This window comes from Malus domestica, chromosome 06 (genome assembly GCF_042453785.1).
Source record: "Malus domestica chromosome 06, GDT2T_hap1".
Classification (NCBI taxonomy): Eukaryota; Viridiplantae; Streptophyta; class Magnoliopsida; order Rosales; family Rosaceae; genus Malus; species Malus domestica.
Genome location: NC_091666.1, coordinates 27456570 through 27595271, shown reverse-complemented (window position 1 = coordinate 27595271; position 138702 = coordinate 27456570). Strand labels below are relative to the sequence as shown.

At 38.4% G+C, this 138702-nt stretch overlaps 16 protein-coding genes, 3 long non-coding RNA genes and 2 pseudogenes across 22 annotated transcripts; 7 read left to right on the top strand and 14 right to left on the bottom strand.

Moving 5' to 3' along the window:
• Positions 1 to 14455: 14455 nt before the first annotated feature.
• LOC139196912 (uncharacterized mitochondrial protein AtMg00810-like) lies at positions 14456 to 14905 on the bottom strand. Its single transcript, XM_070823267.1, has one exon. The coding sequence runs from the start codon at positions 14903 to 14905 to the stop codon at positions 14456 to 14458; it is 450 nt and encodes a 149-aa protein (XP_070679368.1).
• Positions 14906 to 17523: 2618 nt separating this feature from the next.
• On the bottom strand, positions 17524 to 18360 carry LOC139196911 (uncharacterized). The gene has a single exon (XM_070823266.1). It carries the CDS (start codon positions 18358 to 18360, stop codon positions 17524 to 17526), a length of 837 nt encoding a protein of 278 aa, XP_070679367.1.
• A 321-nt stretch (positions 18361 to 18681) lies between these two features.
• LOC108170428 (beta-glucosidase 13-like) lies at positions 18682 to 19498 on the bottom strand. The gene is made up of 3 exons (XM_017325348.3): positions 19266 to 19498; positions 18959 to 19152; positions 18682 to 18868 (listed from the first exon to the last, which is right to left on the bottom strand). Exons 1-3 carry the CDS (start codon positions 19336 to 19338, stop codon positions 18776 to 18778), a joined length of 360 nt encoding a protein of 119 aa, XP_017180837.1. The 5' UTR covers positions 19339 to 19498; the 3' UTR covers positions 18682 to 18775.
• Positions 19499 to 22322: 2824 nt separating this feature from the next.
• LOC103428266 (cytochrome P450 CYP749A22-like) lies at positions 22323 to 24522 on the top strand. Its single transcript, XM_008366361.4, has 5 exons — positions 22323 to 22775; positions 22870 to 23099; positions 23178 to 23410; positions 23493 to 23871; positions 23984 to 24522. The coding sequence occupies exons 1-5, from the start codon at positions 22493 to 22495 to the stop codon at positions 24410 to 24412; spliced, it is 1554 nt and encodes a 517-aa protein (XP_008364583.2). The 5' UTR covers positions 22323 to 22492; the 3' UTR covers positions 24413 to 24522.
• Positions 24523 to 29259: 4737 nt separating this feature from the next.
• LOC114825544 (uncharacterized) lies at positions 29260 to 30233 on the bottom strand. Its single transcript, XR_003774298.2, has 2 exons — positions 29784 to 30233; positions 29260 to 29684 (listed from the first exon to the last, which is right to left on the bottom strand). It is a non-coding gene; the product is annotated as an uncharacterized lncRNA (long non-coding RNA).
• A 7024-nt stretch (positions 30234 to 37257) lies between these two features.
• Positions 37258 to 40676, bottom strand: LOC103420289 (cytochrome P450 CYP749A22-like). Of its 2 annotated transcripts, XM_029103830.2 has the most exons (6): positions 40312 to 40676; positions 39993 to 40219; positions 39683 to 39915; positions 39221 to 39599; positions 38701 to 39108; positions 37258 to 37460 (listed from the first exon to the last, which is right to left on the bottom strand). In XM_029103830.2, the coding sequence occupies exons 1-6, from the start codon at positions 40592 to 40594 to the stop codon at positions 37431 to 37433; spliced, it is 1560 nt and encodes a 519-aa protein (XP_028959663.2). In that variant the 5' UTR covers positions 40595 to 40676; the 3' UTR covers positions 37258 to 37430. The 2 variants fall into 2 exon arrangements, with proteins under 2 accessions (XP_028959663.2, XP_070680145.1); XM_070824044.1 differs by lacking the exon at positions 37258 to 37460 and having other exon boundaries at positions 38566 to 39108.
• A 95-nt stretch (positions 40677 to 40771) lies between these two features.
• Positions 40772 to 54275, top strand: LOC103420298 (beta-glucosidase 24-like; annotated as a pseudogene).
• Positions 54276 to 56757: 2482 nt separating this feature from the next.
• Positions 56758 to 59238, bottom strand: LOC103437599 (RNA polymerase II C-terminal domain phosphatase-like 4; annotated as a pseudogene).
• A 2155-nt stretch (positions 59239 to 61393) lies between these two features.
• LOC103437598 (O-fucosyltransferase 37-like) lies at positions 61394 to 63931 on the bottom strand. The gene is made up of 6 exons (XM_008376081.4): positions 63194 to 63931; positions 62793 to 62961; positions 62572 to 62661; positions 62198 to 62481; positions 61861 to 62119; positions 61394 to 61758 (listed from the first exon to the last, which is right to left on the bottom strand). The coding sequence occupies exons 1-6, from the start codon at positions 63853 to 63855 to the stop codon at positions 61528 to 61530; spliced, it is 1695 nt and encodes a 564-aa protein (XP_008374303.3). The 5' UTR covers positions 63856 to 63931; the 3' UTR covers positions 61394 to 61527.
• A 1759-nt stretch (positions 63932 to 65690) lies between these two features.
• On the top strand, positions 65691 to 69793 carry LOC103437558 (probable aspartyl aminopeptidase). The gene is made up of 11 exons (XM_008376042.4): positions 65691 to 66110; positions 66258 to 66393; positions 66575 to 66653; positions 66780 to 66982; positions 67103 to 67172; positions 67366 to 67488; positions 67669 to 67824; positions 68514 to 68687; positions 68818 to 68892; positions 68970 to 69110; positions 69197 to 69793. The coding sequence occupies exons 1-11, from the start codon at positions 66029 to 66031 to the stop codon at positions 69416 to 69418; spliced, it is 1461 nt and encodes a 486-aa protein (XP_008374264.1). The 5' UTR covers positions 65691 to 66028; the 3' UTR covers positions 69419 to 69793.
• A 796-nt stretch (positions 69794 to 70589) lies between these two features.
• LOC103437557 (adenylate kinase 4) lies at positions 70590 to 73548 on the bottom strand. Its single transcript, XM_008376041.4, has 6 exons — positions 73256 to 73548; positions 72274 to 72419; positions 72046 to 72165; positions 71771 to 71938; positions 71410 to 71499; positions 70590 to 70925 (listed from the first exon to the last, which is right to left on the bottom strand). The coding sequence occupies exons 1-6, from the start codon at positions 73374 to 73376 to the stop codon at positions 70824 to 70826; spliced, it is 747 nt and encodes a 248-aa protein (XP_008374263.2). The 5' UTR covers positions 73377 to 73548; the 3' UTR covers positions 70590 to 70823.
• Positions 73549 to 74615: 1067 nt separating this feature from the next.
• On the bottom strand, positions 74616 to 78049 carry LOC103437556 (nucleolar protein 56-like). The gene is made up of 8 exons (XM_008376040.4): positions 77652 to 78049; positions 76848 to 77062; positions 76551 to 76708; positions 76207 to 76394; positions 75862 to 76114; positions 75584 to 75732; positions 75341 to 75475; positions 74616 to 75150 (listed from the first exon to the last, which is right to left on the bottom strand). Exons 1-8 carry the CDS (start codon positions 77854 to 77856, stop codon positions 74807 to 74809), a joined length of 1647 nt encoding a protein of 548 aa, XP_008374262.1. The 5' UTR covers positions 77857 to 78049; the 3' UTR covers positions 74616 to 74806.
• Positions 78050 to 78975: 926 nt separating this feature from the next.
• On the top strand, positions 78976 to 80927 carry LOC103437555 (transcription termination factor MTERF6, chloroplastic/mitochondrial-like). The gene has a single exon (XM_070823671.1). It carries the CDS (start codon positions 79159 to 79161, stop codon positions 80536 to 80538), a length of 1380 nt encoding a protein of 459 aa, XP_070679772.1. The 5' UTR covers positions 78976 to 79158; the 3' UTR covers positions 80539 to 80927.
• A 4874-nt stretch (positions 80928 to 85801) lies between these two features.
• Positions 85802 to 90645, top strand: LOC108171656 (uncharacterized). Of its 2 annotated transcripts, XR_011582108.1 has the most exons (10): positions 86022 to 86247; positions 87277 to 87345; positions 87705 to 87795; positions 87936 to 87990; positions 88321 to 88397; positions 88710 to 88793; positions 89552 to 89631; positions 89822 to 89917; positions 90265 to 90377; positions 90502 to 90645. It is a non-coding gene; the product is annotated as an uncharacterized lncRNA (long non-coding RNA). The 2 variants fall into 2 exon arrangements; XR_011582107.1 differs by lacking the exon at positions 90502 to 90645 and having other exon boundaries at positions 85802 to 86247; positions 90265 to 90484.
• A 1524-nt stretch (positions 90646 to 92169) lies between these two features.
• LOC103437593 (probable inactive leucine-rich repeat receptor-like protein kinase At3g03770) lies at positions 92170 to 96168 on the top strand. Its single transcript, XM_070823670.1, has 8 exons — positions 92170 to 93259; positions 93999 to 94440; positions 94535 to 94668; positions 94767 to 95010; positions 95102 to 95313; positions 95415 to 95437; positions 95527 to 95638; positions 95780 to 96168. Exons 1-8 carry the CDS (start codon positions 92396 to 92398, stop codon positions 95990 to 95992), a joined length of 2244 nt encoding a protein of 747 aa, XP_070679771.1. The 5' UTR covers positions 92170 to 92395; the 3' UTR covers positions 95993 to 96168.
• A 2290-nt stretch (positions 96169 to 98458) lies between these two features.
• On the bottom strand, positions 98459 to 99911 carry LOC139187440 (beta-glucosidase 24-like). The gene is made up of 5 exons (XM_029104279.2): positions 99777 to 99911; positions 99449 to 99672; positions 99293 to 99321; positions 98966 to 99180; positions 98459 to 98890 (listed from the first exon to the last, which is right to left on the bottom strand). The coding sequence occupies exons 1-5, from the start codon at positions 99842 to 99844 to the stop codon at positions 98716 to 98718; spliced, it is 711 nt and encodes a 236-aa protein (XP_028960112.2). The 5' UTR covers positions 99845 to 99911; the 3' UTR covers positions 98459 to 98715.
• Positions 99912 to 99978: 67 nt separating this feature from the next.
• LOC103437594 (putative beta-glucosidase 9) lies at positions 99979 to 103951 on the bottom strand. Its single transcript, XM_029104280.2, has 7 exons — positions 103669 to 103951; positions 101246 to 101500; positions 101083 to 101141; positions 100939 to 101014; positions 100722 to 100799; positions 100359 to 100446; positions 99979 to 100255 (listed from the first exon to the last, which is right to left on the bottom strand). The coding sequence occupies exons 1-7, from the start codon at positions 103949 to 103951 to the stop codon at positions 99979 to 99981; spliced, it is 1116 nt and encodes a 371-aa protein (XP_028960113.2).
• Positions 103952 to 110480: 6529 nt separating this feature from the next.
• LOC103437597 (beta-glucosidase 24-like) lies at positions 110481 to 113800 on the bottom strand. The gene is made up of 12 exons (XM_029104278.2): positions 113722 to 113800; positions 113244 to 113438; positions 113059 to 113117; positions 112907 to 112982; positions 112709 to 112786; positions 112347 to 112434; positions 111984 to 112242; positions 111764 to 111879; positions 111436 to 111659; positions 111290 to 111318; positions 110963 to 111177; positions 110481 to 110880 (listed from the first exon to the last, which is right to left on the bottom strand). The coding sequence occupies exons 1-12, from the start codon at positions 113798 to 113800 to the stop codon at positions 110706 to 110708; spliced, it is 1593 nt and encodes a 530-aa protein (XP_028960111.2). The 3' UTR covers positions 110481 to 110705.
• Positions 113801 to 119398: 5598 nt separating this feature from the next.
• Positions 119399 to 121425, top strand: LOC114825358 (uncharacterized). The gene is made up of 2 exons (XR_003774035.2): positions 119399 to 119554; positions 120583 to 121425. It is a non-coding gene; the product is annotated as an uncharacterized lncRNA (long non-coding RNA).
• A 2194-nt stretch (positions 121426 to 123619) lies between these two features.
• Positions 123620 to 126685, bottom strand: LOC103408751 (probable adenylate kinase 7, mitochondrial). Of its 2 annotated transcripts, none has more exons than XM_008347578.4 (5): positions 126089 to 126685; positions 125769 to 125909; positions 125535 to 125616; positions 125401 to 125441; positions 123620 to 124032 (listed from the first exon to the last, which is right to left on the bottom strand). In XM_008347578.4, exons 1-5 carry the CDS (start codon positions 126446 to 126448, stop codon positions 123907 to 123909), a joined length of 750 nt encoding a protein of 249 aa, XP_008345800.1. In that variant the 5' UTR covers positions 126449 to 126685; the 3' UTR covers positions 123620 to 123906. The 2 variants fall into 2 exon arrangements, with proteins under 2 accessions (XP_008345800.1, XP_017181226.1); XM_017325737.3 differs by lacking the exon at positions 123620 to 124032 and adding an exon at positions 125169 to 125313 and having other exon boundaries at positions 126089 to 126683.
• A 1085-nt stretch (positions 126686 to 127770) lies between these two features.
• Positions 127771 to 131331, bottom strand: LOC103408759 (argininosuccinate synthase, chloroplastic-like). Its single transcript, XM_008347589.4, has 11 exons — positions 131162 to 131331; positions 131013 to 131090; positions 130754 to 130812; positions 130543 to 130627; positions 130227 to 130368; positions 129709 to 129757; positions 129406 to 129588; positions 129003 to 129077; positions 128743 to 128928; positions 128535 to 128623; positions 127771 to 128451 (listed from the first exon to the last, which is right to left on the bottom strand). The coding sequence occupies exons 2-11, from the start codon at positions 131077 to 131079 to the stop codon at positions 127905 to 127907; spliced, it is 1482 nt and encodes a 493-aa protein (XP_008345811.1). The 5' UTR covers positions 131080 to 131090; positions 131162 to 131331; the 3' UTR covers positions 127771 to 127904.
• Positions 131332 to 138702: the final 7371 nt, after the last annotated feature.

Genomic DNA, 138702 nt, shown 5'->3' with positions numbered 1-138702 from the left:
TGCTCGAAAACTTCGCCCTTACTTCCAAGCATACTCCATCATCGTGCTTACCAATCATCTTCTTCGACAGATACTCCAAAGTCCTGACACTTCTGGGTGAATTATCAAATGTGCGATAGCATTGGGTGAGTTTGACATCTCTTACCAACCAAAGGTAGCTGAGAAGGGCCAAACAGTGGCAGACTTCATCGCCGACTTCACATATCCTGTTGACATTGTTTCTACGCCTAAAAAAGTGGCTTCATTACCCTTAGAAGCTCAGAAAATAGAACCAACAGCCCCAACATAGAGTTTATATATTGATGGCTCGTCCAACCAATAGGGTTGTGGAGCAGGACTAGTCCTTATGACCCCTAACAAAGTGGCGATGAAGTATGCTATTCGTTTCAAATTCAAGGCGTCGAATAATGAGGCCGAATATGAAGCCCTCCTAGCAGGCTTACGTTTGGCCAAACACCTTGAGGTTAAATGAATTGATATTTTCAATGACTCCCAATTGGTGGTTATCTAGGTCACCAACAACTTTGACGCTAAGGATAGCTCCATGGCAGCATATCTGGCACAAACACAATTGTTGCTTAAACATTTCCACTACTAGATCACCCAAATTCCTTGAGCGGCAAACAATCATGCAGATGCTTTGGCTCGCCTCGCCTCAGCGGTGGAAGACAAGATTGAGAGAAAATTTTAGGTCGAATTGTTGGCAACACCAATCACCATGGCTGCAGAAGTGTGCAACTTACAATAGGGGGATAGTTGGATTACCCCGATTTATAGATTCCTTACTCATGACACCCTTCCAAATGACAAAGTCCAAGCTAAGCAAATTCGATACAAGGCTACCCGTTACTTGATCATTAATGACCAACTCTATAAGCGGGGTTTTAACCTACCATACCTAAGATGCTTTATGCCTGCAGAGGTGGAAAATGTCTTTCGGGAAATACATGAAGGAGTCTGCGAAGATCATGCTGGATCTCGATCCCTAGCACACAAGGCTTTTCGCCAAGGATATTATTGGCCAACACTCCGCCAAGATGCCATCAGAATATCCCGTTCATGTGATAAGTGTCAACGCTACGCAACTATTCCTCACTCCCTTCCCGAGCCGCCCACTCCTATGATCAGCCCTTGGCCCTTTACCCAATGGGGACTTGATATGATCGGCCCAATGCTTGCAGGGAAGGGCAAAGTTCGCTATGCAATCGTTGCAGTTGACTACTTCACAAAGTGGGCCGAAGTAGAACCCTTGGTAACCATTACTGAGGCAAAAATAGAAGACTTCGTATGGAAGAACATCCTTTGCAGATTCGGCATTCCCAATGCGATAGTCACTGACAACGGGCGACAGTTCGACAACAATAAGTTCAAGATGTTCTGCTCTAAGTTTAACATCAACTTATGTTTTGCCTCCCCAGCTCATCCTCAGTCTAATGGACAAGTTGAAGCTATCAACAAAATAATCAAGCGAACTTTGAAAACCAGCTTGGACAAGGCTAAAGGTTGTTGGCCAGAATTTGTACCCTAAGTTCTTTGGTCATACCGCACTTCATATCGAACATCAACAGGAGAAACCCCATTCTCACTTGCCTTTGGTACAGAGGCAGTTGTCCTAGTTGAGCTTGAGCAAGCAACGTTCCGAGTCCAGAACTATGTGCAAAGCGAAAATGACAAATAACTTACCCTCAACTTAGATCTAGTCAAGGAACACAGAAACCAGGCTCACTTGAGGAATGTCGCCTACAAGCAGTGCATCTCCAACTATTATGACTCAAGGGTCAAACATCGTTCTTTCAAAGTGGGGGACTGGGTATTGAAGAAAAGATTACTCTGTGACAGAGTCCCGAGTGAATGAACACTTAGTCCGAATTGGGATGGATTGTTTGAAGTTGTTGGCATCAGTCGCCCTAGCTCCTACAAGCTTAGAAGCTCCGATGGCAAGACCATTGGCCATCCATGGCACGCTGATCACTTGAAGTACTATTACAAGTAAATTCACATTGTACAAGTGTTAAGCTTCAACCGTTCGGCATCTTATGTAACGAAGACTATTTGGCATGAATTCAATAAAAAGGTGATTTAAACAACTCAGTCCTAATCCTCTTACATTCTTAGCAATGAAACACTCGGGTTCAAAGCTTCAACATGAATGCTTCCAACATGAAACAAAGTCTAAGTATATGTCAACAAGACTATACAAATAAACAGCTTCACAGTATATTCTTTCAATCATACATTCCAACACATTCATACATAAGCCAACTGTGCTTTGAAATGGTTCAACATACTTTGTGTCATTCAACACTTGTTACAATGTGCCTAGACACATTGCCCTTATTCTTACCAACCAGGTGATGAAATGTGAAGAAGGAACTCATCTTTATGCCACCAACCAGGTGATGAAATGTATAACCCGTACTCTCCTTCATGCCACCAACTAGGTAATAAAATGTACAACCCGTACTCTAATATCATTTGGTAACTTGCCACTCATGCCACCAACCAGGTGAAGCAGGAACTCATCTTCATGCCACCAACCAGGTGATGAAATGTACAACCCGTACTCTCCTTCATGCCACCAACTAGGTGATGAAACGTACAACTCGTACTCTAATATCATTTGGCAACTTGCCACTCATGCCACCAACCAAATGAAGAAGGAACTCATCTTCATGCCACCAACTAGGTGATGAAATGTACAACCCGTACTCTCCTTCATGCCACCAACCAGGTGATGAAATGTACAACCCGTACTCTAATATCATTTGGCAACTTGCCATTCATACCACCAACCAGGTGATGAAATGTACAACCCGTACTCTCCTTCATGCCACCAACCAGGTGATGAAATGTACAACTTGTACTTTAATATCATTTGGTAACTTGTCATTCATGCCACCAACCAGGTGATGAAATGTACAACCCGTACTCTCATTCATGCCACCAACCAAGTGATGAAATGTACAACCCGTACTCTAATATCATTTGGCAACTTGCCACTTATGCCACCAACCAGGTGAAGAAGGAACTCATCTTCATGCCACCAACCAGGTGATGAAATGTATAACCCGTACTCTAATATCATTTGGCAACTTGCCATTCATGCCACCAACCAGGGGAAGAAAGAACTTATCCTCGTGCCACCAACCCGGTGATGAAATGTGATGAAGGTGATGAAGGAACTCACATTCGTACCACCAACCAAGTGATGAAAGCAACTCACCATTCATTTCACCTACCAGAAGACGAGTGGTACAACTTGTACATATGAACTCCTAGCATTCACAAATAATAAAAAACCCTTAAGTTTGACAACTCAACTAGGGGAGCACTTATGCCCAACAAGAGTTATAGTCACCAACAAAGTCTTATTGCAAGCCAACAACAACTTCAGTGCATGGCATATGAAGATCAAGCTATTCAGCCCTCTTGCATCTGCTTCAAACATTTCCCCTCTGTAACAATGCAAACACTATAACTCGTACAAAGCTTCACACACTCTTGATCAAGACAGTGTGAAGCAAAACTAATTTATGGTGCCAACAAGAGCTTCATCAAAGGAGTTCAACCACAATTCTCAATAGCTTCACACACTCTTGATTAAGACAGTGTGAAGCAAAACCAATTTATGGTGCCAACAAAAGCTTCATCAAAAGAGTTTAACCACAATTCTCAAAAGCTTCACACACTCTTGATCAAGATAGTGTGAAGCAAAACCAATTTATGGTGCCAACAAAAGCTTCATCAATGGAAGACAACTACAATTCTCAAACCTTCGAAGCAAATTCAAGACTGTTCAAAGAAAATTCAATTTATATGGTTCAAACCTTCGACTACTACAAAGTGTGGCTTGCATCACAATCTCTTGCTCAACAGTGTGGAAGCAAAATTTGTATATGTTATCTCTCCTACATTTTCAAATTTCTAGTTTCCCAAAAAAAAATAAATAAAAGGGAAATTCAACAAAGCTTCATCAATGGAGGACAACTACAAAATCTCAAAAGCTTCACACTATCTTGATCAAGATAGTGTGAAGCAAAATCAATTCATGGTACCTAACAAAAGCTTCAACTCCAAAGCTTCACCTACAAAAGCTTCAACACAAAAGCTTCACCCACAAAAGCTTCACCCACAAAAGCTTCATCAATGGAGGACAACTACAAATTCTCAAAAGCTTCACACTATCTTGATCAAGATAGTGTGAAGCAAAATCAATTCATGGTACCCAACAAAAGCTTCATCAATGAAGGACAACTACAAATTCTCAAAAACTTCACACTATCTTGATCAAGATAGTGTGAAGCAAAATCAATTCATGGTACCCAACAAAAGCTTCAACTCCAAAGCTTCACCTACAAAAACTTCAACACAAAAGCTTCACCCACAAAAGCTTCAACACAAAAGCTTCACCAACAAAAGCTTCACCAACAAAAGCTTCATCAATAGAGGACAACTACAAATTCTCAAAAGCTTCACACTATCTTGATCAAGATAGTGTGAAGCAAAATCAATTCATGGTACCCAACAAAAGCATCAACTCCAAAGCTTCACCTACAAAAGCTTTAACACAAAAGCTTGACCCACAAGAGCTTCAACACAAAAGCTTGACCCACAAAAGCTTGACCCACAAAAGCTTCACCTACAAAAGCTTCACCTACAAAAGCTTGACCCACAAAAGCTTGACCCATAAAAGCTTCACCCATAAAAGCTTCACCCACAAAAACTTGACCCACAAAAGCTTTACCCACAAAAGCTTCACCTATAAAAGCTTCACCCACAAAAGCTTCACCTACAAAAGCTTCACCCACAAAAGCTTGACCCAGAAAAGCTTCACCCACAAAAGCTTCACCTACAAAGCTTCAACACAAAAGCTTCACCTACAAAAGATTCACACTATCTTGATCAAGATAGTGTGAAGCAAAATCAATTCATGGTACCCAACAAAAGCTTCAACTCCAAAGCTTCACCTACAAAGCTTAAAAAAAATTATATATATATTTAGGAAATTCGAAAATTCAAAAATTCGAAAATTCGAAAAAATAAAATAAATTGCCTAAGCCTCATATTCTTTAGGCCTAACAACTTTCACAACAAATATATATGAAGGAGGAGTTTTGGGCTACCACTTAGAAAGGAAATGCCTCATTCGTCAACTCCATCGGCTAGAGACCTGGGGGACACCTACCATATGCTACTGCACCTTGATACTCAGAAGTCTCACGACCACTCAGTGACTTGGATTTTTCAAGTCTCCAAATGAGAAGTTTTCCTCACTCGGGAAATTAAGGGAACACTACCTCAACATACATGCTTCACTCTCAAAACTTCAACATACAAGCTTCAACAAAAGAAAAAATTCAAAGAACTTAGTGAAGAAGGGCTTGGTGTATTTAACACAATACGTTGAAATGAAGCAAAGCTTGTTATTGATATCTCCGATAAGTTACAAATATGTACATATACACGAATCAAAATAAACAAATAAGAGGAAGTCTTTACAAAGGTTGCTCATGAGAAGTCTCAGTAGTCAGTAGAGCCCCAGAAAGAGTAGGCACCGGAGGGTGATCATTCGGAGCCTCAGTACTGGGCAGAACCCCAGAAGGAGGAGGCACCGAAGGTTGATCATTCGGAGTTTCATTACGCGGTACATCCCCAGAAGACGAATGCAATAAATGCCTTTAGAACAAGCTCATAAACCTCTGATGATCAAGCAAAATCTGACCATCAGATTCCTGCAGCTGGTCAAGCTTCCTCTTCATGTTTGTAGCATAGTCATGTGCGAGCCTGTGCAACTGTTTATTCTCATGCTTGAGCCCTCTGATCTCCTGTTTGAGACTTATCACTTCAGCTGCCAATGATTCAACTTGACGGGTTCGAGCAAATAGGCGTTGGGCCATATTAGACACAGAACCTGCACACTGAACACTGAGAGCCAGAGAATCCTTAATAGCCAACTCATCAGACTGTTTGGAAAGTAGTCTGTTATCTTTAGGAGTGAGAAGGTTCATGGCCACCACCGCAGTGGTCATACCATTCTTTATCACAGAATCCTCAACGGTAAGAGGACCAGTAGAGGATAAAAAGGATGGGCGCCATATGTTGTCTTGAGAAGGCATGGCTACCTCTTCACCAAAGTTCAAGTCAAAACGACAGTCGGATGGGCCAGACATTATCAGAAATGATGAAGGAGAAATGAGGTGCAATAAATCTATGAAGTAAGGGGAAAATTCCTACGAGCAATAACTCTCTGAATGTACTTCTTGCACACAATTGGTGCCCTTATAAAAGAAAGGGCAACATGGTCGTTGGTTCAAAAATCGAAAAGGCACCACTCTCCGGATTCCGAAAAGGCACCATTTTCCACCCGCAACATCAGCTCCTCAGGTACCACAGATAACTTTGTCAAAGATCTCTGACAAAGTTTAGACACATAAATTTTGAAGGTCCAGCTACCCTACTATTACCCACAAGGGTAAAGGAATAGCACCACTGCTTGATAACTAGAAAGTCTCAATATGTGTCAACCTTCGTACTCTGTGGCAAGGCAGACTGGCAAAAATGCCCAACCTTTGCTCACATTCGAGAAAACACTCCCAACAAGATTGTTTGCTCAAAAATCGAAAAGGCACCGCCCTCCTAATCTCGAGAGCCAGCCTCCCAATAAGATTACTTTCTAAAAAATTAAAGAGACACTGCTATCCGAATCTCAAGAGTTAGAGTCCCAACAAGATTGCTTTTTTAAAAATCGAAGAGGCACCGCTCTCCGAATCTCAAGAGCCAAACTCCCAACAGGATTACGTGCTCAAAAATCGAAGAGGCATCGTCCTCCGAATCTCGAGAGCCATACTCCCAACAGGATTACTTTCTCAAAACTCGAAGAGACTCTGCTATTCGAATCTCGAGAGCCAGACTCCCAACAAGATTTGTTTCTCAAAATTCGAAAAGGCACAGTTCTCTGAATCTCGAAAGCCAGATCCCTGACATGATTGCTTGTTCGAAAACCGAAGAGGCACCGCTCTCCGAACTTCGAGAACCATATTTCCTTAGTTAAAGCTTATCTGCAATCTTCACACGCAACATCAGCTTTCCAGATACCACAGACCATTTTTTCAAAGTGCTATGACAAAGTTAAAACACGTGAAGCTTGCAGCTCCTACTACATTGCTATGACCAAGAAGGGTAAAGGAATAACATTACTACTTGTTGTTAGGGAGACTCTTATATATGTCGACCTTCATCCTCCACAGCCAGGCAAACCTGCAAATAAAAAAAATGCTCAACTTTTCTTCACATCCGAGAAGGCACTCTCAGCAGAGTCTCTCAAAATACTCAGCTTTTTTTCCTCCCGATAATACCTCTGCAAACAAGCCACACCAGAGCAAGAGTATCTCATATCATCAGGGTTAAAAGCAAGAGTATCTCATATCATGCTTTTTCCCTGTCTTTTCCTTTGACCTTGTTCTTACCTGCAAGACAAGGAGAAAAAGGGCAATCAGTCAGCACTTGGAATCAAGCTTCCAATCAGGAACTGATTGCCTGGAACCCCTTGCCTGATTACTTACCTGGCATTGCTCTCGAGTACTTATCTTCAACATCTTATACTTCCAGAGAAGATACCACATCTGCCTGATGAACATATAGGGCAAGTGAGAAGGATACAAGGAAGCATGTGGAGACAAGCGTAATAGAACACGTGCGGATACATCCACTACTTTGTCAACAGCAAAAGTATCCCATATCATCAGGGTCAAACGTACTCTAGATTTTATGGACTTGTTTTGACCCTCAAATTCTTAAGTCGGCCTTATACTCTGGAGGAAACCAGAAAACCCTCCAGCCTAGTTCAAGAATAAGTCTGTGGAAAGTTACTTCTTCAAAAGCAAAAGTATCTCATATCATCTCTTCTCCATTTGCTTCTCCTTATCCTTTGTGCTATTTACGACACAAGGAGAAGGAGAACAATCAACCGAAAGCCGAAGTCGAACCTCCGATCCAGGTTACTTGCTTGAAAGTCTGATTGCTTACCTTATCTATTACCTCATTCGGCAAATCTCCTAGCTCGACGACTTGGAGGACTCCTACTATATGGTTTGTATCGCACTTGACCAAGCCCGAAACTACAAGTAAGCTTCAAGTGAAATTGATACATTATCTTGTGCATCTTCATCGGTTAAAAATACCATCCCTGGATGGAGGAAAATGACTTCAAGAGAAGATGCCACATCTACATATGAGACAGATAAGGCAAGTGAAAATGATACCACACTTTGGCACTTAGAAGTTTCATGATTACTCAATGGCTTGGATTTTGCAAGTCCCCAACCGAGGAGCTTCCCTCACTTGGGAACTCAGGGGAGCACTATTTGTACCATACTTGACCAATCCCGAAACTACTGATCACCGGTCAACGTTATACCGTCAAGGACCCATAAGAGTTTCCCTCAAACCAGGAGGCCAATCACAGCGCAACACGTGTCGACATCAGAAGCCAATCATAGTGCGACACGTGTTAACATCAGAAGCCAATCATAACACGACACGTGTCAATGTCAGAATGAAACTAGAAACTCTCTTTTATAAATAGAGATCCTTCTCTCACAATATTTGTTAATGTCATTTGTACTAAATCATTCACTAGTACTCACTAAAGGAGAGCTTGAACCTATGTACTTGTGTAAACCCTTCACAATTAATGAGAACTCCTCTACTCCGTGGACGTAGCCAATCTGGGTGAACCACGTACATCTTGTGTTTGCTTCCCTGTCCCTATCCATTTACATACTTATCCACACTAGTGACCGGAGCAATCTAGCGAATGTCACAAACTTAACACTTTTTGTTGTACCAAAGTCCTCATTGATTTTGTGCATCAACAGTTGTCATTTTGATAACTTTGATAACTTTTGGTTGTTATTTATTAGAATGGATTAGATGAGCATAATGCGAAAATGCCAATGATCCGTCATATGACACTTCATATTGCGGAGCATGCACATAAAGAATATAGAAATAAATTTAAAAAATATATTATACTGATAAACTAGTTGAGGAGAACCGGAAGACTCCTTCTAATGTGGATCCACAATAGTGGGCTGATTTGGTGTCTTATTGGAATAAGGAAAAAACAAAGGTAAATGTTTAATAATTTTTTTTTCAGGAAATTGCCTAAAAAAATAAGCATAATCGACGAATGAAAACAATGGATCACACAACGGGTGCAAAATCTTATGCAAGAATACGGGCAGAATTTGTAAGGGTTGTACATTTTGAAGAATTGTATATAATTTTAAATTTAGTATATAATCGGTAGAAATTTATTTTTATTTTGATGGTTGCTGAAAATTGGTTTTTTTTTTTATGGACTTATAATTATAGCAGAAAAAGCATGGGAATGAGGCAGATCCTGTTTCGTTTTTTCGTTATTGTCATATTTGGAAGGATAACTCTTGGATTGATGAAACATCTGAGCTTACTGGGGTAATTGTTTTTTTTTTTTTGTGGCAGTATATTATTGTTATTATCTGTAGTAAAATTTTTATTTTTAAAATTTTTATTGCAAGGCAACTATGGAGGGGCATATTCAAACCATGATTGAGTTTGGGCAAGAGGATAGTGATGACCTTAGGACCCCGGGTTTATACAGAGACTATGGGTCCTGAGCGTCATAATAGAGTATGAGGGTATGGACATAGTGTGACTCCCGATATGGTGTCATATGCATCTTCTTCAACTTCTAGTTCCAATTCTTCCAGAAGATCATCCAGGAGTTCAGTGGCAGTGTTGATGACTGAGAATAATGAATTAAGAAGGAAGGAAGAAGTTAATGCTAAACGGGTGGCAGACTTACAGGTTATGCTTGAAGAAACACGCAGCCAGCAACATGTAAACAATCAGTTGTTGGCGGCGTTTTTGCAAAAATTTCAGCCGCCACCACCGTATAGCTCAGGAACCCAGCAGTCAGGCCAAAGTCAGCCTCCTCCATATACATGCCCACAAGGAACCCAACAGTCAGCCCAAAGTTAGCCTCCTGCTGCACCTGTATATCCGTATACAGGCTATCATTAGCAACCTCCTTCACATCTGATGTATCTGACACAGCCCATGCCATACATGCAGCAGCCACCCATGCCATACATGCAACAACCGCCATATCAAATGCCTGCATACCGACCTGAGATGCCATCTTCTGATGATGTTCCAATTGGAGGGTTTTGTGGAATGCTCGCAGGTGCTGCTTTAGATGTTGACATGGGGAGGGTTTTTGGATCACAAGGAGGATCTGAAGAAGGATCCAGACAAGGAACTGGGTCACATTCGGGCTCCGTTTTTGCTAAGTAGTTTATGTGGTTTGCTTTCTTGTCGAATATGTATGACACTTGTGCTAGCATTTATAGTTTATTTCTTTTTTTTGTATGTTGAATTTGTAATGTTGGATTTAATGTTTGTTATGACGGATAAGTTTTTGTATGTTATGTGCAATATAAAATATTTGTTATGAGTTTTTGTTAATGGTTGTCTGGGCTTATAAAATAGAATAAAAAAGTCTTCCTGCTGCGGCTTTATCTTCCTCTGATTGTGTATAGGGCAAATAATATTGTGAAGCAAGGACTATTTGTTCGTGGTAAGAATTTCCGTCGGGGATGCTTTCTGGCCGACGAGCACACAGCTCCCCGAGAGGTCGGCACCGGTTGATGCTTTCTGTCGGGCTTCTGCTTTACTGGCGGGCTTGTCGGGCAAGGCTAAAAGAGAAGGACAAAGTTAACTTTGAAATGTGCCTTTGTGGGGCCTTAGGTGTAGGCCTTGAGGCTCATAATCAAGATTAACTTTTAAGTGCTCAGGCGTGCCACTGCCATCTTCAGCATGGCAGATGTAAAACAGATGTTTGAGTTTTATTTAGATATTCAAGAGACTATATTAGTTATTGACAGGTGCCTTTGTGGGGCCTTAGGTGTAGGCCTTGAGGCTTCCTGTTAATAACTAACTTAGTACTCGAATACATAAAGTTCATTTTCTTGGTTATATAAGTCTTATAACCATTATACTTCTGATTACCTGAGCCCGAAGAGCAGAATGAATCCAAATAGGTGCCTTTGTAGGGCCTTAGGTGTAGGCCTTGAGGCTTCCCATCATAACTCCTTCTATACTCAATGTTCTAGCCCGAGAAACAGGATGAATCCAAATAAGTACCTTTGTAGGGCCTTGAATAGGCCTTGAGGCTTCCCATCAGAATTCATTCTGTACTCGAACGTTCTATGGTAATCATAATATAATAGAAATAAAACTAAGTGACGGGTCGATAACTTGCGCCTCAAGTAACTTCGGACTTCTTGTTATCAAAGCTTGTCGTGGATGGGTTAAGTCCACATCAGGTTCTTTTTTATGCCTTGAGGCCAAGGACTTTTTAGAGTGATCAAATCTTATATGCCTGAGGACTTAGAACTTAGATCTGGCTTGAACTGTGAAGACATATTCAAATCGAATTCAAGCGCTGAGAGAGTCTTTTAATAGCCATATTACTAGAAATAACTTGGATACAACTTGTAGTATACAACATATTGCTAGGCTAATGAATGAAAAGACAAAAACAAAGAGGGTCAGGCAAGGCTGATCGTCTTGCAACTTCCTATCTTTATGGTTTATCAGGAGATTTGAAAGCTTAGATAAAGGGTTGGGAGGTGAGTTTACAGAAAGAAATCGATACTACAGCAAGAGTTGAACAGGGTAGCAGAGCTATTACAAAGGGTTTATCTCGAAAGGGATGAAGGCTTGGGCTGACTACAGCTTCGTTTTAAAGGAAAATATGGCTTTGAGCAGAGTTTGTGCTTGTATTTGTTTGTTTGAGTGTCCTTGACTCTGACTTCTCTTTCTCCTTTTATAGACACCTTGGCTTGGCCTCATGTAGCAATAATCTTGCCCGAATGCAGTTTGGAGGATAGTGACTCATAAGCTATTTACTTGTACTGCCACCATAAAGTACTTTTAGGCTGATTAGCTGGCTGGTCTATACCACTTGGCCCTTGGGTAGGTGAGCAAGTGGTGCAAATGATCTGCACCTAATCAAGAAAGGCCTTTTTTGCCTTCTGGACTTAGGCTATGCTTCGGGCTTTTCTCCTATTTTTGGGCCAACTCTCTTCTAAGCCCAAAGTTTAAGTTTTAACCCAAACACTATTCCAACTTCACCCTTTTGTTGTTCCTAGAAGATGACATTCAAACTAAATTTTAGTAATAAGATTATAAAGTTGAAACAGTTGAATTTGTATGAATTTCCTCGAGTCTCTCACTTGATATTTTTCTCTGTAGAGCTTAACCACAGTGGCATGGGCAAGTATAATGTTGTGGGCTGCAAGGTAAGGTTCTGTTGACGAGTTACCACCAAACTTGCATGGACCGACGGTCTCGAAACACTTCACACAGGAGACCCTAATGCATAAAGGGTTGATGGAAGTGAACACCTCCTTGGTGGGGAAATCCCAAGTTCATAACCATATTGAGCAAGATGTTTGGCTCATTAATTGTGAACCAACGTTTGACTCTGTCTCCAAACGTTTTGAATAAAAGCTCGCTATAGTCTCTGAAGTCATTCCTGGAAAATCGACCATATCATTATTATACATTATGAGATTGATCTTAGAGCAACTCCACCCTTGGAGCCCTCCCCCCTGGCAATCGGTTATTCAATCCACCCTATTGAACAGTAACTGCCTTTAATGAATAGTAACTGCCATTAATGAACAGTAATTATCTTTTGCATCTCCACCCTTGGAGCCCTCCCCCTGGCAATAGGTAATAAAATATTAGTTTTTTTGCTTGTTTAAATAATACAAAATAAAAAAAAAAACATGGAAATGGGGCTGCAGGCCCTCGGGCTGACACAAAAAAAATAAAAAAATGCCTGGCCCTTTGGCTGCAGGCCTGTCAATTCCCCACCCCCTTGTGCTCGGGCTCCCACCCTCACTCGGGCTCTCCAAGGCTGGAGGGTTGTCCACCGGGCCTCGGGCCCTTTCCTGGTGCATGTCCCCCGAGCAATCCACAAGGGTGGACTTGCTCTTATATTCTTTATTTATCTTATGAAGTCCATATTTTTCAATTCATGTTTACAAAATGACATATGCGTGCAAAATGGTTTTCGAAAAAGGCTTACACGAATGAGCGATTCAGTAAGCCTCCATACTTCTCTTCCAGGGCTAGTGGCATGTCAAAGTGATAAATCGTCACGAAAGGTGTGATGCCTGCGTTAGAACGCAGAAAATACATTAAGCCAAACACATACTTAATTCAACTATCCAAGTACATAAAAACTGGTAGCTTTCTCACCATTTTTTATTAGCTCATCGATCAAGCTATTGTAGTAATCAATACCCTCTTGGTTAATTCCGCCACTTACGCTTCCCTCTACGTAGGATCCATCAACACCGCATCAGTTTCTTATAAATGATTAAAAAAAATTTAAAAAGAACAAAATAAAGAAGAAATGTTTTTTACTTGGTAAAATCCTACTCCAGGAGATGGAGAATCTGTAAGAATTTAGTCCAGCGTCCTTGATAAGCTTAATATCTTCCTAAAATTCAGATTAGAGTATATTAGCTTTTTTTTTTTTAAGAACAAACTGAATTTTTAAGGATGTTTTGACCTTTTGCTACTCGCCTTGTATCGTTTATATCCATCGACTGCCATAGGGAATTTTGTATTGTTTCAAATTTTTTCTGTAATTGAAATTTGTTAGCTGATCTATTGAACTTTTTAGTTTCAACTATTTGTATAATTCATCATAAGAAACCAAGTACAAGGGAGAAGCTCTTATAGAGAGCTTGAGAGTGACTTAAAGGCTAAAAAGACGAAGCCTAATAATAGGCCATATAAAGAACCAAAAAGAATAAGCTAGCTAACGTGCAACAAATGTATAATTACAAGTTTCAAGGGAGACATAAGACCATGAATTAAGGAGAAAATTAAGGTACAAAGGAAAAGTGGCGGTACATCACTTCCATCACGTCAAGTACATCACTCACTTCCATCATGTCAAGTATATCACTCACTTCCATCACGTCCAGTACATCACTTCCAATACTCCCCCTCAAGCTGGATCAAGAGGGTTAATTGATCCAAGCTTGCACAACAACCATTGAAATTGGGTAGAGTCTAGAGCTTTCATGAAGAGATCAACAAGTTGATCATGGCTTCTAGTGTATATAGTGTTGATGACATTGGATTGAACTTGTGTACGAATGTAATGACAATCAACTTCAATGTGCTTCGTCCTTTCATGAAATACCGGATTAGAAGCAATATGCATTGCAGCCTGGTTGTCACAAAACAACGACATTGGTTCCTTGCTGGTGAAGCCAAGATCAAATAGAAGACTCTTCAACCATATAAGTTCATAAGCTGCTGCTACCATGGCCGTATATTCAACTTCAGCACTGGATCTTGCAACCACAGTTTGTTTCTTACTCTTCTAGGTGACCAGATTACCTCCAACAAAAGTACAAAAACCTGTGGTGGACTTTCGATCAAGGGCATTACCAGCCCAATCATCATCAATGTAGGGCATGATGTGAGTGGACCCATTTTTCTTCATGAGTATGCCTTTACCCATCGAACCCTTGAGATATCTAAGTATTCTCTTGACAATCTCCCAATGAACCAATGTAGAAGAGTGCATAAACTGGCTGACAAGGCTCATTGAGTAAGCAATGTCAGGTCGAGTAATCGTGAGGTAAATAAGTTTTCCAACCATGCGCTGATAAAAACCAGGATTAGAGAAAGGCTCACCTTTGGCATCCAACTGAAGTTTGCTAACAAGGGGAGTGCGAGTAGGTTTACACTCAAGCATGTGTGCTTCATCAAGAATATCAACTACATACTTTCTTTGATTTAAGAATAACCCATTGGAAGAAATGGCCATCTTAATGCCAAGAAAGTATTTCAAGACTCCCAAGTCTTTGATAGCAAATTGTTGGTGTAGAGAGAACTTAAGAACATTGATTCATTCACATTGTCCCCTGTAATTATAAGATCATCAACATATATAAGCACAACGAGCTTGCATAGGACACCACTGCGAACAAATAAGGAGAAGTCAGCATGACTTCTTTTGAACCCTGCAACTTCAAGAACTGAGCTTAGTTTGGAATACCAAGCTCGAGGGGATTGTTTGAGTCCATATATAGCCTTATGGAGCTTGCAAACTTTGTTAGGTTTACCTTCTCGTAGGTGTCCAGGAGGTAGCTTCATGTACACATATTCTTCAAGATCACCATGAAGGAAAGCATTTTTTACATCCATTTGAAACAAAGGCCACTCGTGATTGACTGCCACTGATAGCAACACCATCACTATGTTCATTTTGGCAATCGGGGCAAAAGTCTCATTGTAATCAATACCGTAGGTTTGTGTGAAACCACGGGCTACCAATCGAGCCTTGTATCTCTCAATGGTACCATTGGAATTGAATTTTGTCTTGTATATCCATCTACTCCCTACAACCTTCTTGCCTTTGGGAAGATCAACCACATTCCAAGTTTGATTTTCATCCAATGCTTTAAGCTCTTTATGCATGGCTTTTTGCCACACAGGTGTACACACGGCTTTTTGAAAACTTCTTGGCTCAAGATTGTTTGACAATTGGTTTAGAAATAATGCATGGGAGGCTGACAATTTTTGGTAAGTAATAGCTTCAGAGATAGGGTACCTTGCAAAGTACGTAACGTACTCTTGTAACCCTAACGGGGGATGTTGATCTCGGGCAGGGTTCCTTCTTGGTGCTACTACTGATTGTGGAGTTGCAGCTTGTGGTTGTGGTGTTGGAGCACTGGGTACTTCCTCACTGACCACTTCATCAATGTTGGAATTAATGATAGGGTTTGGGAGGTTTGCATGAATTTTTCCAGGAGTAGGCAGTGGAAAGGTGTCCATTAGACTCTCCCCCTGAGGATTATTCTCAGAATCCTTGTGAAAGAAAGGAGTGACTTCATCAAACCGAATATCTCTAGAGACAACAAGTTTCCCAGTGTGTGAGTTATAACATTTGTATCCCTTTTGAGAACTAGAGTACCCCATAAATGCACATTTCACAGCTATAGGTTCTAGTTTATCACGATGAGTAGCTTGGATGTGGACATAACAAGTACATCCAAAGATCCTGAGATGAGTCAAATCGACAGTTCTTCCTTTCATGACTTCAAAAGGTGACTTAGCATTCAATACACAAGTTGGAAGTCTGTTAATGATGTAGGTTGCAGTGAGAAGTGCTTGGGACCAGAATCTCTTGGGAACTTGCATCTGAAACATAATGGACCTTGTTTTCTCCAACAAATCCCTATTCTTTCGCTCAGCTACACCGTTTTGTTGTGGTGTACCAACACAACTAGTTTGATGCAAGATGCCATGATTGCTCAAGTAATTGGACATGTTATTAGATGTATACTCGGTGCCATTATCTGACCTTAAAGTATATAATTTATAGGCGAATTGATTGGTTATTAGTTTGTGAAAGTCTTTGAAAGCTTCAAAAAATCACCTTTAAACTGTAAAAGATACAACCAGGTAACCCTAGAATAATCATCAATAAAAGTGACATAATACTTGTATCCATCGAATGACTCAACATGAGAAGGTCCCCAAATATTTGAGTGAACAACTTCAAAAAACTTACTGGTTCTAGACTGAGAGGATACAAAAGGCAACCTAGTGGATTTTGACATTTGACAGATCTCCCACTCATGTGTGCTTTTACAAAAATTTGGAAATAACTTAGACATCACTAGTTCTGAGGGATGAGCGAGACGTTGGTGCCAAAGTTGGTACTCCTGGGCATGACTTAGGTTGGCAATGGGATCCTTAACAAGATTGAACTTCTTTGAGAGGTAGTATAGACCATTTAAGAAAAACCCTTCACCAATCTTCTTCTGAGTGACTCGATCCTGAAACACAACATTATGAGGACAAAATATGGCAAGACAGTCCAAAGTATGCGTGATTTTTCCTATGGACAAAAGCTGGAATGGAAATGAAGGTACGTAAAGTGCAGTGGACTCTACATCATTACCCATCAACCTAATTTTTCCTTTTCCTAGAACAGGTTCCCCTTTACCATTTGCTACAGATACATGAGTAGGATTAGATAATTTTTGAAACTCATGTAGACAAGATGTTTTATTAGTTATATGATCAGTGGCACCTGAGTCTACAATCCAAAAATCATGTGTGAGATATGCATTGAGAGCAGTGGAGAGTGCACTAATAATACCTGGGATATTGTCGTGTGTTGTGGTATCTGAACCATCAAAGAAGTCAGCGAATTTTCCAAGCATGGCAATGGAGTTTTCAATGATCATCTTTTCATTCTCAATGGTCTCGTTCTTTCTTTGGAGAAAGGTAGCAAATTCATTAATCAAGGAAATCAGATTTGAAGTGAAGTTTGCCATCTCATCAGTTGAACACTTAGTTGCATGAAGGGCTTTTGAAGCAAATCCTTTCCTATCTTTGATCATTTTCCCTTCCTTGTCAAACTTAGGTTTTAACTCAGGATGTAAGATCCAACATTTTTCCCCGTAGGGGCCCCTTAGTGTTGCAATATGTGCACTTCCAATCAGCCTTCTTCCCATTAAAAACTCTTTCACCAAAGATTTTGTGGTTGCTAGTGAAAACCCTAGCCTCAGAGCTAGACTTGGGCTCAATATGCATTACCTTTCTTTGAGTTTCTTCCCTTTGAATTGCATGACACACGCTGATGAATGATGGTAATTCTGGAGTCATTAGTAAATGACTAAGAAGATCTTCATACTCAGCTCTCGAGCTTGCCAACAGTTGAAACACTTTATCTTCATCAGCCCTCTTCAAGAGCACAGCGGATTCGGTTGTGTGTGGACGGTATAGATCAAGCTCATTCCACATAGATTTCATGCTTCCAAGGTGCTGAATGAAGGATTGGTCACCTTGCTTTAAGCCAGCAAGACTCTTCTTTAGTTCAAATACACGGGCAACATTGTTCTGGCTGCCATACATTTCCTTGACATCTTCCCAGAGTATGTGTGAAATTCCTGAATAGCTGAAGAGCTTCGACAACTTGGGCTCCATCAAGTTGAGAATCCAAGACATTACGAGCTGATCATTTGAATGCCATGCATCAAAAGAAAGTGAGGTGGATTCTGGAGGCTTGATGGTTCCATTTACGTACCTTAGCTTCGATCTTCCTCCTAGGGCAAGAGAGACGGTTCGTGACCAAGGCAAATAATTGAACTTGTTCAACAATACTGAGCACAGTCGTTGGTTTGGATTGATCTCACCATGTATCATGTTGGTTGGTGTTGAGGTTGAGGAACTTGTATCCTTAGAACCGAATGGATTGTCTTTTGCCATCTTAACAAATGATGAACAGAAGGAAAAATGAAACAAAAGAAAAACAACATAGACATAACCCTATGGTTCCTGCTCTGATACCATATTGAACTTTTTAGTTTCAACTATTTTTATAATTCATCATAAGAAACCAAGTACAAGGGAGAAGCTCTTATAGAGAGCTTGAGAGTGACTTAAAGGCTAAAAAGACAAAGCCTAATAATAGGCCATATAAAGAACCAAAAAGAATAAGCTAGCTAACGTGCAGCAAATGTATAATTACAAGAAATTAAGGAACAAAGGAAAAGTGAGGAACAAAGGAAAAGTGACGGTACATCACTTCCATCACGTCAAATACATTACTCACTTCCATCACGTCCAATACATCACTTCCAATATGATCATTATTCCGAATGGAAAAATTATGAAGATAAGATCACTTGTTAAGGTTATGTAAACCTTGGAGTGTTTCCATGCGATGATCCCAACCACTTGGTCCTCTCCCTCCTTCTTTGGCTGACCCTTCGCTCTGCGCTCAACATACATCGATTAATATAACAAAATCTATTTTAACAAAGAAATTTTGAGGCTATATATGCATAACTCATTTTACATGTACCTGTGCAGCAGAAGTGGCGGCTCCAAACATAAAATCGGATGGAAAGTCTGATCGTTTAATTTTCAGTTCTTCAACAAGTTTAGGGTTGCTTAAATTTAACTGAAGGTTGAATCCACCCACTGTCACATTTTCTACAACTCCGTGAACATGATCCCCCACGGACTGATGTTCAGCTCCATTTAAATGTGCTAGTTCTGCAACAACATATCATTGCACGATGAACCACTTAAAATGACCATAAATGGAAAACCTGCGAAAATGTAGAACAAGATGAAGAAAATTAAAAGGCTTAGGGATGAATGTTTACCTAGGCCTCGACCTTCCACAGATGAACAGGCTAGCAAAGTGATGAGACAAATGGCAATGAGACCACGAGCCATCTTTGTCAACGAAGAAGATGATGATATTTGAGATGTCCACAGCCACCTTTTATATTGGCAAGCAATAGGATACCCAGAAACTAACCAGACGCAAGTTTTGGTTTGGACAGAGGATAGTTTGAAGGCTAAACATAAAGTAGCTTCAACTGTTTGAATTTGTTTTTAGATGCTCGGTTTCAGCCTGCCAAAAATACGGAAGGAACCCAAAAACAGAAAGAAGGAATACCGGCCGGGACAATTCTTTTCAGACTCTAGCAGATTTTATTGCAGTAAGGGCGGAAAACACAAACTCCATATATATTCATACTTTGATAAATATTTCACGACGGGTCCCATATTTGTAGCTAATATTGTGGTAATGTTTAAAAACCAAATAGTGTTTAGTATTGTTCTTTTACGGTCTACAAAATGTGGTCCTAATTCTTTTGGGGTAAAAACCCTTATTATTATTATATCTTAGAACTATTTAGTACTACGATTTAGTGGTATTATTTTTTTTATAAGTGAAAACTCTTAATTATATACGAATGGTTAATCAAGAAATTGAAGTTGACGCAGCAACGGAAGGGCTTATTTATGATATATGGTCCCTTGCTAGTTCTGTTGAGTTTGTTGTAGGGTGAACAACTGTGCAGCACATGAAGTAGCAGCTTACGTCTCAAAGATTGGTGGTGACCATAAATGGAATTGTATAGTACCTGAATTTTTTTCCAATATTTTTGCAGAAGATGTAAACTTATCTATTAAAATCTATCATTTAACAAAAAAAAAATGACGAGTTCAAAACCAATTATTCCCACTCTCTTAATGTAATTATATTGTTGTATAAAAAAAAATTGTGAAAGAAGAATTAAAACTTGAATGCATTGAATTGAAAGAGCACCTACTCTCTAACCAAGGAAGCTATGCCATGTCAGCTAATTCACAAACAGTCATAATAACAACCTTATCCATCCGAGATATCTAATGATATTTAAGGGTGGATACAGTTTGTAGTGCCATCTGCGGATAGAAATATATGAAAAGTTCATTGCTCTCTGTTTTTGTAAAGGAAGTTCAATTTTTAACAATGTGTAGTATTGATTACCATTATAAATAAATAAAGAAATAAACAATGCAGGTTGTTGAAAGGCAAGTATCGAATTATGTTGAAAAATAATTAAAAATAGGTTGAATCGTCAAAATGATCTCTAAGATTTGCATAACTAATCACTTTGGTCTCTGAGATTTCAAATCGATAAAAGCAGTCCATGAGATTGTCCACCATCCATCATTTTGGTCATTCCGTTAAAAACTTCGTTAAGTGTTCCGGAGCTTTTGGCCGGAAGTTTGGACAATTTTCAAAACTTCGTAACTCAATCGTTTCTTAACTAAATTCGACCCATAATATATCTAAATGAAGATAGGAAAGTGTAGAATAAGATTATACCTATTTTGAAGTATGATTTAGCCATAAAAAAAAGGTACCATTCTCTTTATCTCATTGAGAAGTATGATTTTCGTTTTTGAATCACTTGATTTCGTTGAGTATTGAAGAAGTTATGAACATTTAAAGTTTACTCAGTTTCCGGCGAGTTTTCAAGTTTTCACTCGGACCAATCAACCTTACTCCGGCAACCATCAGACTTCGAAATAGGTATAATCTTATTCTACACTTTCCTATCTTCATTTTGATATATTATGGGTCGAATTTGGTTAAGAAACAATTGAGTTACGAAGTTTTGAAAATTGCCGAAACTTCCGGTCAAGAGCTATGGGACACTTAACAGAGTTTTTAACGGAATAATCAAAATGATGGATGGTGGACAATCTCAGGGACCACTTTTATCGATTTGGAATCTCAGAGACCAAAGTGATGAGTTATGTAAATCTCAAGAACCATTTTGGCAATTTATCCTTAAAACTAAATATGTGTTCATTTGTTTGGAGTGATGTTAGTTCAAGTTTTCAATTCAATAACTGTTTAATCACATGTTCATTTATGATTGGGAACTATTCATTTTAGCATGAATAGTTACTCTTTTTTCAAGGGCCAAACATTATTTCCAGAATGGGTCATTTGATTGTAGTAAGTAGTCAGAAAAGTAGTCAGAAAATTAAGCTAACAATCAAAAGCTGACACATTTAGGTGTTCTAGATGGGTCATTTGACTTGAGGATAAAGCCGAGGAAACTTTGGACTCTGGAATGTTGAAAACTGAGTTCTTTGGGAGGCATGGGAGCCATTCTTTCAACTTTTAAATGCGGAGTATTGACTACCCGGAAAAGCACAATAGCTGTTAAATGCGGAGTATTGACTACCCGGAAAAGCACAATAGCCGTTGGAAGAAGAATAGCAAGTTAGGTTGAAAAACCAATTAAAAATAAATACATGTTCATTTATTTAGAGTGATGTTAGTTCAAGTTTTTAATTCAATAATTGTTTGGTCATGTGTTCATTTATGATTGAGAACTTATTCATTTTAGCAAGATTTGCTGCTCTTCTTTCAACGGCCAAACCTTATTCCTAAAAAAATGAATAAAGAGTAATGCTAGAGAGATTAAATTTGTAGATAAAATTTTGAAAACTAAAAGACATGGAAGTTGATGATTGATTTATTACTTACACGTTGATAAACATACTTATTTTTATTGGTAACACGTCATTTAGTTTGCAAATTTAATCTTCAAATTTAGTCTCTCTAACATTACAAAAAAAAAATTATGTGGCTACAAATCCCAGGTATTCAATAGGACCAGATCATTTTCCTAGGAATCCGGGAGATTCCATGATCATGACTGTTTATCGTACATCGTACGGTCAATTTTCATTTTTCATTAAGTACTATTTATATTTAATTTTAAACTTTAAAATTTTAAATAATTTATGATCACACAATATACGATAAACAATCACGATCAAGGATCCTCTGAATCTCTAGAAAAAGGATCCGATACTTTTCCATCCGATCCTTTTCCAGTCGATAGCACCCGACATTGTAACCATTTTATCAAATCTAATACTATGGCAATGTCTTTGGATTGTAGCAAGTAGTCAGAAAAGTAAGCTAACAATCAGAAGCTAACACGTTTACGTGTGGGGTCATTTGTCATGAGGATAAAGATGAGGAAACTTTGGACTCCGGACTGGAGAAAATTTGATCAGTCAACAAAAAATGAGTTCTTTGGGAGGCATAGTAGCCATTCTTTCAAGCCTTCTGTGTGTATTTCTTGTCTTTGTTCTCATCAAGATCCTACACAAACTATGGTGGACTCCGACTCGGATACAAAAAATGATGAAAGCGCAGGGGATCAAAGGTCCTCCTTACAGACTTATCCATGGAAACACCAAAGAAATCTCCGACATGAAAAAGGAAGTCATGCGCAGGCCCAAGAATTTATCTCACGACATAGTTTCTGTAGTTGTACCTCACATACACTCTTGGTCACAGATATATGGTAACAATTAACAAGCTATATCTCACTTTTAGTTAACTGTTGTTTCAATTTGTTCCCACATACATTTTGGTCATTTTTTTGTACGAAATTGTAGGGAAGAATTATCTTCAGTGGCATGGTTCTCTTGCACAGTTGGTCATTACGGAGGAACCTGAGTTATGCAAAGTGATATTGAGTAACAAAGATAAATCTTATCCGAAAAGAGAGCCCACCACCCTTGAGAAGAAGCTATTAGGAGATGGTCTTGTGACAACACCTGAAGCTGAAAAATGGGGAAAATTGAGAAAGCTTGCTACCCATGCCTTCAATGGAGAATGTTTAAAAGTAAGTTTTTTTACAGTTACTATGGTAAAGATTACTGAAGCTAAATTTGTTGATAGCATGACAGTATTGTTTGTCTAGAGTATGTTTCCGGATATGGTAGCTAGTGCTGAGACGATGCTTGAAAGGTGGAGAAATTATGAAGAAAAAGAAATTGAGGTGTTTGAAGAGTTCAGGTTGTTCACTTCAGAAGTGATTTCGAGAACAGCATTTGGCAGCAGCTATTTAGAAGGACAGAAAATTTTTGAGATGTTGATGAAGTTAGCCTTCCTAGTTTCTAAAAACGCCCTCACAGTCAGGATTCCTGGCATCAGGTAATCTCGGTTCATTCCACAAATATTCTTGGAGTGTTACTTGTGTTCTCATGGTTGTTAGTCTTTTTGCTTAATGTTGCAGTAAAGTTTTCAAAACCAGTGATGAGATCGAAGCAGAAAAACTTGAGAAAGGTGTATATGCCTCCATAATGGATATCGCTAAGAAAAGAGAAAAGACGGCAACGAGTGGAGATGAGGACAGCTTCGGGAGTGATTTTCTTGGATTACTTTTGAAGGCTCGTCATGATGCCAATGACGACCAGAGGATTTCGGTGGATGATTTGGTTGACGAGTGCAAGACTTTTTACTTTGCTGGACAAGAAACCACCAATACTTTGCTTGGTTGGACCGTCTTTCTTCTAGCACTCCATACGAATTGGCAAGAGGAAGCAAGAAAGGAGGTCATAGAATTATTTGGGAAACAAACTCCAAATCTCGATGGCATTACCAAACTGAAAACAGTAAGAAAGTGAACCACTAATTAATCAACTGCTTATCTTAAGTGGCAAAATTAAGCTTGAATTAAGATTGGAAGTAATCTTGATTTGGTATCCATTTTTCGTGTTCATGCAGATGAGTATGATCTTCAATGAGTCTCTAAGGTTATATCCCCCTGTTGCTGGTTTTGCAAGGAAAGTTGAAAGGGAAGTTAGACTGGGAAATGTCATTGTTCCTGCTAATGTTGTATTATTTATCTCAAAACTATCATTTCACCACGATCCTCGAATCTGGGGACAGGACGCACAACTTTTCAAACCAGAGAGATTTGCTGAAGGGGTTGCTAAAGCAACTAACAATAACATAGGTGCATTTGTGCCGTTTGGAATAGGACCTCGAAGTTGTGTGGGCTTAAACTTTGCAATCAATGAAGCAAAGATTGCTCTGTCAATGATTCTACAACGCTACTCCTTCACTCTATCCCCAGGTTATGTTCACTTGCCCATTCAGTATGTGACGGTTCGTCCACAACACGGAGTTCAGGTAATGCTTCACCCACTTTGAACTGCAAAGGCGAATGTGGTGCATGAATCTTGCAAAGTATCATGTAATCAACTATCATTTCATCTTTTTCAAGATATTATTCTGCTTACTTTGGCAGCACTTTTGGATAATCTGTCACAAGTTTTTGCTTTTTTCTTTTGGTTTGTTATAAAGAATCCAACAAGAAAATGCAAACGTAACCGACCGATGATTAGGAATTGTTTATGTGGAATATGGAAGGGGCCGACAAACAGCCTATATAAAACCAAGCATTAATATAGACGCCTCAATCTCAACTACAAGTCTATAAAACCTGTCCGATGTGGGACTCCAATTTTACCTCGATCAAAGCCACACCAACAAACTCCCCCTGCAGTGTTTCGAGCCATCTCCAAATTGACGTCCACGATCCAAATTTAAATAGAGCTACATGATACCAAATTTCAAATGAGCTCTCCAACTTGTGAGCCTCACCAATCCCAAACGTTGTCTGGACTTTGATACCAATTGTTGTGTGGAAGACCCGAAAGCAACGGATATGGGGTTTGGCCAAAAAACCTCAACAATGTATGTTTTGACCCACTCTTTATAGGCAGTAGCGAGCTCTTTAGTTACACCAGTATCAGCATTTATGATAAACTTTGGAGGGCACTGAGATTCGCCATTAAAGAAATCAAAGAGATCATAGCCTTTAAGCACAGACTGAAACTGATAATCCCATTTGACAAAATTATCTTCCTTCAACTTCACAGTGATCATGCCCAAAAGATTCTCAATTTTCACAGAACTAAATGCCATGATTTTACAGTACTGTAATCACAAATAATCTGAAGCAATTTTAAGAACACAACTGCGCAAACAGTTTTCAAGTATCACAACTTATCAAGAAAACACCCACTGCTCAACAATTCTTCAAGAATTACTCCAATTTTAAGAGCACACACTTCTGGCTTCGGCCTTGTTTATATGAAAACGCAAACATCAATCAAAAAGCAATACCAACAACAAAAAGCAATGGTTATCGGCCTTCATGCTTTTGACAGTGACACTTCAATCATCAAGAAACGGCTATCGGCCTTCAAAATTTCAATGTTGCATAGAAAATTCTTCATTGCGACAATTACACAAACACTTAGAGTGCATAAAGAAAGATAACACCTGATAATCTTGAAATCGAACTACCCAGAACCCCAGAAGCTTTTCAATCACCAGAAATCTTGTACCAGCACAGCGGAAGTGAACATATCAAGATTGAATGGCGAAGATACCATGATAACATTCATCCAGATATGTAGAGATGAATGTATGTATGCAGAACACACAACAGCAAAGCCTAAAGAAATAGAGAGATGAGAGCGAGAGAAAGAGTAAGAAGAATGAAAGCTTTTGTTATTTCTCAACTGATTCAATACATTCTCACACACACAGAGTACATGTTTATATAGCCTGCAGATATGCCTTATCAGCTACACTATTACTCTAACTACCTGATAACAGACTAACTCCAATAGCTGATATGGTAATCTGTGATGATGTGTCAAATGATGTGGTAGTCAACTGATGATGTGGCAATAGCCATATACCTTCAACATCCCCCTGCAATCTCAACTAGGGTTTTCCAGTTTGAGATTGTAACAATGTTTAACAAATGATGGACTGTGAAGACTTTTGGTGAGAATGTCCGTAGTTTGTTCTTCAGTTGGGATGTACACAACCTCCAAATTGCCTTGTTGTACTTGCTCCTTCACAAAATGATAATCCGTGTCAAGGTGTTTTATCCTTGAGTGAAACACCGGATTAGCACTTAGTGCAATTGCAGACATATTGTCACAATGAATAGTAGGTGGAGCCTCCAAGAACACTCCTAAATCCTTCAATACATTTCGTATCTAAGCTATATCTGCTGCAGTATGCGCTAAGGCTTTATATTTAGCTTCAGTAGAACTCCTCGACACTGAATTTTGTTTCTTTGACTGCCATGAAATTGGATTATTCCCTAAGTACACCACATAACCAGTGATTGATCTTTGAGTATTTAAATCGGCAGCCCAATCAGAATCAGAAAAGGCAGTGATCTGTGAAACCGTGTTTGCAGAGAATGTAATACCAGCATTTATGTTTCCTTGAAGATAACGAATAATTCGTTTGCAATAGCCATATACCTTCAACAGTAAAGGTCGTACCCAGTGCACAAGGCTTCCGCTTTACGCAGGGTCTGGGAGAGGTGAATGTCGGCTAGTCTTACCCCCATTTATGGAGAGGCTGCTCCCAAGTCTCGAACCCGAGACCTACCGCTCATGGACGAAGGCACTTGCCATCGTACCAAGTGCGACCTCTCATATACCTTCAACAGTATTTAGCTTAATTTTTTTAAGAACTAACTGGATTTTCAAGGATGTTTTGACCTTTTGCTACTCACCTTGTATCGTTTATATCCATCGACTGCCATAAGGAACTTTGTACTGTTTCGAAGTTTTTCTGTAATTGAAATTTGTTAGCTGATCATTAATCCAAATGGAGAATATTATGAAGATAAGATAACTTATTAAGGTTATGTAAACCTGGGAGTGTTTCCATGCGATGATCCCAACCACTTGGTCCTCTCCCTCCTTCTTTAGCTGACCCTTCGGTCTGCGCTCAACATACAACGATTAACATAAGCAAATCTATTATAACAAAGAAATTTTGACGCTATATATGCATAAATCATTTTAACATGTACCTGTCCGGTAGCAGTGCCGGCTCCAAACAGAAAATCGGATGGGAAGTCTGATCGTTTAATATTCAGTTCTTCAACAAGTTTAGGGTTGCTTAAATTTAACTGAAAGTTGAATCCGCCCACTGTCACATTTGCTACAACTCCGTGAAAATGATCCACCACGGACTGATGCTCAGTTCCATTCAAATGTGCTATTTCTGCAACAACATATCAATGCACCATGAACCACTTAAAATGACCATAAATCGAAAATTTGCAAAAATGGAGAACAAGATGATGAAGAAAATGAGAAGGGTTAGGGATGAATGTTTACCTAGGCATCGACCGTCCACAGCCAAAAAGGCTACCAAAGTGATGAGACAAATGGAAATGAGTCCATGAGCCATCTTTGTCAACGAAGAAGATGATGATATTTGAGATGTTCATTGCCACCTTTTATATTGGCAAGCAATAGAAAGCTCAAAAACTAACCAGAAGCAAGTTTTGGGTTGAACAGATGATAGTTTGAAGGCTAAACATAAAGTAGCTTCAACAGTTTGAATTTGTTATAAGATGCTCTGTTTCAGGCAGCCAAAAATACGGAAGGAACCCAAAAACAGAAAGCAGGACTGCCGGCCGGGAAAATTCTTTTCAACAAAATATGTTCTAGAAGATTATATTGATGTGCGTTTCTCATCGTGGGAGCAGTGGAGCCCGGATTTTAGTAAAGGGCACAAACCCCATATATTTATACTTTGATTTATAAATATTTCACGATGGGTCTCATATTTTGTAGCTAATATTGTGGTAATGTTTAAAAGCCAAAATGTTTAGTATGTTCTTTCACACGTGGTCCACAAAATAATTCTTAGTATTTGTCTTTGTTAAAGGGTAATACTAGGGATATTAAATTTGTAGATAAAATTTTAGGGAAATTTTATTTAAACCCATGTAATCTCTTTCTACACCTAACTTAAATTTTAAATGTTAATTTGTCTATTTTACCCTATTGCATAATTACTATTAAGTACAAAATGAAATTAATAATAAAACTCAAATTTATCAATAAACCCAAACACTATAATTAAACCCTACGATCACTTTTTGTTTATCCTACGTTCATTCCGACTAAAACCCTGACAGCTCTCATATAGAAAAATAAGTTTTTTTATTGATGGATGGTGATTTTGAAGTTTTGAATCCTCCAACCAAGGTATGACTCAATTTATGAATTTTTTGTTCGTTTGATTTCAATTTTTTAGAGTTTAGAAGATGAGTATTTTGGTTTTAATTTTTTTTCAATCAATCCCGCATAGTTTGTTTATCTTTCTGCAATAGCAAATTGCTGCAATCACTCAACAAAAAACAAGAAAGAAAGTATTTCAATTAATATTAGAAGCATGTTGAAATCGATTGATCAAAGGAGGAGTCCCTGCGTAGCTCCTGCTCCAATTCAATGCTTCTTCCCGATTCACGTGCACCGATCTGTCTCTACCACTACCACCACCTTCTCTCTTGTCATTTCCATATTTTGCACCGATTTTCTTTTTTCTGAAGCTACCTGCAACTATGTGAAACCCCCCAATCATTAAAAAAAAAAAAAACAACTTCGATAAGACACAACCTAATCACCTCAAAACCTACCTAATTTATTAATTAACCAACAATCATCATGAATAAATTTTAAGTTCATCAATTTATTCAAACTTCCAATCTCCTTTCATATATGGCCTTTTATCGAATTAAAAAATAAAAGGGGAGGGGGGGGACTTGAAGAGAAAAACAAAACCAGAACAATGCACCCGTTGATTGATAATGCAAAGGGAGAGATGGTGATACATGGTTTTTGTGTCAGTCTTGTAGTCAGACATGGTTGAATTCACACCCCAATTTTTAGTATCCATTTCCAAATCAAATGGGTGTAAAGAAAAATCTACATATTGAATTGGGTTTATGGGGGGTATAATAGGTAATAAATTTTGGTTTAAAGAGATATTAATAGTTTAGTTAAAAATCAAATGGGTGCAAAGAGTAAGTTGGGTGTAGAAATATTTTACATGGGTTTAAATAAAATTTTCCTAAAATTTTATCTACAAATTTAGTCTTTCTAGCATTATCCTTTGTTAAAACCTTAAACGTTTGTAATAGAAACCTTAATTATTAGGGTAAATTAAAAAATACCCCCTTAGATTTGAGATCTATTACAATCACATACAACATCTTTAAAACGTTTCACTTCCATACCTCACCTACTATTTTATTTCAATATAATACATCCGTTACATTTTTCATCTATTGGTCCATTAAGAGTTGACATGGCCGCCACATTTGTGCCACGTGGCAATTTTTTTTTTTAATTTTATAAAATTTATGCATTTAAAAAATAATAATTTAATCATAATATTAAATATTAAAACAATATATTATAAAAATAAAAAAATAAACCCAAAAACTAAAACAGTTGTCTTCCCCATCCCAGCCGCATTCACCCAAACCCATGTCTTCCCTATCCCCAGAACTTCCTTTCTCTTCATGCTCTTCCATCACCACTTGGTCAGTCATCGTCTTCATCTCCCAATTGAAGTCAATTTTCATCTTCCACCCAAATTGCAACAAATCTCAGCAAAAAAGTTTGAGAAATTTGGGAATTTTCAAAAATAGAATTCAAATCGAGAAAGATTAACATTAACGTACATCGTAGGCTTCCGAGATTTGCTTGAATTTGGCCTCAGCGACCTTCTTGTTGTTAAGGTTTTTATCTGGGTGTCACTTCATGGCAAGCTTCCGAGGTTAGAGTGAGAGAAGGAGGTCGCCGGGATTAGGTGGGATGGCAGCAATGGTGTGTAGGGGATGGGCAATAGGTTCCATTTTTGCCTTTTTTTTCTTCTGGGTTATCTATCTCAGATCGTGTGGGACGACGACAATGGTGTGTAGGGGATGTGGCTGCCACATTTTCCCATCTCTAGCTATTGGTTGTTTTGGGTAGGGTGGGGTGGGGTGGTTTAGGGGGTTTAGGGGTTGGGTTGCAGGTGAAGGGAAGGAGGAGGTTGAAAGGGGTTGGGTTACAGGTGAGAGGAAGGAGGAGGTTGAAGGGAGGGGAGGTGAAGAGAGTGAAGGGGGGTTGCGGGGAAGGGGAAGGGATGGGTTTTTGGGTTTGTTTGTCTTTTTTTTTATAAATTAATTATTTTTAAATGTATAAAAAAATTTCATGTGGCATAAATTTGGTAGTTACATCAACACAAATGTGTATTTCATATTTGTCACATCATCACTTAATAGTTTACTTAACGGATTTTCTAACGGATGTATTATATTGAAATAAAATAGTAGGTGAGGTATGAAAGTGAAATATTTTAAAGATGTTGTATGAGGTTGTAATAGACCTCAAACCTGATGGGGTATTATGTAATTTACCCTAATTATTATTATATCTTAAAAAGTTTAATACTACGTTTTAGTGATATTTTTTTTTTTTTTTGTAACATAAGAGAATAGATCACCCCAAAACTAACTCAATAAATTATTGCAAACAGTTCGAGTCTTAGATACTCCAATCAATCATCAAATAAATGAGTTCCAAACTTAGTAGTGTTCTTCTTTACCTGTAAGTGAGATGTCTTAGATTTCAATCAATCATCAAATAAATTAGTTCCAAACTTAGTATCTTATATTATTGTATAAAAAAAAAAGTTGTGAAAAGGAGAATTCGAAATGACATGCATATGAAGGGCACATCCGCTTGAGCCAATTAACTATTCCATGTCAGCTCAACGCCTCTAAAATTCACAAACGTTCATAATCACAACCTTATCCATACAATATATCTAATCATATATAAGGGTGGATACAGTTTGTTGTGCCAGGTGCGGATTGAAAGATATGGGAAGTTCATTCATCTGTTCAAATTTTAACAATGCCGGAGTACCCGAAAAATTAATTACTAGGTTTAAACTTTAATTTAGCGACTACATAAATGATAAATCATATTCCTAATTGCAAATTGATTTTATGAAGTTCATTATGCTATTAGAACAAGTTGTCCCGTGTGTGAAGCTTGACGGCCACACGTGGTACTAGACTTAAAAATTCACCACACGTACATGTTGAAAGTATGAATTCTACATCGGGGAAAGAAGGGATGTTACATGTGCTTATAAATAATTAGATTACTTTCCATATTCTCAATTGGTTTTTTGGTGGAATCTCAACTTCTACATGATAAGTTGTCCTCTGTATTGCCATTTGAAATTGCAACTGAATCAATCAAATTGTAATGTTGTAAAGATAATTTATGAAATTGAAATTGCACTCAAACTTTAGAGTGTAAAATGTAATTTACCCACTTTAATACTTTGTCAATATCTTTGAATTAGGGAAACGATTATTTCCGAAATCCTTCTATCGGATCCTCCACATCCCTCACGACTGCCGGCTAGCCTGACTCGAACAAGACTGCGAAGCCATCGATTGCGACACCATAGTCACCCATTGACCCCACCCTCCCTCTGCTACTAAAACAGATTAACCCTTTCTCCAACGGAAGCAAAGGAATCGTTGCAATCTCAACCAGATTTTCTATCGGGATCACTTGCAGTCTCAACCCTAAAATCTACATCGGAATGCCGATAATAAATATCCTCTTCTTGTGCAAAGGAAATATACTATAATATGCTCTATGAAGATGATGTAAAATCGAAAAGAATTTAATTCGTTTTTTTCTTTCCCTACATCTCAATTAGGATTTTTAATTGTAAAATCGAAACTATATAATTCTATGGGGAATGCCCGGCACATTTCTCATTGGGCCTCTCCTAATTTCTTTCTTTTATCTTAACAAGTATCATTTGTCTCTAATATTATTCAACACCGTAGAAACCAGAGTTTATTAAATTCATTTTCAAAAATATCATTTCACTCACACACCTCTAGTAATGGCATGTTTATCAACACCATAGAAACCAGAGTTTATGAAATTCATTTTTACCAAGTAGAATGATACGTTTATCAACACTTAAGTAATAAATCAATTATCAATTTTTATGTCTTTTAATTTCTAAAATTTTAACTACAATTTTAACCTCATTAGCATTATTCATAAATTAAAGGCCCAGCAATGACTGAACAAAGGACACTCAGAACATTTCAAACCAAACAGCTTTTCATTGCTTCCAGCTCTTCCCTTTTCAACGTGGTACTTAGGATCTTTAAAACCTTAAAATATGTCATCTTCGTTCCTTGCGATTGCGGGTGTTGTTTGGAGGTGAGCTTCGACACAACAAGGCCATGGCTTGCTGCTAAATACGAAGTATTTGTTGCGAGTTATATATTAGTTAAAGTGTAAATAGTAATTTATTGTCCCACATTGGTGAAATACATATGTAATACCATTTGTAACTCCTTTATATACTCCACTTTAGAGATTAATGAATATATAAGAAATTCTCAAATATTGTAATATATATTACCATGTTTAGTTTAATATTGGTATTTACCATGTTTAGTTCGATATGGTATCAGAGCAGTTCGCTCTTGGTGACCTGTGTGTTGTAATTTTGTACCCACATTTTTCGTGATTTCCTTCGCGCTACAGTATAGTGCGTGAACAGTGGTCCTCTACAGTGCCGTGAATAGTGCTCTACTGCAGTATTCTGGTAAATTATTTTCATTCCGCTGCGTATCTTTTGTGCCTTTATTATTCGTGATTTTGTTCAATGGCTCAATATAATCATAGTGTTGTTATGCATCTTTGTGGAACAAATAAATGGATAATTGATACTGGGACCATTGATCATGTGACTAGTGACCCTAGAGTGTTTGATGAGTTATGTGACTATGTTCGTGATCCATATATTACTAGTGCAAATGGAGCATATTCCCTTGTGAAGGGTCAAGGCACTATCTTTCTGACTTCCAACTTTATCATTGGTCCGTGCTTTACTTGTCCCTGATGTGAAGTGCAATCTTTTGTCGGTAGGAAAACTTCTTGATATCTTATATTGTTCTGCTCACTTCTACCCTACGTATTGTTATTATCAAGATATTCAAACTCAAAAGATAATTGGTCATGGTAAAAGAATAAGGGGTTTGTACATCTTGACTATAGAGGATACTGTTATTTCTGGTTTAAATAATCATCAAGTTTTAAGTGCTAAAGTGGATGACAGACATCAAATTTGGTTGTGGCATCGACGATTGGGACATCCATCATTCAGTTATATGAAACATCTATTTCCTTCTTTATTTCATACTTGTAGTGATTCGGAGTTCAAGTGTGAAACATGTGTCATGGCTAAGAGTCATCGTGCTTCCTTTCCCGTAAGTGATTCTAAAGCTACTTTGCCATTTGATTTGATACATTCTGATGTGTGGGGTCCGACGAAAGTTACTTGTAATAGATTCCGTTGGTTTGTTACTTTTATTGATCATTGTACTCGGTTAACTTGGGTGTTCTTGATGAAGAATAAGAGTGATGTTCCGTTACTTCTTCAAGAATTTTGTACAATGGTGTCTACTCAGTCTCATACCAAAGTTAAGGTCTTCAGGTTTGATAACGGAGGAGAATATGTGAATCACACTTTGACATGTTTTTTTCGTGATCATGATATTATTCACCAGACGACTACTCCGTTTATACCCCAACAAAATGGTGTGTCCGAACGGAAGAATCGTCAAATAATGGAGGTTGCTCGCTCCTTGATGTTAGATAAATGTGTTCCTAATCATTTGTGGGGTCATGCTGTTTTGGCTGCTGTGTATTTGATCAATCGTGTTCCAAGTAAGGTTCTTGATTTTCAGACATTGTTTGATGTGCTACAAAAACATGTTTCTTTTGTTTCTGTATCAAAGCTTCATCTGAAAATGTTTGGGTGTATTACGTATGTGCAAGTCTACTCTCATCAGCGGAGTAAACTTGATGCATGTGCTCTCCGGTGTGTCTTTATTGGGTATGCTACCAATAAAAAAGGCTATAAGTGTTATCATCCTCCGACTCAAAAAACTTATATTACCATGAATGTCACCTTCCATGAGGAAGTTTCGTATTTTGTGAAGCCCTCTTCCGACTCTCCACTTCAGGGGGAGAGGGGGAGTGAAATGCAGATTCGAAGAGATGGTATGGATGATGTGTTACAAGCAGAGTTGGGAACATAACCTATTATGTTGCGTGATACTGATCAGTCGAATACAGATAGTGATGGGTCACCTGTTATTCCCGAAACTATTTCTACTGACGATAGATCAGATGTGCCCAGCGAGTTGCCTGTTAGTATGTCTAACGAATTACCTTATGATGATCGGTTGCCTGTTGTTGATATGTCTAACGAGTTGCCAGATGATGGTTCGTCCAGTGATGATTTTTCTAACAGTTTGGTACAAGATAGTGGCATACATGAGGTAAATTCTGACGACTCTTCTACTTATCAGTTGCCTCCACGAGCTAATCGTGGAAAACCTAAAGTACAATATGAGCCTGATATGCATGCCAAAGCTAAATATCCTCTCAACAATTATGTGGCTACTCATCGTTTATCCAAACCATATGCATCTTACATATGTCAGCCATCTAGTGTATCAATTCCAACAAAATTGCAAGATGCTTTGTCTGACCTTAAGTGGGTTAATACCATGCAAGTTGAGATGGAAGCTTTGGAAAAGAATTCTACTTGGGATTTGGTTCCTTTACCAAACGGGAAGAAAGCCGTTGGATGTCGATGGGTGTTTACTATTAAGCACAAAGCAGATGATTCTATTGACCGGTATAAATCCAAATTAGTTGCTAAGGGTTATACTCAAACTTATGGGGTGGACTATCAGGAGACCTTTGCTCCTATTGCCAAACTTAATATTGTGCGTGTTTTTTTGTCCTTAGCAGCAAACCAGGATTGGCCTCTGTTGCAGTTTGATGTTAAGAATGCTTTCCTTCATGGTGATCTTAAAGAGGAAGTGTATATGGATCTCCCACCTGGTATTGGAACATCTCTTGGAAAAGGTGTTGGATGCAGGTTACGAAATGCCTTGTATGGTTTGAAACAATCTCCTAGAGCGTGGTTTGGGAGGTTTACAAGTTCAATGAAGAAGTTTGGGTATATCCAGAGTCATTCAGATCATACTTTGTTTCTAAAGCGATAAAATTGTAAGCTAACTGCATTGATTAGTTATGTTGATGACATGATAGTGACTGGTGATGATCAGAAGAAGATACAACGCCTTCAAAAGTACCTAGCTACTGAGTTTGAGATGAAATAATTGGGTGAATTGAAGTATTTTCTTGGAATCGAGGTTGCACGATCCAAGCATGATATTTTTCTGTCTCAGCGGAAATAGTTCTTGATTTGTTAGCTGAAACAGGTATGTTAGATTGCAAACCTGTTGATACTCTGATTGAGCAAAATCATCGTCTGGGCTTATTTCTAGATCAAGTTCCTACTCATAAGGAACAGTATCAGAGGCTTGTGGGGAGATTAATTTATTTGTCTCACATTCGCCCTGACATTGCTTATGCAGTTAGTGTGGTAAGTCAGTTTATGCACTCACCTAGTGAAGCTCATATGGATGCAGTAACCCATATTTTGAGGTACTTGAAGATGGCTCCTGGCAGAGGCTTGGTTTTCTCCAAGAATGGTCATTTGAATGTCGAAGGGTATACAGATGCAAATTGGGCAAGTTCTATCACTGATCGGCGATCTACATCTGGATACTTTACGTTTGTGGGTGGTAATTTAGTTACTTGGAGAAGCAAGAAACAAAAAGTGGTGACTAGGTCAAGTACAGAAGCTGAGTTTCGTAGTATGTCGCATGGTATATGTGAGTTGTTGTGGTTGAAAAAATTATTGAGAGATCTTGGGTTTAACCCTAAAGGTGCTATGAGACTTCATTATGATAACAAGGCTGCTATTGAGATTGCTCATAATCCAGTGCAATATGATCGAACAAAACATGTGGAGATTGATCGACATTTTATTAAGGAAAAATTGGATGCTGGAATTATTATGTTTCTGTTTGTGAGATCTGAAGATCAATTTGCTGATGCTCTTACTAAGGCTGTGTCTAATAGTGTGTTTTCCAACTCGCTTGACAAGTTGGGCATGCGTGACATCTTTGCACCAACTTGAGGGGGAGTGTTGCGAGTTATATATTAGTTAAAGTGTAAATAGTAGTTTATTGTCCCACATTGGTGAAGTAAATATGTAATACCAATTGTAACTCCTTTATATACTCCACTTTGGAGATTAATGAATATATAAGAAATTCCCAAATATTGTCATATATATTTTTGGTATTTACCATGTTTTGTTTAATATTGGTATTTACCATGTTTAGTTCGATAGTATTGTCATATTTGACTCGAGATTAATTGCTAATGAATCTTATGTGATTAAGCTTCCAGGACCTTGTTTTAATAAAATTTGTTTTCACCATTGACGATGCATTACAACTGAAAATGTTTGCTTAGAAGATCGTTTGCCTTTCCTAATATTTTATTCGAGGATGATAGGATTATAGTTGAAACGTCTATTACTGTTATAGTTTTGTTTTTTGTACATAGTTTAGGCCCATATTCTACGTAAACAATCCCTAATTCTCGAGGCACACGGATTCTACCAAACCGAAACAAAAACTAGGAAAGATTACTAGTAAGATACACAAAGGCCAAGTGCACGTAGCCCGGGGGAAAGTGGGAGGCATGCGCATAGCGTTGTAGAATCATTGACAGACCAACCTTGACTTGAGTGATTTATAAAATCAACGGTTGACATTATTTAAAAATGCCTCGGCATTTAAAATGGGTGCGCGACCATTGCAGATTTTCTTGCCCAATTCTTGTGTCTATGATGCACATCTTACTTTAAATCCTAAACACGTACAAACGACAATCTCATAATTTCCACAGTAAAAGGATTCAGATTTTTCACATTCACTAGTTCAATAACACGGAACTGATGACGTTTATATGAGGAAGACAGGGTTGTATTGTACAGACTTGTAGTTGAGATGTCTACATTAATGCTTAGTTTTTATATAGGTTGTTTGCCGGCCCCTTCCATATTCCACATAAACAATTCCTAATCATCGGCCGGGTACGTTTGCATTTTCTTGATGGATTCTTTATAACAAACCCAAAAAAAGAAAGAAAATTTTGTGACAGATTCTGCCAAAGTAAGCAGAATAATAGCTTGAAAAAGTTGAAATGATAATTGACTAATACAAACAATCAGTAGTTGATCAGTTGATACTTTGCAAGATTTACGCAAGACATTCACCTTTGCAGTTCAAAGTGGGTGAAGCAGTACCTGAATTCCGTGTTGTGGACGAACTGTCACATTCCGTGTTGTGGACGAACTGTCACATAATGAATGGGCAAGTGGACATAACCTGGGGATAGAGCCAATGAGTAGCATTGTAGAATCATTGACATGCTATGCGATGGTAGTCTCCCTTACTTTTTATTTAGTAATAGACCCACCTTGCTATAAGGTTTAGGAAGTTTTAACAAAACATTCTCAATACTGTTCACTTTTAACGAAAAACTACATTTATATATTTCCCTGGTACTATTCAATATACCTTTAAAAATAACTTTTCATTAAAAATAAAGTTTTTTTGAATTTTTCGTTAGTTTTCCTTAAAGTTTATGGCCTATCCTAAAATTAGTTGGGTTGATAATTTTCCTTAAAACCCATGTCTACCTTGAGATTAATTTAATGACATGCTCTATGCGATTAAGATTTTGATGCATTACAACTGAAAATATTTGCTTAACAGATCACTTTCTCCTAATATTTTAGTAATTATGTCCATATTCTAAGTAAACAATTCCTAATCATGTATTTATTCTCATTTTCTCGAGGCACACGGATTCTTTCTACTTTCTACCAAACCAAAACAAAAACTAGGAAAGAGTACTAGTACGATACACAAAGGCCAAGCGTAGCCCCGCGGCGCCCTGGGCCGGGGGGGGGGGGGTTGAAGTGTGAGGCATACGGGTAGAATCATTGACAGACCAACCTTAACTTGAGTGGTTTATAAAATGAACCGTTGACGTGCCTTGAAAATGCCTCGGCCTTTGGCAAGGATTCACAACTAGTGCAAATTTTCTTGCCAAATTCTGGTATTTGTAATGCAAATCTTACTCTCAAGCCTAAACATGTACGAACGAAAACCATAATTTCCACAATAAAAGGAGTCAGATTTTCACATTCACTGGTTCAATAACACATATTGGACGGTGTCCCATCATAATCGTATTTTACTCATGACGTTTATATGAGGAAGACGGTTGTATTGTATAGACTCGCAGTTGAGACGTCTATGTTAATTCTTAGCTTTATATAGGTTGACTGCCGGCCCCTTCCATATTCCACACAAACAATTCCTAATAATCGGCCAGTTACGTTTGCATTTTCTTGATGGATTCTTTATAACAAACCAAAAGGAAAAAACAAAATTTGTGACAGATTATCCGAGAGTGCTGCCAAAGTAAGCAGAAAAGTAGCTTGAAAAAGTTGAAATGATAATTGACATACATAAAATCAGTGGTTGATCAGATGATATAAATTTTGCAAGATTTAAGCACCAAATTCACCTTTGCAGTTCAAAGTGAGTGAAGCATTACCTGAACTCCGTGTTGTGGACGAACTGTCACATACTGAGTGGGCAAGTGAACATAACCTGGGGATAAAGTGAAGGAGTAGCGTTGTAGAATCATTGACAGAACAATCTTTGCTTCATTGATTGCAAAGTTTAAGCCCACACAACTTCGAGGTCCTATTCCAAACGGCACAAATACACCTATATTATTGTTCGTTGCTTTAGCAATCCCTTCCGCAAATCTCTCTGGTTTGAAAAGTTGTGTGTCCTCTCCCCAGATTCGAGGATCATGGTGAAATGATAGATTTGAGACAATTAATTCAACATTAGCAGGAACAGTAACATTTCCCAGTCTAACTTCCCTTTCAACTTTCCTTCCAAAACTAGCAACAGGGGGATATAAGCGTAGAGATTCATTCAAGATCATACTCATCTGCGCGAACACGAACACGAAAAGTAGATACCAAATCAAGATTACTTCCAATTTTAATTCAAGCTTAATTTTGCCGCTCAAGACAAGCAATAGTTAGCGGTGACTTTCTTACTGTTTTCATTTTGGCGATGCCATCGAGATTTGGAGCTTGTTTGCCGAATAATTCTATGACCTCCTTTCTTGCTTCATCTTGCCAATTCGTATGGAGTGCTAGAAGAAAGACGGTCCAACCAAGCGAAGTATTTGTGGTTTCTTGTCCAGCAAAATAAAAAGTCTTGCACTCGTCAACCAAATCATCCACCGAAATCCTCTGGTCGTCACTGGCATCATGATGAGCCTTCAAAAGTAATCCAAAAAAATCACTCCCAAAGCTGGCTTCTTCTCCACTTATTACCGTCTTTTGTCTTTTATTAGCGATATCCATTATGGAGGCATATACACCTTTTACAAGTTTGTCTGCTTCGATCTCATCACTAGTTTTGAAAAATTTACTGCAACATTAAGCGAAAGGACTAATAACCATGAGAACACAAGTAACACTCCAAGAAAATCTTGTGGAATGAACTGAGATTACCTGATGCCAGGAATCCCGACTGTGAGGGCGTTTTTAGAAACTAGGAAGGCTAACTTCATCAACATCTCAAAAATGTTCTGTCCTTCTAAATAGCTGCTGCCAAATGCTGTTCTCGAAATCACTTCTGAAGTGAACAACCTGAACTCTTCAAACATCTCAATTTCTTTTTCTTCATTATTTCTCCACCTTTCAAGCATAGTCTCAGCACTAGCTACCATATCTGGAAACATAATCTAGAAAATAATACTGTCATGCTATCAACAAATTTAGCTTCTGCAATATTTACCACAGTAACTATAAAAAAACTTACTTTTAAGCATTCTCCATGGAAGGCATGGGTAGCAAGCTTTCGCAATTTTCCCCATTTTTCAGATTCGGTTGTTGTCACAAGGCCGTCTCCTAATAGCTTCTTCACAAAGGTAGTGGGATCTCTTTTCGGATAAGCTTTATCTTTGTTACTCATTATCTCTTTGCATAACTCAGGTTCCGTAATGACCAATTGAGCAAGAGAACCATGCCACTGAAGATAATTCTTCCCTACAATTTCATGCAAAAATGACCAAAATTTAGGTTGGAACGAATTTAAAAAACGACATTTAACTAAAAGAGAGATATATATAGCTCGTTACCATATATCTGTGACCAGGAGTGTATGTGAGGTACAACTACAGAAAATATGTCGTGCGATAAATTCTTGGGTCTGCGCATGACTTCCTTTTTCATGTCGGAGATTTCTTTGGTGTTTCCATGGATAAGTCTGTAAGGAGGGCCTTTGATCCCCTGCGCTTTCATCATCTTCTGTATGCGTGTCGGAGTCCACCATAGTTTGTGTACAATCTTGATGAGAACAAAGACATGAAATACACACAGAAAGCTTGAAAGAATAACTACTATGCCTCCCAAAGAACTCATTTTTTGGTACTGATCGGATTTTCAGCTGTCCGGAGTCTAAAGTTTCCTTATTTTTGTCCTCTAGACAAATAATCCTTCTAGAGCACCTAAACGTGTTACTTTCACAACAAAATGTATCCTCCCTTTTATATATGATTGGATGGGCCGTTTGGGAATTTTAGTGGGCGTTGAGCTGACATGGCAAAGCTTCATTGGTTAGAGCGAAGCTGCAAGGTGCTCTTCCTACGCATCCAAGTACGAAATCTCATTTTCACACTTTTATTTTTATACTAAGGGGATTAGAGAATAAATTGGCTATGAACTCACAATTTTTGAAATTCGAACTTGTCATTTCACTTACAAGTGAAAATGAATACTAATAAACTGTAGTACTAAACGGTCTTAAGGTGTAATAATAATGAAGGTTTTTTGTTTTCCAAACATTTAAGATTTTAAGAAAGGCAAATACTAAGAATTATGTAACATCCCACATTACTCAGATGAGTGATCCTTAAATGTATATTCTCATCCCTACCTAGCACGAGGCCTTTTGGGAGCTCACTGGTTTCGGGTTTCGTAGGAACTCCGAAGTTAAGCGAGAAAGGGGCCAGAGCACTCCCAGGATAGGTGACCTATTGGGAAGTTGCTCGTGAGTTCCCAGAAACAAAACCGTGAAGGCGTGGTCGGGGCCCAAAGCGGACAATATCGTGCTACGGTGGTGGAGTGGGCCCGGGTAGTGATCCGTCCTGGGTCGGGATGTGACAAATTATGCATGGTTCTAAAAGATGTTAAGCGCTAATCGAACGGTGGGCTGAAGCCTAAACAGATTAGACGAATTTAAGTAAATTTATTATATATCATATAAATAAATATCTATTTACACTTAAAAAAAAACTATACTTATATTATATTAGAAATTTAAAAACGATAAAATAAAATAATATATATATAAATATAAATACTACTTATACATAATAAAGTGCAGTCATTCAGTGCTACGGTCTGATGGTATTCCTCTTCACTTCGAAGTGAGAGGTCATATGTTCGAATCTCGTGGATGGCGAATTTGATACCAAATTAGGCTATCTATTGTGCGGTTTAGCCGAACTCCCCATGCCCTTAGTGTAAAAATATCAATGTATTAAAAAAAAAAAAAAACTGAAACAGAACTCCCCTCTCTTTAATATAAAAATATCGATGTACTAAAAAATAAAATAATAAAATAATAAAATGGAGTAGTTATTGTTTACCCCAATTAAAAATATGAGCTACTTTATACTCAATAAATTGGGCCAGTCCATTTCCTCTTTCGTTTTTCACGATGATATCTCCTCTCTCCCCCACCTCTCTCTCTCCATCTCTCTTCTGCATGCAAGCATCAGACGATTCAAGCCATATTTCTCAGTATTCTCTCTCACAATCTGGGCTTAAATTTTACATCCCATGGCTAGGCCGGACTAAATTCTTACATATTCTCCATCTCCATGAGTAGGATTTTACCAAGTAAAAATCATTCTTCTTTATTCTGTTCTTTTTTCATTTGTTTGATCATTTATATGAAACTGATGGGGTGTTAATAATGGATCCTACACAGAGGGAAGCTTAAGTGGCGGAATTAACCAAGAGGGTATTGATCACTACAATTGCTTGATCGATGAACTAATAAAAAATGGTGAGACAGCTACCAGTTTTTCTGTACTTAGAGAGTTGAATTAGTTATGTGTTCGGTTTAATGTATTTTCTGCATTCTAACGCAGGCATCACACCTTTCGTGACGATTTATCACTTTGACATGCCGCTAGCCCTGGAAGAGAAGTATGGAGGCTTACTGAATCGCTCATTCGTGTAAGGCTTTTTCGAAAACCATTTTGCACGCATATATCATTTTGTGAACATGAATTGAAAAATATGAACTTCATAAGATAAATAAAGAATATAATATCAATCTCATAATGTATAATAATGATATGGTCGATTTTCCAGGAATGACTTTAGTGTTAAAAGTTAATGCTTTACTTAAACTAATTCTGTGTAAAAGGGCTGACTGTTGCCTTTATCAGTCGACCCATTCTATTTATCAATCGACCCAATTACTTCAGTCGGCTTATATATATATATATATATATATATATATATATATATATATATATATATATCAGAAATATCTGAATGAAAATATCAGATCTCTGTTTTAAGAAAAAGCATCAGGCCTCTGTTTCCAAAGCTCTCTGCACTCTGTTTCTTTGATTTTCAATCTTTATCATTTTATTCAAGTTTTAGTAATGATGAAAGATTGTCTAAATACCAACATGGTATCAAAGCAAATCTGATCAAAGAGTGGGGCGTGGGAAAATTCTAAGTGAAACCCTAGAATCAAAAAATTTCAAATTCATGGCTGGTTCAAGTAGCAGTGGAGAGATTCAAACTCCTATCTTTAATGGAGTGAATTATGACTTCTGGAGGACAAAGTTGAGAATAATTTTTGTATCTCATGATTTGTGGAGCTTGATTGAAGATGGCTATGTGGTACCCCTAAGTACTGAAGTTCTGACAGAGACTCAAACAAAGTAGCTGAAGGAAAACATCAAGAGAGATGCAAAAGCTCTTGGGGTCATCCAAAATGATATCTCAGATGAAATTTTTCCGAGAATCTCGAATGAGACAAGTGCCAAATCAGCTTGGGATGTACTGGTGAAATTCTACAGATGCTCTACTAAGGTAAGGGCTGTCAAACTCCAATCTTTGAGAAGAGATTTTAAGTATATAAGAATGAAAGATGATGAATTGCTAGATGATTACCTGAGTAGATTGTCTGAGATTATTAATCAAATGAAAAGCTATGGTGAAATCTTGTCTGATGAGAGAATAGTTCAGAAGTATCTAATTAGTTTGCCAAGAAAGTAGGACAACATAGTTTCAATCATAGAGGAGACTAAGGATTTGTCAACTTTGAGTGTTGAAGAATCGATTGGTTCTCTCAAAGGTTTTGCTCAGAGGCTATCTAGGTATGACAACAATGATGTAGAAAATGCTTTCCAAACACTTACAGTGAATCCAAAAACTCAAGCTAGTTCAAGTCAAAGCAAAGCCAAGTCCAACAAGAATTGGAAAGGCAAAAACAAAGTGTGGGAAGGAAAGGGTAATTTTGAAGAGAAGAAAAAGTTTGAGAAGAGTTTGTATGTTTCGAAGTGCAAAATTTGTGACAAAGCTCATTCCGGTGAATGTTGGTTTAAAGGAAAAGTGAAATGCCACAAGTGTAGGAGATTCGGGCATATGCAAAAGGATTGTACCTACAAAGATAATCAGCTAGCTCACTACACCAAAGCAGAAGATGAAGAGACCAATATGTTTTATGTTGGTCATGATACAACCGTCCAAGAAGAAGCTATAGTTTGGTTTGTGGACAGGGGCTGTAGCAATCATATGACTGCGAATAAGAACATTCTCCATAATGTTGACACTACAAACCTAACCCGAGTGAAGATGGGAAATGGGCAGCTAGTCGATACATTGGGAAGAGGTACTATTGCCGTGCATACGAAGAATGGAAAGATGTTCATCAAGGATGTCATGTTAGTTCCTGATTTGAAGCAAAATTTGCTAAGTCTTGGACAACTCATTGAGCATGGCTACTACTTATATTTTGGAGACAATACTTGCAAGATATATGATAGGAGGAATCGTTAACAACTCTTGGCTAAGATTGAGATGAGGAAGAGTACAAGTTTTCCTCTCATAATTGAGTATGCAACTCAATCTGCATTCAAGATGGAAGTGCAAGAAGATTCAAAGCTATGGCATAAAAGGCTTGGCCACTTGAATTTTCAAAGTCTCAAGAAGCTACAAGAAAAAGAAATGGTGCATGGGTTGCCAAGTATCCAAGAAAATGAAGAAATCCGTGAAGGGTGTGCACTTGGGAAGCATCATAGAGATTTATTTCCACATGGTAAAGCTTGGAGAGCAAAAGCTCCAATGGAATTGATTCATACAGATGTTTGCGGACCCATGAAGACCTCTACTCAAGTGGGAAACAAGTATTTCCTAATCTTCGTGGATGATTATTCTAGAATGACTTGGGTATACTTTCTAAGACAGAAATCAGAAGTGTTCTCAATCTTCAAGAAGTTTCAAGCTATGGTTGAGCGACAATCTGGGTATCTAATCAAAGTTCTTATAAGTGACAGAGGAGGAGAGTACACATCCACAGAATTTGATAAGTTTTGTCAAGATATTGGCTTGGAAAGTCAACTTATTGTCAGCTACACTCCACAACAAAATGGAGTAGCTGAGAGAAAAAACAAAACCATAGTCGAAATGGCTAAGGCAATGTTGCATGACAAGGGAATACCTCAATATTTGTGGGGTGAGGCAGTTAATACAGCGGTCTACTTGATGAATAGGCATCCAACAGTGGCAGTTGAAGGTAAGACACCATTTGAGGCATGGAGTGGAAGAAGGCCATCCGTGAATCATTTGAGAGTGTTTGGGTCAATCTGCTTTGCTTATGTTCCGAAAGAACTAAGACAAAAACTTGATGAGTCAAGTGAAAGATGCATTTTCGTAGGCTATGCTTCATACACAAAAGGGTACAGACTCTACAATTTAAAAAAAAAGAAAGTTGTGGTTTGTAGAGATGTTCTTTTTAGTGAGAAATCTTCGTGGGTGGAATCAAGCAACCATCCGAGAGGAATCTGCACTAATTAGAATTGAAGAAGAAAATCAACCAAATGAGGAAGAAATTGAGCCAAAAATTCCACAATTATCACCTGAAAATAGTCCTCAAGTTCACTCTCCTACACCTTCGAGTCCAAGTTCAACACCAGTTCGGTTAAGGAGCTTAAATGAAGTCTATGAAAGCTGCAATTTTTGTGTTGAAGAACCAGAAAACTTTGATGATGCAGTGAAAGAAGAGACATGGAAGGCTGCAATGCAAGAGGAGATCAATGTCATTGTGAAAAACAAGACATGGGAACTAGTGGACAGACCTTGTGACAAATCCATCATTGTAGTGAAATGGATTTATAAGACTAAGCTAAATCAAGATGGTTCCGTTTAAAGGAACAAAGCTAGATTGGTAGCAAAAGGTTATTCTCAGAAACCCGGGTTTGATTTCCAAGAAACATTTGCACCGGTAGTTAGGCATGAAAAAATCAGAGGCCTTATTTCTGTAGCTGTTCAGAAGGGGTGGTTTCTACACCAACTTGATGTCAAGTCAGCTTTCCTAAATGGAGTCCTAAAAGAAGAGGTGTTCGTTGATCAACCTCAAAGATTTGTTCTCAAAGGACAAGAGCACAAGGTGTATAAGCTTAAGAAGGCACTTTATGGCCTGAAACAAGCTCCGAGAGCATGGTATGGAGAGATCGACTCATATTTCAATGAAATAGGTTTTCAAAGAAGTGAGAATGAACCTGCCCTCTATGTCAAAACTGAAGCGACTAGACCAGATATTATGTATGCTGCAAACTTGTTGTCCAGATTTATGCACAAGCCTACTTGCATTCACTATGGAGCTGCAAAAAGGATCATAAGATACATACAAGGTACACTTGACTTTGGTATTATGTATGAAAGGAATGTTAAGCCCAAATTGTATGGGTTCTGTGATAGTGACTGGGGAGGTAGTGTGGATGATTTGAAGAGCACATCTGGCTATATTTTTACACTAAGGACTGGTGTATTCTCTTGGGCATCTAAGAAACAGAAATCAGTTGCACTATCAACGGCAGAGGCTGAGTATGTGTCGGCTTCAATTGCAACTTCTCAAGCAGTGTGGCTGAGAAGAATTATGCAAGATTTTGGTGAGAAACAAGAATCAGCAACTCATATCCTTTGTGACAATAAGTCAGCTATTGCCATGAGCAAGAATCCTATCTGTCATTGTAAATCAAAGCATATTACTCTGAAGCATCACTACATCAGATGTGCTGTGGAAGACAAGGAAGTGGATGTGGTCTACTGCAAGACAGAAGATCAAGTTGCTGATATCTTCACCAAGGCATTACCAAAGGACAAATTCATCTACCTAAGAGAACTTTTGGGAATGAAGCAGCAAAGCATTAAGAGGGAGTGTTAAAAGTTAATGCTTTACTTAAATTGATTCTGTGTAAAAGGGCTGATTGTTGCCTTTATTAGTCGACCCATTCTATTTATCAGTCGACCCAATTACTTCAGTCGGCTTATGTATTGAGCCATATATATATATCAAAAATATCTGAATGAAAATATCAAATCTATATTTTAAGAAAAAGCATCAGCCCTCTGTTTCCAAAGCTCTCTGCACTCTGTTTCTTTGATTTTCAATCTTTATCATTTTATTCAAGTTTTATTAATGATGAAAGATTGTATAAATACCAACATTTAGAGACTATAGCGATCTTTTATTCAAAAAATTTGGAGACATAGTTAAACATTGGTTCACAATTAATGAGCCAAACATTCTTGCTCAATATGGTTATGAACTTGGGATTTCCCCACCAGGGAGGTGTTCACTTCCATCAACCCCTTGTGCATTAGGGCCTCATTTGAAATGTTGGGAAACCGTCAGTCCATGCAAGTTTGGTGGTAACTCGTCAACAGAACCTTACCTTGCAGCCCATAACATAATCATTGCCCATGCCACTGTGGCTAAGCTCTACAGAGAAAAATATCAAGTGAGAGACTCGAGGAAATTCATACGAATTCAATTGTTTCAACTCTTTTAATCTTATTACTAAAATTTAGTTTGAATGTCATCTTTTAGGAACAACAAAAGGGTGAAGTTGGAATCGTCCTTGTTTCACAATATTTTTTGCCATATACACAATCAGAAGAAGATAAGCCGCAGCAGGAAGACTTTTTGACTTCTACCTCGGATGGTGAGTAGAAGCCATCAATACCATGATTAGACCTGTAAACGGATCAGGTTTACTGGGTTTGGGTCGGGTCCAATCCGACCTATTAATTTAACGGATCACCCAAATCCAACCCGTTAAGCTAACGGGTCATTCAAACTCAACTCGTTAAGTTAATGGATCACCCGTTTCACCAGTTAACTATTTTTTTTACCAGGTTAACAAACAAACAAATAAAAAAATGCAATTAAGCTTAAACAAAAACAAAACTTTGATTCAAGAACAAAATCAACATACAACAATTAATTTGGATAAGCTTGGACGAATGCAATTAAGCCAGCGCTGGACAAAACAACCTTTGGCAATTCCTCTTCTCCCTTTGCAAATTTCACCCCTGCTGGCGGAGTGGGTGTTCGGGATTTCTAAGAATTGCAGACGCTATGGGATGTCAAAAGCTGAGTTGAGAATTGCAGGCGCAGCAAAGGTGAGCTCGAGGGATTGAATCTGAGAGATGTCTCTTTTCGCATCCGGCTGATTATAGGCTTGCAGCCGTTCGATCCGCACAGGGCCACCCATTTGGGCTTAGGACTATTGAATTTACACAAAAGTCTTCATTAACGGGTGTTAACGGGTTTTACAAGTTCACCCAAAATGACCCGTTAACCACCCAACCCCGTTTATCACTCACCCAAATACTAATTTTAACGGGTCAGGTTGAAAATGCCAGGTCTAATCATGATAATTGATTATCATGAGAACTTGCATGTTTTAATCATTTTATGATAAGCTTTTTCATTAGTAATGCTACTTTTTTGTGCATTAGGTTTATGGGACCATTAGTATTCGGAGATTATCCACAAAGTATGAGAGAGAGGGTGAAGGAGAGGCTTCCCACTTTTCTTGCAGAAGAGAAAGTTCTGCTCAATGGGAGTTTAGGGTTCGTTGGAATCAATTTTTATACATCTACGTATGCCAAACATAAGGCTCCTCCTCCAGGTGAGGCGTTGCGTTATTCCTTCGATATATGGGCCGAAAACAATAGGTAAGATACCTTGCTGTCTGGAACCATATATAGGACAAAAAAAAAATCAAACATAAAGTATAGTTTTAATATTCCGTCTTGTTGATCGTGTTTTGATTGTTGCAGCCATCAAAGATGAAGAATTTCTTAGTGTGGTAAGAAACTTTTTGAAATTTTATGTTCTTGCTAGTTTTGTAAGAAATGAAACATCGGTGTTGTCGGCTTTGTTTGAGGAAAATGCGTGGTTAATTTTTTCCTTACGGTGCAGACCGATAGTCATTGGCCGGAAGGGCTTCAGAAGCTGTTGGAGTACGTAAAGGATAATTATCAAAATCCAAAAGTCTACATTTCTGAAAATGGTTCGATTTCTTAAGCTTCAGTTAATCCTTGCACATATACTTTTAATCAAAATATGCATAACAAAAATAAAAACTGATGACATTGTATCTTCTGTTAACCTATATCAGATGATTAACATATACTGTAATCTTGTATACTGAATCAAGAACAGAGGAGAAAGAAAGAGAGACTAGAGAGAAGTTTAGAGATAGAAGAACAATCTGTTATATTTCTTGATCATTTTTAAGTAATTACATGATGAGTTCTTATATATACTGTTACATATAACAGCTAACTAACTAACTATAGTAAGATTGTGACAAGTGTCACAATGTTAAAACACTATACTCTAACATCCCCCCTCAAGAACATGCGGTGATGAACCAAGCATGAGATTGCGGCAATGAGTCCCTTGGTAAGAATATCGGCAAACTGCTCTTGAGAAGATACAAATTGCACTAATAGTTGTTTCTGTGAGACCCTTTCGCGAACAAAATGGACGTCGACTTCGATGTGCTTGGTCTTTTGATGCTGGACAGGGTTGAAAGACAAGGCAATGGCTGACAGATTGTCACAAAAGAGGACAGGCACACTAGGTAAGGGAATGTGCAGAAAAACTAACAACTGTTTGATCCAATCCAACTCAGTAGATGTAAACGATAAAGCTCGGTACTCAGCCTCGGTTGAGGATCGAGAAACAGTTTGTTGCTTCTTGGAGGACCAGGAAATCAGACTATTACCCAAAAAAACCACCAAACCAGTAGTAGATTGCCTGTCATTAGGGTCCCCTGCCCAATCAGCATCACTAAAAGCCTTCAACTGCAAATCTCCTTGAGTATATGTGATACCAAACTGCATTGTGCCCTTCAGATATCGTAATATGCGTTTAACCGCAGTAAAATGGGACACCATGGGATTCTGCATGAACTGACACACTTGGTGCACAGAAAAAGCAATGTTAGGCCGTGTGAAAGTCAAGTATTGAAGAGCTCCTACAAGACTTCGATACAACGTAGGATTGGAATAAGGTTCCCCATCCTCCTTCAGTAACCTGTTGTAAGGAAGACATGGGGTATCACACGGTTTGGCTTCAAGCATTTCAGATTTAACCAATAAATCCTCAACATATTTGGTTTGGGACAGGAACAAACCATGTGCAGTCTTAGTGATTTGAATCCCTAAGAAGTAGTGGAGTAGGCCTAAGTCCTTGATATCAAACTCAGTGGTGAGAGCACTAATGACCTGTGTAATTGCATCAGAAGCATTGCCAATTATAATGATGTCATCCACATAAAGAAGCAACACCACAATTTCATGACCAACATGCTTAACAAACAGAGATGAGTCAGAATATGTGGTCTCAAATCCCAAAGAAGGAAGAAACTGAGTAAAACGGTCATTCCAGGCCCGAGGAGCCTGCTTGAGACCATAGAGAGATTTATGCAGCTTACACACGAGAGAATGATGATTTGGATCTTCAAAACCTGGAGGTTGAGACATGTAGACCTCCTCTTGTAGAAGTCCATGCAAAAACGCATTTTTAACATCCAACTGGCGAAGAGACCAATTAAACTGAGCAGCCAGAGCAAGAACTAACCGTACTGTAGTAGGTTTCACTACAGGGCTAAAAGTCTCTCCATAATCCAATCCGGGTTCTTGACTGAAGCCCTTAGCAACTAACCGGGCTTTGTGTCTTGCAATAGACCCATCTAAGTGTCTCTTAATCTTGAAAATCCATTTACATTCAACCAGGTTCTTGTTTGCTGGTAAGTGAACTAGACTCCAAGTGCCTTGAGCATGTAAAGCATTAACTTCTTCTTTCATGGCTGCTAACCACACAGGTACTTTGATGGCAGACTTATAACTAGCTGGTTCAACCAAGGATAGATCAGTGCCCCTAAAATCCTGAACACTGGCTAAGAGAGCCTTCTTTTTGAAAATCCCACTTTTGCTTCGGGTTTGCATAGGATGCAAATTAAGTGGAGGAATGGGCAAAACTACTGACAGAGTATCAGGATTAAAAACAGGTATTTCTGATGCAGAATTGGAACTGATATCAGGTACCACAGGGATCTAAGAAGAGACTTGGATTGGAGCAGTAATGGACTGAGAACTTGGAGAGACTTCAGGTAAATCCAAGGCAGAAGGTTGATGAGGTGATTCTGGAATAAATGAGACAATTCTATTTTCGGGAGTAACTATAGGGGCATGACAATTGAAACTAGGAGATGGACAAACAACTCTATGTGCAGTTGAATCTGTGTTGGAAGATGCAGTCAATAAATCTGTGTAGGGAAAATGTTGCTCATCAAAGAGAACATGCCTAGAAACAAACACTTTCTTTGTAGACACATGATAGCACAGATAACCTTTATATTTTATGGCATACCCTAGAAACACACACTTTGTGGTTTTTGCATGTAGTTTGGTACTATTATAGGGTTTGAGAAGGGGAAAACAAGCACATCCAAAAATTCGAAGATGTGTAAGCATTGTATATGTCCCAAATAGGATCTCAAAAGGAGATTTGTTATGAAGTACAGCAGTAGGCATTCGATTCATGAGATAGGTGGCTGTTTGACAAGTATAAGACCAGAACTGATGTGGCAACTTGGCTGTTTGGAGCAGTGTGATAGTGGTTTCAATGATATGTCTATGCTTCCTTTCAGCTACCCCATTTTGTTCAGGGGTATAGGGACAAGATAATTGATGTGAAATGCCTTTGTCAAGAAGAAAATGTTTCAATTTGAGGCTGGTATACTCTCCCCCCCCCCATCAGATTGAAGAATTTTAATTGAGGCAGAAAACTGAGTAACAACAAAGGAATGAAAAGCAACAAACGTAGAGAACAAATCAGACTTGTTTATTAAAGGGAAAATCCAGCAATATCTGGTACATTCATCTATAAAGATGGTGTAATATCTATAACCATCCACTGATATACATGGTGCAGAACCCCACAAATCTGTATGAATAGTTTCAAAAGGAATGACTGACTTATTGACATGTTTTGGAAAAGGGAGCTTGCTAAATTTGCCTTCTAGACAGGTATGACATAGCATAGGTAATGAGGATTTGGGAACTGCGACATTAGATTTATGCAACATCAGATAAACAACATTATTTGATGGATGACCTAACTTATGGTGCCACAGATCAGATTGAACAAGTTGTCCAAGAAAGGCCTTAGCTTGATTATTCTTCTGGAAATTGGAAGTGGACAAAGAGTGGATAGGATACAGCCCATTACTGCACAAGCCTCTGTAGAGGATCCTCCCTGTGGTTTTGTCCTGAATCCAAAAACAAAAAGCATCAAATATAGGCCAGCAATTATTGTCAAGACAAATGCGATGTACTGACAACAGGTTCTGAGTTAATTGAGGAACACAGAGCACAGAGTTCAATTTGATTGGAGAAACTGATGTATGAATAGTAGAATGACCAATATGAGATACTTTCAAACCTTCCCCATTTGCAGTGTGAATTGTTTCATTGGATGGATATGGTGATGCCAGGGACAGATTAGTCAAATCAGCTGTCATATGATTGGTGGCCCCAGAGTCCGTGAGCCACACTTGAGAAGGACCTGAAGAACTTGATGACTGAGGTGCAGAGTTGTGCACTGTATGCATGGCTTGCATAGGGGGTTGCGGTGCATGAAACTGAGAAGGTGTGAATGAGGAATGCTGAGGAGAAGCTTGATAGGAATTATACTGAACAGGCGGTGGTTGCATAACATATGAGGACTGTGGAAAAACAGAAGAAGGGTTATGCATTCCCAAGTAATTGGGACCCTTATCATTATGGAAGCAATACCAAGTGGTATGGTTACTTCGACCACAAATGTGACATTTTGTTGGCTCATGTGACGAGGCTCCACAGAATGGGGCAGTATGTCCCTCAGAATTGCACAACTGACAAATGTGAGGCATAGGTGCAGAAGGACGACCAAACTGTTGACCAGGAGATGGACCAAGAACTCCAGGATTAGAGTTAGGAAGCATATGTGCCATGGGGGAAAACACTGGTCTAGAATTATAAAATCTCGAGCCCTGATTGAAACGACCTTTGCCCTTGTTCTTGTTCCCATTATAGGGTCTAAAGCCTCCAGTGGCTACCTGAGATTGACCATGATGAGGAGAGAAACCCTGAGACTGAACCGAAGCCCCTTTTGTGTAAGTGGAACCTGTATTAGCAACCATAGCTGTCAGAAGAGGATTATGTACTGAATGGTCAACAATGATTTCCTCTGTAAGTAACTGTGACCGAAAATCTTTCAGTGAAATCACACTTTCACGCCCCCTGATAACACACCTGAAAGTGTTATACTCAGCAGGTAAACCATTCAAAGCAAGAATAACAATGTCTTCATCCGCAAAAAAGACCCCAGCAGCAGACAAATAGTCTCGAGCTTCCTTAATGCGATGAAGATATTGAGAAATCGAATCGGACCCCTTTTTAATGGTTTGCAAATTGGATTTCATCTGAAAGATGCTAGTCCGAGAAACAGTTGAAAATTGTTCCTTTAACCTAAACCACAGATCCTTGGAGCTAGTACTACCAATCGCACACGACATGGCAATAGGAGATAAAGTGGCAGTAATCAATTGCATAATAGCTCGGTCATGCATTTTCCATACTATGTATTCATCATTCAGAGAAGAAGAAGAGATACCAGATTCACCGGATGACGAAGCATATTGAGATGGACAGGCAATCGAACCATCAACATACCCCATGATACCATTGCTATCAAGCAAAAGTTGCATCTGGAAGTGCCAATTGAGATAGTTCGAATCATCAAGCTTGACATTAACCGACGTAGAAATGGAGGAAATCAGGCCCGTAATCGGAGATTGAAGGAGTTGTAGTTGTGAAGCAGTCACCATCGTGAATTCAGGATCAACTTGTCAGTGAAACAATACAACAAACACAAGGTGTGCAGAATTGAGCACGTACCAAAGAAGAGCAAAAGAACGATAGGAAACCCTAGAAATTGCAGAAAGGAGAAATAGAAGAAGACGAAGTCGGATCAAGAAAGAAAAAAGAAACCAATCCGAATCAGAGAAGGCGGAAGCAACAGAGGATCGTATCTTCAAGCGTAAGCAGCAATGGCGATTGATACCATGTTAACCTATATCAGATGATTAACATATACTGTAATCTTGTATACTGAATCAAGAACAGAGGAGAAAGAAAGAGAGACTAGAGAGAAGTTTAGAGAGAGAAGAACAATCTGTTATATTTCTTGATCATTTTTAAGTAATTACATGATGAGTTCTTATATATACTGTTACATATAACAGCTAACTAACTAACTATAGTAAGATTGTGACAAGTGTCACAATGTTAAAACACTATACTCTAACATCTTCTACACCTTTTGTTTGTAGGAATTTCTGATCAAAAGGACAATGGCTCTCCACTTGAAGTACTTTTAGAGAATGATGAGGATCCATATCGAATTTCCTTTGTTACTCGTCACCTGTATCGGATCAATAAGGCAATTAAGCAAGTGATGATGTATATTATTTGACAGTGAAAACAAATATAATGTCTCATTCTTAACAAAAATTATTGCAGGAATGGAGTGAATGTCAAAGGGTACTTTTATTGGGCTCTGTTCGACGATTTTGAATGGGGTATGGGGTTCGAACGTTATGGGATTTACTTTGTTGATTTCAATAACTACACGTGCTACCCGAAGCTCTCTGTTAAGTGGTTACGAGCTTTCCTTCAAGGCTGAGGTCCTGCTATAAGTAGTGCCTGAGTGATCGGTTGTTCAAACTTAATATCGTTGAATCCCACATCAGCCGCAGAAAGAGAGAAATAATAGTTTAAATATTCTAACCTCACTTCAACTAATACCGAGGCCTTTTGTGATAAAACCTCACACCTGACGGATTGTGTAATTTGCAATCCTCAAATTGAGGATAATATCGGTGTTGTTGGAAGTGGACCTTAGGCCCGTCTTTCTGATAATTCTACAAATATTTCATGTAAAGCCAATATCCCTTCGGTTTTCTTGTTGTAATTCATGTTTCTCAAGAAAAAATAAGGCTCTTGATTTGTGCTTCAAGGACGATAATGAAAACATTGTGAAAGATAATGTGCAATACATAACTATCTGTGCTTCCCCATCTTACAATCTCATCTCTAATAACTAGCCCAAAATTTCAGTAAGCGCACAGTTGTTGATTAGCTGTGGGTTGTCGCTATTCTATTTTATTGGCAACGGCATGTCCTGGCGCGCCATGGCTGTAATCGGTAGCATGTTTGTATATTGATCAAAATTGAATCAAACAATTAGTACTGTGAGATTTATATATTCGGGTACTATTCCGCCTCCACTGTGAAATATTGGTTTGTTTTTCCTTCCAGAGTCTCCACAGTGGCTGGTGAGTGTCTCGTAAAAGTAAAACAAATCAGAAGTCAGTAACCAGCCATAATTGGTAAACATAAATACCTTGAAGCAGCTCTGCAGCGTCTTGGAGAAACGAATGCGTGCACATCTCAAGAAGCATCTGATATCATGATAATATTTGGGTTTGAAAATCTTCTCTTGGCATGCAATCAAGAAATAAGATCATTTTTTATGGTACATTGACAGGATTATACAGAAATATTAGAGCAAAACTCGGAAAGAACGCTTGACATGTTTCGGAAGAGATATGCTCACTCACTCAACTCAATGTAAGCAGACTAAATAGAAATATCATTACAAATTCATGATCACCTGCTGTTATGTTTCACCTTCCGCTTTCTTTATGTTAACAGACAAATAGGGAAAATGACCGCTTCTAAGGTGAGTATGGCAAAGTGTATAACTTTTTTTGGTGTTGTACATCAATAATTTCACAAGTTAAGTCACCAAATATTTGCCGGAATGTGCTTGGCATTCAGCGTTCACGTTTCTCCCCAAATCATATTCTGAAACATGATCTGTTATTCTGCTGTTTGCAAATGGATATGATCATTCGTTGAATTATATCTTCGTCATGGCAGGACTTCCATCTGTGGAAGAAGCTTTACTCCAGTTTTTGTGCCCATCGGCTTCTTGGGAAAACAAATATATTCCCATTTTTCAAACGAGTTGGAAGTTATTTGAGCAACATTCTGTTTTCAGGTTTCTCCCTAAACAAAACTTTGATACTTCTTGTTTTTTGTTGCCGTTTGCTTCTTACACTAATGTTCATTATTTGAAGTACACCATTTTTGGTTATGGAAGGGCCTCCACCTGTGGATGAAAGTCACTGCAGTTCTTGTGTTCGTCGGCATGTTGGGTTATGCTGTGTCAATCGTGATTGGCATGGCAGGATTGCCCTGGGTTATTATGTCAGAGGTAGGTAGCTTTACTATTTATTATGCGAAATTTGGCAGAAAAAGATCAACTTCTGTTATGAAGATTTGATGAGTTTTTGTTTTCAGATATTCCCAGTAAATATTGAAGGCTAGGCCGGAAGCTTGTTCACCTTCAATTACATGATGGACTGGAGCTCAGCAGGTTGTCAAAAATTTCCTCTCTTCTTTCCCCTTTTTTTATTTCTGCAATATTTACTCATCACCGGTCATAATTCTACTTCAGAAACGTTTTTCTTCTACTCGGCCTGTGCCAGTTAAATGTTGTATTTGTGGCAAAAGGGTGAACTCTAGAAGAAATAGAAGCATCGCTTGTTTAATAAGATGAATACACAACGGTCTGCCATCAGTAACCCTTGGAGTTTGTAGACTTACTTGCACTGGCGCAGCTGCAGCTTCAAGTACAAGAATAATTACCAATGTGAGTGCAGTTGAAAGGGGATGAATTTGGGAATGTAATTTGAATTTTCAATGTAATTTAAAGTTCAAAGTGTAATTTGAGTATTAATACGGAATTTCAAAAGGGTTAACATCTCGTGTTATGACGAGAAATTTCGCTAGTGACACAAAATATGACATCAATTAAAAGACAGATAATGTTGGAGTCATCAAGCAAATTTGACACTTAATGCAACTAGAGAGAGAAAAAGATTACTATTATGAAATTCAACAGTTCAAAATGAAAGAGAATGGTAATCTCTAAGAGATACGATTGAGCGAGATCAATGGAGGAACCAGTCTACAATGAACGAGACGTTCGGGATCAAAGGTATTTCAAACTATATGCAGACACGGTCAGTGCTGCAAGAACAGATAATGAGGTTTTCATTCGCTTGGCATCAGGTTGCTTTCCCCACAACATATAGTTTTCAGCTTCACTGCACTGTGGATGGAATCAGAACTTGCCTGTTCCAGGCTTCCAGCATCTGCCTGGAACTTTGAGGGAAAGACATAGCCGAAAACTCGTTTACACCCCTTCAATGGTTCCTCCTTCAGAGTTTTCCACACCTACAAGAATAATATCGATTGATAAGAACACATATTAATAACCCTTGTAGATATCAAACGGTGATATTAGTTGTCCTGAAAAAAAATACTTTACCTTCCTTACATCTCTCTGATTGTCCTCCAATTCCTACCAGACAGTTCACAAGAACACATTAGCACACAACAAAATCAAAATAATTTATCACCACAGATCTGGAAGTGGTGGAACTTACATGAAAGAACGTAGTATGGATTTGTTTCAGAACATCAAGAACAGCCGCAAGAGCTCCTTCAGTCTCACTTTCATCACTCTTCAACTCAGAAAGGGACTTACATTTGAACCCACCTTTGTCACTACTCGATCTAAAGAAATGTTATTTTTCGATCAATATTAGATTGCTGTTGTGCTTTGTACAATATTGGATATTTAGCAACATTGATATAACCCTAGTTTAAAAAAGATAAACAACAGATTACTGATGGCGAGTTATCTATAAACAGAGCACTTCTAATTTGCAGTACATCAAGGAATCAAGTACCTACATCTTCTTTATCATCAAGGATCAAAACAGCATTCTCTTGTCCAAGCACAATATCTAGACCTTTTTGATGTCTTTTGATGGCATCCTCACATGATATCACTCTATCACTGAAGTACTCTTTCCTGGGATCAAGCAGCTTCGCCATTTCGAGTGCATAGACTCGTGTACCCATTGTATATATGTACATCTCAAACATTTCACTGGCCTCCTTTAAAAATGTCCTAACAAAAGGCCTCAACTTGATCATCCTATCCACAATGTCCACTTTGAATAGGCTACCTTTTGAAACATCTACAAGTATCATATTGCAACCAAAATGAGTAAATTCAGCGAAAAAAGACTAAGTTATAAAATTAAGTAAATCTAGTCAACCTTATACACCTTGCAAGGAATCAGCTGTTTGGCTCTTTAAGTATTCTTCTTCTGCTGTCATACGATCCAGTTTGCTGGAATTTAGCAGTGTGTGATCTAAATCAAGTACCAAGTAAAGCTTCTTGTGGCGCAACGCCCTCTTGAGGTCTATTTTGCGTAACCGATCAACTTCATCATTGTGAAGCCTTAATCCCTGCAGAAGCAAGCATTTCAGCACCATATTAATTCCAATTTACATCAACATACGTATAAGAATATGGAAATAGATTGAGTAGTCATTGATCCATATATCCAGGAATTTTTTTCCCGCATGTGGGCTGTAACTTTAAGCTATAGAATTTGTTAAAAAGACATCAACTCCGTTACAAATACACGATAGTAACACAATAAGAGTGAAGTTCATTAATTAGAAAGAAAGATGCATGTAGTCAGGGGGATGTATCTAGATTACCTCACAAAATGCATACAAAAAACATACAACCGAAGAAAAACGACAACAAAGCAAGAAAGTATGCAAAAGCAAATACATCATAAACTAGCTACTTAAGTTGTGCCGTACAATTCTTTAAAACATAAAGCTCAGCAGTTAAAAAAATAGATTGGGGAGTCATCCATATATACATAACATAACTAGAAAATGGGTATATGAAACTGTTAAGAGTCTTTTCAGGTAGATTATCTTTCCCGTCAGGGATTGGTAATTCATCAATCACAAGCCAAAACTGGCAGGAATTAAGCAAAGACATTCAAAAATCTTTATTCATGAATTACATTTTAATTACCTTGTGTATATACCCAAATACCACACCAAACTTGTCATTCACCGGCTTCCCACAAACTATACACATATGTTCGAATGAACCAGGATGAGCACAAACATCCTTCTTTCCCGATGATTCTGCACATAGTAACAAAGTGAAGTCAACATCTTGCGCATTCAAAAGGAAACTTTTTTCCCAATTAAAGTATCAACTCCTTAGTAATGTTAAAAATGAGGTCTCGCGACTCACTAATCTTTCTTATGGTATCACCCACACTACGAAACACTTTCTTGCAGTGCAAGGAATTGGAAGGGCATAGCTCATAAAACGAACCAAAACACTATCCCAACTTAGTCAAAATTAGTTAGTTACTTGAGTTTTCTTCTACAAGTACTTGTGCGCCTGACCCTTGAGTTTCCTCTATGCTTCCGAGATCCTCCTCCTTACACCGCTTTCTACTGCAAATTAACTATCATAAGTTATATCTAAGAAAAGTGGAACATCAAAGAAACTTTGTTCCAGTTACAGGAACTGTGAATCTAATAGAACTCATGCTACATTAACAATAAAAGAAAAAGAAAAGGATTTATGTGCCTTCTATCACTGTCGACTTCACTATCATCGTCAAATTCTTCATCCAGCGAGGACTTGCAGGAAGAACTAGAAGAGTGTTGTGGCAAATTGGCAAGACTCATCTAAATTATTCATGCACAAGAAAGAATTTGACATATGCTAATCTCAAGGTGGATTGATAAGGGTGAAAAGATATGAATGCAACATAATATACACATAAAGTACGAAAAATCACTAAACCGAAAATATCAAGGTTTCTACAAGTAGGAATCAGCAATTTAAATTTTATAGACTGTCGCAGCCGATCAGTGATCAATATATAGTTAATTGTTGGCAAATACACACCAAGAATCAGGGCAATAAAATCGCACCTTTTGTGAGGTTTATTGGGTAACGACGGCAGGAAGAATAGTGGGGAAGAGTATAAAGATCGATTTCTGGAAAACTGGTTTTTGATAGTTTTCTTCTTCTGTTTCTTGCGTATAATCTGCAGACAAGAGTCCTACTCTTACTAGAGAAATACCTTAATGATAATTACCAACAAACATTAACTCTGCAGTTTTTCTAGTAAATCTAATACACCTTAATTATGTTTTTTAATATAAGGGATATACTAAACCACCTTAATTATATACTACCTTAATTATATTTTAATTTCCAAAATTAACTCTCAACAAGGTTTAGGGTTTATATACTACCTTAATTGTATTGTAATTTCCAAAAAGTAACTCACAACAAGGTCAACAAGGTTTAGGGTTTATATACTACCTTAATTGTAATGTAATTTCCAAAATTAACTCACAACAAGGTTTAGGGTTGCGAAACTGTTGGATGCGCTGATGGTGGTAGATTTATGATTTAGGGTTTATGGTTTGCTAAACTGTTTGATGGGCCATGGTGGTAGGGCACAGGGTTTGGTTCCCCCGCTTCTCCATCTTTTTCAATTTTCTTGTTATATTTAAACCGTTGGATTTGGACTGAGTCTGCAGTCAGCACAAATCAACCGTATTGGTCAAAAATACCCTTGCTTTCAGTAGGTGGTAGGGTAATCCTATGTCGATCTATTTCACTCTCTCTCTCTTTCTGGAATCTAACCCTCTATCAGGCTATCTAAAACAGAAATAACTAAACATAATCCTATAAAAAAATATTATTTACAGAAGCCTCACAACATATGATTCAAATTCATTTTTTTTGTAAAAATCAAACATAAAACCTCTCACTTGAAGAGGAATACAATTAGACCGCACTAAACTATAGTACTAAGTTTTCTACAAGAAATTATTTTTAAATGAACAATGTCAGGCCATACGTATATACCATCTCCAACTAAAAGCTCCAAAAAAAAAAAAAAAAAAAAAAAAAAAAACTAAACATAGCCCTCTAAATAACTTATTAGTTTTAAGTTTATACTTTGTTGGTAATTTAGTTAAACTACCGTTTGATGTTTTCAAATTAATTTAGCTGTTGAATTTGAAATCAATTATTGTAACTGATGAGCTGACCCGCAAAAAAGGGGCTACATTTGGCCAGCTTGATGCCCTTTTGGCCAAATAATAATATGGTGGGCTTCATAGAATTATAGACTATTCAGTGGTTGGAGATGAGTTTTTGGGCAAATCAGCCTTTATTTTTATTTTTTATTTTTTGAGCAAAATCAGGCCATTTTTTTAATTTTAGACCTTTAGCCTTGTCTATTGGAGATGTCCTCATGAACATTTTAAACCAAGTTTCTTTGTCCATGCCGACAATAAGTATTTGAACTCTTCTGTTCTGGCCAATTCTTACACTCGAGGTCAAATGTTTAATTTCCCGTCCCCAACAGAAGAGGTCAAATACTGAGTTACCAGCTAACCACTGACAATTTCTTTCCTAAAATCATGTACATTTTCAACATACCTTATATCCAGACGACTATATATTTCAATTTGGCCTAATTAAATTGTAATCCTACAATTCTATCTGGTGTGTACTTTGATTAGTCCTGGAAATTCATACTAAAAAGAGCTTAGTTTACTAATTTTCCGACGAAAATCTGCAGCCGTAATGGTTCTTTTAACTCTATTTCGTATGCCTGTAAATTCTTGTTTGAATGTGCGGTCAAATCCTAGCGCTACAATGAACAGAAGAACTCATGCAACAAAATACACAAAATGTTTCTGAAGTGGCACTAGAAAATGCCTGTACTACGCTTACACATGCACTCAGGCACAGGATATGCAATCACATCTCGGTTTCTTCTGTAACCCCTTGGTTCAGGCTGCCCCTGAGACTTTCTATGCAACTCTCTCATGATACTTCCGAACTCTGCATCACCGATGGAGTTGTCTTCAAACAGAGGCAGCATTGCTCGCTTGTTTGGCTTTATAAACTTTCTGTGTTCCGCGTAGGCACGGTGACCCTGTCATGTCAAATATACAAAGTATCATTTGATCAAAGGTACTGATTTAAGGTTAATTTCACACAGAATTATCAGAATGAAAAACCGTTTTCGGGTTCTTACCTGCATTGCTCGGCCCATGTTTCCACCGTGTGATGGCACAAAGACATCACTGCTCAGAGAGACAATGTAGTCAATGGCAGCCAGAGCTGAAGCCTTGTTCATGTATGGAGAGAGTTCTCCATCTCGTGCCAACATCTCCTTTGTAACCAAATTCGGGAACTCTTCCACGAGTGGCTGCAGAGCCCTGTTTCCCCCAAATGCCTTGCCTCCTGCACTGTATATCCGTGCACCTCTTGGTGCGCCTAGAGCTTTCAAAAACCTGCATTAACATCCAACTTCAACCATGGTCCAAACAAACTAGGAAATAACAACTCTGAATTTCTACTCCTATATGTACCTTGCTATTTCTAAAGCATTTAGGGGGCAAAGTCCAGCTAGTTTCCGCTGGGTGTAGCTCATGTTCAACCGTCCAGTGAGGTATTCGGGTTGAGATTCCCGAACCTTGGTGATCACGTCATCATATTCAGGGCCTAAACCAGTGAGACATCCAGTTCTGACCCACACATCCTTCTCTAGCCGGAGATGGAGTGCAATGTAAGGACCCTCAATCCACATTCTCTTTGTCAGTCGATTTCCAAGTTCTCGAATTGGTGCTGCAAATCTTAATGCATGAAAAGCTACCTGACATATAAACACAAAATGGGTGCAATGAAAACATGAACATACATTGTGCAGAAATATCTGATGGCGGTGATTAATTTCGTAATGTACCTTACACCGAAGCTTCTGCAGGTCGGGGAGAAGATTCTTGGAGAGCTTAGAATCCAACCCTTTTAACACAAGAAGGCCTTCTCTCTTCAGCTGCATTAACATCCATAACAAAATTTGAGGAAAATTATTTTCTTTCTTAGTTCAATTCGTTTCTCAACCCGAAAACTGGAAAACGAGGTTGCATACTTGCAAACTAAAATTATGTGACAAGGATTATTTACTTGATTATACAATCTGTTATGGATCCACTGCGGAGTAACGTCGTGTGGAATCTTGCTTTCGATATTCTGCCTTGACATCAAATGTGTGGAGGGAAGAGACGATACTATTCGTACATCAGCTTGTAAAGTCCTTTTGAAATGTGCCACATCGAAAATGTCCGAGAACTCACTGCAATTTCAACAAAACAAACCGATCAGTATGAAGCATTGATGCCAAAGCCATTTACTTCATGCTTCTTTGATGCAAAAACAAAGACTTTCTTGCGAACACGAAAAATCGAACAAAACCAATGTTCTATTTTGGTACCAAAATCTAAAAATTCATGTTTTTACTTCATCAAACTTATTAAAAAGGGCCGAAAACAACACCAAAACATGATCAAGAAACACAAATGGCTAACCTTTCGTCTCCCCAAATCAGATTGATCTGCAATACTGGAACAACCAATGCAGCTTTAAGAATTCTTGCAATGACGACAGCGTCAACAATCTGATTCCTCTGCTGGTTCAACCCTCCTGACGCCACCACTACCAAGAACCTCCTCTTCTCCTCCGAAATCCCAGGAGAGAGTCTCCGATACCCGAGGCTGAAATCCAAGCAAGGACGGTAATTTTCGCCATTGGGCTGCTGCCAGAACCCCCTCTCCACCTCCGAAAGGTTCCCAAAAACCCCGTGAGCCGGCAGCGGCACCATTGCACCGACCGACAGTCTAGGCCGATCATCGTCTTCCTCTCCATTGGTGGCGGGAACCGGAGAAGTGGGAGAAGGAGTTGGAGATGAGAAATGAGAACAGGGGAGGAGTGGAGGGAATGAGGGGACGAGGGTAAGAAAGGAAATTCCCAAGAAAGTGATGGAAAATAGGAGGGATAGGTAGAAGATTGGGAGGGCTAAAGGGTGCTTGTTGCTGCTGCTGCTGAAGAACTTCGGGTTTCGAAGGCGATGAGTTTTCGGGGAGAAGAGGAGGGCGGTGAGCGGAGTGACTGGAAGTAGGTGGAAGAATGGCGTCAGCGGCTGTGGGTTTGTGGTGAATGCGGTTGTCTTCAAGCTTCTTGCTTTCGCCATGGAAGTTACAGAGCGGTGGTTTTGGGTTTTTATAGAGAGAGAGAGAGAGAGAGAGAGAGAGAGAGAGAGAGAGGGAGAGAGGGAGGAGGGAAGAGCGAGGAGTTTGAAAGATTGTAAGAGAAGAAATGAAAGAAATAAAAGAGAAGCTTGCAGTGCAAGGCTTCTGTTCTTGATTTTTGTGTAATGTCCGATTTGTCCTTAGTTTGTTGCAAAATTAGCTTATTAAAAATGAACTCGGGTGAGGGTTTGCTGGTAAATGTGCAACACACGTTATTCCGTTTGGTTTTCCCGGGAAAATAAAAAGCATGTTAGCTCAAAAGTGCTTCTTGTAATAGCAGTTTTGCTTAGATTTGGGTTGTTAGCAAAATAAAACTGTAATTTGGCTGCTAGTTAACCATACCTGCTGAGTGTGATTAACTACAAATTATGTATTCGACTTTTGGAGAGATGTTAACATGAGATGATTTAAATGCATTTTAATTTTATGCTTGGATTAGCAAGTGAGAAAATTAAAAAGAAAAGGAGAAAGAAAAAGACAAAGATGGTTTTTACGAAATAGAATGAGTGACTAGAAAGACAACATATAAGTAAGGATAGATCTACGAGTAATACTAGAAAGACTAAATTTGTAGATTAAATTAACAAACCAAATGAGGTGTCACCAATAGAAAATGAGCACGTCTATCAATGATAAATAATAATCCAAATACTAGGAAGACTAAATTTGTAGACTAAATTAGCAAATCAAATGAGGTGTCACCAATAGAAAATGAGCACGTTTATCAATGATCAAATAATAATCCAATCACCAGTTTTCATGTCATTTAGTTTATAAAATTAGTCAACAAATTTAGTCTCTTTAGTATTACTCATAGATCTACACACGCCCATTTTTACTTTTCACACCCTTCTTTCAATTTTCAACTATTTGATCGAATAAATTAAAGAAGATCAATGACTAAAAATTAATAAAGGTGTGCAGGAAGTTAAAATGGGTGGATGAATAACACTATCTTATAAAAAATAGAACCAAAGGGCGACTCAATTTCAGTCTAAATTTTTTTTTTATTTACTCGTACAAGTAATGTTGTGGTAGGGAATTTGAAAACAAATTCTCGAATGTAAGAACAAATGCTTTCAACCACTTGAGCTGCAAACTCTTTACTATTTTAGCAGAATTTTAGAGTAAAGAGTAGTGTATTAACTTTAAAGGGCAATATTCTACACCATTTATTGGTTTCACAAATTCTCACCTAAGTCCTATTTCTCTCTCTCTCTCTCTCTCTCTCTCTCTCTCTCTCTCTCTCTCTCTCTCTCTATATATATATATATATGAACAAAGCTTGGCTGCTGAACAATTAGTTGTAGTTCATGCTAAAAGCCAACGTAGCAGCTCTGTCCAGTTCTTTTTTTTTCTTTTTAAAGAATGATTCAACTTGAAAAGCCAATTGGATATGCGTCAAACCAAAGAGCAGCCACATTAACTTTTTAGCAGAGAACTAATGCTAATTAGTCAGTAGCCAAGCTTTATTCTCTATGTATTACGAAATACTTGTGTTGCTTTATATGATTCTTCATTTGTATCACATGTCACTCATTCCATTATCCTCGACACCCAAAGTTTCCTTCTTTCTAACTATAAGATACGCCATTGGCAATTTGGCATGGTTTCATTGTCAAATTGGTCCCAAGTATTACACAAGAACTTATGACAAAAAGAAGTTGCAAACTAGTGACAGTCGCCTAACACGTGTTGTTGACAATCACTCACACACGCGTAAATAATTATTTGTCGGTGATCATTACTCAAATACTCAAAACTCTTCTAAAATTACAAACGATTACCACTCATTCCCATGCATCAATGGTTGTCAGAGAAAAAAAAGTCTCTCAACTTATCAACGTCTAACGGTCACTTTCGCGCGCCCGAGCAGCTATAGCAAGGCTCACGGCACAACTTTGGGTGGGTCAGTTTGGGTACGGGCACGTACGGCCCAAAACGGATTCTGGCTGCCGGGATCGAGCTAGATTAAATTCGCACGCAAAGTCAAAGAGGCCCACTGAATTACAAAGTCTCAAAAGCTCAAAGGAAATCGCGAAGAAAAAGAGCAACTTCATCACAAGGGCACACAGAGATCGGGTCACTGAGTCAGCTCAGCCCAGCACAGCGGAGATGGCAAAGCAAGAACCAAACTCCGTCGTCTCTGATCTCATCGGCTTCCTAAACGCCGCCCCCACCGCATTCCACGCCGTCGGTAAAAAACCCAGATCCCCTTTTTATTAATTTTCAATCCAGAGTTCGTTCTTTTGTTACTTTGTTGAATTTGAATTTTGAAATGTGGGTTTTTGTTTTTTTTTTTCGATTTTCTGAGCTTTGTTATCTGCTTCGATTTCTCCTGCAGACGAGGCGAAGAAGCGGCTGCGAAGCGCGGGCTACGAGCAAGTTTTGGAGAGGGAGGATTGGAAATTGGAGGCTGGTAAAAAGTATTTCTTCACCAGGAATTACTCCACCATTGTTGCTTTCGCAATCGGTAAAAAGTACGATTAGTTTCTCCATTGTTTTGTATTTTGGACGAGTTTACTTGCTTGTTTTTATCGGTATAATCTCCGTTTAATGTCGAAAAATTCGTAGGGAAAGTGATGGATTTAAAAGTTTTAATCTTTTCGGGGTTTAGTTTTTCGGAAAACTAAAGTTTGTATTCGGTGTGTTTGTGTGTAGGTATGTTGCTGGAAACGGATTTCATATAGTTGGTGCTCATACTGATAGTCCTTGTCTCAAATTGAAACCGGTTTCCAAGGTATTCTCTTGATTTATTTGAATTTGAATTTGATTGTTACGAAAACGAGATGATATGATAACATTTAACAAATGGATACAGTGTGGAAAATTTTGAACGGTTTGGGAATATGGGCGGGTTGTGCAGGTAGCTAAAGGCGGGTACTTGGAAGTGGGTGTCCAAACATATGGCGGTGGCTTGTGGCATACATGGTTCGACCGTGACTTGACAATTGCTGGAAGGGTGATAGTAAGAGAAGAAAAGGATGGCTCTGTTTTGTATTCACATAAACTTGTTAGAATTGAGGAGCCCATAATGCGGATCCCTACTTTGGCAATTCACTTAGACAGGTAATCACACTACGATTTATGACTGCTACTGAAATATGCATTGACAATTCTATTTCCTTGGCTTGATTAGTTCCGCTTTCTCATTTTCGCTAAATGTATATTTTCATTGTCTTTTGGCAGGGATGTTAGAGATGCATTCAAGGTGAATGCGCAGACGCATCTTCTTCCTGTCTTGGCAACGGCAGTCAAGGTAGTCTTGGAATTACATACATCTTAGACACTGTTATACTCATGCCCATTAGACCTAACGAGGATGGTATTTAGTTTTTGAAAGTGGAGTAACTAATGATTTTTCTTGCATAATTTATCATAGATTAGCATAAATTTTTCTTCCTTTTCGATTCATTGTTGCTTTCTTTTACCCAAACAAACTAATTTTGTAGGCAGAGCTCAATAAAGTGGTTGCTGAAGATGGTGAGGCTGATAATGATATTCAGACATCTGGAAAGAAATCTAATGAGAAAACAACCTCAAATGCCTTGAAGCATCATTCACTTCTATTACAGGTTAGTAATTCTGAAATCTAGGCTTTCTTTTCGACATTGGAGGATCGATTGAATTTTTGGTTGATTTCAAATTACATGAACAAATTAATGGGATAATAAAGCAACTATACTCTTTAGATGGTTTCAAGTCTAGGTATCCTCTTATGGTACTTATATTAATTTTCTCTTCCTTTCTTCCAGCTACTTGCAGATCAGCTTGGATGTGAACCGGAACATATCTCTGATTTTGAATTGCAAGCGTGTGATACTCAACCAAGCATAGTAGCCGGTGCAGCAAAAGAATTTGTTTTCTCAGGAAGGCTTGATAATCTTTGCATGTCGTTTTGTTCTCTAAAGGTAAGAGATTTTTTTTTTTTTTTTTGAGTTTTTGTTTTGGGTTTTTCCCTCTCTCGGTTTTAATTGTAGGCTCATACTGTGTTCCCTACTGTTTATTACCGATATTACTTTGAGACGGTATATTCTCCTCAGTGGTGCAGTTTATGTAAATCGGAGGAGGAGAGTGTTAATCATGTTAATCATGTTTTTGTCCCTTGTTCTTACTTGATACAGCTGTGGTGGAATTGTTCAAGGAAGTTAGATCAAGTTGGGTTATTCCAAAGGGATGTTTTGAGCTTCTAAGCACCAAGTTGGAGGCTTTAGGAAAGGGGAAGAAAGCTAAAGCTTTGTGGGGCTGTTTGGTGTTGGCAGTTTTTGGAACATTTGGTTGGAGCGTAATAGAAGAATTTTTGAGGATTATAAGGGAGTGGAAGTAGAGAAACTATAGGGTAGAGTTAGATACTGGACAGCCCTCTGGGCATCAATTTCGAATGAGTTCAGGGATTATTCTCTTTCTTATATAGTGATGGATGTGTTAGCAGCCGTAAATTGAATTTGGTTCAGCTTAGTTACTAGTAAAGTAGTCCTACTTAAAAGGTCTTAGCTAGTTTTCTTGTTGGTGGATTTCTTATCCACTTATTGTGGTTCTAAATTGTGGTTTCAACTTGGAGCAGCTGCTTCTTATTTCTTGCTTAATTGTTTACTCCCAGGCATTGATAGACGCAACATCTTCTGATAGCAACCTTGAAGATGAGTCCGGCGTTAGAATGGTGGCTTTGTTTGATCATGAGGAGGTTGGATCTAATTCCGCCCAAGGGGCTGGTTCTCCAGCCATGTTAAATACTCTTTCACGAATTACACACTCCTTCACCACAGATTCTAAGGTAGTGAATCTTCGATGTCCTTTTACTTGTACAGCCACCCTACCCTGTTAACAAACACATCAGTAACTCTGTTTTCATCTGGCAAAGCTTGTTGTTGTACACTGCATTCATTTTTTCCCCCTTTTTCCAGCTGCTCGAGAAAGCTATTCAGAGGAGCTTTCTTGTATCTGCTGACATGGCACATGCCTTGCATCCTAATTATATGGTATGTTTGTTTGATAAGTAATAATTTTTCCAGTGCTGTTAATTTTGCTCCATGCTTACAGACGGATCTTTTCTCAGGACAAACATGAACAGAATCACCAGCCCAAGTTGCATGGCGGACTTGTGATCAAACACAATGCAAATCAACGCTATGCAACCAATGCTGTCACTGCATTAATATTCAGGGAGATAGCAAGGAATCATAGCCTTCCTGTCCAGGTCAGCCCCTCCCTACTTTGGTATTCTGGTTGAGAAAACTAAATAGCACTCTGTTAACGTCAAACTTTGGCAAGAGATAAATGCAGGACTTTGTGGTTCGTAATGACATGGCATGCGGTTCAACCATCGGTCCCATTCTTGCAAGTGGAGTGGGAATACGAACAGTTGATGTAGGTGCGCCGCAGCTGTCAATGCACAGCATACGAGAAATGTGTGCTGTTGATGATGTGAAGCATTCCTACGAGCATTTCAAAGCCTTTTTCCAGGAGTTCACTCGTCTGGATTCCAAGATTAAAGTGGATGCGTAGGTCTACAGTCCGGCATTCTCATCTTCTTCAGAAGCTCATACGAGAGGAGTTGCTTTCGGAAGTTCATGCGAAAAGGAGTCTGCTAGTTGCTCTTGTGACGTCTTTGCTCTAAAGACGGATTCAAACGTAGTAATTGAACAAGCACCACCAGGGGTTCTTCGCGTTTTGGATTCTGGAGGAGCCCCAATTTCTTTAGTTTTGTGTTCCTGCATTCCTGTTTCATTTTATTTAGCAATTTCCTCAAAATTGATGCTGTTACGTCGTTCAGTTAATTGTTCGGGTACGTTATAGCGGGCATGTACCAAATCCAAAACGATGACATGATGTTATGTGTTTTAACTTTTCCACGTTTCAATTATACTACTGATACAGTAGTGTACCCAGTGCAAGAAACCCTCTCCCATCTTGGGGTGGATTTTTTTTGCCAAACTACCATGTCAACCGAATTGCTAACTGTATGATTTTGTGCCAATCAGTATTGGCACAGTATTGTACTGAATTGAAATTTTATGGTACGGTATTGGTATGTGATACCATTATCACGGTATTATCATACTGTACCAAAAAATAATAGATGTGATACATCTATTTATCACTTTTATCATCCTTAGCTTGCCTTTGAAGAAGTGTTTGGCCTCTGAAATTTGGTAGACTGTTCTAGGATTTGATCGCACTTTAAATAAAATCTAGGCCATTGATTTGATTTTACAAAACTCATCATTTATGTTTTAAGAAATAACATACAGTATATTTTTATTTGTTGAAGTGTAGATCCACTTTCAATTTTGTTTTCGATGTTTTAATAAGTAACGTACAGGACGTTTTAAGGAGTCCCATCATGCCAGCAGGGACTCAAAGAAACAAATCCTTGTTTCATGTGGGCAACATATGGGAGCGGTAAACAACTTTCATAGCTCAGATACACCATCACGCAACGTCCTGTGCTCATGAAATAAGAACATGTGAACAAAGACTTACATGTTGTGCGACACTACCGTAGTGGTGTATCCGTGCCATGTAAGTCCTCACTTAAATGAGCGTCAAACTTCCAACTAGTTTATGCACAACTATTTCAGCAGCAATCTTTGCAATACAAGTAACGAGAGAAAAGCATCGCACTACAACTGTATTGTTCAGTAGAACTCCAAGAAAGTAATCAACAAAATTAAACTGACTGAAATCCATAATTCTTATTTCACAAGTTACTCCTCTCATTAAACTCTCAAGAGTTAAGACAGCAGCCGGTACTATCAGTTTGAAATTCAACAGAACATGGGCAGAGTCGGCAGACAACGTGCAGACAATCGCATATTCAATCGTATGTCAGAAAGTAAATGGACATAAATAAAAAAAGAGCCAGGACTGCTGGATAATATATCCAAGCTAAAGGCAAAGGGACCCTGTTCTACGAAGAGAGCACTTTATGAAGCTCAGAAGTGACCTCTTGGGGAGGCTTCTCCGCTTGAAGATTGGCAACAATGCCTTTCTGGGAATAATAACCAATAACCTGCATATCCAAATAATGAGCCTCGTTACAGACAATAATGACGAGAAATGAAAGCATATGAAACATGAATTGGTGTAACAAACAAGCACGTTGAAAAGCTATCCAACTAAAACAAAAACAAAAAAGACGGGGACCGGAGCAAATAATGTGACAATTCGCAAAAGGATATCAGCCCAGAAACAATGGCTAACATCTCTCTGCACAACCCTGAGACATTTCAAGCACATACTGCCTCGGGTTTTTAGAATATCACAGACAACTCGCTACGGTTCTACAAGAAAGTATACAAGTAAAAACAGATACTTAAAAAAGAAAACACAAACATAATCATCACCTCCCCAAATGGGGCACCTGAATATGAATACAACAAAAACACATTTGCACGAGAAAACTAGCTAATAAATTTTCACAATTCTAGAAACAAGGGATACTTCACTAATTATTTTCTCATCCAAATTTTCAAAGAAAATGTAAGAAGCCATACTGGTTCAGTTTGCTTGTGAAATGCTTCCAGCCTCGATTTGAGCACAGGTGCAGTATCATCCTTACGCTGAATCAGAGGTTCTCCAGTTACCTGAACAAAACAAGAAGCAAGGGAAGCATATGCTATTCAGCACAAATTCGCCAATGAGTATAATTGAAGCTCATGCTGAGTATACATACAAGCAGATTGACATAACACTATAGGCTTAGCTACTAAAATTTAAATTCCTTATTCATTACATCCGACATTAAAATGCCTTTTTTTCTTCTCACAGCAAATATTCTTGCCTCTCTCTTTTAAGATTCTTAGATACACAAACAATGTTTTTCTAAGACCAAAAAGAAAGATGCTGCCCCCTTACATCATCAACGCCAGGAGTCTTGGGTGGTGCAAATTTTGTGTGGTAGGATCTACCACTGGATGGGTGTATCCAGCGACCAGTAATCCTCTCTTCCAAGATTGCATCATCGACTGCAAAGTTGAGCACCTTATCAATTTTAGCACCCTGCTTTTTCAGCATCTCATCCAGCTGCATTAAAAAAAATATAATACTTTTAGAGCACGAGGCAACACAAACACGACAATTTTGAAAATATATCAGTTGCAATGTATAATCAGATTCCACAGTACGCAGACCTTCTGTGCTTGGACCACAGTCCTTGGAAATCCATCAAGAATGAAACCTTTCTGACATGAAGGCTTCTTCATTGCTTCATCTATGATGCCAACAACCAAGTCATCCGAAACAAGCTCTCCCTGAAATATAGTTACATTATACCATATCAGAAATTTATTGGGTAATATAAGAACACAGTTCAAAGAAAAAATCTTATGGCAAACCAACATACAAGGAGAAGTTTCTACCTTGTCCATAGCCTCTTTAGCCTTAACCCCAAGAGGAGTCTTAGCAGCAACAGCGGCTCTCAACATATCACCAGTAGCCAAGTGGCATAAGCAATACTCATCCTTAATTATGGGTGATTGGGTGCCTTTCCCTGATCCGGGTGGGCCTGCACCATACAAATTTTAAGATTACACACACGAAAACATCCAAGAAAAGAAAGAAGAACTCCTTCCATGGAAATCTAGCTAGCAAACTGTGAGAAGAACATTCTTTAAGCCTCAACCAAATTGGCCCTTCATGCATCATAACCGAAAGAAGCAACGACATATCCAAAACTCATAGCTTTTCCCTATCTTCCTTCTCGAGGAGGCGAAGGTGGGGATAAAATCTCAATTTAGAACATACATATTGACAGACACACACAGGGATACCTACATGAGTATGCAATGTATTAACAGGTGGCATGCCGGCATGCCAGAATTCGCCAACGTGACATCCTTTGGGAACGAATGTCTCAGCATTTGGCTGCATAATAGAGAATACAATAGCAAGAGAGAGAGAAAGAGAGATGAATAAAAAATTGAGCACCATATCCGTTTGCATCTTAAGAAAAAAACAACACCACAAACAATCCGAATCAAACTCTCAAGCATCCCGAAACCCCATTGGTTAGTAAAGGGAATTAGCTGAAAGACATAATTAAACTAAGTCAAGCAAATTTCAGCAACATTATCTTCTACCGTAGTTATTTTCTATCTGTTTCAACTTTTGATTGGAACATTATCTTCTACCGTAGTTATTTTCTATCTGTTTCAACTTTTGATTGGATTTTCCTACATTTTCTCACTAACCAATCAATCAGTCAGGAACGAGAACCCAACTCGAAACAATAGTTCACACATAAATTCTCGGATCTGGGTTGTTCTTAAAAATCAAAACTTGACACGAAATTGAGAACCAGAGGAACAAAAATAAGAGCTTTAATGGAGAATAGGGAGTCACCGATGAGAATGACGCGCTTGTCGGGCTTGGTGGAGCACTTCATGCGGCGGAGGAGCTCGGTCATGAGATCGACGGAGGGCACATCTTCCAGGTTCGCTGCTGCCGCGGAGCTGCCCGCCATGGCTGACTGTTTCTCTCTGGTTTTAGGGTTAGGGTTTTCTCTCTCTAGAATAACGGTAAGAGTGGGCGAAGAGAGAGAGAGAGGGTGTTGTGTGTTTAAGCCTTTAAGGTGTGGGGTTGGTGGTGCTTGAGCTTTGTTCGGACTTCGGATCCTCCAATGCTTCAAACTCAAGCAGCCGTTAGGCCCGTTATACCTACCGGTCTGTTAATTACCTGTTTACCCCTGTCCCTTGGATCTGCTTTGAAATTTTTTTTTTTTCCTTTTTTTTTCTTTTTATCTTTATGATTTTGATAATGAAATATATTCTGAATGGGCATTGGGCTAACTACAGAATGAGTCGGCATAATATAATATTTTGAGCACCATCATTGACAGAAATTTGGTGACTCGCTATTTATAAATAGAGATATACTAATAGACCGAAATAATGATAAGAGATTTTGAATGGATATTTGACTAACTATATAATGAGTCATCATAATATAATATTTTTAACGTCATCATTGAGGGTAATTCGTTACTCTTACTTACAAATACAAATAAATACTAATAGAACAAAATAATGAATTTTAGAAGAAAAAAAAAGGCAGTGCACTAACTCTAAGGAGTCAAAGGACAAAATATCAAAGTCAAATTATGATTTTCTTAATTAGCTTAGTAAAATATAGAGAAAAAGTCAAAAGCTTTGATTATTTATTTTTCTTGATAATATACTTTTTACATCATGCGAATCTGGCCCATGCTTTGTGATGCAATCCCGTTGAATTATTAGACAATTTGGGGTATTAGAAAAAGAAAAAGGAAAAGGTCAAAGGAAAAAAATAGAATAAAAAACCGGGGAGAATTTTGACTTTAGCACTTTTCTTTTTTAAAGAAATTGTTCCAGGAAAATTCAATGACAAGGAATTGCGATGGTGAAATAGCAACAGCAGTTGAGAAACACAGATCACACACATCCACCAAACAAAACCACGTGAAATCGATTCCACCGGTTGCTCGTCCAGCTGCAAACTTCCGGCGGATTTCCGGCCGCAGCTAGGAGTCGAGCTTTCGAGCTTCAGTTCAGGCAAAAAAAGAATCACATGTCAAGCACAAAACATTTAACCATAAACACGAACAGCTTTATAGAGCTAAATCATTGTCGAAAACCTACATTGAACTACAATTTCTATTGTCTACACAACTTGATCCGGACAGCCATAGAAACAGCAAAAAAAAAAAAAAAAAAAAAAACCGACGTTGATATAAAATTCAACTTGGGATAAAAGTGCAACTAGAAATGTTATTACTACATAGAGTATTAGAACATGGTTTATACTGATAACGTAGAAACCCACTACGAAAACTGTTGACATCGAAACAACATAATGGCAGCAAGCCGGGATATATCCACATGCCCCTCAGGTGCCAATGACAATGTTGATTGTAATTTAGTCGCTGTCTTCACTTTTTGATTTCTTCTTCTTCTTCTTCTTGACATCACTGGCAGCCTGTATATCGTCTCCATTATCATGTTTGCTCTTCTTCTTCTTCTTCTTGGCTGTTCCATCCTCCTCGGCATGTTCGTTATTCGCATCCTCCATGGGTTGATCCTCCTGATCCAATTTTCTCTTGTCCTTCTTCTTCTTCTTCTTTTCAGACTTACCCTCGGCGGCATCTCCATTTGTAGTGGCAGCTGGTTCATCCACAGCCATAGCATCACCATTATCTGCAACTTTTGATTTCTTTTTCTTGCTTTTCTTCCCGGAAGCTTCCTCTGTTTCCATCTCTGTGTCTGTTACATACATATAAACTATCAAAATTACACGGCAGAAAGCAAGCCTACCAACATTTTATATCAAATCAAAGGTTAATCCTAATTCTCATATAACATAATTGACAGATTCGTGACCAGAAATACAATATATTCCTATGGTTGTATTAATGTCGTGTAAAAAACTCTTAAGATCCTCTCAGTTACACACCTTTGCTTTGAGTGCTCTCAATTGCAGATTTCATGACATCAATGTTTTTGCGAGGTGCAACACCCTTGTCATAAAAGTCAAGTCGCTCCTCAACTTGCTCACGGAGCTTCTCCCCAAACACAGTACTGCTACTATCTGCATCACCGAAGGTTGCAACAATATTATTTATGCAGAAATAAACTGTAATACATAAGAAAAGAAAAGTTAGCCAGCCATCACTGTATGAGGAAGGCTGAAACTCACCTGCAAAGCAATCAATGCGAGAAGCAATAGAGCACTTGTTTGCAAGATAACGAGCCATTCGGCCCTTGTTACGTGCAGATGCTCGACCAATAAAAGATGAATGGAATATCAGTCCATATTTGGGTGTGTTTCCCCTGGTTTTTAGTGCCCTGCGGAGAAGAACAAAAGAGTCAACCTAGGGACGTAAAATGAATCTAGAGAGCTTTTTGTTACTTGTTTCTTGTCATACAGATACAACTTTCATGTAGCATCTTGAGGGAAAGGGAGAGTAAAAGCACCTGAAGAGAGCCTTTTCTGCACCTAGGATCTGAAGGGTAGAAGAAGGGCATTTAGCCAAATTTGTAAGACTACCAGCATGAGAAATCAAACGCGCTCCAACTACTTCACCAATTAAAGAGGCCAGATTGGGTGCAATGTCACTCATTTTAGAAACCAGATAGTCATAAAGCCTTTTCCTGTACTCAGCTAGGTCCATCACCTTCTGTGCAAATTGCTGAACGTTCATCAAGTCAAGTGGAGACAAATCTTGGCCTGTGAAAAATTAAAACAAAAATAACAATAAGAACGATGAATGAATGGATAGAGAAACAGATGAATGAAGGGCATGTATTATGAAATCCTACCCATGGATGCTTTGGCGGCTTCTATAATCTCCTTTGCCTTATCTTCATCTCCAACAAGGTCGGTTAAATCTGATAGATGGTCTTCAGACAGTGTTGACTTGTCTTTAATATATTTTGACACTTTAGCATAGAGATAATTGTCATTGACGATCTTCACCAATTCAGGAAAATGCCAAGAGTACCATTCTCTGCAGAGAAGGAATGAACAAGAATACACAAAAATATTATCTATTCCTTCAATTATTCAATCTTTAAACCCATGCTTTGCCGACATAAATTTGTAAACGGTTCAAGGTAAAATCCTAATTCATATTACTGAACTGAGAATATGCCAGTATCAATACCTGACTCTCATGGAGAAGGAATTGATATCCTTATCAAGGGTATCCAGAAGGAAGATTGCTTGAATCACCATATTGTCAACACGGTTGACATTGAACTTGACCTTGGCCCTGCTGTAACTGTGCCCTAGACCAAGCTGGGCTTTCTCTAAGTCCCCAGGCTAGGGTGAGGAAATAACGAAAAATCAAAATTAAAAGATACAAATTCTAAAGGCTATACATCTTAAACCCACAGAAATATAGCAAACTAGAGCACGTATGAATTTAATATAAACAAGATAGGATGTGTAGAATTCAAACCTTTAGACTCTTGAGGAGCGTAACAAAATGTAATCGCACGCCACGAATCAACTCAAGGACAAACTCATTACTTTGGCATGGAATTTTAGTCTCTTCGAATATGTGTGACCCGATCTTAGGTTCGGAAACTCCCAAACTGAACTTTGGCTTCTTACCTTCCTTGACTTGTGGGAGATTTTTTTCCAAAAATTTTCTTAGTTCATCAGTCATAACCCCTGAAACGAAACCGCAACAAATAAGTAAAACCCTTTGTGTTCCTCACCACACCAAATTAAAAGAATAAACTTCATTTAAACACACCAAGCATCCAAGAGAGGCAAAAGTATTCTTCAACTATCAACATTAGTAGATTATATAATCTATTAACCCACTTGAAATTCCACATATGCTTTACGAAACACACTAGCAAGTTTTCCGGAGCAGAAAGGAGAAGGGAACAAAATGAACTTGGGTACCTTAACACAACTAAGCAGCTCATATAGTTAAATACCTAATCAATAGGATCAAAGCTCCAATATCCTATATTTTTGCAAGTTTCGCAAGTTTTTCATGTAAAACTGCGGAACCGGTTAAGTTGACTCAAAATTTTCGACATTTCTTAATAATCGATAGCGGAAATGTAGATATTCGAATGCAGCAACAGTTAATCAAAATCCCAATACATGCATAAATTATTTGCCCTCAATTTCCTATCAACCAAACAACAACAAAAATCACAAAAACATAAAAATGTTCAAACTTAAATAATCAAACAGAAACAAAAGCAATCAAAAAGCCTAAAAGAAACAAGCCTTCATTCTCTACCTTCAGAGACTGAGTTGCATTGGTTAAGGGCGTCCAGGGCCGACTCAAATGGGTCGAAAGCTGCGAGCTGTACCACCTTCCCGAACCGGTTGATGTCCGAAATGGAGCCCCGGACCGCCTCGGTGTTCTGCCCGATTTGGTCAATGCCATGAGCGAGGAACAACGAGTAGCCTGAAGCTGATTCGTAGAGCAGGTAAAGCGCCATCGAGCACTCGAAACGGCGGCGTTTAGGGCTTTGGCTTTGTCCGTGGAACCCTCACTTTCTCTCTCTAGAACTGTCAGAATCGGCGGTGGAGAGAAGGGGGAAGAGAGAGCTGCAATTCGAGAGGGTTAGGGTTTAGGGTTTTTTCAGTGAGGAAGAAGTGTGCTTTGCTTTTGTAGGTGGCGGCAAGTCGTTCGGTCCGTTGGATGTGTATACTGGGTTTAACGCTTGGTGAATCTAACGGTTGTGAGGTGTGGGTCCCGAGTAGTTAGCTTGGACGTGTGTGTAGGGTGGTGAGGATGATTTGGGTGTGTTTGGATAGCCGCATATTTCAGGACCATTTGGGAATTGGGTTTCTTTAGACAAACTGAGGATATCTATATTCCGGATTAATAATGTAGTTGGAGATGAATTTCATACCCGTATTTTATACGGCACGTCTTGAGTTCGATCTTTGACACTGGTAAATCACAGATGGTGGCCAAGAAGAGGCTGAAATGTCTCTATAAGTCTTCTCGACTCCTAGAAAAATGAACTATAATGACAAAACCACTAACTGATTCCATTTAAAAAATAATAATAATAAAGTTCTAGAAAAATGTTGGTACAAGCGTAAAAGGTGTTCATTTTGTCAATGGAAGTTCAAGGTTTAAGGGGTGAAAAGTACCTCTCGATCTCTTTTTTGTTTTGTTTTTTGTCTTAAATAATCAAGTAATTAACTATTACAAAACCAAAAGACCGTTTAGATTCTCTCTAAATCGTCAAACCGAGAAAACCAAATGCTCAGTAATAGTTTGGTTTGAGTTTGGTTTGAGTTTGGTTTTTGATTTAGTTTATTCTCTCATTTTAGTTCAAAAAAACTAAACCGCACCGCACCGCTTACAGTTTACTGTAACTATAACTTGAAAGATAAGATCAATCTAAATTGAATCGAATCACCTCTGCTAAATTAATTTTTCACTTTTACGATCAAATCACTACAAAAATCGTCATTTTTCTTTTCTAGACACCAATCTCCCGCACTCATATTTCACCTACTCTCATTTTCTTCACATCAAAGTAAACCATTACAAATTTACAACAGTGGCACCCGCCATAAACGACATGTCGTCTCATTCGTCCTGTTCCGTAAAATTCTCGAAGTATAGCTCTCTGTAATCGCCGATTAGGGCAATCCAACGGCACTGCGTAGGGAGAAGAAGAAGAAGACCAACCAATGCTTCAACAAATTCAATAGCATCAAATACTTATTCAAATCAAAGAACCAGGTAAAACCAATCTCTGACCCTCTTACTTCTCAATCCGATGCTTCGTTTAATTTGCTTAAAACTAAAGCAAAGAGCTTCACCATATTTACTGAGCCGCCATGGAAGCTTGTATTCAACCTCCACTGCAAAACCCACCTCAAAGTTCTCGAATTTCACCGACCCACAACTTTTTACAGCCTCTTACCTCCAAAAATCATGTGGGTTGTCCTCAGATTCCGCCATTTCAGCTTCCAAGAAGCTCCAGATCGAACCCACCACCACCCACCACCCTGACTCGGTACTGAGTCTGTTCAGAGCTCACGGGTTGACTCGGAGCCACATCAAAAATCTAATCACCAAACGTCCGGGGTTGCTTTTGGGCGATTTAGACAGTAGCATTGGACCCAATTTGGATTTGTTCAAGTCATTGGGGTTTTCGGGAACCAGCCTTGCGAAAATGATTGGCAAAGAGCCTCGTGTGCTTGAATGCAATGCGAAAACGGTGTTTGAGTTCTTTAGGAGTCATGGATTGAGTGAAAAGGATATAGCATCCTTGATGATGAAGCTTCCTGCATTGTTTGTATACGATGCAGAGAAGATTTTTAAGCCAAAGATTGAGTTTTTCAGGTCTTTGGGGCTCTCAGAGATTGAAATCGCAACGATTTTGTCCAACGAGCCTTATGTTTTAACTAGGAGCCTTAAACACCACTTCATACCGAGTGTTAAAGCACTTAGGCGGTTTCTTGGCAGTGATGAGAATGTGCTGAAGGCTATAAAGGGATACTACCGGATGCTTGAGTGTAATTTGGAAAAGTTACTTGAGCCGAACATAACATTGTTGAGGAGCCATGGTGTGCCAGAGTCACTGATTGTGAAGATTTTCATGATTCAGCCAAAAACACTGCTTCTGAGGAATACAGTGCTCAGTGAGATTATTGATTATGTTAAAGATTTGGGTTTTGAACCTAATAATCTGCTATTTGTTTTAGCTGTTCGGAGCATGGCGGTGATGAGTACAGCGCTATGGGAGCAGAAGTTGGAAACTTATACAAGTTTAGGTTTGTCGAAAGATGAGATTTTTGCAGCGTTCAGATCGCAACCCATGTGTATGATTACTTCGGTGAAGAAGATCCATCAATTGATGGATTTTTTCGTGAATAAGTTGAATTTGAAGCCGTCAACGGTTGCGAAGCATCCAAACCTTTTGCTGCTCAGCATGGAGAAGAGAATTCTTCCTAGGTGTTCGGTTCTGCAACTTTTATTGTCACGGGGGTTGATAAAGGAAGACATTAACTTCCCCTATGTGCTCAAACTGACCGAGAAGGCTTTCATGCGGAAGGTAATGAGCAAGTATGAACAAGTGGTTCCTGACATTGTCAAGGCAAATAAAGGCCAGATAGAATTTCAAGGGTTTCCAGTTCCCGTAATATGCAAGTAACAATGATGAAATTGAACGATTGAGCTAGTCCAGAAGGATCCCGAGTTTATTAACTTCATCGTGTTGGCTGTGGATGCTGATCTTACTCATTGGTTGAGAAGTTTAAAGGGAACAAGAGCAAAATATCAACCAGTTGTTTTGCCAACCTTGGATGGCAATAAAAACTGGTCAATTCTGAGAACTAAAGACGAATCAGCATCTATAGCAAGAAACCATGTTTCAGGATAGTAATTTCTTACATGCTGTGAACTCACCGGTAGACATTGTATGTGAGACTTCAAATTTCAATTTATTCAAGGATGTCCAAGTTTGTGAAGCCTTTAGTAGGAACTACACATTTCGAGCAATGTTATGGTCTCTAAACTGTATGATTACTCTTTACACTTTCATTTGTTTGTCTTCCTCTGACTCATTTTGCCTTCTGTTTTACTTTGTTGTGGGATTTCAGTGCATCCACGCAGATGTTTAGCGGTGGTTTAGCGTTTGTATGTGTCATGGCATTAGATGAAGAATATAAAAAGAGAGACGTAACTTACCCAATTGTTTGATTAGCGTTTGTATGTGTGCACTGTTATAAAAATCTCCGCCTAAAGCCGCCTAGGCGGCTGGCCACCGTCCCGATTAATGTCTAGGCGTTTGAAAATTAAAAAAGGACGCATAAACCATCTGAGGCGCCCGCCCCGCCTAGGCACCTGCATAGGTTGCGACTCACTTAAACAGAAAATAGATAACTTTCAATTTGCATTTATTTATTTTTTCAATAAATTGTAAGAGACTTGTTGAATATTTAAATGAGAACACACTATATTCTTGTTTCCTATGTTTTCATTATGTTCTAATACTTCATAATACATATGTCATTCTATTTTGTAGTTATGATAAAATTATATATATTTTAAGTATAAACAAATACTTATTTACATGAAATATAATGAATTTACTTAAATCCGTCTAGTTCGCCTAGGCGCTAGGCCCCGGCCCGCCGCCCGAGTAGCGTCTGGCGTCTTTTAGAACTTTGTATGCTTGTTTGTCTGCCTGCACACACAGATGGGCCCCCCTGTATTTTGGTCCCAACCACTCCTCGTGGCCCAACCCATCTGTGTCTATTGCCCATGCGGCGGGCGAGCACAAAAATCTCTCCTTGGTTAGGCCTTAGTTTGGTGGCTAAAGCATTTCATGACTTTAAGGGCCAAAATGGTGGTCTATTTGTGAATGATGAACCATGTCCATGAGAGCTCTTAAGGCAATGCGCACATAGATGGGCCCTCCCCTGTATTTTGATCCCAACCACTCCTCGTGGCCCAACCCATTTGTGTCTGTTGCCAATGAGGCGGGCGGGCACAAAAATCTCTCCTTGGTTGGGCCTTAGTTTGGTGGCTAAAGCATTTCATGACTTTAGGGGCCAAAATGGTGGTCTATTTGTGAATGGTGAACCATGTCCATGAGAGCTCTTAAGGCAATGAATGCGAAGGGTAAATGTTCTTAGTGATGATGGTAAAAGCAAGGGCATATATTTCATTCTTCAATAGCATATGTGACCTTTAATCCCATCATCATCATTTAGGCAAAGTAGATTCTTTTTATGTGTAACCACTACACCAATTTGGAGCATATAGGCCACTGCTTTCCACAACATTAGAGTGTTTTGATTTCTTATGTGCAAGTAAATGTAAAAAAACGTCGTGAAACAAACTCATTTCCTTTCTTTTCGTATCCACTAGTGACAAGTAAATTAGCCCTAAATAGCTTTTTAGTCAAAACGGCTTCCGAGATTGATATAACTCATATATAACTCATCAGTGTGGTCTCTGATAATAAAAGTCGACAAAAGTGGTTCATGAGTTTGTCCACTAATAATTATTTTGGTCATTCTGTGAAAAATTTGTCAATATCATTGTTAATGTGTTACGTGGTTGTCCACATAACCATCTTTTTAGGGTATTTTTGTCAAACCAACTCATTCACTTAATGAAAGTATTGATAGATTTTTTAGAGAATGACCAAATGATTTACGGTGGATAAACTCAGAGATCATTACCATCAATTTTCATTATCAAAAACTAAATTGAGGAGCTATGCAATCTCAATAATCATTTTAGCTAAAAAATCGATGTTTCTTTATTTTCATTTTGATGATAAAGTACTTTGCATAAAGATATTTGGGTAAATTACATAGTAGCCCCTCATGTTTGATATCTATTACAACCTTATATAACATCTTTAAAACATTTCACTTTCATACCCCACGTACTATTTTATTTCAAAATAATACATCCGTTACATTTTCCATCCATTGATCCGGTGTTGACGTGGTTGCCACATTTATGCCATGTGGGTGCCAAATGTGTGTCATGTGGCAAAAAAAATAATTTTTTTATTTTTAATTTTAAAAACCCCACCCCCATACCTGAACCTTTAAAAAAAAAAAAAAGAAGAAGAACCAGAAAACTTGGAACCCCGATCCCATTATCCCCCCCCCGGGGAACCCAAATCCCATAACCACCACCCCCTCTGCGAAACCCATGTCCCATATCGCCACCCCCCCCCCCCCCCCGGCAGCAAAGTCCAGATCTTAGCAACCCCCCTCCAAATCATCTTCCATCCATCGCGCGCACCCATCTTCCACCTCCTCCTCTGCACCCATCTCCACCTCCTCCGCACACCCATCTTCCGCTCCCCCAACCCGAGCCCAACCTGTAACCCAGAAAGAAGGAAAAAAAAAAAAAAACCCAGCGCACCCACCCTCCACCTTAAATCCACACTCATTGGGGAAGACGGGATCTGGGTTGCAGGGAAAGGAAAATGGGTTTTTTTTTTCTGGGCTGCAAGTAGTGGGTGCGGAGGAGGAGGTGGAGGATGGGTGCACAGTGGGTTTGGGGAAGATAGGAGGGGGAAGAAAGGGGAGGGTTGCAAGGAAAAGGGGGTCGGGGAAGATGAAGATGAGTGTTTTTTTTTTTCCCTTCCTCTTCTTCTTCTGGGTTACACGTTGGGTTGGGGGGGTTGCGGGTTCAACTTTTGTTTTTGTTTTTTTTTTTTAATTTTAATTTAGAAGATTCAAGTTTTTTTTTTTAAATTAAAAAGTTTTTTTTTGTTGCCATATTTGGCAGCCACGTTAGCACTTAACGGATCAATGGATGAAAAATGTAACATATGTATTATTTTGAAATAAAATAGTATGTGAGGTATGAAAGTGCAATGTTTTAAAGATGTTGAATGAGGTTATAATAGACCTCAAATCTGAGGGGCTACTATGTAACTTACCCAAGATATTTCATCATGCCATAGATCTCTTTCACCAAGGTCACCAGATCAATTGATCTGGACTTTTAAAATTTGATTTAACGATAAAAAATTATTATTACTTTTAAGGGATCAAAATAGATGAGTTGTTAAATAAATTTGAAAAACTCAGATCACTTGATCCAGTGATATTCGTCGAAGATATCTGCTCATGCCTAAAGGTGAAACCAATAATTGGTGATCCCGATCTCTTCTCATTCCAAAAGGTGAAACCAATGATTGGTGGTCCCATTTGAAAGGCAAATATGAATATGATTTATGGTACTGTCTGTTTTTGTCATGACCACTAGATCTGACCATGCAGGATGCAGGTATGCATCCCCAACTATTAGCCTTATGTTTTCTTTTTTTTTTTTATATTATTATTGTTATTATTATTAAGGGGTGGAGAAATGTTCGAAATTATTACAATAATTTAATAAAAGAGAGAGTGTCAAATTCATGACACATAGGTGGAAATTCAATAACTTATTGATTCCTCATTATTATTTATTACATTATAAATTCTTACTTCACTGTCATTACATGTGTAAAACCTAATATGGGCCAAGAAGTCTAACAAGGGACTTGTAATCAGGGTTTCATAGTAAGGAACTGTAATGAAAAGTTCCTGGTACTGTTCATTTTAACGAAAAACCATATTTTTACACCAAAAAGTTAATCATGATATTATTCACTTTACCTTTTATTTTGTCCTTATCGTTAAAACTCAAAGTTTTTAAATCATTTTCATTTGTTTTCCTTTCATATTACGGACGGTGGGAGTAGGACACAACATATGTTCTGTACATATAGGACCAGCACCTTAAACAGGGATTTCGCTTCACTGTTCACAAAACGAGATAGCACGGCATTATCGTGTTGCCGTATAGCGCTATAAGGAATGCTACGTAGGCAATACATAATTATCATACATGTGATACGAGGGTACTGTCCATTCCGCTCGAATAGTGAAGCGGGGTCCCTCTTATGATTTCTTTCCAATTAGGGTCACCGGATGTCGTATAGATTGGGTTCTTTTCCCACTCAACCTTCTGTTTCATGGGGAGCCCTCATCTCACACTAACTACTTGCATAATTTATGTGGGGTTTCCATTTTTGAATCATACACATACTTCAACCATGACATTGAAATCATCAATCTTAATAATTAAGCAAGGCGACTCCAAGTCAACAAGGCTCTCCGCTTCACAAGGGTTGGCCGGAGGCGGGGGTACACAGCCCCACCTTTGCTTTGCAAAAAGATTGTTTTTACACCTCAAACCAGTTACCTTTCACTAAAAAAGGAACAACATTTCTGTCGCGCTAAGGCTCATCCTCAACAGTTAAGCAATCATATACGTAGAAATAATTTGTTTCTTGCACTTTCTTCAAATTATGCAGTGCACCCATATACTGATAATTTTTCCGAACGATTGACACCAAAAAGTTCTCTTATGTTATCATCTAAACTCCAGAGAAGAGTATTCGAGCTAAAGTGTAGAGAAAAAACACATTGTCCTAACCAACTTAGCTACGCTCAAATACGGAGTAACTTTAATATCTTTGATGGTCATAAAATTGGCACCCACCACTAGCGTATGTCATATCTGTAATCTGCTGTAAACGTGGATAAGGACTTTTAAATCCTTCAGCAAACAGCAAAAGCAAATCCTTGCATGGTTTCTAACCTTATTACACACACCACACATTCATTCGATAGTGCTACTTGCAAGTTGTATTGACTTGGTCAATCTTGCAAGTTCTTGGCATTGTTATTACTTTAGTCTAAAGAAAGCATTGCAATTGGCACTGTTCTTGACTGTTCATTGTACCTGAATTTCACTTTATTTACGAGGCTGCCACTGAGTCTCTCTGCCGCTCATTTTCACGCCGCGTGTTGATGATCGTGGGAAGGCAGGGGTGTGATGGGTCTGTAGGGTTTCGAACGGGTTGGCTGGGTTAGAGACTTTCATTTCCTTTCTTTGTGAGCTGCAGTGGGACTCGATGAGAGCATGCCGTCGGGAGAGAGAGCGAGTGAGCAAAGAGAGAATAGAGACAGGGAGGGAGAGAGATAGAGATTTGGTGAGAGGAAGGCATGCGGCTTGCAGGCAAACAGAGTCACAAGGGGTGTACGATTGGAGGGAGAGAAATGGGTTGGTTTCGAAAGCTCTACCTTAGGGTTTAGGGTTGTTCCTGCAAGATTTCAACAGCGTTTTCCCTCTTCTCCACTATTTTCCTTCATTCCCTTTTCTCTAAACCAGAAAACTAGATTCCTCTTCTGGAGTCTCTCCCAGTGTGGAACCCCCGCCACCACCAGGCGCCACAGCTGCGTCAAAGGTTTGCGTGTTGAATTTCACATCAACGGCATCTCCCTATAACCTAGGAGCTTGGTTCGGATCGGCCGATTCCGGAGGCCCTACCATCGAGGTTAGTCTGAAGCGATTCCTATCTTATTGACTTATTGCATGTCAAAATCTGCTTCAAATTTGTGATTTAATATAATTGGGCTTTAGAAAAAAATTTATGATTTTGTCTAATCCAATTGAATGATTAGAAAAATTTTCATTAAATTTTTGGGTTCCTGGGGGGTTCTGAATCGTGATGTTGAGAGAGCTTGGTTGCTTTAATTGCTAATGAAATTAGCTCCTAAATGTTCATAATTTGCCTTTTTTATGTTCATTCTATATTTTCTTTGAGTTCAGATATATTTGTGTTTTTTTTTTTGTGATATATTGTTGATGCCAAAATATCATATTTACAAGGACAAAGATAGCAAGGTTCTAAATCAAAATTTTATCCTGGTTCTGCTGCTGGGTTCACTATTAGTAAAAGGCACATGAAATATGGTATTGATTTCAGAGCCTTTGATTTCTCAGAATGTCTTCATATATCGATTGTCATATGAATTTAGTTGTAGTTAATTTGTCAAAGTTTGTTGTTGTTTAGCTTTTTCAAATGGCAGCCTTAGTATTTGCCCAGTATTATTTGTGAATTCCAAACTTTGCTTATAATTGTAGGTATGTAAAAGCTGCCAATTGAATTTGTTCCCCAGATGATAATGGCATACTAATGTAATGGTTGTTCTTTTGCTTTGATGTACGAGTAAGAAGATTGTTTTGCCCCTTATGTATCTTGCTTCTTTCTGTTCCACGAAGTTGCCAAGAAAAAAAGTACTTTGTGATCGTTTTATGGTGATGTGTAGAAAAATTTGTCTTTTTTTCTTTGTATTAGCAACCTATTACCCCTTCATGAGCATGTTCAGTTAAGAAACTTTAGATTTTTCTTCTGTTTAATTTCTCATCTGATAGTTTCAATATTAATAGAGTCCAATTAACATCCATATTGGAATGACAATCGAGAAATGCAATGACATACTTCTAATTCCATCCTCATTAAGTGTCTTGGTAACAATCAAGAATTGAATGACATGTTTCTCATTGTTTGTTTCTGTTACAGATCTACAAAGGATGATGAAAGCATTTCGTCATTGATCTTTGGAGAAACAGAGGCATGCATATAAAATATGTAATTACCCAGAACCTTTGTTTCAGTTGAAGCATGTCATCAAAGAGAGTAGTCAATTAACAGTTGCCAATTGATATTAGGTCTTAAATATAATTTTAGCTTTCATTTTTTTTTATAAATTAAAACTTTTTACAGAGTTTTATTTTTATGTAGATGGGTGAAATATATATATATATATATATATATATATATTGTAATATTACTTTGATTTGCAGATATGTCATTGCAGCAATAGTACATATATTTTCAATTTAAACATCCTATATATTTTCATACTGCATGTTGTCTGGGTAACCTCAAACAGATATGTCAAACTTTTTTTTTCTAATTTGTTGTAGTGTTTCCATTTTTTGGTGCAGAGCTCCACGATTGGCTAGCGTGAATCTTGGTATCTTCATATGCATGCAATGTTCAGGGATCCACAGTAGTCTTGGGGTACATATATCAAAGGTATAATTTTCGGTTATGCAAAAACTTCAAATTCGTTTTTTTATTTGTATGGTACTCAATTCCATATTTTATGCGTTATGCTAATGAGTTTCGGTTCTATTTTTCCCTGCATTATTATGATGATTTGGATGCTTTTGTAGGTGAGATCTACCACTTTGGATACATGGCTCCCAGAGTAGGTTGCATATATCCAATGTAAGTACCAATGCTGTTTTACCAGCTTCTTTCCATTCTGGTAGTAAGGTCATTACTCTGTCAAGCAAGGTTGCACTGAGAGTGAGAACACCGAGGGCACACTTTCTTACCCTCACTGGCCCACATTAAAAAAGAGGCACATTATGTTTGCACCCTATTTTCGCACATCTCTGTAAATTTAGCTATTTTTTATCCAGTTTTTTTTTTCGTTAAGCTTTCATCTTGCTGTTAATTTAGGTGTTTTCTATCTGTGTTGGTCCATCTACTTATACTTTTCAAATGTTGGTTCATCTTATGTTACTTATGAAATGATAATTATCGCACGAGAAGCAGAGGGCATTATTGCAAATGCAGTGGAGAGTTTTGGTAATAAGCCACAAGAGGACCTAGAAGTGAATTCAAAGAAGGTTGGCTATACAATAGATTACTCTCTCTCTCTCTCTCTCTCTCTCCCCCCCCCCCCACAAACACAGATTAAATTACTATAAGTTGCTTAGTTGCAGTTGATTGGATGTATTGGTTCATCTTAATTTTAGTCCACATAAATTACTATGGCTGTGGAAATTGAACTAAAAAGTACATTTCTTTTTTAAAATTGAATTTTTTTTCCTATATAAGACTTTTCGTTTCTCGATACTAAGTCTAAAATAGAGATTTCAGAGCAAAACATTGATCCAGTATAAGTGAGTTGTGATTTTGTAGTTTATTTATGTTTTCAGATAAAATCTACGAGATTAGAAAGAGAAAAAGGGCAAAGGAAAGCTATGGTGACTCTCGGAAGATGGTTCAAGTCTCTGTTGGAGGTACATTGGATTTATGTTTATTACGTGTTTAGTACATTGTTTGGACTATAGATTTGGATTGAACTCAATGTTGTCCGTGTATATAAATATATGTGCATAAATATATTTTTGTGTGAATATATGTGTGCATATAGATTTATACATTGTTAGGACTAATAATGTTTGTGCTGTTGGGATTTTCGATTGGGATTGGGGGCTAACAAGGACTAGGGATGTTGGATAGCATCTTAATTTATATGGGAGTTGATCTTTTCTTCTCTGTGAATCAGGATTGACGATTTCATTTTGCACAGGCCATACTGATTAAAGATGCTATGGTGTTGTCAAAGATAAACCTGACATATAAAGTTGGATATTTCAAAGTTGCATGTTTTCTGTTTAACCATTTTGTTTTTCCTACTTCTTCAGTTTCAATCTTACTTTCGACTACTACTTTTAAGATGTTGTTTTGGCTAGACTTTTGGATGAGGCCAGTCCTGCAAATATATAATTTTCTCTTCTTTTACCTAAGATATTGATTTTTTTTGTCATTCATCGCTTTGAAGAATGCATTTGATCTGCTTGAGCATAATATTCTGATCTCAAACCACTTTCACAAAGTTGATTTATTATCTACACGTGTGCTATTTTCATTTCAAATTGTGACTGCTATTTTGCTTTTCCCATTCTCATATTCCTAACAAGTGACCTCTGAAATTTATTGCCTATATCTTTTCAAAGCGCTTCAGGTATAAATTCACCTCACACTTCCTTGACAGGGGAGAATCAGACCATTGAGTGGGCTATACGACTAACAGTTGCTCTGAACATTGCCAAAGCATTAGATCTCTTTGATAAGGTGTTGTCTCAAATTTCCTTTCCCAAACGATAATTAATAAAATAGAGGACCAATTAAGTCTTTGAAAGACAAATTTCTTTGTCTACGTTGCTGAGTATTTGGAGCTTGCAACTTTCATTGGTTATTATATTTGATTGAGTTAAAGTTGGATTTCTGGATTTTGACTTTTCCATTTGTTTCTCTGTTGCAGAGTTGGCTTCATTTCAGTCCAGTAACTCTCTAAATAGGTCCAATAACTCACTAAATAGGCAAGTCAAGAAGAATTCAGCGTTGCACGCCTTTTTTGGTATGCTGTTTAAATCTGTATGTCATTTTATTCATTCTTCATGTTTAACTTTGTTCTGCAGGCTTCCTATGGCTAACTTAAGCATTTAAGTTATTCATTTGTTAAAGATGTTAGCTATTTTGGAACAATTTGAAAGTTAATGCATGACTCGATGATGACTTTTAGCTTGCCCCACTTATCTTTCACGCTCTCACTTCATTCATGTGCTGAGTCATGGTTTAACTGTCTAAATTCAAGAACTTAAAATGGCCAGCAGACTAAAAAGTGATTAGATTTTGAGATGCATATTTTGGTTTCTCATTATTTCTTTGTTTTGTATTTTTCATTTATTAATGTTCTTTTGGCAGCTTATTTGATTGTATTTGTGGTTTCCCGGGGACGAACAAATCCTCTCCTTAAACGTCGATTCTCAGAAGAATCACATTTCTGATGACCTCTGGGAGAGAATGATTAGTTGGAGGTTTAAGCTTTTGATAAGATACAAATTGAAACATTAATTTGTGTTTGTGTGTTTATTATTATACATATGTGTAATCATTTGCTGCTCTACTTAATCATCATATTTTTTATTTGGGTTTCTGAAGTTCCGGGACGAGTTCGCCGCGACCAAAATTGATGCCTTACTTCGATTCCAAACTCTCCAAAGCTGCCTTCTTTATAGATCATCAAAGCAGTGCTGAAATTCTGAGAAGGTATATTTAGAAACAATTATTGAGTTTTACCAAAAATTTTGCTCATTTTTTTTTCTTCATTTTCTTATGAAATTTAGGTTTTTGAGTAATGGGTTAGGAATTAATTCTTAATCAATAATAGGTATTGTAGTTGAGCTGCAAATAGTGTTGAAAGTATTAGATGATCTTAGTTGCGTGAGATTATTGTGTTTCTAATCCACCTAATTCATTTCAAATAGTGGCGATTCTTGGTGTACCTGAATAACCCATACTAAGTTGAATGTATATAAAAAGCCAAGCTGCTTATCTTATCGACGTCATTCACTCATGTATCCCTCTGTTCATTCATGACAGTTGGTTCCCGCCGCAACGCGTGGGCTTATTATCTAGTTTATCTCTAAGATTACCTATAAGTGTTTAAAGCTGTGAAAATTTGTTTAGGGTTGCTCGTCGGTTCGAAAACGTTAATATTTCGTCAATCCGCATTCGAAACGATCGAAATTTGAGTTGCGAGTTTTCTGTTTCAATCCAATACAACGTGATTAGTTAGCAGTGCTCAGTAGATTTGTATGGGCTTCGTCTGCTGCTGGTTTTGGTTTGGCACACAGCCTGCAAAGTTATGGTAAGTAACAGTCACAAGTTACAAGGACATGCATTCCTTTTACCAATCTACCCTTTTCTTTTACATATTTTGTGTTCACAGTCGAATTAAAAGAAGAAAACTAGCAATGCTCGCATAATTTATAAAGTTCTTCTTATTTGCTTTTTCGACTTTCAGTTTGGTTACAAGCTCTTAATATATAAAACAAGTTAAGTTTCTCCCTATTGTTAAGTTTATCATTTTTTTTTTTGGTATTATTCCTCTTTTGAATGGACGAGAATAACTCTCAATTATAAATTTGTTAGTTGGGGACAAATTAGTACATTTAAAAATTTTAAACGGTCCAAAATTGAAAGTCGATAAGGCAAATTAAAAGATGGTACCAAGTTCATACGTCATTGCTAAAATTCCTAAAAAAAAATTAAGAACTACCCTAAAACAAAACTTTTTTCGTGAGAAAATTGTATGAACAAATAAAGAGCAACAGATTTTTGTTGTGTTTTCAAGTTGATCTCAATGAGGTCTACCACCTCTCTCAGTTGCTGCTCAGAGAGGGCAAAGACTGCTTCATAATATTAAGTAAAGCCTACTCCATTAATGCTGGAGACAAACCAGTTTTCTTTTCAAGAAAGGACACCATGTGGGAGAACTGTAGTGCATTAATTCCTTTGTGGGGTTTTCTTGTTTTGCTTGAATTAAATCTAATAAACTCGGTTTTGCAGACGTGGATTAGGCTAGTTGGTTAATGTTGTGCATCTCCTTGCACTTAAGTTTGAACCTTTAAGTTAGTTGGTCATCGTGCGTGTTTGTCTCCTTGTATTCAAGTCTAAATTCCCTCTCGTAAAGGGATTTGAGTAGTTTAGGATATTGACATGGGAAGAAAATCTAAAAAACTAAGTTTAGTCAGCAAGTGTAAACATCCTCTTGGGACTTCAAGGCTTCTTGATTTTTCTCTGTTTCTGCCTGCTTCATATACTCAACTGTGGACATTTTTTGTCTTTTATCTTGGTTCCTCTAAAATCTCAGAAATTTCCAGTTTTCCAATCTGATTCTTTCATAACTCACAACTGTGTTTCATCTTTAATGATCCCCCAATAATTACCCCCTTTGCAAGTTTTCAATTCCTGCTTTATTGGTTTCGTTTATGTTGCAGACTTCAGCCACTTAATTTCTTCATGAAGCACTTCTAAGAAAAGTGATTTTGTAATGGGGCTTTGTGAATCGTTTCTGCTATTCTGTTTTTCTTGGAGCTTCTTACTTCTAGGCACTCATCAACTCCAATCTTCTCAAACCCAAGTGCTTCTGCAGCTCAGGAAGCACTTAGAGTACCCAAAACAGCTAGAAATTTGGAACAGTCACAACACAGATTTCTGCTCCATTTCTTCACTTGGCCAAGTAAACATTACATGCTTGGACAATCTTCTAATTGTGCTCAGAATCAAGGGTGATAAGATTAAGCAATCCAAAAAAAGTCATTACTTCAATGGCTTTTCAATCCAAAGCCAAACTTTATCAGATTCCTTTTCTTTGGATTCTTTTGTCACTACCCTTTCAAGGCTAAACAGTTTGAGAGTTCTTAGCCTTGTGTCTTTGGGCATCTGGGGTCAACTTCCAGACAAAGTTCATAGGTTGTCTTCCCTTGAGTATCTCGATTTGAGCTCGAACTTCCTCTTCGGTTCAATCCCACCAAGGATTTCCGCAATGGCGATGCTTCAAACACTTAAAATCGATGGGAATTTCTTAAATGATACTATCCCTGATTGGTTCAATTCGCTATCCAATCTTACAACTCTGAGCTTGAGGAACAACAAGTTGGAAGGTGCATTGCAGGATTTTAGTAGGTTAAGCAGCTTACAAGTGCTAGATTTGAGTGGGAACAGACTGAGCGCTATGTTGCCTCCAATGCCAAAAGGGTTGGTCATGCTTTTTGTCAGCGAAAACTCCTTCTCCGGCAAGATTCCAGTGAAATATGGCAAGTTAAGTGGACTTCAACACATTGATATGTCACACAATGCACTTATAGGCACACCTCCTGCTGCACTCTTCTCTTTGCCTAATATTAGTTACTTTGTTGAATTTTTTATGTGTATTTCATATCAAAACAATTACAAGATGAAACATTATATAGGAAAAGAAATAGAACATAAGCCTAACTTGCCTAACTTGCCTAATTTCCTAACTTGCCTAACTTGACTAATTTACGCAAAGAAGGTTGACTAGCCTAACTTCACTAGTCATCCAACATGTTTATTTCATGCATGCATTTTAACAAAAGATATGACTTCATGCATTCCAACACTCCCCCTCAAGCTGGATCGAGGGGATTCCTTGAGCCAAGCTTGGACAGAATGCGCATGAACTGAACCGTAGGAAGAGGTTTAGTAAAAATAATGATTTGCTTCTTGCTGCGCCATGTTACCAAATTCCCACTTGAAATGGCTTCGTGCCGCAAACAAACAGTAATGGCTTCGTGCCGCAAACAAACAAACTTGAAATGGCTTCGTGCCGCAAACTTGAACAACATTAGGTAGAGCTAAAGCATCCATCGAGCTCTCAACTTCATAATGTTCTCCAGCCATCTTGGCTTAGAGTAAATGTTCTCCAGCCATCTTGGCTCAGAGTAAAAGATCTCCAGCCATCTTGGCTTAGAGTAAATGTTCTCCAGCCATCTTGGCTTAGAGTAAATGTTCTCCAGCCATCTTGGCTTAGAGTAAAAGAAACTTAGCGGAAACGATCAACAGAGCATCCATCGAGCACTCAGCTTCATAATGTTCTCCAGCCATCTTGGCTTAGAGTAAAAGAAACTTAGCGGAAACGATCAACAGAACCAGGAATTTCGAGTGGCTCGCTTCCAGGGAATCTAATCTGTGGAAGCAAACTTGATTTCATTGATATATCGAATAATAGTTTGACGGGTGATTTGCCTTCATGTTTAAGAAATGAATCAAAAGAGAGAGTTGTGAAGTTTGGTGGGAATTGTTTGTCCATTGGTGTGCAGCGTCAGCAGCATGAACAATCACACTGCAAGGAAGTGATCACCCTGAAGAAGAAAGAGTTCAGAGGGAACAATGTAGGGATCTTGGTGGGTGTGATTCTAGGATTAATTGTACTTACTGTGCTTTTGGTTTTAGGGTTTATCATTTTCTGCAGAAGATATTGCCCTCAGGGGATATCAAAGCGGCATTTGCTGCAGAAATCAGTGCAAGAGAATTCAGCAGTTGGGTTTTCGACCAAGCTTCTAACAAGTGCAAGTAGGTCAATCACTAACAAAAATGTACATTTTTTTTTTTGTGTTTCATTGGATGAATATTTAAGCTTATCAAGTTGGTTCTTTCAATTATTTAGGGTTTATTTCACAAGCTGGAAAGGTAGGGACACAAGGCCTCCCTGCGTGCCGGATATTTTCTATGGAAGAGCTGATGGAAGCTACGAAAAACTTCGACAGCTCTGCCTTATTGGGTGAAGGTTCATATGGGAGGGTATAGTTTCAATTCAGAACGTTATAAATTGAAACTTTTTACTTTTATAACAACATATGCTTTTTTAAGCTCTTAGTCTTTTTTCCTTCGATATGTAGCTATACAAAGGAAGACTATACAATGGGACTGAAGTTGCCATAAGGTGCCTGCCCTTGTTGAAGAAGTACACAATTCGAAATGTTAAACTCCGGTTGGAACTGCTTTCCAAGCTTCGGCACCAGCATTTGGTATGCCTTTTAGGGCACTGTCTCGATGGTGGTGGACAAGATGATTACAGTCCGAACAAGGTCTATTTTGTGTCTGAATATGTGCCCAGTGGGACATTCCGTGATCATCTCTCTGGTAAATCTTCAAAAACTAAACACAATGCATTTTTGGCGGAAAAACACAAAATCTTTTCGTCTGACCTAGCAATAACGTTATGTATGTGTAGCGAATTGTCCTGGAAAGGTTCTCAACTGGTCAGAGAGATTGGCAGTTCTAGTTAGCGTGGCCAAGGCCGTGCGCTTCCTACATACGGGAATCATTCCTGGTTTCTTCTGCAACCGCCTGAAGACGAACAATATCTTGCTCAATGAGCACGGTATGGCAAAATTGAGTGACTATGGACTGTCCATTCTCACAGAAGAGACCGATAAATCCACAGTATGTCTCCTGAGCTCCTCATACTGACTGAATGATCACTTACCCCTACAATAATTTTTTCTTCCCGAGCGGTTCTGATTATGTTCTTGTCTTGGTTGCAGGCAAAAGACAGCCTTACATCATGGTTAATTCTACATCATATTTTTACTGTCTACTCTCTGCATGTTTCTATTAGAGTTCTTAATCATTGACATTTAACCATGTCTTGATCAGGCAAATGACAAGTTTAGACGATGATGCTTATAGCTTTGGATACATACTACTCGAGGCTCTCGTTGGATCTTCCATATCTTCTACAAGAGAAGCAATCCTGCAAAATAATATGGTAGTTCACAAATTTCTGCCTAATATTTTCACTTGACACGAAAAATGCGCAAAATTCATCATGTCCTATTGTTGTCAAAATTTTGGTGAGCGTAAAAGCGCGCTTTTATTTGATCGAAAGTGATTCTGCAATTCGATGCAGGCATCTCTGAGTAGCGAGGACGGGCGGAAGCAGATAGTTGAACCGGCTATTCTAGCCAGTTGCTCACAAGAGTCTCTATCGATCGTGCTCTCCGTAATGTACAAATGCATTTGTCCAGAGTCGAGCCGTCCATCTTTCGAGGACATCCTTTGGAACTTACAGTATGCAGTTCAAGTCCAGGAAGAAACAGCAGATGGAGACCAAAAGATTTGACACTGCATCGCATTCATTGAGTCAGAATTTTGCTTTTGAAGCTAAATAAACAAGGAAATGTGACAGAATTTGGGCATTTTTTCACTAGAATTTGTAATTGTAACAAATTATGATAATCATCATACAGAATTCAAAGTGCAATATGGTCAAAGATTATGAGAAATTTGTTAGTGTGATCGTCAATTTGTTCTAATCCTTCCTTGTTATAGCACATGTTTTATTTACTAATATTATCTTAAATTATAAACAGGGTTTAAAAAAACATGTGCCCCGAGGCGCGCCTAAGCGGTTTTTGAGGCGGGATGAGAGTGATAACGCCTCTGCCCACTCATCTAGACGTGGTTGAGGTTGAAGGGCAGCACGGTGTTCACGAAGAAGATGACCGTGAAGAAGAAATTTCCAGTCTCAACCATAAGACACCTCGTCTACATCTCCCATTTAAAACATTTGTATATAAATTTAAAAAAAGGTGGTGGTTCACAACTAGGTCTCAACCCATGAGACAATCTGGGCTAGCGGTGCACCAACCCGTAATCCTTCCGCTGTTGAGAGCGAGAGGTTTTCGCAGCTCTGTTAAACCAGCCTCACGCATTGCCCTCCATCCACTCTAAGGGCCGCGTGGACCAAGCTTAAGCCCGAACCACATGACCCAACTCACAACTTGGAACGGGCGAGCCTGCAAATTGCAACAGCAAAGCCCTGCCAAATGAGTTGAACCGATGTCCCACCATCTTGGTGCCCCCACTTGAGTTGCAAGCTAGCGCGACCTAACTCGGCGAACAGTGAACAAGTAATGAGATGTTAGGATTTTATAAGTGCTTGGTATAATTCTTGTTGGCCGGTGTTGGGACAAAGAAGTATGTGACAAAGTTCAATTGGCCACTGGCAGTACAAGCACTCATTTTGCAATCTTAGGATTTTATAAGTGGGCAGTCTCTCAAAACATAGGTAATTTTAACTTAAAACATGAAAAATTAGAGTACTTTGCATTAAAATTGAAAGACGCTAAATTCAATGGAGATAACTAAAAATATTGTACAAACCTAAAAACTCAAATATGAGGTTAAGTAAGCAATAAAAATTTAAAATATATGTTAAAGCTAAAGAAAAGTTGATACAATAATGAGGGCAAGTGAAGACTGGACTCCAATAAGGGACTTTAACTAAAAGCTCTCGGTACTGTTGAGAGAAAAATGACGCTGGAATAGAAAATAGTTTGGATTAAGAATACAATGGAACGGAAAAGAGTTTGGATTAATAATACAATTGAATTTTAAGAGTATTAGACAATCTCCAAAGGAGATGTCAAATTCTAAATGTAAAATTTAAATTTGAAGGCTTACGTGTTACTTTGACATCTTTTAAAGTTTTACTCTTCAACCGATATGCCAAATTTTAAACATAAAATGAAAATACATTAATGTTGTCTTTTGTTACTATTAATGCTGATTTAGACAGTTTGACATCTCTTTTGGAGATTCTCTTAGACTGATATGCAGCAGCAACATCTGTTAGAGTACCAAGAAAGAAAGAAAAAAAGGCATGATGAGCTAGGGACCATTCTGGTTCCTTAGTGGCTCCGCCCATGTTGTGACCGATATAATGCATTTGAAATTGCAGAAAAACTTAAAATATTCTTGATATGAATATTAAAAATTAAAAAAAAATTAAAAAAAAAAAAAACTATCTAATTACACACAATAAGATCAACATCATCGATATAAGGATTTGATTGTATAAAAGAGGAGTTAACACTCTAGCTTGTAAACCATAATATCCCAGAAAATGTAATGTTTATGATGGATTCTTACCGTTCATCATCAATTCATCAAAATCTAGTCATTAATCCGTACTTGTAATTTACACGATCGATGCCCTCTGAATCATTAGTAGACAGGGGATTAAGTCCAAATTAATGACTTGATTAAGACCCAAACCACATGCTTAACATCATGCTTAATCTGTTGTTATGTTGATGTTCTTGAATCTAGAACATACAAATTAATGACATGATTAAGACCAAACCCATAATCTGTTATTATGGGTCTGGGATCCCAAAAATAATGAAAGGTTTCTAGCAGATGGACATTGCTTACAAATTTCTATAAAATGGGTTTGGGTGTTTTGCACTCCTCCTTCCCTGTTTTTTTCGCTTCGTTTTGTTATTAGAAAGTAATGCGTGAGTATAGAAGGTATCCCACCACACATTAACGACAGACTAATCCCCTTCCCATGGGGCCAATTATTTATAGCAGAAATAAGGAAAAATAGGATAATATAGGAAACTCCTGCCTCCTTGCAATGGGAGATACAATTGCTTCACTTGTTTCATTGAGTGTAAGAAACCCTTAAACTCTTCTCTCTTTTTTTTTCTTTCTTAAATTGTTATTATTAAGGAGAAGGGAAAGTTCTAAACTATTACAATAATTTAGGGGATTAGGGAGTTTCGAACTCGAGACGCATGGATGAAAAACCAACACCCTATCCACTAGGATATTGGACCATCAAAGAAGTTGATGTAAGATTGTTTTGCTTGCAATATAACAACTATATTACAAACCTATGCCAGTATTAAAAGTACAGGGCATTCCCACAGAAATACCTAGCCTATAAAACAGAACATTCAAGGCATATATAGCACATATTTTACCACTCTTTCTTTACAGTTTTCTGCATTTGTGTGCAAGAAAGTAGATGAGCTTTTATAACGAAACTTGACTACGTCAAGCCTCGCCCTTTAGGAACTTAGGGAGCCACTTAGCAGACCCCTTAGGAATGCGCTTGAGATTGTCTTTGTAGTCGACATAGTAAAGCCCAAATCTTGGGATATAGCCTTCTCCCCATTCAAAATTATCAGATAACGTGTAGTGGAAATATCCTTTGACATTCACACCACTCCTGGAGAAACAAAAACAACATAAGTAAATGGATACTACATCCTCAAACTTGTAAACATAGATTGCAGTGACTTACTTCATTGCATTCTTGATCCGGTACAAATGGCGAAGAATGGATTCAATTCTATGTGGATCCTTAAGTGCGTCACTAAGTCTTAGTTTATCGTCCTTTGCCTCAGTTATTCCATGTTCAGAAATGTAGATTTTAGGGTCCTGGTACTTCTTCTTCATAAACTTTAGAAGTTGTTCCAGGCCTTGTGGGTAACTGTAGACGAACCGACTTCCTCCAGCCTACACGGTTGAAAGAACTTAGTTTTGCTATATATAGAAAGATGGAAACTACATGGTACAAAATTATATATGCGAATCATCCTTGCGCATGGGTCAATGCTCTTTTGTATACCTGAGGACCAATTTGGGTTCCGTTTTCATCTACAACAATCACAACATGAAAAAACCGTGTAAGACTTAAAAATTCCAATCAATTTAACCTTCATTGGCACAATAACGCGCGAGTGCACACACAAAAGAAGTAACATTGAGATATTATCAAATTTACTTTTGATCAACGCCAAAGCTAAAAGATCGTCGCTATAAGAGATTGGTCCTTGTGGTTTTGCTGGGACGTTTCTACCATATCTTGTGGAGTAATAGTTGATGCCGACAAAACCTAAGGATCCATTGATCATCTTCTCCTCCTCCTTGGTGAAATGTGGTAGCCTGTCCTTGACCAAACGTCTCATACTCTCTGGATATGATCCATATACTAATGGTTCCATGAACCTAAACAAGAACATCATATTGTTTTTAGGAAAATTTACAACTAGAAGACTTCTTATACCAATCGAGCAAGTATATTTAGGACCAATGTAGATATATCTACTAACCATCCAAGTTCAAAGTCTAATATTCTTTCTGCTGCAGCTTTGTCTTCTGCCGAATTCGAATAAGGCATGACATATTGTCCTACAAGACTAATTCCAATTTGTCCGCCTTGTTTATCCTAAAAACCAATATCAACCAAGAAAGAACATTTATCTCATTAATTTGAGATACTCAAAAGACAAGGCTTCATTCATTTCAACAGATTCAGTGTGAGCATTTCGCCTGAAATTTCTTCCGGTATGGCTCAACGACTGAAGCATGGGCAAGGAGAAGGTGGTGTGCCACAATGTAAGGTTCCGTGGCTGAATTACCACCATTTGTACATGGAAATACAGTTTGAACAGAACACCTGCCCGGCGGACCAACGCCTTTGTCGTACCCCATTTTCGCCATGATCCACGGCTCGTTGATTGTAAACCAATTTTTCACCCTATCTCCAAAAAGTTTAAAACAAAGTTCACTGTAATCCTTGAAATCTTTCCTGCAAAACGTGACAAAGAAAATTTCTATTTATGTCAATGACTAAATTTTATATTATCCTAAACTACGAGAAATGAAATGGATGTAATTTAGAAGGTTCTTACACGAAGGAGCGATTGAGGATGCCGCCATACTTGTCTGTCAAAGCTTGTGGTGGATCAAAGTGCAATATGGTCACAAATGGTGTGATGTCTACATAAAAGTGAAATATTAGAACCACTTTGGTGTGATAGTTAACCCCGTCATATGATGTTAATGTGGAACTTCATGAGACTACAGAACTCTATGGGATCATTCTGGATATACAGATTCAAAAAAGCTTGGGTGAAACCAAGTGGAGGTCCGAACCAACTGAAGTGGAGTTTATTTCATTCGACGATATTGATATAAAAGGATCTTATGTATAATATATAAGAAGATAAATTAATGTCATAATATAAAGGATTTGCTTGAACAGGGATTCTTACCATTCTTGATTAGTTCATTGATGAAGTTGTTGTAGTGATCGATACCCTCTTGGTTTACTCCACCACTCAAGGTTCCCGCTACACATTAAGAATTTCAAACATATATAGAGGAAGAGTTTAGTAGAGATTAATCATAAAACCCTCAATTTTAATTTACAGATTAGCAGAACCACTTATTAGCGGAGAAAAAAAAAAAGAACTCGGTAAAATTGATTACTAGGAAGAATCCTGGTCCAAGAGATGGAAAATCTGTGAGAATCAACTCCAAGGTCCTTGAGATTCTTCACTTCTTCCTACAATTATGAATATTTGGTTAAATATTTATGCCAAAAGACGAAGGTATCGCTAGCTCAATATGCACCTTGTATCGCTTGTATGAATCGATGGCGGTAAACATGTTCGTGTGGTCTGCAATCCGTCCTGAATGTAAACAAAAAAATCATAAACAAAACAGAACGAGCATATGATACTAAGAAAAGAACTTTATGCATTATAATGTCTTAGCAGCTGATATATATATAAACCTGGGAATTTCTCAATGTAGTAGTCCCAGACACTTGGTCCTCTTCCTGCTTCCTTTGCAGATCCTTCCATTTGTGCAGCAGCAGCAGTCACTCCGAACACGAAATCAATGGGGAAGTCGGACCTCTTCACTTTTAGTTCTTGAGGGTTTGATGCATTTTGCAATGGCTGAAACTTGCTCTCAGCATTCACATCAGCTGCGTCAACAGCACTTAATTTAGTCCTTTCTTCATGTTTGAGTTGCCTAATGCATGTAGCTTGAAAATTACGAAGAAAAAAAAAACGAAGACATGTTTTCTTGATCGGAAAGATCGTGCTTCAACATATTTTTATATGAAGAACTGTTCCACACTTGTAATTTTTGTTTTAGTTGATGCAATGCAATATGGTGAGCAAACAAAAGCAAAAAATAATTATAAAGAGAAATTTTAAGATTTCAGATGTTGAAGTTAATTTTATAATTACAAATTAATTGCAAACCTTGTGACAAAGAGGCAATAATAAAAGCAATGGCACACATCCCTTGTACAATCCTTAACCTTAGTGGTAAGAACTCCATGACCTCCAAACGAAAACCCTAATCTTAATCCTTGATCACTCTTTATTATCAGATTAATTAAATTAACCCATCTTTCGCAAGAATATATAGTACCTCTTCTTGTATAGCCATGAACAAGAAACCAACAATTTAACAAGAGTTAAACACAATTTTTCTTTGTTTATTATTTCATCAACTAGAAACAATTAACAAACTGAGAAAATGGTAACCTTTTCTAGAAACTAAGCGCAGGCTGCTATATTAGGAGTTTGGTATTCAGGGTTCAAGACTTGAGGTACATATTAATTCCAACTAAACATGCTTAATTTCATGGTTAATCTGTTATTATGTTGATGTTTTCGAATCTTGAGGATAAGATTTTTGGCTTCTAAGCAAAAGTAGCTAAAACAGTTTTTGCAGTACTAAAAATCCAACGTTTGAACGGTGATCTTAATTTTCAGTTTTACTTTTTATTTTTCATTTTTAACCAACCTAATCAGACGAATAAAAACAAACTTATGCGCTATGATTTATTATATATTACTTCATTGTATTTTGGTCTCTTTCGATCACAATTTTTTTACATGAATAAATTAGTATAGCAGAAGAATGAAAAACATCATTTATGCTTTCTGGTTTAATAAATCAGTACTAGCCTAGTAGGGTGGGCGCTGATCGGTTTTATTCGGTTTGACACCAAATATATAACCGAACCAACTAATATTCTATTGTTAACAAAACCAAACCATTGTTCATCGGTTTGATGCAATTTGGTTCGGTAAAAATTGCTCAACATTTCAAGAGTTTTAATCTTCTAAATATTTACACATGTCTGACATTCTAATTCGATTGAAGGGTTAAGTTTTTCTGAACATAAAAAAATTGATCAAGCAAAATAGAAATGCGTTTCAATTAAATAAAATCTCATGCTAGGAAACGATTTATTAATTACCTCACATAAGCATAAAATACGTATAAATCTCGTAAGTGTAGATTATCATTACAACTTATAATATGTGTATAGTAAGGCCTCTAAGTAACCTATAATAAGTTGACATGTGTAAAATAAATAGATAAATAATTAAAAGATACATAATCGGTTCATTTTGGTTTTGGTCGGTTTCAAAAGTAAATCGGTTCGGTTCATTTTTTTAATTGATTGGCTTTTTTCTTGCTCAAAATCAAATCAAACCAAACTGATCAAATATGATTCGGATCGGTCGGTTTGGTCGGTTTAATGCTCACCGCTAACCAGTACGAGGGGAAAGACACATGTCATGCATTTGATGCGAGTTTAAAGAAGTTTTTTTTCTTTTTTATTTTCAGAAGAGAGAAAATGAGAGAAAAAGTTATAAGTTTTCAAAAACGAGAGAAAAAGTTTTAAGTTTTTGAACCCCATATAATACATTATATCTTGGAATTCAACATCCATGAAAAGTGGGTCTAGCATCCAAAAAATCAGCAAAGGTTTCTAGCAGATGGACATTGCTTACAAATTAGTTTTGCTTGCAATATAACAATAGTATATTACAAACCTATGCCAGTAGTCTATCAGACAACATTAAGTACCAGTTTGGCACAACTGAAATTATAAAAAAAGCAGCTATGAAAACAAGTTGGGGTGCAAAATGTGTTTGGTAAATGTAAAAATAAGTGTTTTTTTTTCAAAGTTCCGGCCAAAATAAGCAGAAAAATGAAAGCAGCATTTTGTTGCTTCTCAAAGCCAGCTTATTTTTCAAAGTAGGCGGATGAACAGTAAAGTTTAATGAAACTTTCTTAAACCCAATTATACCCTCTTTCTCCTTCTCGCTTCCCTCATTGTATCAAATCATCGAATCCGATTGTTCTAGAGGACGAGGTCCCTCATCGAAGTCGATTGTTGATTACCAAGGTTGAATTCAAAAAGCACCAAGGTCGAATTCAGAGAGCTCAATTTCATTGACACGGTTGAATTTAGAGAGCTCCATTCACTGACACAGAGAGACAGCTCATGAAAACCCAGGTAGAATTCATCGTCTCGAGCCCGGAGCACGCTAATTCGAACAACAATTTCTTCTCTGGTGCCCCACGTCGAAGAAGCCCCTCCATTGAAGTTATTTGGACCCCGATTCTGGGACGATGGACCGTCAGTGTTAGCGGCGAAGGCGGCGTTTAGTCGAGGCCGTCCCATTGAGACCTTGCTGCGATAGCGGCGTCAGGAGCTCTCTATGGAGAAAAGGGTAAGGGTGGCGATTGCACTTGCCTGCCCTCCAATGGTACCTTCTGGTTCTTTAACGGGTTGGATTGCTGCCTACCTAGTCTGTGGAAAACCCATTTGCTTCCCCCTCCGTCTACATCCATTAGCTACGGATTTGAATCTCTCTGTGGCTATATACTTTGAACTGAAACTCAAAACTTCGATTTTCCCTTTTTTTTCTTTTTTTTTTCTTCTGGGTTTTTTCAAAATTGATTGGACGGATTGGCTGATTGGAATCCGATCATAGAGCTGGAGAGATTCGGAAGCTCGGAATTTCTTGCTCTCTCTTTCTCTCGAGGGTCGGCGATTTTGGTGATTGGGAAGGGGAGAGAACAGAGGGTTGGAGGGGAGGGATTTTTTTTTTGGCGAACTGGAATAACTAACAACCGGGCAAAGATGCCAAAGATACAAAGAAGCCTACCTCGAGGCAAAAGCAAGCAGCAACAACTAAGGAAAAGCAGTACAAAGAGGTAAAGACGACATCGCACCAAATGCTAAAAATGTCACTCCTCATACTGCCAGGAAGAAATTAATGGGGACAAGGGAGACCATCATTACACAGAACATGAACAAGGGAGGATGGGGGTCTGTTGACCCAAATATTATCACATACCTCCCTACTTTGCCGCAACGCCAGAAGATCCGCAGCCATATTGGCCGATCTTGGAACCCAAGACCAGCGGCAGTCATTAAAAGACTCCCCCAATCTTTTGCATCGCGCTAAAATTGGGAAAGCTTCCCAACTGCCCATCGTATCCAAGTCTCGAATACAGGATATGGATTCCTGAAAGTCAGATTCCACGATGACAAAATTCCATCCCATGTTTCTTCCAAACTCACACCCATGCAGCACTGCCAAAGCTTCTTCCACTGCCACAGAAAAGGCCGTGACCCTCATCCTGTTCGCTGCCACAAACCTGCCCGCATCGTCTCGAGCCACAACACCCACAAAACCCGAAGCCCCACTCCTTAACCAGCTTGCATCCACATTAATTTTGATAAAACCCACACAAGGTGAAGACCAATGGACATCAGAAGCCGATCCATTGACAGAAATTGGCAAACTAATTACCGTAGCCTGAGAAGATTCCTTGAAGGCAGCCACAGAATGGGTGATAACTGCAATGATCTGCCGAGGAAAGATAGGTTGTTGATTGAAGAGAAAGTTGCATCTTGCCTTCCATATATACCAACATGTGGTAGCAACATATGAAAGCATGTTGTTCCTCACACTTGTCTGCCCATTTACCAAACCAACAATATCACCCAACCAATTAGCCCAAGTTGTGACCGCTCCCCTCCGCAAGCCTCTAGTTAACCTTCCCCCAAGCCATACCTCCTCTACCCACGAACATTGGAGAAAAAGATGTACCAATGATTCCTCATACCTATTGCAAATAGGGCAGATTGTTGAAGAAGAGGATTGACGCATAAACAAATTTACTTTCGTGGCCACTGCCTCTTGTAAGGTCTTCCACATAAAGGATCTTATTTTTGGCTGAACCTCAAGCTTCCAAACACACTCCCAAACCTGCTTTGGGAAGAGGGCAGATCTGTGAGGGTTTCCAATTGGTTGTTGTCGAGTCCTGGTCATAGCCCAATTGTATCCGGATTTGACAGAATAGATTCCATTCTTCACAAAAGGCCACACTAATCTGTCTTTCAATAGCGGGTCACCCGAATGTGTCTCGTAAATCGCCTTGAGCTCCTCCTCCATCAGAAAGGGTTTAAGGAAATCAATCTCCCAGCTTCCATTTTCAGTGCCTAACAAAGAATTCACCCTAAGGTTTAAAGAGACAGGAACCGAACCCAATGGAGATGGGTGTCCTGATAGGATAGATGGCAGCCATCTATCCACCCAAACCCTGACATCATTTCCATTCATTATCTGCCAGTGAGCACCACCCCGAAGTATTTCTCTACCAACAAGGAGGCTTGACCATGCCCATGAAGCTCTTCCACCCCTCTTAGCGTCGAAAAAAAGAACAATTGGGGAAGTATCGGCCTTTAATGACCGACGCCCACAAAGAGTTTGGTTCCAATAACAACCTCCAACACTGTTTCGCCAAAAGAGCGTCGTTGAACTCCGTAAAGCACCTCAAGCCTAGCCCACCTTCTTCTTTTGATTTCCCCATTTGTTCCTTAAAAACCCAGTGAATCCAGTTCTCCCATTCTTTTTGCCCCCACCAAAACTTGGATATCAAAGCATCCAGATCATTGCAAAAAATCTTAGGAAACTTGAAGAGATTCATAGGATATGCCGGAACTGCTTGCGCCACTGCCTTAATTAAAACTTCCTGCCCCGCTTGTGAGAGAGTGGAGCGTTTCCAACCTTGAATTTTTCCTAGCCTTCCCTTTACATACGCAAGGCCACTTCTTTTTTATCTACCCCAGATGGCCGGCACTTCCAGATAAACTCCCGGGTCCCCTACTTTCTCCATCCCAAGAATGGTAGCCAGATGGATAGATAAAGGTTCCGGCATATTCCCCCCAAAGAACACATTGGATTTGGATTTATTTACCTGTTGACCTGAGGCCGAGCAATACTCGTCTATAACCTGGACTAAATTTCTACAATTCCTCGCCTCCGCCTTGAGAAAGATCAAAGTATCATCAGCAAAGAAAATGTGAGATATCATGGGACCGACACGGTCCATTTGAATCCCCTCAATTCGCCCCTATCACTCTCCCATTGAATAAGGAGTGATAACACTTCACTGACCAGCAAGAATAAATAAGGGGATAAAGGATCCCCCTGTCTAAGCCCCCTTGAGGGAGTGAATTTGGAACCTGGCTGTCCGTTCAGAAGAATGGAAAAATTCACTGTAGAAATGCATCCCATAATCAGACTCCTCCATCGACTATTAAAACCCATCTTCTCCATAACTGCCATTAAAAAATCCCACTCCACACGATCATATGCCTTATGCATATCCAATTTAATTCCCAGCTCAAAGTTGCATTTTGTCTTTCTATTTTTTAGAAAATGGAAAAGCTCATGCGCAATACCGACATTATCTTGAATCTGTATTCCTTCCACAAACGCATTTTGGGTTGCGGAGATCAACACCGGCAACAGTCTTTTTAATCGGTTGGCTAAGACCTTGGAGAGAATCTTGTAGGAGTAGTTGCAAAGACTTATGGGTCGAAATTGAGACACAGACTCCGGATTTTGAACCTTTGGAATTAAAGCCAGATGAATAGCATTTATTCGCAAAGGCTGCAAAGACCCGTTCATCAAATCAACAATCATATTATTAACATCAAAAGCTATTATGTCCCACTGTGATTGATAGAATATCCCTTGGAATCCGTCAGGACCCGGAGCTTTAAGTCCTCCCATTTTCATGGCAGCAGTTTAAATCTCCTCCACAGAGACCGTAGCCATTAACGAAACATTCATCTCCTCCGAAACCTTCGAGGTAACGCAGTCGAGCATGTCACCCCACTCCCTGTTGCCCGAAGAAGTGAATAATTCCACAAAATGATCATCAATTAAGCGTCGGATCTGCCCTGGATTATCCACCAAGTTCCCATTCCCATTTTTAAGCGATATTACTTGATTTCGCCTTCTTCTTTGTAGGGTAGATTGATGGAAGAACTTAGTATTCGCATCTCCTTCCTTAAGCCATTGCACCCTTGATTTTTGTTGCCAAACGCTCTCCTCCTGACTCCATAAACGATCAACCTTCTTTGTAAGCTCTTCTATCTCATGGGAGTTGCATCTCCAATTTAGTTGGAGTCGTCCCAGGTGGTACATCAACTCCTGAATTTGCCACGATCTCTGTCTAAACTTATCCCTACTCCACTTGGAAAGATTAGAGCGAGCCTCATTGATTTTTAGATTCCACCTCTCCACAGAGTTACCTTCTCGGAATTTGTCCCAAGCTTTTTTCACAATTTCTTTGCAATCTGTATCCTTTGCCCAGTGAGCTTCAAAGCGGAAAATCCTCTTCCTCTTCCCAGTACGTGGTTCGCACTGAACAATAACTGGGTTGTGATCAGAAAATGATGAAGATTGAAGATGAAATTATAAATAAAAAATAAAATAAATTATTATATCACATTTAATATTATAGTCTTTTAGTCATTTAACATGACCACAGTAGTTTTACATAAAGTTTACCAAACACTTGAACATGGTTTTTTTTTTTTTTTTTTTTGTTGTTAAAAGCATTTTTTTCAGTAAAAGTTTACCAAAAACTTAACTGTTTTATTTTACAGCTGATTATTTTTACAGCACATCATAATCAGTTTTTTTTTAAAAGCACAACAATACCAAACAAGCTTTAAAAGTACATGGCATCCCCACAGAAACACCAAGCCAATGAAACTGAACATTCAAGGCATATATAGTACCTATTGTAACACTCTTCTTTACAGTTTTCTCCCACTCAACACATATAGGCAATTGTGTGCAAGGAAGAAGATGAGCTTGATCAACCATCTGGAGTTCATATCGAAACTTGGGTACGTCAACCATCTGGAGTTCATACGGTGAAATATGAGAAACTCTTCAGTGTAACAATCAATCCGTCGTGTGATGTTAAACTTCCACCATGTAAATAACATGCAGCTTAGTTATTAGTACTATAAAATATAAATCTTGAAATTTGAGAAACTCTTTAGCGTAACAGTCAACCTGCTATGTGATGAAAACAAGAAGAAAAAACCAAGTATTCTTCATTGGAGATCCGAGGTTGGAGCATAGTTGATGGTGATCTAAAGGATCTATTGCTGGATAGATACTCTTGGCAGCTAATCCTCTTGATAGTATGGTAATAGTATCTAAATGTACAAATGTCGTGACTGGAGCATGATAGGGAAAATCGCCCGCAAGTACATATATAAATTGCTTGAATAGAAGTTTTCCCGTATTTCCCATATAATCCAATAGAGAAATTATTATGGTCAAATTTGTAATGCAGGTACATAAATTGCTTGAATAAAAGATTTCTATTATTTCGATATGAGAACTAACAGGGACAATACCACAACTTGTATCCCAAGAACATAAACTACTTGAATCGAAGTTTTCCATTATTTCGGGAAATCTACTTGTCAAATTTGTGGTAACAAAAAAAAAGGTTATATGTGGAAAAAAAGTGGTGGTTCAACTGGTCTCAAACCATGAGACAATCTAGGCTAGCGGAGCACCGGCCCGTAATCCTTCCACCATTGAGAGCGGGAGGTTTTCACTGCTCTGTGAAACCAGCCTCACGCATTGCCCTCCGCTCTAAGGGCCTCGTGGCCCAAGCTTAAGCCCGAACCACAGGGTCCAACTCACAACTTGGAATGGGCGAGCCAGCAAATTGCAACGTCTAGTCCTGCCGAATGGGTCGAACCGATGTCCCACCACCTTGGTGCCCCCATTTGGGTCACAAGCTAGCATGACTTAGCTCAGCGAACAGTGAACATGTAACTAGGCATATAAAGCGCTGTAAATATTTTGCGATGGTCGATGTGGGACAAGTTTAGCAAGATTAACCAATAAACCATAAATTTTAATTCAAAGATGTAGCTCCCACGAAACCGCATATTAGCGGAACAATAGAACTAGGTAAAATTATAACTACTTACTAGGAAGAATCCGGTTCCAAGAGATGGAAAATTTGTGAGAATCAACTCCAAGGTCCTTGAGAGCCTTCACTTCTGCCTACAGTTACAAATATTTGGTTATATATTTAGGCCAAAGACGAGAGAAACTTAATTATTGCTTGCTCGATATGCACCTTCTACTGCTTGTATGAATCGATGGCTGTAAACATGTTCGTGTGGTCTGCAAAAGAATCATAAACAAAACACTTGGTCCCAAACATCTGATATATAAACCTGGGAATTTCTCAACGCAACAGTACCAAACACTTGGGCCTCTTTCTGCTTCTTTTGCAAATCCTTATTTGTGCAGCAGCAGTAGTGACTCCGAACAGGAAATCATTAGGAAAGTTGGACCTCTTGACATTGAGTTCTTGAGGGTTTGATGCATTTTGCGCAGAAACTGCAACGATTGATCAACACGTCCCCTTAAACTTAGTCACTTTTTTTTTCTTGCACTTAAAGTAATGACTATGTCAATTTTTTCACCCTTAAATTTTCATGTTTCAGTTGCCTAGTACAGGCTCTTTTTGAAAATAATGAAAAACAAACTGAAGACGTGTTTTTGCTATTGAAAATTTAATCCCCCTTCCCATGCACCCAATTATTTATAGCAGGAATAAGGGAAAATAGTATAAGAAACTCCTGCCTCCTTGCAATGGCAGATACAATTGCTTCACATGTTTCATTGAGTGTAAGAAACCCTTAAACTCTCCTCTCTTTTTCAATTATTATTATTATTATTATTAAGGAGAAGGGAAAGTTCAAAACTATTCCACTAATTTAGGGGAATGAGGAGTTTCAAACTCGAGATGCATGGGTGAAAACCCAACACCCTATCCACTAGGATATTGGACCATCAAAGAAGTTGATGTAATATTGTTTTGCTCGCAATATAACAAGTATATTACAAACCTATGCCAGTATTAAAAGTACAGGGCATTCCCACAGAAATACCAAGCCTATAAAACTGAACATTCAAGGCATATATAGTACATATTCTACCACTCTTTCTTTACAGTTTTCTGCATTTGTGTGCAAGAAAGTAGATGAGCTTGACAACCATCTGGAGTTTATATCGAACTTGAGTACATCAAGCCTCGCCCTTTAGGAACTTAGGGAGCCACTTAGCAGACTCTTTAGGAATGCGCTTGAGATTGTCTTTGTAGTCGACGTAGTAAAGCCCGAATCTTGGGATATAGCCTTCTCCCCATTCAAAATTATCAGATAAAGTGTAGTGGAAATATCCTTTGACATTCACACCACTCCTTCCAAAACAAGGACAGAAACAACATAAGTAAATGCATGTATGCATCCTCAAACTTGTTAACATAGATTGCAGTGACTTACTCTATTGCCTTCTTGATCCGGTACAAATGGCGAAGAATGGATTCAATTCTATGTGGATCCTTAAGTGCATCACTAAGTCTTAGTTTATCGTCCTTTGCCTCGGTTATTCCATGTTCAGAAATGTAGATTTTAGGGTCCTGGTACTTCTTCTTCATAAACTTTAGAAGTTGTTCCAGGCCTTGTGGGTAACTGTAGACGAACCGACTTCCTCCCGCCTACACGGATGAAAGAATTTAGTTTTGCTATATATAGAAAGATGGAAACTACATAGTGCAAAATTATATATGCGTATCATCCTTGTGCATGGGTCCATGCTCTTTTGTATACCTTAGGACCAATTTGGGTTCCGTTTTCATCTACAACAATCACAACATGAAAAAACCGTGTAAGTCCTATCAATTTAACCTTCCATGGCACAATAACACATGCGTGCAAACACAAAAGAAGCAACATTGAGATATTATGAAATTTACTTGTGATCAACGCCAAAGCTAAAATATCGTCGCTATAAGAGATTGGTCCTTGTGGTTTTGCTGGGACGTTTCTACCATATCTTGTGGAGTAATAGTTGATGCCGACAAAACCTAAGGATCCATTGATCATCTTCTCCTCCTCCTTGGTGAAATGTGGTAGCCTGTCCTTGACCAAAGGTCTCATACTCTCTGGATATGATCCATATACTAATGGTTCCATGAACCTAAACAAGAACATCATATTGTTTTTAGGAAAATTTACAACTAGAAGACTTCTTATACCAATCGAGCAAGTATATTTAGGACCAATGTAGATATATCTACTAACCATCCAAGTTCAAAGTCTAATATTCTTTCTGCTGCAGCTTTGTCTTCTGCCGAATTCGAATAAGGCATGACATATTGTCCTACAAGACTAATTCCAATTTGTCCGCCTTGTTTATCCTAAAAACCAATATCAACCAAGAAAGAACATTTATCTCATTAATTTGAGATAATCAAAAGACAAGGCTTCATTCATTTCAACAGATTCAGTGTGAGCATTTCACCTGAAATTTCTTCCGGTAAAGCTCAACGACTGAAGCATGGGCAAGGAGAAGGTGGTGTGCCACAATGTAAGGTTCCGTGGCTGAATTACCACCATTTGTGCATGGAAATACAGTTTGAACAGAACACCTGCCCGGCGGACCAACGCCTTTGTCGTACCCCATTTTCGCCATGATCCACGGCTCGTTGATTGTAAACCAATTTTTCACCCTATCTCCAAAAAGTTTAAAACAAAGTTCACTGTAATCCTTGAAATCTTTCCTGCAAAACGTGATGAAGAAATATCAGAATTTATGTCAATGACTAAATTTTATATTATCCTAAACTATGAGAAATGAAATGGATGTAATTTAGAAGGTGCTTACACGAAGGAGCGATTGAGGATGCCGCCATACTTGTCTGTCAAAGCTTGTGGTGGATCAAAGTGCAATATGGTCACAAATGGTGTGATGTCTACATTAAAGTGAAATATTAGAACAGCTTTGATGTGATAGTTAACCCCGTCATGTGATGTTAGAGTCGAACTTCATGAGATTACAGAAATCTATGGGATCATTCTGGTATACAAGCTCAACAAAGCTTGGGTGAAACTAAGTGGAGGTCCGAATCGACTGAAGTGGAGTTTTTTTCATTCAACGATATTGATATAAAAGGATCCTATGTATAATATATAACAAGATTAATTAATGTCGTAATATAAAGGTTTTGCTTGAACAGAGATTCTTACCATTATTGATTAGTTCGTCGATGAAGTTGTTGTAGTGATTGATACCCTCTTGGTTTACTCCACCACTCAAGGTTCCCTCTACACATTGAGAATTTCAAACATATATAGAGCAAGAGTTTAGTAGAGATTAATCATAAAACCCTCAATTTTAATTTACAAAATTAGCGTTAAAAAAAAGAACTCGGTAAAATTGATTACTAGGAAGAATCCTGGTCCAAGAGATGGAAAATCTGTGAGAATCAACTCCAAGGTCCTTGAGATTCTTCACTTCTTCCTACAATTACAAATATTTGGTTAAATATTTATCCCAAAGACTAGAGAAACTTGGTTTTCGCTAGCTCGATATGCACCTTGTATCGCTTGTATGAATCAATGGCTGTAAACATGTTCGTGTGGTCTGCAATCCGTCCTGATCGCAAACAAAAAAATCATAAACAAAACAGAACGAGCATATTAAACTAAGAAAAGAAATGCATGCATTATAATATGATCTTATGGCAGCTGATATATATAATGTGTGTGTGTATATATAAACCTGGGAATTTCTCAATGTAGTAGTCCCAAACACTTGGTCCTCTTCCTGCTTCTTTTGCAGATCCTTCCATTTGTGCAGCAGCAGTGGTGACTCCGAACACGAAATCACTAGGGAAGTCGGACCTCTTCACTTTTAGTTCTTCAGGGTTTGATGCATTTCGCAATGGCTGAAACTCGCTCTCAGCATTCACATCAGCTGCATCAACATATGCACTTAAATTTAGTTACCTTTTTCATGTTTGAGTTGCCTAATGCATGCAGCTTGAAAATAACCAAAAAAAAAACCGAAGGCGTGTTTTCTCGATAGGAAAGTCAGTGCTTCAACATATTTCTATGTGAAGAACTGTTCCACACCTGTAATTTTTGTCTTAGTTGTTGATGCAATATGGTGAGCAAACAAAGCAAAAAATAATTATCAAGAACAATTTTAAGATTTCAGATGTTTATCTAAGTTAATTTTATAATTACAAACTGCAAACCTTGTGACAAAGAGGCACTAATAAAAGCAATAGCCCACATCCCTTGTACAATCCTTAACCATGATGGTAAGAACTCCATGACCTCCAGACAAAAATCCTAGTCTTAATCCTTAATCACCCTTTATTATCACATTAAGTAAACTTAACCCATCGTTCACGAGAATATATAGGACCTCTTCTTGTATAGCCTTGAACAATAAACAATTTAACAAGAATTAAACAGTATTTTCTTTATTTATTTTTTGGCCAACGATTGGAAACAATTAACTGAGAAAATGATAACCTTGTCTAGATATTAAGCGCAGGCTATATTAGGAGTTTGGTATTTAGGGTTCTGGACTTCTAGTACATATTAATTCCAACTGATGTTCGTGTGGTCTGCAATCCGTCCCTAATTTCATGGTTAATCTGTTATTATGTTGATGTTCTCGAATAATCGACCTCTTAGAGTTCGTCCCTAATGTGTTAAGCATGAGCTAGGAAAATATGGTGTGTACAGCAAGCAGTTTGTGCATAGAAATTTTATAAAAAAAGAAAAGGTCGACGAAATACGAAAAGAACGTGAAAAAAGGTGGTGGTTCAACTGGTTTCAACCCATTAGACAATCTGGGCTAGCGGTGCACCGACACGTTATCCTTCCACTGTTGAGAGCGGGACGTTTACGCTGCTCTGTGAAACCAGCCTCACGCATTGCCCTCCGCTCTAAGGGCCACGTGGCCCAAGCTTAAGCCCGAACCACAGGGCCCAACTCTCAACTTGGAACGGGCGAGCCAGCAAATTGCAACGACTAGTCCTACCAAATGGGTCGAACCGATGTCCCACCACCTTGGCGCCCCCACTTGGGTTACAAGCTAGAGTGACATAGCTCGGCGAACAGTGCACAAGTAACTTCGTATATAAAGCACTGTGTTTATATTGCGGTGGTCGATGAGGTACAAATTAGTACAAATGTAAACAAAATTCCAACTGAAATTCTCATGAGATTTCAAAGAAACCTGCGGAATTCTGGATATACAGATTCAACAAACTTATCTATAATAATATAACAAAGATAATGTTGTAGTGTAATGGAATTTTTTGAACAGATTGTATACAATTTTTTATTAGTTCGTCGATGAAGTTGTCGTAGTGATCGATGTTCTGTTAGTTTACTCCACCATTCAAGGTTCCGTCTAAACATTGTAAATTTCGAACAAAGTGAAAATTTTAGTAGAGATTAAACATAAACATGCAGCTTCCATGAAACTGCTTATTAGCAGACAATAAATCTAGGTAAAATTATGATTACTTATTAGGAGAATCCAGGTCAAGAGAGGGAAAATCTGTGAGAATCAACTCCAAGCTCCTTAGAGCCTTCACTTCATCCTATAATTACAAATATTTTTGGTTAAATCTTATGCCGAAGACGAGAGAAACTTAAGTATCACCTTGTATCGCTTTGTATGAATCAATGGCTTTAAACATGTTAGTGTGGTCTGCAATCCGTCCTGGATGTAAACAAAACAAAATGAGCATATGAAACTGTTGAAATTTTTTAGATTGACGGGCCAGGGGGTCCCACTCTAACGACACCGATATTGTCCCCAACTTTACTATATGCCAAATCCATTAGGTGTAGGGTTTTACCACAAAGGCCCTCGGTAGTAGTTAGAGTAGGGTAATTATATTTAAAACCACCCTTGTTGACTATTCCCACCGATGTAAACAGAAACTAAGAAAGGAAAAGCGAGATAAAGAAAGCAGCCAGTCCTATGGAACGGATCGAACATGTTGCTTATTTACTTTTAGTAAGAACACTTTGGTAAGCAAAATTCGATTATATGTTATTTCCTCTAAAGTGGAGTCATGTTTGTAGAAGATATGATCTTATGCTCATTGGATACCGGTTGTATGCAAGCCACAACTCTGAACGCATATAGCTCTACTAGACCCGAGTTTCTCATTCCATGCATGCATTATAATATGTCTTAACAGCTGGTATATATATAAACCTGGGAATTTCTAAGCATAGTAGTCCCAAACACTTGGTCCTCTTCCTGCTTCTTTTGCAGATCTCTCTGTAAGTTATATATGAGAGCATACACTTGGTTATTTGATCAAAGACATTCGGAAAGATATGGAGATTACGATTGCCACTTGTGGTAGACTTATCAAGAGTTGTATTTCTTAAAGTTTCAAGTTAGATATATTCTCAGTAAAAATAGAATTCTTCTAACTGATATAACGCATAAGTGTTTCACGATGATAAAGATAAGGATCACTTAATGGGAGGGATCCTTATTGAAATCCATTGTATACTGTATAAATCTGAGGTCCCTACTCTCTCACTAAATACGCAAGTTTACAAAAAACACTCGAGCTCCATTGAGCGAGCCTTACTTTCAGTTGTGTAGAGTTGCAGAAGAACTTCAGTTCTTTGTCCTAGTTTTCTGAGACTGTGTCTTCTACATGTAATGAAAAATATACTAATGATTTGTTTTCGCGATGGAAAATTTGTGCTTCAACATATATTTACGAAGAATTATTTGAAGACAAAAAACATAGGATGTGCAAGAATATATCAAATTAATCCTAAACAAAACCCTAATTTTAATCCTTAATCACTCTTTTTTATCAGATTAATTAAACTTAACCCATCTTACACATTAACATATAGGACCTCTTCTTGTTTAGCCATGGACAAAAAAACCAACTAATTAAACAAGAATTAAACAGTATTATTTATTTATTTATTGGTTAACAACAAAAAACAATTAGCAAACTGATAAAATGGTAACTTTTCTATGATATTAGATCGCATACGTGCTTAATTTCATGGTTAATTTGTTATTATGATGATGTTCTGAAATATCGAGGACAAGATTTTCGGCTTCGAAAATTGCACGCAATTTGTCACACAATGTTTGTTTCGCAAAAAGGTGGTGGTTCAACTGGTTTCAACCCATGAGACAATCTGGGCTAGCGGTGCACCGACACGTCATCCTTCCACTGTTGAGAGCGGGAGGTTTTCGCTGCTCTGTGAAACCAGCCTCACGCATTGCCCTCCGCTCTAAGGGCCACGTGGCCCAAGCTTAAGCCCGAACCACAGGGCCCAACTCTCAACTTGGAACGGGCGAGCCAGCAAATTGCAACATCAAGTCCTGCCAAATGGATCGAACCGATGTCCCACCACCTTGGTGCCCCCACTTGGGTTACAAGCAAGAGTCACTTAGCTCGGCGAACAGTGCACAAGTAACTTCGTATATAAAGCACTGTGTTTATATTGCGGTGGTCGATGTGGTACAAATTAGTACAAATGTAAACAAAATTCAACCGAAATTCTCATGAGATTTCAAAGAAACCTACAGAATTCTGGATATACAGATTCAACAAACTTAGCTATAATAATATAACAAGATAATGTCGTAGTGTAATGGAATTTTTTGAATAGATTGTTTACCATTTTTTATTAGTTCGTCGATGAAGTTGTTGTAGTGATCGATACCTTGTTAGTTTACTCCATCACTTAAGGTACTGTCTAAATATTGTAAATTTCGAATAGGGCGAAAATTTTAGCAAAGATTAAACATAAACATGCAGCTTCCATGAAACTGCTTATTAGCGGACAATAAATCTAGGTAAAATTATGATTACTTATTAGGAGAATCCGGGTCAAGAGAGGGAAAATTTGTGACAATCAACTCCTAGCTCCTTAGAACCTTCACCTCATCCTATAATTACAAATATTTTTGGTTAAATCTTATGCCGAAAACGAGTGAAACTTAATTATCACTTTGTATCGCTTTTTATGAATTGATGGCTGTAAACATGTTCGTGTGGTCTGCAATCCGTTCTGAATGTAAACAAAACAATAATAAACAAAACAGAATGAGCATATGAAACTGTTGAAATTTTTTAGATCGACGGGCTGGGGGGTCCACTCTAACGACACCGATATTGTCCTCAACTTTACTACATGCCCAATCCGTCAAGTGTGGGGTTTTACCACAAAAAACCTTAGTATTACTTAGAGTAGGTAATCATATTTAAAGCCACCATTGTTGACTTTCCCCACCGATGTGGGATTGCTAACAAAAACTAAAAAAGGTAAAGCGAGATCAAGAAAGCAGCCAGTCCAATGGAACGGATCGAACATGTTGCTTATTTACTTTTAGTAAGACCACTTTGGTAAGCAAAATTCGATTATATGTGATTTCCTCTAAAGTGGAGTCATGTCTGTAGAAGATATGATCTTATGCTCATTGGATACCAGTTGTATGCAAGCCACAGCTCTAAACGCATATAGCTCTACTAGACCCGAGTTTCTCATTCCATTTATTCATTATAATATGTCTTAACAACTGGTATATATATAAACCTGGGAATTTCTAAGCGTAGTAGTCCCAAACACTTGGTGATTTGATCAAAGACATTCGGAATGATATGGAGATTAGGATTGACACTTGTGGTAGACTTATCAAGAGTTGTATTTCTTAAAACTTCAAGTTAGATACATTCTCAGTAAAACTAGAATTCTTCTAGCTGATATAATGCATAAGTGTTTCACGGTGATAAAGATAAGGATCACTTAATGGGAGGGATCCTTATTGAAATCCATTGTATTCCGTATAAATCTGAGGTCTCTGCTCTCTCACTAAATACGCTAGTTTACAAAAAAACTCAAGCCCCATTGAGCAAGCCTTAAAAGAATATCAGTTCTTAGTTCTTAGTCCTAGTTTTCTGAGACTAGTATGTCTTCCACATGTAAGTGGTTAAATTGATAATTGTGAATAAGTTTTTTCCGTTCCACAATTAACTTACACCTTCCATTTGTGCAGCAGCAGTAGTGACTCCCAACACGAACTCACTAGAAAGGTCGGACCTCTTGACATCAAGTTCTTCAGGTTTGATGCATTTTCCGCAGAAATTGCAACGGTTGATCAATAAATCCACTGAAGTTTAGTCCCTTTTTTTCTTGCACTTAAAGTAATGACTATGTCAAATTTTCAACCCTAAATTTTCATGTTTCAGTTGCCTAGTACAAGATTTTTTAAAAGTAATGAAAAACATACTGAAGATTTGTTTTCGTGATGGAAAATTTGTGCTTCGACATAGATTTATGAAGAATTATTTGAAGACAAAAAACATAGGATGTGCAATAATATATCAGATTAATCAAATCAAAAACCCTAATTTTAATCCTTAATCACTCTTTTTTATCAGATTAATTAAACTTAACCCACCTTACACAAGAACATATAGGACCTCTTCTTGTTTAGCCATGGACAAAAAACCAACTAATTGAACAAGAATTAAACTGTATTATTTATTTATTTATTTCTTGGTTAACAACAAAAAACAATTAACAAACTGATAAAATGGTAACTTTTCTAGGATAATAGATCACATGCGTGCTTAATTTCATGGTTAATATGTTATTATGTTGATGTTTTGAAATCTCAAGGACAAGATTTTCGGCTTCGAACTAGAAGTAGTTAAAGCAGTTTTTGCAGTACTAATCCAACGTTTAGGGGGTGTTTGTTTGACCGGATTAGGAGGGACTGGACTAGACTAGACTAATTGCTAGTGTAGTCTCATGTTTGGTTTGCACAAGGATTAGGTTTAATGGGATTAGGGGGGACTCGCTCAGATTAATGGCTTCGCTAGGAGTTCTTAGCGAAGTACCCCAAACTCGGCCGGACTCGTAAGACCTTCACGAGAGAGAACCTTGCGCATCCTGAGTCGTCACACATCGCTCCTGCTTGCCCTGCTCCCTCATCCTCGTCCACCTCACCCCCATCTCTGAGTCCTGCTTGCCTGCATCCTGCTCGCCCTCATCTGCTCCTCTTGCCTGGTAAACTTTGAATCTTAGATTTATTTCTTCGATTTATTTTGCAGATCGTGATATTTATGATCTTTATTTGATTTAGTTGTTTTGGGTTTGAGAAATTTTCAATAATAGACCTCTGCACTTGAACAAATTAGGGTTTTGATTTTTAGGGTCAAATTGCAGATTGAGATTGGACAGTTTGGAATTAGTTGCTGTCTATTAGTGTTTGAGATTCTTCCATTTGGTTTTGTTTTCTCACTGGGGTTGTAGATCGTGATTCGTACTGGATAAACTTCGAACCAGTTGCTGATCTTTATTTGATTTGGTTTTGTTTTCTCACTTGGGTTGTAGATCGTGATTCTTCCATTACGCTTGTAGATCGTGATTCTTCAATTCGGGTTTGCATTTGTGGTGTCTGTGAAATAAAAAATAAAAAAAACTATATATGTAGGGACTGTGAGAGCCATTCAGAATGGCAATGGAAAAACAAATTGATAGCTTCCCCTGAATATATATATATATATATATATATATATAAATATATATTGACTGATACAAACCAAGAACTCCTGGAAAAAGTGTACTCAATGAAGCCACAATTCAAGTAGCCATTTCTACTGTGGTTTTTTTAACATTTACGAGCTCCAGTTGTGAGATTGCCCAAGAAAAATGCCGTCCTACCCACATGCCCAAAAGAGCTATTTAGCTCTGTTGGTGTGTAGAAGAAGCTCACAAGTGCTTTTGTATTTACTCATTCCTTGTTAGGCAGTGTTAGGCTGTTTTACACATGGGACTGCGCTTGGAAACCAAAACAAACTGATTGAAATTATCTTGCTTAGAGTTGAGTATAATTTCTTAGTGGCAAGTTGGCAAAAGAAGAGAAAAAAATCATAGATGTTCAATTTTCTATCACAGTTGCATTTTACTTTGAGAAATTTACTTTTTATTGTGCAGTTAAACATCCTGCTTTTTCACTTCTAAAACTAGTGATGTAACTTTTGATTATCTCAAGTTATTTATTGATTTACTAGGAGGTTTGTTGCCTTTTGCAGAAGGGGTTTTGTTTCTAGGCTGGAAAGGAAAAAGACACTGAAAACCCGTATCTTTGCATCAGAACTCAAGAAAGTGTTTGTCCAAATGCTTTTAAGTGACAAAGGAAGTGGATGATTTTATTATGTGGTGCCCTTTGACATGGGTGTATTTTTTTAATCGTACAATCCTTTTGACATGGGATGTATTTTGTTAATCGTACAATCTTAGGTTATAGCTTCTAACTTAGCTTGGAAACCAAAACAAACTGATTGAAATTATCTTGCTTAGAGTTGAGTATAATTTCTTAGTGGCAAGTTGGCAAAAGAAGAGAAAAAAATCATAGATGTTCAATTTTCTATCACAGTTGCATTTTACTTTGAGAAATTTACTTTTTATTGTGCAGTTAAACATCCTGCTTTTTCACTTCTAAAACTAGTGATGTAACTTTTGATTATCTCAAGTTATTTATTGATTTACTAGGAGGTTTGTTGCCTTTTGCAGAAGGGGTTTTGTTTCTAGGCTGGAAAGGAAAAAGACACTGAAAACCCGTATCTTTGCATCAGAACTCAAGAAAGTGTTTGTCCAAATGCTTTTAAGTGACAAAGGAAGTGGATGATTTTATTATGTGGTGCCCTTTGACATGGGTGTATTTTTTTAATCGTACAATCCTTTTGACATGGGATGTATTTTGTTAATCGTACAATCTTAGGTTATAGCTTCTAACTTAGCTTTGCACTGTGAAATATTTTGGCTAATTTTAACTAAGATTTTGTAAATTATGGGGATCTACTAAGAAGCAGGATTTTGTAAATTAAGCCAACTCGTAATTTTGTGTCTGCCAAGCAAGAGCAGTTTCTCAAGCATTTTGTGTATGCCAACTCGTAATTTTGTGTAAATTATGTGCTTTAAGTTGGTCTACCGAGAAAATGATATGTACTTTGGGGTGGTGCATTCGTGCAGTGAGTGCCATAATTTTGTGTAAATTATGTGCTTTAGGTTGCTCGTAATTTTGTGTATGCCAAGCAAGAGCAGTTTCTCAAGCACTCATCCTCACATTGTTACCAACTCGAATTCGTATCCACAAGTGCCCATGATGTGTTAGGAGTCCTCATTTTAAGACCACCTTGCAGTGCCATTCCACCACCCCCTATTCACATTCCAGTTTCCCCCTATTCACAATTGGTTAATGTTAACTAGAATTTTTATTAGTTTCCCAAAAAAAAAAAAATATATATATATATATATATATATATTATCCTACTTCCTAGTCCGATACTGCAACAAACGTTTCACTAAGCTAGTCCAGCTTAGTGTAGTCTAAGCCAGTCCAGCTTAGTCCCTGCAGCTAGTCCAGTTCGAGACAGTCCGGTACAACAAACGCACCCTTAAAGTATTCTTAAATCAACACTAAAACCTTGCAACAAAAACAAAAGCATATAGTTCAATATTGGATAGAGTGTTGGGTTTTTCCATCCATGCATCTCGAGTTCGAAACTCCTCTGATTTTGGATTGAATTGAATTTTTGCAAAGGTGATCCATGAATTAAGATTTACAAACTAGACAGTTCGGATCGTTGAAGTTCGATGTGGAGTGGACCCCACACCTAGTCCCCATTTTTTAGAAAAAATGAGAATCCCTCTTCATAAAGAGCCTGTGTAATTGTATTCTTATCATAACAGTCATTGTACAACTCTAACTAAATAGAAAGAAAACTAATTGCGCAAGATTACATTATACGGTTTTACTATTACATATCAGTTACATATCAGATTACATATCAGTTACTAATTGCGCAAGATTACATTTTCGTCGTGATTGTGATTTGGCTTTGTACTACAATCGTGACACTTTCTTCTAAGTTACCTTTCAAATTCAATAAAAATTCTAAAAATATTCATCTATTCACGTTTTTTAGTTGCCTCCAATATTTTACATGACAAAATAAAAGGTTGAAGATGTGCATTTAGCAAATTAATCATATGGTTTGAAATTGGTCATGATACCACTGTTATATCTCACATTTAAATAAAAACGAAAACTAATGAAAATGGCTTAAAAACTTTAAGCTTTAACGATAAGGACAAAATAAAAGGTAAAGTGAATAGTACCAAGATTGATTTTTTAGTGTAAAAATGTGGTTTTTCGTTAAAGTGAACAGTACCAAAAACTTTTCGTTAAAGTTCCCTTAAATAAAATCCATTGTTTTAATCTGCAAAGACAAAATTTTCATTTCCTCCGAGATAAAATAGATGTGATTGTTGGATTTGGATCCTCTCCTGAGCTAATGGAGAGGATCCTCCTGACTCATCATCGTGGACCGTTAGATTTTTATCTAACAACTATAATTATTATAACTTTAAAAGGATCTTCCTGTTTGTAGGCGTTAGATAAAAATCCAACGATCCAAGATGATGGGTCAGGAGGATCCTCTCCATTAGCTCAGGAGAGGATCCAAATCCGTGATTGTTTGGTAAGTAGGTACTTTTTATGACAAAAGTGTTTGAGAAAAGTGGGCCTAGGTTCTCAATAGATAAAAAGTAATAGATAAAAAGTTGGTTTATTTTTAGCTGCATTTTTTGAAAATCGATTTTAATTTAATTTTATTTCTTTGTAATTTAAAAGTTTTCACTTTACTCTCTAAAACTCAATATTTCCTTCATTTTGATCCTCTAGAACTCGATTTTGATCTCATTTTGCTCCTTGAAACTCGAAAGTCATCTCTATAAATCTTAAAATTTGCTCTACGTTGCCTTAGATATGTTAATTTCTTATGTGGGTTTGATTTCGATGCAGCAGGCTAATTAATTTTGTTTTCATCTCTTCAATTTCTTTTAAACTTAATATTCTTTGATTGTTGAATATCTACGCATAACAGAGTTTTATAATCAAATTTACATCAATGTGGCATAGTATTATTGGATGGTAGATCCCACATATATTTGAGAAGACGACCTTTAAGTTTCAAGAAGAACACTGAATCCATAAGTCAAAATGAAATAAAATTTGAGCTTCAAAAGTGATTTTTGAGTTACATAAGGCAAAATGAGATCAGAATGTAGCTAAAAAGAAGCATAAAAAGTTCTTGCCAGTTGTCTATTAAACGGGCCGAGCCCCATTTTACACACTTATTCTTTTTGCAATTGTTTACGCTTTATTAACAAAAAACCATTCACTCATACTTCTTCTTGAACACTGATTCTTCACCTAATAAGAAGAAAAAATACAGAAGTTGATTGGTTTGCTTGCTATACAAACAAAGCTATACTCGTACAGAAGGTTCCGTCGGCCTCGGCAATTTGCACGGTTCTTATATACAATAGAGTCAGAATTCATAGCTGAGATTCTACAGCAGGGAGGAGTGTAGATGTAACGTAGCCAACAGCCCCTTCCAAGTCTCCCCGGGTGCACTACTCACCTGAAAGTCGAGAAGCTTATCCCGTTTCTTGTAGTAATCTTCCAATGGCTTACTCTGAGTGCACAGAAAACAGGAAATGTTAACAAAACGTCATCTCCGTTTCTACTTTTTAAATAATCATGTAAGCAAAGTATTATGGCAGTAATACGACACTAATCTAAAAACATATTTCCCCGGCATTACATAAGGGTGCGTTTGGTACGCAGACGGAACGGAACGGAACGGGACGGGACGGGACGGGACGGGACGGAACGAAGGTGTAATTTTTGAAAAAGACATGGGGTATATTTGTCTTAAAATGGTAAAACATTGCGTTCCACAAACGTGGAACAAACCCGTTCAAGGGGGGAGGTGGAACGCAAAAACACTCAAAATCTGTCCCGTGGAACAGCCCGTTCCACCCATTTTTGGCGCACCAAACGCGGGACGGAACGCCTCGTCCCGTTCCGTCCCGTCCCACGTACCAAACGCACCCTTAAGGCTCGTCATTTTCTGTCACTTTAAAGACCACTCTAAAATGAATGAAACAAGAACTTGGAAACAATGCACAAAAAATAAGAGGCATGGCAAGTCTTCAACGAAAGAAGGAAAACTCAGAACCCGCTTTTTCCTTAGAAAAAATAGATGTGGCGTAGTATAGAGTTATGGGCAGGGGGACTGAACAACAAAGAACCCTGCAACACATAGCGTAACTTCCGGTAGCTCACCATGAGGAACCAGTAAAATAAATAACGTGTTTGTACCATACTTGACCAATCCCGAAACTACCAAGCACCGGTCAATGTTATACCGTTAAGGATCCAGAAGAGTTTCCCTCCAACCAGGAGGCCAATCATAGCGCAACACATGTCAACATCAGAGGCCAATCACAACACGACATGTGTCAACATCAGAGGCCAATCACAACACGACACGTGTCAATGTTAGAACAAAGCTAGAAACTCTCTTCCATACAAGGAGATCATTCTCCCACAATAATTCATAATATCATTTGTACTAAATTATTCACTAGTACTTATTAAATGAGAGCTTGAACCTATATACTTGTGTAAACCCTTCACAATTAATGAGAACTCCTCTACTCCGTCGACGTAGCCAATCTGGGTGAACCACGTACATCTTGTGTTTGCTTCTCTGTCTTTATCCATTTACATACTTATCCACATTAGTAACCGAATCAATCTAGCGAAGGTCACAAACTTGACACTTTCTGTTGTACCAAAGTCGTCATTGATTTTGTATGCATCAACATAACGTATCTTAAAAAAAATTTGAGTTTTGACTTCAAGAATTTCTCAGCATCGGAAATTGGTGATCCTTCGCGGTCCTAGTTCTCTATTGGGACAGAAAATATTTACAAAACAAAGACAAAATATTTAAGACTGGTATACTAGCCGAGGAGAACTGAGACTTGAGGACTACCTGCTCAGCAAAGATTCGAAGTTTCTCCCTCCAGGCACTCTCTGCATAAGCAGTGGAGGATTTCAAAATTCGTACCAAGGTAGCGGTTGTTCAAATCAAATCATGACTTTCAAGGCAACAAAATTAGATACTACCTCTTTCGTGTTCCGCCAAGCAATGCTCTGTGCATTTGAAATTCACAACTAGATCAATCTCAACGAGTTCGGAAAGAATTTCCTGACAACAAAGATCACAAGTCCAAACGTTATGCAGAATTAACACCATAAAAGGCCTTAGATTTGATGATCACACTTGTCTTCCTAATAATTTCACAAATCCATACAATGTCATTCATATGAAAACTAAATCTTCGGTAGCGAAATACTCACGGCTTGAATCCGAGAACGAGGAATTCCATCCAGTATGAATCCACTTTCTCCTCTGCAATACCCATCTTCCAATCTCTTCGATAACAACCCGAATATGATTTCTTCCGGAACAAGCTCCCCTCGATTCACAGCATTCGCAATCTAATTCACACATTTCACAATTCAAACCAATCAATTAAACAAAAAACAAAAGCATGTTACATTACATATTAAATCCAAAGAATTCAATTTTTTAGAAATTAAATGAAAAAAAAATGAAATTAAAGAAGCTATTTTTCATAGTAGACAGCAAAAATTGAGAGAGTGCAAAGAAAGGAGACCTGCTTGTAAAGCGAAGAACGAGGGTTGAGGTCTTGGCGGACGAGACCGGCCATGGAAATGTGAGGAACTTCTAGAAGCTTCGAGAGCCTCTCGGCGTAGACGTGTTTCTTGGCGATTGGACTGCCTATGAAGGCCCACTGCACTCCTCGTACAGGAACCGAGCCCTCCGTGCCGGCCACCGGAAGTTGATCGAGGCGCCGCCCGCGGTCGTCTCGGTGGCCATAGTAGTAGTCGTGATCGAAGTGCGGCTGAGCCGCGGCGGCGGTGAAGAATCGGCTGAGAGCGAGTTTCAGAAGCCGGTACAGCGGTGGCGCGGCGGTAAAGCTGGCGGTGGAGGCTAAACGACGTGGTACGATCATGGCAAAGGGAGGGAGAGGTAGTCGTATGGAGACCCGGTAGACGGACCGTGAGTAGGGCTGAGCCGCTGAGACCGGGAAAGCGAGTTACGAGAGTTTAAAGCGAGAGAGCAGTAGGCTGCCACGTATGTGGGGCCCACGGTACGAGGGCGAAGTTCTTAACTTCGTTCAACAGAAAAATAGATACTGTGAGTGTGAGATCGTTCCCCACATGCCCACTGCTATTGAAATTTTAATGGTAATTTTAGACCCTTTTGTTAATATTTTATAGATGCTGTGAGTGTGAGATCGTTCCCCACATGCCCACTGCTATTGAAATTTTAATGGTAATTTTAGACCCTTTTGTTAATATTTTATTTTTTAAAGGATATTGTAAGAATATGCTAAAAAGTATGTTAATATTATGAACAAGTTTACCAAAAGAGGGAAGTTAAATATAAACAATTATTTTTTAAAACTATTATTAGCATTTCAAATTTTTTATTTTGCCCTCTTTACAACTGTATTTTTCTTTCTGATAGAGTCTATAATGCAAAATAAGATTTTTAGAATGCCAAGAACAATTTCTTAATTTTTTTGAAAAAATAGATGAAAAAAGAAATTACACGACCATGTACATTTGTAATAGTCACAATGATATTTGATCAATATGTCGCTAATAGTAATTTAGTGTGTAGTCAAGATTTGATTGAGTGACTTGAATGTTTGATTTTAATCAATTTAACCTTCGAGATTCATAAAATTGTGAGTTATATACTTTTTGTTGTTTGTTTTATGTCTTCTAGTTTTCAAAAAGTCTCCACCTAATGCTGCGTAGGGGCTAAGCGGCTGACCACCGCTACAATTAATTCTTCAGCGTTTAAAAAATAAAAATGACTCCTAGACCTGTCAAGGCGGGTGCCTAGGTCATGACTCTCACTTAAACAGATAATAGATAACTTGCATTTTATTTTTTCATTAAATTGTATGAGACTTGTTAGGCTTGGATGAACAATAATTACGTGTTTGTTCTGCATGTTTTGAATATGTTATCGTACTTCATAATTTATGTTATTTTATTTGCAATTTATGTATTCCAATACATTTATGTATTTCTTAGTGTAAATAGAAAATAATAAATTCAATTAATATATAAAATAAAATAAAAAACGATTTAGGTCCCTGTCTAGATGCCTAAGCGTTAGGTCCCTCCCTACCCTCCGCCTAATTGGTGCCTTTTAGAACCTTATGTCTCCTAGTTTTTTTTTTTTTTACAAATTTATAATAAATTCCATTTGTGAATTTAACAAATAAGTAAAATTCTTGTTTAAAACACGATTAAGGCCTTTATATAATTACTCGCTTTCTGTTTATTAAAAGAAACAATTAGAAGTTGAACCACGATTAAATTCTTGTTTAAAACAACTGGCTAACATAACATTACAAGCAAAAACTTACATAGCCATTGAAGATTCGCCCTTCAAGCGTCGAGCATTGCTCGAACCCTAATGGGAAGGCCATACAGCCTAATAAACCCAGCAGCATCAGCTTGATCATATATATCCCCGCTCTCGAACGACGAGATGTCCTGCCTGTACAGGCTATAAGGGCTCTTCCGGCTCGTCACAGTGACCGAACCCTTGTACAGCTTCAGAGTTACTGATCCAGTGGTTGTTTTCGAGATTTCCTCCATGAACGAATCCAATGACTCGCGAAGTGGGTCGAACCACCTTCCTGCGTATACCAGCTCCGCGTACTTGAGGGCTAACGAGTCTTTAACTTGCATTGTTTCTCGGTCCAGTGTTAAAGACTCAAGCTCTCGTGCAGCAGCGAAGAGGATGGTGCCCCCGGGAGTTTCATAGACTCCACGGCTCTTCATGCCAACTAGCCGGTTTTCAACCATGTCCACACGGCCAATTCCGTGTTTTCCACCAATCTGATTTAGATGATCAAGTAGAGAGGCCGGTGAAAGCTCTTTCCCATTGACCGAAACCGGAATTCCTGAAACAATTCCGATTTCTACGTACCTATAGGAAACGAGAGCATGGGTTAGAAACGTACTCAGCGCACACAGTAAGAGCTAAAACACATATGATCAGGTGGAACTTACTCTGGTTCATTTGGTGCATCTTCTGGATCGACTGTTAACATGAACATATCCTTCTTAGGCTCATTCTCCGGGTCTTCCAAAATGTCACCCTTTGATCAGTTCCATCATCATATAGACAAACGACAAGAGAGAATTTTAGAGCTCAATCAGAAATATTTCATATGAAAAGTAGGAAATTTTCTGGACAAAAAAGAGAGTTGTAAAGAACCTCATGACTAAGGTGCCATAAATTGCCATCTCTGCTGTATATGGACTTCTTTGTCACTGGGACAGGCACATTATGTTTCTTAGCGTATTCAATAGCATCTTCTCTGCCTCTAATATCCCACTCCCTCCAAGGAGCCACAACATTTAGTTTGGGATTGAGAGCGAAAAACGTCAGCTCAAAGCGAACCTAAACAGACAAGAGATTGTGTCAGGAGTACATGAGTTTTTGTAACATTAAACGCTTTGAATTGGAAGGCATGCCTGATCATTTCCTTTCCCGGTGCATCCATGAGCTACAGCATCCGCTCCAACTTCTTTCGCAACATCAACCATGGCCTGTTTCATCATTTGTACGAAATTTGTCCCCAAAAAATGTCACTGTATGAAGTAATAGTTATATTATTTGGTCTAATGAGAACAGTAATAGATTTATCATGACATTGACGTGGTAAAAATTCTCAAATTGAGCTGCTAAGGAGCTATTCACAGATCTATTAGAAACCAACCAGAGAGAATAGACCTCAGAAGAGCATAAGCATTTCACAAGAAATTCAAAAGGTAGTACCTTTTTCTTTACATTTGTCTTGACAGTGGATGTATCAATCTACAGAGGTAATGAATTTATAACTAACAGAGCATTCCGAAAATCAAACTGAGAGATCACCTTAGCAATAACGGGGCGGGCCATTGAAGTCCCCAGCAAGTATTTCCTCTCATATATTGCACCTGCCCGCAAGCAAGGGAATATGTAGTCCTTTACAAACTCCTCCTTTAGATCATGCACTACTAATTGAGAAGCCCCACTGGCCTTGGCCTTCTTTTCCAGACCATCCAATTCTTTTATACCCTAATGATTTGGAATAAGGCAACAACCACGCAAGTCAAACCAATAATGACTATCTTAAAGTACATAGCATGAAACAAGAAACTTTTGACTTTGAAGTAGATGTTGCTACTTCTAACTTACTTGACCAACATCAGCCGTGAAGCAAACAACATCACAACCATAGTTCTCCCTGCAAGTAAAAAAGTATCAAACAATAACGACAAAGTTAACAATCAGAATTAAAAGATCGTATATCAACTGTGTAGAATGCATCAATATGCATTAGCATTGAGTTAGGGAAATGGTGCCTGGAATACATAAATGAGTATGCATGCAGCACACAGGAGAACTAGAACTATCCAAATGGAATTCCAGTCATGTTTAATCAGACGTAGTTATGTTTGGTCCTTATCAGTTGCAGTCCAAAGCAATTATCTCAACAATTCCGTCAGAGTATGACAATACAACAATCAAAGTATCTCAAAACCTATTGAAATCTGGATATGGGTGCAAATCATGGCTCTAATGCATGAAAGTTATTGTTCCTCAACAAAAGTCTATAACTTTCAATATTTGAAACCAAACATGATGAGTTTAATACTCTCATGAGACATATGCACTTGAAGGCCTTTTCAGGGAAGAAAAAAAATGGGGCATACCTTAACCACGGAACAATGACTGATGTGTCTAAGCCACCACTATAGGCCAGGACAACCTTATTCAATTTGCCACGCAACCCTCTTTCCTTCGTGGATCCAGATGCTTCTGTCTCATTGTAAGTGGGTAGCGCTGCTCTAATAGCTGCATACAAATGAAGGTAAAGATCAGATTGGCATCTAATACCGAATACATTACAGAATGAATGAATGAGTGAACTTAAAAAATTAAATATGATATATAGGCATCTCAATAGCTCATTTATCTCTCTAACTATCTAACGTTCATGTGAAAGAACCTCTGATTAGGCAACCGCACCTTGCTTGTTATGAGCTCTTACACTTCCATTGCCACTCGTAACTGCAAATGCAGTCCCCTGAAGCTCACTCTTTCTTGCCCCCAACTGCAGAAACAGATTTAGAACAACTCCAATTAGCAAACGAGAGAACTGCAAATTAGTAACTACAGTATATTATAAGGAAAGGGAAAATTGATGTACACAATGCATTATGGATATCGGTATAGCTACCTCTTGAAACGAAGATAACCTCCCCGGACAACAAACTCTGCCATGAAATGTATATGATTCTGCTCATGCAACAAAAACAAATTATACACATTGATATCACAATACAGCACCAAATCGTAATCCAACTATTTCTCCATCAAATTTTAAGCATTTAAGTATCTGGGTACTGCTCATTTCTCCTCAAATTGTCTAAATCCAGAAAAATTTAAATTTTGTTCTCGAATTTAATCAGCCTCGCTACAGGAAAGTGAAAATGTACCTCTTTTGGGAGCTTGAAAAGTGAGATTGGCGGCGGAGCAGGCGGACATGGACTTCAATTGGGCCATGGTGGCGGCGGCTGAGATCAAATAGAAGTTAAACGGAGAAGAAGAGTAGAATTGCTCAGGAATAAGAAGAAAGGAAACTTACGTGATCGGAGGTTAGCGGCGGCGATAACGGCCGATGGTGAGGAGTGGCGAACGGCAGACGGTGGTTTTGTAGTTTGAGTAGCTCTGTGTGTGTGTGAGCGTCTCTCGGTTTTAGGGTTTTATTGTAGAGGTTTATACCAAAAAAAAATTAAAAATTGGAAAAGATCCAATACGATGTTTTTTATACTCTGACTAAAATAACCCCCCACAAAAGACTGCGTTTGCAGCAGAAAAGTTTCTATTTTTTTTTTTCTCTTCCTACACGTGTGTCTATTGACGTCATTTTCCTGGATCGTTGTGAGGGTATTGACTTATTATTTTCTTCTCTAGTGAATTTTTTTTTTCTTTGACAAAAAAAAAATATTATATATTTTGAAGAAAGTTAAGGTTCGACCATAAAATCAATTAGCATGTATGAAGTAGCTCAATTTACTTATAAACTCATACAAGGTCTCTTCTCTCATCAGTGTGGGACTCATTCTCAACATGTCCCCTCATGCATGGCGAATCTTCATGCTGAACACGTGGACAACAGTACAGGGTGACGTGGAGCGTGTGTGACCATTTGGCTTCACAGGTTGGAAAGCCTGCTTTGATACCATGAAGAAATTTGATGTTTCATCATAAAACCAATGGTGGACATGGCTTCACAATAGACTAGCAATAATGTGGTTTAAATTCATCTTTGGCAAAAATTAAACCTAAGATATTTTACTTACAATTGAAGATGAATACTACTAAAATGTAGTACTAAGTGGCCTAATGAAAATTTGAGGTTAGGAATTTAGTTCAAGCCATATATTGGACCGGTTATATTCAACGAGAATAAACGTGAAACGATATTATCTATAGTAAAGAAGCGAGGGAGTTGAATAAGTCGAATAATGGGTTAGCCATAATAATGTGGTTTAAATTTGCTTTTAGTGAGAATCGAACCTAAGACCTCTCACTTACAAGTGAAGAGGTATACTACTATACCGTAATAAGTGGCTTCTATTCCTATATATTTCGTGTGTAGTCAATATTTGATTAAGTGACTTGAACGTTTGATTAAAATTATGAGTTATATACTTTTTGTTGTCTGATTTATGTCTTCTAGTGTTCTAAAAGTCTCCACCAAGCGCTACCTAGGGGTTAGGCAGCTGACCAATTCTTAGGCGTTTAAAAAATAAGAAAGGGCACCAAGACTTGCTAAGGCGCCCGCCGAGGTCATGATTTTCACATAAATTGATAATAGATAACTTGAATTTTATTTTTTCAATAAATTATATGAGACTTGTTGTATACTTGAATGAACAGTAATTACATGCTTGTTTCCCATGTTTTGAATATGTTCTAGCACTTTATAATTTATATGTCATTCTATTTTATAATTTAAGTATTCCAATGCATTCATGTATTTTTTAGTATAAGTAGAACATAATAAATTCAATTAAAAATAATTAAAAAATGATCTAGGTCCCTGTCTACATACCTAGGCACTAGGCCCATACCCTCCGCCCGACTAGCGCATTTTAAAATCTTAATGTCTTCTAGTTTTATTTTTATTACAATTTTATAATAAATTCCATTTGTGTATTTAATAAATAAGTAAAATTACTATCAACAATTACTCACATATTAAACCCTTTATATAATTACTCGTTTTCTGTTTATTAAAAGAAACAATTAGAAGTTGAACCACACTTAAATTCTTGTCTAAAACAACTGGCTACATAACATTACAAACAAAAACTAACATAGCCATTGAAGATTCGCCATTCAAGCGTCGAGCATTGCTCGAACCCTAATGGGAAGGCCATACAGCCTAATGAACCCAGCAGCATCAGCTTGATCATATATATCCCCGCTCTCGAACGATGCGATGTCCTGCCTGTACAGGCTGTATGGGCTCTTCCGGCTCGTCACAGTAACCGAACCCTTGTACAGCTTCAGAGTTACTGATCCGGTGGTTGTTTTAGAGATTTCCTTCATGAACGAATCCATTGACTCGCGAAGTGGGTCGAACCACCTGCCTGCGTACACCAGCTCCGCGTACTTGAGGGCTAATGAGTCTTTAACTTGCATTGTTTCTCGGTCCAGTGTTAAAGACTCAAGCTCTCGTGCAGCAGTGAAGAGGATGGTGCCTCCAGGAGTTTCATAGACTCCACGGCTCTTCATGCCAACTAGCCGGTTTTCAACCATGTCCACACGGCCAATTCCGTGTTTTCCACCAATCTGATTTAGATGATCAAGTAGAGAGGCCGGTGAAAGCTCTTTCCCATTGACCGAAACCGGAATTCCTGAAACAATTCCGATTTCTACATACCTATAGGAAACGAGAGCATGGGTTAGAAACGTACTCAGCGTACACAGTAGGAGCTAAAACACATATCAGGTGGAACTTACTCAGGTTCATTTGGTGCATCTTCTGGATCGACTGTTAACATGAACATATCCTTCTTAGGCTCATTCTCCGGGTCCTCCAAAATGTCACCCTTTGATCAATTCCATCATCATGAAGACAAACGGCAATAGATAATTTTAGAGCTCAATCAGAAAGATTTCATATGAAAAGTTGGCAATTTTCCAGACAAAAAAGAGTTGTAAGAATTTACCTCATGACTAAGGTGCCATAAATTGCCGTCTCTGCTGTATATGGATTTCTTTGTCACTGGGACAGGCACATTATGTTTCTTAGCGTATTCAATAGCATCTTCTCTGCCTGTAATATCCCACTCCCTCCAAGGAGCCACAACATTTAGTTTGGGATTGAGAGCGAAAAATGTCAGCTCAAAGCGAACCTAAACAGACAAGAGATTGTGTCATAAGGAGTACATGAGTTGTAATATTAAACGCTTTGAATTAGAAGGCATGCCTGATCATTTCCTTTCCCGGTGCATCCATGAGCTACAGCATCAGCTCCAACTTCTTTTGCAACATCAACCATGGCCTGTTTCATCATTTGTACGAAATTTGTCCCCAAAAAATGTCACTGTATGAAGTAATAGTTATATTATTTGGTCTAATGAGAACAGTAATAGATTTATCATGACATTGACGTGGTAAAAATTCTCAAATTGAGCTGCTACGGAGCTATACGCAGATCTATCAGAAACCAACCGGAGAGAATAGACCTCAGAAGAGCACAAGCATTTCACAAGAAATTCAAAAGGTAATACCTTTTTCTTTACATTTGTCTTGACTGTGGATGTATCAATCTACAGAGGTAATGAATTCCGAAAATCAAACTGAGAGATCACCTTAGCAATAAGAGGGCGGGCCATTGAAGTCCCCAGCAAGTATTTCCTCTCATATATTGCACCTGCCCGCAAGCAAGGGAATATGTAGTCCTTTACAAACTCCTCCTTTAGATCCTGCACTACTAACTGAGAAGCCCCACTGGCCTTGGCCTTCTTTTCCAGACCATCCAATTCTTTTATACCCTAATGATTTGGAATAAGGTAGCAACCATGCAAGTCAAACCAATAATAACTATCTTAAAGTACATAGCATGAAACAAGAAACTTTTGACTTTTAAGTAGATGTTGCTACTTCTAACTTACTTGACCAACATCGGCAGTGAAGCAAACAACATCACAACCATAGTTCTCCCTGCAAGTAAAAAAGTATCAAACAAGAACAACAAAGTTAACAATCAGAATTAAAAGGTCGTATATCAACCGTGTAGAATGCATCAATATGCACTAGCATTGAGTTAGGGAAATGGTGCCTGGAATACATATATGAGGATGCATGCAGCACACAGGAGAACTAGAACTATCCAAATGGAATTCCAGTAATGTTTAATCAGACGTCGTTATGTTTGGTCCTTATCAGTTGCAGTCCAAAGCAATTATCTCAACGATTCCGTCACACAGTATGACAAGACAACAATCCAAGTATCTCAAAACCTATTGGAATCTGGATATGGGTGCAAATCATGGCTCTAATGCATGAAAGTTATTGTTCCTCAACAAAAGTCTAGAACTTTCAATATTTGAATCCAAACAGGATGAGTTTTATACTCTCATGAGACATAAGCACTTGAAGGCCTTTTCAGGGAAGAAAAAAAATGGGGCATACCTTAACCACGGAACAATGACTGATGTGTCTAAGCCACCACTATAGGCCAGGACAACCTTATTCAATTTGCCACGCAACCCTCTTTCCTTCGTGGATCCGGAGACTTCTGTCTCATGGTATGGATATGATTCTGCTCATACAACAACAAAAAAATTTATACACAATGATATCAGAATATAACCCGAAATTGTAATCCAACTATTTCTGCATCAAAATTCGGCATTTAAGTATCTGGGTACTGAAAGATATGATTTATGAAACTCAACTCAATGAATTGAGTGAGCCAATTAGTATTGATATATATAGCATTACAAAGTAGACATGTAGTAGAATACAGAAAGTTCAATTACAAGCAGTATCGGAAACAAACTACTAATCAAACTAGAACTCGGCTGCTGCTCAAGTATCTGTATAGGAATGAACATCCTGAGCGGAGAAGGATGGAACATCCTTGTTCTTGTGGGAGACTGGTTTATCACTCCCCCGCAAACTGACAGGGAGGCCACGAACTGGTAGTTTGGAGAGCAGAAAAGTAAAGCGGGCAGCAGAGAGACCTTTAGTAAGAAGATCAGCCAGCTGGTCAACAGAGGAGACATAGCGAATAGTGAGTTCATTGCGAGTGACCTTTTCCCGAACATAATGATAGTCCACCTCCACATGTCGCATGCGTTGTTGATAGACGGGATTAGAGGCTACAGAAATGGCACTGATGTTGTCGCACCAGATGCGGGGAGGAGCAAGCGGGAGATGAAGCTCTCGAAATAAGGTGCGATACCAAGAGAGCGCCGCAGCAGTGTACGCAAGCTGGCGGTATTCAGCTTCGGTGCTGGAGCGAGAGACACCTCGTTGTTTCTTGGAGCTCCAGGAGATAAGGTTATCACCAAGGAAAATACAGTAGCCACCAGTAGAACGACGGTCGTCAGGATCGCCGGCATAGTCCGCATCAGCATAGGCAGTGAGGTGAAGGGGACTCGGTTTGTAAACAATGCCATGATTCGGAGTCGCTTTAAGGTAACGAAGGATGCGTTTAACAGCAACCCAATGGACTGGTTGGCCGATGCATGAACTGGCAAACCTGATTTACAGCAAAGGTGATATCAGGACGAGTGAAAAGAAGATATTGCAAGGCCCCTACAACACTGCGGAATTCTGTAAGATCAGACAATGGTTCTCCATCTGATAAGCTGAGGCGTCGGCCAGGAATAGCGGGGGCCGAAATAGGCTTGCAGTCCAGCATATTAGTACGTTTAAGAAGATCAGTGATATATTTTGCTTGAGTAAGATGAAGGCCGGCAGCAGTACGATGAACTTCCATTCCTAAGAAGTAATGAAGGGGGCCAAGATCCTTCATGGAAAAAAGAACGCCCAACTGTTGAATTAAGCGAGCAATATGATCCGTGCTATTACCAGTAATAAGGATGTCATCCACGTATATTAACAAGTAAAGGACGACGGAGCCATCAAAGAAAGTAAATAATGAAGAGTCGGCATGAGAAGAAACAAACCCCAAATGTTCCAAGTGTTGGGAAAAACATTGGAACCATGCACGAGGAGCTTGTTTAAGGCCATAGAGAGACCGTTGTAATTTGCACACATGAGTGGGACGTTGAGAATCAACAAAGCCTGGAGGTTGGCGCATATAGACATCTTCATTTAGAGAACCATGAAGGAAAGCGTTTTGGACATCGAGTTGCCGAAGCGGCCAATTGTAGTGAATAGCAATGGAGAGAATCAGCCGAATGGTGGCATGATTGACGACGGGGCTGAACGTCTCACCATAGTCCAAACCTTCTTGTTGATGAAACCCATTGGCGACTAACCGTGCTTTGTATCGTTCGATGGAACCATCAAAGCGCCGCTTGATTTTGTAGACCCATTTGTTGGGGAGAACGTTCATAGTGTGGTGGAATGGGACCAAGGTCCGGGTACCATTGTGTTGTAATGCAGTAAACTCGTCAGCCATGGCTTTGCGCCATTCAGTGTGTTTGTGTGCCTGACTAAAACAGGTAGGCTCAACCAAAGCATCAGAAAAAGTAGTAACAAAAACATATTTGGGATTAGGTTTTCGAACACCAACTTTGCTGCGAGTAACCATGGAGTGAGACAGATCACTTACCTCGGGAGTAGATGAAACGGATGCAGCGGGGGCAACAGGTGGTAGGTTTGCTCCAGGGGCTGACGGAGGGGTAGGAGTTATGGGGAAAGCAGGTTGGGGGGAAGAAGCTGTGGGGGATAAAGGAGAGGCAGATGTGCGTGGCGGGAAATGGGGAGGGCGAGAGGGCATACGAGTATGAACTTGAAGGGGGCGTTGGGTAGGGGGTGATGGTAGGGTTGAGGGAATGGAAGAGGAAGGCTGCGGGATGGAGGGCGTGGGGGCACCAGGAGATGGTGAGGGTCCGATGGTGAGTACTGGATCCGCAGACGAGGAAAGCGATGAAGGCGATGGAACAATGGACTCTTTATATGGAAAGGTGTGCTCATCAAACATGACATGGCGAGACAGAAAGACACGACCTGTGGAGGGATCTAAGCAGCGATAACCAAGATGGTTTAAAGAATAACCCAAGAAAACACAGCGTTTGGAACGAAATTGCAGTTTGTTAGTATTATATGGACGTAAATACGGAAAACAGGCACACCCAAAAACTTTAAAAAACTGATATTGAGGAGGTTTGTGAAACAGTTTTTCAAACGGGGAGATATTGTGTAAAAGGCGAGTGGGTAAACGGTTAATAATGTAATTGGAAGTATGAAAGGATTCGGTCCAAAAGGGAGTAGACAGACCGGATTGAGCTAAGAGAGTAAGGCCAGTTTCAACGATGTGGCGGTGTTTAACGATGTGGCGGTGTTTACGTTCCGCCACACCATTTTGTTCCGGATGATGAGGGCAAGTAAGACGATGTAAGATGCAATGGTGATTTAAGAATGTTCGAAAACTATGATTAACAAATTCACCTCCACCATCCGTTTGGAAAGCTTTAATCTTAACACTGAACATGTTTTCAACGAGGTTTTTAAAAGTGACGAAAGTAGAGAAAACATCAGATTTTAATCGGAGTGGATACAACCAAGTATAACGAGAATAATCATCCACAAAAATCACATAATACTTATAACCAGAAATGGAGAGAGAGGGAGACATCCAAACATCACAGTGAATTAATTCTAAAGGTGAAGCAGCCATGGAGGAAGATAAAGAAAACGGCAATTTATGACTTTTACCCAAAGGACAAAATTGACAAAACTTACTAGAAATTGAGCCTTTAATTGGCAATTTATTTGCAGACACTAAATGTTGTAAAATGGAAAACGAAACATGACCTAACCTAGAATGCCACAAGGCATCCGAGACACGTTCACCAACACAAGCAAAAACACCAGAAGGTTGATGAGAGGAATGGGAAGGATAGAGTCCATTGTTACTCGGGCCTTGGAAAAGGATCTTCCCCGTCCGCGAATCCTGCACATGATAAAAAC

Excerpts from the sequence above, each read along its gene's own strand:
- LOC139187440 (XM_029104279.2), bottom strand. The coding sequence starts at position 99,844 with ATGCCTTATTCGAATTCGGCAGAAGACAAAGCTGCAGCAGAAAGAATA. Across the intron at positions 99,181-99,292 it reads GAACCCAAATTGGTCCTCAG|GCTGGAGGAAGTCGGTTCGT; the intron begins GTATACAAAAGA and ends TCAACCGTGTAG. Across the intron at positions 98,891-98,965 it reads CGGATCAAGAATGCAATGAA|GAGTGGTGTGAATGTCAAAG; the intron begins GTAAGTCACTGC and ends TTGTTTCTCCAG.
- LOC103408751 (XM_008347578.4), bottom strand. The coding sequence starts at position 126,448 with ATGATCGTACCACGTCGTTTAGCCTCCACCGCCAGCTTTACCGCCGCG. Across the intron at positions 125,617-125,768 it reads CTCGTTCTCGGATTCAAGCC|GAAATTCTTTCCGAACTCGT; the intron begins GTGAGTATTTCG and ends CTTTGTTGTCAG. Across the intron at positions 125,442-125,534 it reads CTTGGCGGAACACGAAAGAG|AGAGTGCCTGGAGGGAGAAA; the intron begins GTAGTATCTAAT and ends CTGCTTATGCAG.
- LOC139196911 (XM_070823266.1), bottom strand. The coding sequence starts at position 18,360 with ATGGCAAAAGACAATCCATTCGGTTCTAAGGATACAAGTTCCTCAACC.
- LOC103437557 (XM_008376041.4), bottom strand. The coding sequence starts at position 73,376 with ATGGCGGGCAGCTCCGCGGCAGCAGCGAACCTGGAAGATGTGCCCTCC. Across the intron at positions 72,420-73,255 it reads CAAGCGCGTCATTCTCATCG|GCCCACCCGGATCAGGGAAA; the intron begins GTGACTCCCTAT and ends TGTATGGTGCAG. Across the intron at positions 70,926-71,409 it reads TTCACAAGCAAACTGAACCA|GTTATTGGTTATTATTCCCA; the intron begins GTATGGCTTCTT and ends TTGGATATGCAG.
- LOC103437558 (XM_008376042.4), top strand. The coding sequence starts at position 66,029 with ATGGCAAAGCAAGAACCAAACTCCGTCGTCTCTGATCTCATCGGCTTC. Across the intron at positions 66,983-67,102 it reads TTGGCAATTCACTTAGACAG|GGATGTTAGAGATGCATTCA; the intron begins GTAATCACACTA and ends GTCTTTTGGCAG. Across the intron at positions 67,489-67,668 it reads ATCATTCACTTCTATTACAG|CTACTTGCAGATCAGCTTGG; the intron begins GTTAGTAATTCT and ends CCTTTCTTCCAG.
- LOC139196912 (XM_070823267.1), bottom strand. The coding sequence starts at position 14,905 with ATGGCCATTTCTTCCAATGGGTTATTCTTAAATCAAAGAAAGTATGTA.
- LOC103408759 (XM_008347589.4), bottom strand. The coding sequence starts at position 131,079 with ATGGCCCAATTGAAGTCCATGTCCGCCTGCTCCGCCGCCAATCTCACT. Across the intron at positions 129,758-130,226 it reads GTCATTGTTCCGTGGTTAAG|GGAGAACTATGGTTGTGATG; the intron begins GTATGCCCCATT and ends TTTTACTTGCAG. Across the intron at positions 129,589-129,708 it reads TCACGGCTGATGTTGGTCAA|GGTATAAAAGAATTGGATGG; the intron begins GTAAGTTAGAAG and ends CCAAATCATTAG.
- LOC103437598 (XM_008376081.4), bottom strand. The coding sequence starts at position 63,855 with ATGGCGAAAGCAAGAAGCTTGAAGACAACCGCATTCACCACAAACCCA. Across the intron at positions 62,482-62,571 it reads TGCAGAAGCTTCGGTGTAAG|GTAGCTTTTCATGCATTAAG; the intron begins GTACATTACGAA and ends TTTATATGTCAG. Across the intron at positions 62,120-62,197 it reads AATGCTTTAGAAATAGCAAG|GTTTTTGAAAGCTCTAGGCG; the intron begins GTACATATAGGA and ends ATGTTAATGCAG.
- LOC103437556 (XM_008376040.4), bottom strand. The coding sequence starts at position 77,856 with ATGGCGCTTTACCTGCTCTACGAATCAGCTTCAGGCTACTCGTTGTTC. Across the intron at positions 76,115-76,206 it reads AGCCGCCAAAGCATCCATGG|GCCAAGATTTGTCTCCACTT; the intron begins GTAGGATTTCAT and ends AATTTTTCACAG. Across the intron at positions 75,151-75,340 it reads TGAGAGCACTCAAAGCAAAG|ACACAGAGATGGAAACAGAG; the intron begins GTGTGTAACTGA and ends TGTATGTAACAG.
- LOC103437597 (XM_029104278.2), bottom strand. The coding sequence starts at position 113,800 with ATGGAGTTCTTACCATCATGGTTAAGGATTGTACAAGGGATGTGGGCT. Across the intron at positions 112,983-113,058 it reads ATTCATACAAGCGATACAAG|GAAGAAGTGAAGAATCTCAA; the intron begins GTGCATATCGAG and ends TTGTAATTGTAG. Across the intron at positions 111,660-111,763 it reads TTAGACTTTGAACTTGGATG|GTTCATGGAACCATTAGTAT; the intron begins GTTAGTAGATAT and ends GTTCTTGTTTAG.
- LOC103437594 (XM_029104280.2), bottom strand. The coding sequence starts at position 103,951 with ATGGGACGGCCTCGACTAAACGCCGCCTTCGCCGCTAACACTGACGGT. Across the intron at positions 101,501-103,668 it reads GCTTTTTGAATTCAACCTTG|CTACATGCATTAGGCAACTC; the intron begins GTAATCAACAAT and ends GTAATTTTCAAG. Across the intron at positions 101,142-101,245 it reads CTACATTGAGAAATTCCCAG|GACGGATTGCAGACCACACG; the intron begins GTTTATATATAT and ends GTTTACATTCAG.
- LOC103428266 (XM_008366361.4), top strand. The coding sequence starts at position 22,493 with ATGAGTTCTTTGGGAGGCATAGTAGCCATTCTTTCAAGCCTTCTGTGT. Across the intron at positions 23,411-23,492 it reads GTCAGGATTCCTGGCATCAG|TAAAGTTTTCAAAACCAGTG; the intron begins GTAATCTCGGTT and ends TTAATGTTGCAG. Across the intron at positions 23,872-23,983 it reads GCATTACCAAACTGAAAACA|ATGAGTATGATCTTCAATGA; the intron begins GTAAGAAAGTGA and ends GTGTTCATGCAG.
- LOC103437593 (XM_070823670.1), top strand. The coding sequence starts at position 92,396 with ATGGGGCTTTGTGAATCGTTTCTGCTATTCTGTTTTTCTTGGAGCTTC. Across the intron at positions 95,011-95,101 it reads ATTCCGTGATCATCTCTCTG|CGAATTGTCCTGGAAAGGTT; the intron begins GTAAATCTTCAA and ends ATGTATGTGTAG. Across the intron at positions 95,639-95,779 it reads CAATCCTGCAAAATAATATG|GCATCTCTGAGTAGCGAGGA; the intron begins GTAGTTCACAAA and ends AATTCGATGCAG.
- LOC108170428 (XM_017325348.3), bottom strand. The coding sequence starts at position 19,338 with ATGGCTCGTGGTCTCATTGCCATTTGTCTCATCACTTTGCTAGCCTGT. Across the intron at positions 19,153-19,265 it reads TGTGGAAGGTCGAGGCCTAG|AACTAGCACATTTAAATGGA; the intron begins GTAAACATTCAT and ends ATGTTGTTGCAG. Across the intron at positions 18,869-18,958 it reads CCGCCACTTCTGCTGCACAG|AGCGAAGGGTCAGCCAAAGA; the intron begins GTACATGTAAAA and ends TGTTGAGCGCAG.
- LOC103437555 (XM_070823671.1), top strand. The coding sequence starts at position 79,159 with ATGCTTCGTTTAATTTGCTTAAAACTAAAGCAAAGAGCTTCACCATAT.
- LOC103420289 (XM_029103830.2), bottom strand. The coding sequence starts at position 40,594 with ATGAGTTCTTTGGGAGGCATAGTAGTTATTCTTTCAAGCTTTCTGTGT. Across the intron at positions 39,600-39,682 it reads GTCGGGATTCCTGGCATCAG|TAAATTTTTCAAAACTAGTG; the intron begins GTAATCTCAGTT and ends TTAATGTTGCAG. Across the intron at positions 37,461-38,700 it reads GTCCACAACACGGAGTTCAG|GTTATGTCCACTTGCCCATT; the intron begins GTAATGCTTCAC and ends CTCTATCCCCAG.